The 101,198-nt window shown below is 37.5% G+C and overlaps 1 protein-coding gene and 1 pseudogene across 4 annotated transcripts; one reads left to right on the top strand and one right to left on the bottom strand.

Annotated features, from left to right (window-relative positions):
• Window positions 1-20,993: 20,993 nt before the first annotated feature.
• On the bottom strand, window positions 20,994-86,085 carry CLINT1 (clathrin interactor 1). Of its 4 annotated transcripts, none has more exons than XM_024760125.1 (12): window positions 85,867-86,085; window positions 50,327-50,431; window positions 49,698-49,794; window positions 48,022-48,130; window positions 46,906-47,070; window positions 43,884-44,061; window positions 40,066-40,312; window positions 37,938-38,007; window positions 30,622-30,696; window positions 26,553-26,845; window positions 24,493-24,697; window positions 20,994-23,260 (listed from the first exon to the last, which is right to left on the bottom strand). In XM_024760125.1, exons 1-12 carry the CDS (start codon window positions 85,905-85,907, stop codon window positions 22,914-22,916), a joined length of 1,932 nt encoding a protein of 643 aa, XP_024615893.1. In that variant the 5' UTR covers window positions 85,908-86,085; the 3' UTR covers window positions 20,994-22,913. The 4 variants fall into 4 exon arrangements, with proteins under 4 accessions (XP_024615893.1, XP_024615894.1, XP_024615895.1 ...); XM_024760126.1 differs by having other exon boundaries at window positions 24,493-24,643; XM_024760127.1 differs by lacking the exon at window positions 85,867-86,085 and adding an exon at window positions 62,602-62,622.
• On the top strand, window positions 43,257-43,458 carry LOC112409846 (uncharacterized; annotated as a pseudogene).
• Window positions 86,086-101,198: the final 15,113 nt, after the last annotated feature.

Here is a 101,198-nt window from a genome sequence, read left to right as displayed (position 1 = left end):
GGTCACAAAGCACCGAACTGCTCTCCCTGTGTTATGCAGCTGCTTCCCACTAGCTATCTGTTTTACATTTGGTAGTGTATATAGATCATATGGTTTTTATTCTTCAGTTTGTTTATATGGTGTATCACATTGATGGATTTGCATATATTGAAGAAACCTTGCATCCCTGGGATAAACCCCACTTGATCATGGTGTATGACCCTTTTAATGTGTTGTTGGATTCTGTTTGCTAGTATATTGTTGAGGATTTTTGCATCTATGTTCATCAGTGATACTGATCTGTAATTTTCTTTTTTTGCTGTGTCTCTCATTTTGGTATCAGGGTGATGGTGGCCTCGTAGAATGAGTTTGGGAGTGTTCCTTCCTCTGCAATTTTTGGAAGAGTTTGAGAAGGATGGGTGTTAGCTCTTCTCTAAATGTTTGATAGAATTCACCTGTGAAGCCATCTGGTCCTGGACTTTTGTTTGTTGGAAGATTTTTAATCACAGTTTCAATTTCATTACTTGTGATTGGTCTGTTCATATTTTCTATTTCTTCCTGGTTCAGTCTTGGAAGGTTATACCTTTCTAAGAATTTGTCCATTTCTTCCAGGTTGTCCATTTTATTGGCATAGAGTTGCTTGTAGTAATCTCTTAGGATGCTTTGTATTTCTGCAGTGTCTGTTGTAACTTCTCCTTTTTCATTTCTAATTTTATTGATTTGAGTCCTCTCCCTCTTTTTCTTGATGAGTCTGGCTAATGGTTTATCAATTTTTTTTATCTTCTCAAAGAACCAGCTTTTAGTTTTATTGATCTTTGCTATTGTTTTCTTTGTTTCTCTTTCATCTATTTCTGCTCTGATCTCTATAATTTCTTTCCTTCTACTAACTTTGGGTTTTGTTTGTTCTTCTTTCTCTAGTTCCTCTAGGTGTAAGGTTTGATTGCTTATTTGAGATGTTTCTTGATTCTTGAGGTAGGATTGTATTGCTATAAACTTCCCTCTTAGAACTGCTTTTGCTGAATCCCATACATTTTGGATCGTCATGTTTTCGTTATCATTTGTCTCTAGGTATTTTTTGATTTCCTCCTTGATCTCTTTGTTATTTAGTAGCATATTGTTTAGCCTCCATGTGTTTGTGTTTTTTACATTTTTTTCCCTGTAATTTATTTGTAATCTCATAATGTTGTGGTTGGAAAAGATGCTTGATATGATTTCAATTTTCTTAAATTTACTGAGGCTTGATTTGTGACCCAAGATGTGATCTATTCTGGAGAATGTTCTGTGTGCACTTGAGAAGAAAGTGTAATCTGCTGTTTTTGGATGGAATGTCCTATAAATATTAATTAAATCTATCTGGTCTATTGTGTCATTTAAAGCTAGTGTTTCATTATTAATTTTCTGTCTGGATGATCTGTCCATTGGTGTAAGTCAGGTTTTAAAGTCTCCCACTATTACTGTGTTACTATCGATTTCCTCTTTTATAGCTGTTAGCATCTGCCTTATGTATTGAGGTGCTCCTATGTTGGGTGCATAGATATTTATAATTGTTATATCTTCTTCTTGTGTTGATCCCTTGATCATTATGTAGTGTGCTTCCTTGTCTCTTGTAACATTCTTTATTTTAAAGTCTATTTTGTCTGATATGAGTATTGCTACTCCAGCTTTCTTTTCATTTCCATTTGCATGGAATATCTTTTTCCATCCCCTCACTTTCACTCTGTATGTGTCTCTAGGTCTGAAGTGGGTCTCTTGTAGACAGCATATATATGGGTCTTGTTTTTGTATCCATTCAGCGAGCCTGTGTCTTTTGGTTGGAGCATTTAATCCATTCACATTTAAGGTAGTTATCGATACGTATTTTCCTATTACCATTTTCTTAATTGTTTTGTTTTTGTTTTTGTGGGCCTTTTTCTTTTGTGTTTCCTGCTTAGAGAAGTCTCTTTAGCGTTTGTTGTAGAGCTGGTTTGGTTGTGTTGAATTTTCTTAGCTTTTGCTTGTCTGAAAAGCTTTTGATTCCAGTGTCTTCCTGTCAGTGATTGTTCAGCAGTTAGTTGTGATTCCGTTGCTCTCGTAAGAGGGAGCCCAAACTTACTTTTATATTTCATTAAAATTAGTATTTTTTCCCTGGCAAAAATAAGATAGTTCAGGGCTTCCCTGGTGGCCCAGTGGTTGAGAGTCCGCCTGCTGATGCAGGGGACACAGGTTTGTGCCCTAGTCCGGGAAGATCCTACGTGCTGTGGAGCAGCTGGGCCCGTGAGCTGTGGCCGCTGAGCCTGTGCATCTGGAGCCTGTGCTCCGCAACGGGAGAGGCCACAACAGTGAGAGGCCCGTGTAACGCAAAAAAAAAAAAAAAAAAAAAAAGATAGTTCAATTACTGGCAATCAAATTAGTGTTTTCAAATCGCCAAGTATTTCTAAATGCCTTTATAGCAGTGTGTGTGTGTGTGTGTGTGTGTGTGTGTGTGTGTGTGTGTATATATACATATATAGTTTTAAGTTGGTGATCTGTTGATTTCACATGCACTTTTAAAATTTTATTTATTTTATTTGTTTATTTTTGGCTGCATTGGGTCTTTGTTGCTGCACACGGGCTTTCTCTAGTTGCTGCAAGCAAGGGCTACTCTTGTGGTGCACGGGCTTCTCATTGCACTGGCTTCTCTTGTTGCAGAGCACGGGCTCTAGAGCACAGGCTCAGTAGTTGTGGTGCATGGGCTTAGTTGCTCTGCGGCATGTGGGATCTTCCCAGATCTGGGATTGAACCCGTGTCCCCTGCATTGGCAGGTGGATTCTTAATTACTATGCCACCAGGGTAGTCCCTCAAATGCAATTTAAAAACCCTGCATTTGAACTCTCCTCCCTTCATGTTTACTGTTTTTGATATCATATTTTACATCTAATTGTTTTGTGTATCCCTTAACTGCTTGTCGTGGATACAGTAACTCTCCTACATACATACGTTCTGTTCTGAGAGTGCGTTCATAAGTTCAGTTTGTTCATAAGTCCAACAAAGTTAGCCTAGGTACCCAACTAACACAATTGCTATATAGTACTGTACTGTAATAGGTTTATAATACTTTTCACACAAATAATACATAAAAAACAAACACAGAAAATAAAGAAAACATTTTTAATTTTATGGTACAGTACCTTGAAAAGTACAGTAGTACAGTACAACAGCTGGCATACTGGGGCTGACATTGAGTGAACAGGCAAGAAGAGTTACTGACTGGAGGAGGGAAAGGAGGTAGGAGTTGGTAGAGCTGAAGGATCATCAGCAATAGGAGATGGAGGGCAAGCTGCAGTTTCACTCACACCTGATGTTGATGGCACAGGTTCTGGTTCCTTGCTGGATTCAATTCTATCTAACCTTTTGAAAAAAATGATCCAGTGATGTCTGGGTAGCAGCTCTTTTATTCTCATCATAGATGACACAGTAGCACTGGTTTGCATTCTGAACAGCTGCTGCAACCTTTGTGTACTGTTCTACGTTCGGGTCCTGTGCCTCAAAAACTAACAGTGCCTCCTCAAATAAAGAATATCCCCTTGCCATTTCCTGCATCGTGAATCTCTTCGGTTCTGCAGGTACTTCTTCCTCTTGTCTCTCTTCGTCCTTTCTCTGGGCCTCTAATTCCGTCAGGGCTTCATTAGTAAGCTCCTCATGTTGCACAGCAAGTTCCATCATTATCACTTGGCACTTCTCAGCAGTACCAGCTATATCACCACTGCTTTTACACTTGCTTCTGGACATCCTGGGCTTGAAATAAAGATACTGTATAGAGTACAGTACAGTAAAGTCCACAAAAGCACAACCACTTATAGTAGATGTATATAGTACATCTACTATAGTAGATGCATATGTGACAACATACACCAAACAAGGGAAATAACTTATGTGATTGGACACATGTTCCCATCTTTGAAAGTTTGCAGCTTGAAGGTTTGTATGTAGGGGACTTGCTGTATAGATAATTTTACTATTTTTGGATTTTAACCTCCCTACTAGCTTTATGTGTGGATGATTTCCTACCTTTCCTGTATGTTTGCCTTTACTGGTGAGCATTTTAATTTTATAATTTCCTTGTTTCCAGTTGTGGCCTTTTTTTTTTGCCTAGAGAAGTTTCTTCAACATTTGTTGTAAAGCTGGTTTGGTGGTGTTGAACTCTTTTAGCTTTTGCTTGTCTGTAAATCTTTTGATCTCTCCATCAAATCTAAAAGACAGCCTTGCTGGGTAGAGTATTCTTGGTTGTCAGCTTTTCCCCTTTCATCACCTTAAATATATCATACCACTCCCTTCTGGACTGCAGAGTTTCTGCTGAAAAAGCAGCTGATAGCCTTATGGGAGTTCCCTTGTATGTTATTTACTGCTTTTCCCTTGCTGCTTTTAATATTCTCTATCTAATTTTTGTCATTTTGTTTACAATGTATCTTGGTGTGTTCCTCTTTGGGTTAATCCTCTATGGGACTCTCTTTACTTCCTGGACTTCAGTGACTGTTTCCTGTCCCAGGTTAGGGACGTTTTCAGCTATTATGTCTTCAAATATTTTCTCAGGCCCTTTATCTCTCTCTTCTCCTTCTGGGACCCCTATAATGCAAATATTACTGTACTTGATATTGTCCCAGAAGTCTCTTAAAGTGTTCTCATTTCTTTTCATTCTTTTTACTTCTTTCTGTTCAGCAGCAGTGACTTCCACTACTCTGTCTTCCAGCTTGCTGATCCGTTCCTTTATATCATTTAGTCTACTGTTGAGTCTTTCTGGTATATTTTTCATTCAGTTATTGTATTCTTTATCTCTGTTTGATTGTTTTTTATATTTTCTAACTCTTTGTTAAAAACTTCTAACTTCTCTGTGTGTCCATTCTTCCTCCGAGTTCTTTGATCATCTTTAGATCATTACTCTGAAATCGTTTTCAAGTAGATTGCCTATCTCCACTTCACTTAGTTCGTCTTCTGGGGTTTTATCTTGTTCCTTCGTCTGGAACATGTTCCTCTGCTGCCTCATTTTGCCTTAGGTGCTATTTGTTTTTTTATGTCTGTGGTTAGTTACATTTCTTGACCTTGGAGAAGTGGCCCTCTGTAGGAGATGTCCTGTGTGTCCCAGCAGTACACTCCCCTCTGGACACCCAAGCAGTATGCTCTATGGGGTCTCCCTAAGAGGGCCGTGTGTGTCCTTCTGTTGTGGCAAGCTAAGTATGTGGGTGGTCTGGTAGGCTTGGTTGGCCCCTAGCCTGGGTGGTTGCCAGGCCCTGCTTTGTGTGGGTGCTGCTGGCTGCTGGCTAGCAGGGCCTGGTCACTAGGCAGCTGACTGTTGAACCCTAGGAGGTCCTGGGGCTAGTGCTGGCTCACTGATCGGCAAAGTCAGGGTCCAAAAGACTCTGGGGCTGTTGCCCACCCACAGGTGGGTGAAGCCAGGTCCTGGGGTTAGTGCTGGACTACTGGCAGAGCTGGGTCCTTGAGTCTGGCTGGCTGCAAGGCTCAGGGATCCCAGAGCCAGTGTCAGATCACTGCAGTAGAGGCCGGGGGAGGGGTCTGGTTCCTGGCACACAGTTGGGTATGGGGTCTGGGGTGTCCTGAAGCTTGCGTTGGCCTGCTAGTGGGCAGGGCCAGAACCCAGCTGGTCTCACGGCAGGGTCTGGCCTGCTATGGGTGAGCTGGGTTCACAGGCTGTGGGATTGTGGTTTTCTTGTGCCTGGTGTCTGCCCCCTGGTGGGTGAGGCTGGTCCAGTGGCTAGTGCAGGCTTCCTGGAGGGCAGGGCTGGTGCCTGCCCACTGCTGGGTGGAGCTGGCTCTTGGCCTTCTAGTGGGCAGGGGCGTGTCTAGGGGTGGCTGCGTGCTTAGGAAGACTTTAGGCAGCCTCTCTGCTGATGGATGGGGCTGTGTCCCCACATTTTGTTGTTTGGCTTGAAGCATCCCAGTACTAGTACCTACAGGCTGTTGGGTTGGGCCAGGTCTTGGTGCTAATGAGCTAGAGGGAGGATTCCAAGATAGTGGCCACCAGCAGGAGTGTCCATGCAGTAGATAGTCCCCAAATATGGCTGCCATCAGTGTCTATGTCCCCAGGGTGAGTTGCAACCAGCACCCTCCCCCACCTCACCTCTCTGGGACACTCTTCAAGACCAGCAGGTAGGTCTGGCCCAGGCTCCTATCAAATTACAGCATTTACCCTGGGTCCCAGTGCATGTGAGATTTTGAATGTGCCCTTTAAGGGTGAAGTCTCTATTTCCACCAGTCCTGTTGGACTCCCCAAACTAAGCCCTTCTGGCCTTCAAAGCCAAATGCTCTGGGGACTCATCTTCTTGGTGCACGACCTCCAGTCTGGGGAGCCCGACTTGGGGCTCAGAACTCTCACTCCTGTGGGAGAACCTCTGCAATTATAATTATTCTGCAGTTTGTGGGTTGCTTACATAGAGGAATGGGACTTGATTATATTGTGAGTCTGCCACTCCTACACATCTCATTGTGGTTCCTTCTTTATGTCTTTAGTTGTAGAAGATCTTTTCTGGGAGGTTCCAGTCTTTTTTTATCGATGGCTGTTCTGCAGGTAGTTGTGATATCGGTGTGCTCGTGAGAGGAGGTGAGCACACCAAGACTCAGGGTCTTTCTACTCTGCCATCTTAACCCCTGAATGTCTCTAAATGCCCTTTAAAAATCCTATTCTAAAGATGTCAATTCAAATATTCCCTTAAGAGCACCTTAAATCTACAATCTCCACTTCTACTTTTATTTGGTGACTGGGCATCTCAATTCTATTTCTCAAGTGCAAGAATCAAAGGAGCAAATTAAAAATAGCCTAGAGCACATAATCTTTAGGAAACATTGCAGTACTCTTTTTAAAATCCTAAACAAGTAATCCAAGACCATCCAACTGTACTGTGGCTTGCTCTTAATATGTCTTCCCATCCCTTGAGGAGCCATTGTGTTACACTAGTCCAAATCTGCTGGAATTTTCTGCCTTTGAGGTTTTTTTTTTTGCAGTACGCGGGCCTCTCGCTGCTGCAGCCTCTTGCGTTGCGGAGTACAGGCTCCGGACGTGCAGGCTCAGCGGCCATGGCTCATGGGCCCAGCCGCTCCACGGCATGTGGGATCTTCCCGGACCGGGGCACGAACCCGTGTCCCCTGCATTGGCAGGCGGACTCCCAACCACTGCGCCACCAGGGAAGCCCTGCCTTTGAGATTTTTTACACATTATTTAGTTAATTTATTTATTTTTGACTGTGTTGGGTCTTCATTGCTGCACATGGCTTTCTCTAGTTGTGGCAAGTGGGGGCTACTCTTTGTTGTGGTGCGCGGGCTTCTCATTGTGGTGGCTTCTCTTGTTGTAGAGCACAGGCTCTAGGTGCACGGGCTTCAGTAGTTGTGGCACGTGGACTCAGTAGTTGTGGCTCACAGGCTCTAGAGTGCAGGCTCAGTAGTTGTGGTGCCTGGGCTTAGCTGCTCCGCAACATGTGGGATCGTCCTGGACCAGGGATTGAACCGATGTCCCCTACATTGGCAGACAGATTATTAACCACTGCACCTCCAGGGAAGTCCCTGACTTTGAGATTTGCTTAATGTCCTGTGCAAGTTATATCACCATTCCTGCAAAAGAAATCAAAGGTTTACTCTTCAGAATAGATCAGTTTTTATTCGCTCTGTGGCTCATCTCCAGCTGGTAACCTTTAGAAAATGTAAAAAGACTTCATAAACATTCAGTACTTACTTAAAAAACATAATAGTTAACCATCTACTAGCGGTCTACTATGTGTGGCATCTGGGACAATGTGGTCAGAGATCAGGGATATGTAACAAAAAGCTGACAGTACATCTGTATGGCATGTACAGTCTTTAAATTGAAAGGTCTGAAATATTAATAGAGGAGTAATGAGGGATAGTGGAATAAAACTGGATTTGGATTCCAAAAACCTATCCTAGGAGACATGGCTTCACTGACAGCTTTGCTCTCTTGGAGCCTGTTTCCTCATCTTTAACAAGGGGATAATAACTGTTTTACCTTCTTCACTTAGGGCTATTTTGAATATCAGGGCGGAAATGAGTGTGAATCCATTCTGTAAACTAATATGCAAAGGCAAGTTATGACTATTTGAAATACTCAACTTGTCTTTATAAATGCCCCTTAGATACCAAAAATTCATATCTTTCACATATAAATTCACTATTAATGTATTTCAGGTTCAACAATAAATATCAAACTTTTGCCATACAATTTTCCACTCAGGTTTTTAAAGTCCAAGTAAAGTTTTTAAACGGAGCCCTGTGATACTCTGTAATGACCTATATGGAAAAAGAATCTAAAAAATAATAGATATATGTATATGTATAACTGATTCATTTTGCTGTACAGCAGAAACTGATACAACACTGTAATCAAATATACTCCAATAAAAATTTAAATATAAATAAATAAAGTGAGCCATATGACAACCATGGCAATGAAAGCAAGGCATGCCTTTAGAACAAACCACCTCTGGTGGTCATAGTTCCCTCTGAGGAACTTTTGAGGACAGTGGAGTAATCACTTACCTCAGTCCCCAAAGCAGCGATTATTTCTTTTAAGCTTTTAAACTCTAGTACAAATTATTAAGAGTATAGGAGACCTTCAAGATGGCAGAGGAGTAAGATGTGGAGATCACCTTCCTCCCCATGAATACATCAGAGATACATCTACATGTGGAACAACTCCTACAGAAAACCTACTGAACGGTGGCAGAAGACCTCAGACCTCCCACAAGGCAAGAAACTCCCCACGTACCTGGGTAGGGCAAAAGAAAAAAGAAAACACAGAGACAAAAGGATAGGGACAGGACCTGCACCAGTGGGAGGGAGCTGTGAAGGAGGAAAGGTTTCCACACACTAGGAAGCCCCTTCACTGGTGGAGACTACAGATGGCAGGGGGTGGAAGCTTTGGAGCCACGGAGGAGAGCACAGCAACAAGGGTGTGGAGAGTAAAGCGGAGAGATTCCCGCACAGAGGATTGGTGCCAACCGGCACTCACCAGCCCAAGAGGCTTGTCTGCTCACCCGCCAGGGCGGGTGGGGGCTGGGAGCTGAGGCTCGGGCTTTAGTCCAATCCCAGGGAGAGGACTGGGGTTGGCTGCATGAACACAGCCTAAAGGGGGCTAGTGCACTGCAGCTAGACAGGAGGGCATTCGGGAAAAAGTCTGGAGCTGCCTAAGAGGCAAGAGACCATTGTTTTGGGGTGCACGAGGAGAGGGGATTCAGAGCACTGCCTAAATGAGCTCCAGAGACCAGTATGAGCCGTGACTATCAGCATGGACAGCAGAGACAGGCACGAGATGCTAAGGCTGCTGCTGCAGCCACCAAGAAGCCTATGTGCGAGCACAGGTCACTATCCACACCTCCCCTCCCGGGAGCCTGTGCAGCCCGCCACTGCCAGGGTCCCGTGATCCAGGGACAACTTCCCTGGGAGAACAAATGGTGTGCCTCAGTCTGTTGCAACGTCATGCTGGCCTCTGCCACCACAGGCTCGCCCCCTGCCAACTCAGGCTCACCCCGCGTTCCGTACCTCTCCCTCCCCCCGGCCTGAGTGAGCCACAGCCCCCTAATCAGCTGCTACTTTAACCCCGTCCTGTCTGGACGTCGCCACAATCAACATGATGTACCCTGCACCTGTGGAATACCTGAATAGACAATGAATCATCCCAAAATTGAGGCAGTGGACTTTGGGAGCAACTGTAGACTTGGGGTTTGCTTTCTGCATCTAATTTGTTTCTGGTTTTATGTTTATCTTAGTTTAGTTTTTCGAGTTCATTATCATTGGTAGATTATTTTATTGGTTTGGTTGCTCTCTTCTTTCTTCTTTTTTTTCTGTTTTTTATTTTTAATTTTTTATTTTAATAAATTTATTTTGTTTTTTTCTTTCTTTTTTCTTCCTTTTCTTCTGAGCCATGTGGCTGACAGGGTCTTAGTGCTCCAGCCAGTGTCAGGCCTGTGCCTCTGAGGCGAGAGAGCTGAGTTTAGGACATTGGTCCACCAGAGACCTTCCGGCTCCACATAATATCAGGTGGCGAAAGCTCTCCTAGATATTTCCATCTAAACGCTAAGACCCAGCTCCACTCAACGACCAGCAAGCTACAGTGCTGGACCCCCTGTGCCAAACAACTAGCAAGACAGGAACACAACCCCACCATTAGCAGAGAGGCTGCCTAAAATCATAATAAGGTCACAGACATCCCAAAACACTCCACTGGACGTGGTCCTGTCCACCAGAAAGACAAGATCCAGCCTCATCTACCAGAACACAGGAGTTCTCTAGGCAGGAAACACAAGAGAAGGAAAAGACCCACAATAACAAATCCAAAACAATTAAGAAAATGGTAATAGAAACATACATATTGATAATCACTTTAAATGTAAATAGATTAAATCCTCCAACCAAAAGACATAGACTGGCTGAATGTATACAAAAACAAGACCCTGGGCTTCCCTGGTGGCGCAGTGGTTGATACTCTGCCTGCCAATGCAGGGGACATGGGTTTGTGCCCTGGTCTGGGAAGATCCCACATGCCGCGGAGTGGCTGGGCCCGTGAGCCATGGCTGCTTAGCCTGCACGTCCAGAGCCTGTGCTCCACAACGGGAGAGGCCACAATAGTGAGAGGCCAGCATACAAGAACAACAAAAAATAAATAAAATAAACCAAGACCCATATGTATGCTGTCTGCAAGAGACCCACTTAAGACCTAGGGACACATACAGATTGAAAGTCGGGATGGAAAAAGATATTCCATGCAAATGGACATCAAAAGAAACCTGGACTAGCAATTCTCATATGAGACAAAGTAGACTTTAAAATAAAGATTATTACATGAGACAAAGAAGGACACTACATAATGATAAAGGGATCAATCCAAGAAGAAGATATAACAATTGTAAATATTTACGCACCCAACATAGGAACACCTCAATACATAAGGCAAATGCTAACAGCCATAAAAGGAGAAATCGACAGTAACACAATCATAGTAGGGGACTTTAACACCCCACTTTCACTAATTGACAGATCATCCAAAATGAAAATAAATAAGGAAACACAAGCTTTAAATGATACATTAAACAAGATGGACTTAATTGATATTTATAGGACATTCCATCCAAAAACAACAGAATAAACTTTCTCCTCAAGTGGTCGTGGAACATTCTCCAAGTTAGATCATATCTTGGGTCACAAATCAAGCCTTGGTAAATTTAAGAAAATTGAAATCGTATCAGTTATTAAATCATAAAAATCAGATCAGAAATAAATGAAAAAGAAATGAAGGAAACTAAAGAAAAGATCAATAAAACTAAAAGCTGGTTCTTTGAGAAGATAAACAAAATTGATAAACCATTAGACAGATTCACCCAGAAAAAAAGGGAGAAGACTCAAATCAATAGAATCAGAAATGAAAAAGTAGAAGCAACAACTGACAGTGCAGAAATACAAAGGATCACTACAAGGAACTATATGCCAGTAAAATGGACAACCTGGAAGAAATGGACAAATTCTTAGAAACTTCCAAGACTGAACCAGGAAGAAATAGAAAATATAAACAGACCAATCACAATCACTGAAATTGAAACTGTGATTAAAAATCTTCCAACAAACAAAAGCCCAGGACCAGATGGCTTCACAGGCGAATTCTATCAAACATTTAGAGAAGAGCTAACACCTATCCTTCTCAAACTCTTCCAAAATATAGCAGAGTGAGGAAGACTCCCAAACTCATTCTACGAGGCCACCATCACCCTGATACCAAAACCAAAGATGTCACAAAGAAAGAAAACTATAGGCCCATATCACTGATGAACATAGATGCAAAAATCCTCAGCAAACTACTAAGAAAGAGAATCCAGCAGCACATTAAAAGGATCATACACCATGATCAAGTGGGGTTTATGCCAGGAATGCAAGGATTCTTCAATATACGCAAATCAATCAATGTGATAAACCATATTAACAAATTGAAGGAGAAAAACCATATAGGATCATCTCAATAGATGCAGAAAAAGCTTTTGACAAAATTCAACACCCATTTATGATAAAAACCCTCCAGAAAGTAGGCATAGAGGGAACTTACCTCAACATAATAAAGGCTAAGTATGACAAACCCACAGCCACCATCGTTCTCAATGGTGAAAAACTGAAACCATTTCCACTAAGATCAGGAGCAAGGGCTTCCCTGGTGGTGCAGTGGTTGAGAGTCCACCTGCCGATGCAGGGGTTTGTGCCCCGGTCCGGGAGGATCCCACGTGCCGTGGAGCGGCTGGGCCCGTGAGCCATGGCTGCTGAGCCTGCGCATCCAGAGCCTGTGCTCTGCAACGGGAGAGGCCACAGCAGTGAGAGCCCCGCGTACTGCAAAAAAAAAAAAAAAAAGATCAGGAGCAAGACAAGGTTGCCCACTCTCACCACTCTTATTCAACATAGTTTTGGCAGTTTTAGCCACAGCAATCAGAGAAGAAACAGAAATAAAAGGAATCCAAATTGGAAAAGAAGAAGTAAAGCTGTCACAGTTTGCAGATGACATGATACTATACATAGAGAATCCTGAAGATGCTACCAGAAAACTACTAGAGCTAATCAATTAATTTGGTAAAGTAGCAGGATACAAAATTAATGCACAGAAATCTCTTGCATTCCCACACACTGATGATGAAAAATGTGAAAGGGAAATTAAGGAAACACTGCCATTTACCATTGCAAGCAAAAGAATAAAATACCCAGGAATAAACCTACCTAAGGAGACAAAAGACCTGTATGCAGAAAACTATAAGACACTGATGAAAGAAATTAAAGATGATACAAACAGATGGAGAGATATACTATGTTCTTGGATTGGAACAATCAACATTGTGAAAATGACTATACTATCCAAAGCAATCTACTGATTCCATGCAATCCCTATGAAACTACCAATGGCATTTTCCAGAAAACTAGAACAAAATATTTCACAATTTGTATGGAAACACAAAAGACCCCGAATAGCCAAAGCAATCTTGAGAAAGAAAAACAGAGCTGTAGGAATCAGACTCCCTGACTTCAGACTGTACTACAATGCTACAGTAATCAAGGCAATATTGTACTGGCTCAAAAACAGAAATATAGATCAGTGGAACAGGATAGAAAGCCTAGAGATAAACCCACGCACCTATGGTCAGCTTATTTTTTGATAAAGGAGGCAAGAATATACAGTGGAGAAAAGACAGCCTCTTCAATAAGTGGTGCTAGGAAAACTAGACAGCTACATGTAAAAGAATGAAATTAGAACACTCCCTAATACCATACACAAAAATAAACTCAAAATGGACTAAAGATCTAAATGTAAGACCAGACAGTATAAAACTCCTTAGAGGCAAACATAGGTAGAACACTATGACATAAATCACAGCAAGATCCTTTTTGTCCCACCTCCTAGAGAAATGGAAATAAAAACAAAAATAAACAAATGGGACCTAATGATACTTAAAAGCTTTTGCACAGCAAAGGTAACTATAAACAAGATGAAAATACACCCCTCAGAATGGAAGAAGATATTTGTAAATGAAGCAACTGACAAAGGATTAATCTTCAAAATTTACAAGCAGCTCATGCAGCTCAGTATGAAAAAAAAAAAACCCAATCCAAAAACGGGCAGAAGACCTAAATAGACATTTCTCCAAAGCAGATATACAGATTGCCAACAAACACATGAAAGGATGCTCAACGTCACTAATTATTAGAGAAATGCAAATCAAAACTACAATGAGGTATTACCTCACACCAGTCAGAATGGCCATCATCAAAAAATCTACAAACAACAAATGCTGGAGAGGGTGTGGAGAAAAGGGAACCCTCTTGCACTGTTGGTGGGAATGTAAATTGATATGGCCACTATGGAAAACAGTATGGAGATTCCTTAAAAACCTAAAAATTAGAACTACCATAAGACCCAGCAATCCCACTACTGGGCATATACCCTGAGAAAACCATAATTCAAAAAGAGTCATGTACCACAATGTTCATTGCATCTCTGTTTACAATAGCCACGACATGGAAGCAACCTAAGTGTCCAGTGACAGATGAATGGATAAAGAAGATGTGGCACATATATACAATGGAATATTACTCAGCCATAAAAAGAAACGAAATTGAGTTATTTGTAGTGAGGTGGATGGACCTAGAGTCTGTCATACAGAGTGAAGTAAGTCAGAAAGAGAAAAACAAATACCATATGCTAACACATATATATGGAATCTACAAAAAAAAAAAAAAGGTCCTGAAGAACGTAGGGACAGGACAGGAATAAAGACACAGATGTAGGGAATGGACTTGAGGACATGGGGAGGGGGAAGGGTAAGCTGAGACGAAGTGAGAAAGTGGCATTGACATATATACACATATATACACATTTTACACCAAATGTAAAATAGCTAGTGAGAAGCAGCCGCATAGCATAGAGACATCAGCTCGGCCCTTTGTGACTGCCTAGAGGGGTGGGATAGGGAGGGTGCGAGGGAGACGCTAAAGGGAGGAGATATGGGGATATATGTATATGTATAGCTGATTCACTTTGTTATAAGGCAGTAACACACCATTGTAAAGCAATTATAATCCAATAAAGATGTTAAAAAAAAAGAGTATAAAGTGTGCATTTTTAAAGGGAGGGACTGTGACTCCTTTTTTAAAATTGAAGTATAGTTGATTACAATGTTGTGTTAATTACTGCTGTACAGCAAAGTGATTCTGTTATACACATATATACATTCCTTTTTTAAAATATGTTTTTTTTCCATTATGTTTTATAATGGGATATTGAATATAGTTCTCTGTGCTATTCAGTAGGACCTTGTTGTTTATCCATTCTATATATAAAAGCTTACATCTGCTAACCCCAACCTCCTACTCCATCACTCCCCTGACCCCCTCCCCCTTGGCAACCACCAGTCTCTTCTCTATGTTAGTGATTCTGTTTCTGTTTCATAGATAAGTTCATTTGTGTCATATTTTAGATTCCACATATAAGTGGTATTATATGGTATTTGCCTTTATCTTTCTGACTTACTTCACTTAGTATGATAATCTCTAGTTGCATCCATGTTGCTACAAATGATATCATTTTGTTCTTTTTTATGGGTGAATAGTATTCCATTGTTTATAGGTACCACATCTTCTTTATCCATTCATCTGTTGATGGACATTTAGGTTATTTTCATGTCTTGGCTATTGTGAATAGTGCTGTTATGAACATAGGAGTGCATGTATCTTTTTGAATTATATATTTATCCAGATATATGCCCAGGAGTGGGATTGCTGGATCATATGGTAATTCTAATTTTAGGTTTCTGAGGAACCTCCATACTGTTTTCTACAGTGACTGCACCAACTTACATTCTCACCAATGGTTAGGAAGTTTCCCTCTTCTCCATACCCTCTCCAGCATTTGTTATTTGTAGACTTTTTAATAATGGCCATTATGACTGGTGTGAGGTGGTACCTCACTGTAGTTTTGATTTGCATTTCTCTAATAATTAGTGATGTTGAGCATCTTTTCTTGTGCCTGCTGGCCATCTGTATATCTTCTTTGGAGAAATGTCTATTTATGTCACCTGTCCATTTTTGGATTGGGTTGTTTTTTTTTTTGTTGAGTTGTATGAGCTGTTTATATATTTTGGAAATTAAGCCTCTGTCGGTTGCATTGTTTGCAAATATTTTATCCCATTCTGTAAGTTGTCTTTTGGTTTTGTTTATGGTTTCCTGTGCGAAAGCATGTAAGTTTGATTAGGTCCCATTTGTTTATTTTTATTTCTATTGCCTTGGGAGGCTGACCTAAGAAAACATCGGTACCATTTATGTCAGAGAATGTTTTGCCTATGTTCTCTTCTAGGAGTTTTATGATGTCATGTAATATGTTTAAGTCTTTAAGCCATTTTGAGTTTATTTTTGTGTATGGTGAGAGAGTGTGCTCTCACTTCACTGATTTACAGGTGGCTGTCCAGGTTTCCCAACACCACTTGCTGAAGAGACTTTTTTCCCATTGACCCCTTTGTCGAAGATTAATTGACCATAGGTGTGTGGGTTTATCTCTGGGCTCTCTATTCTGTTCCATTGATCCATGTCTGTTTTCTGCCAGTACCACACTGTTTTGATTACTGTAGCTTTGTAGTATTGGCTGAAGTCTGGGAGGGTTATGCTTCCTGCTTTGTTCTTTTTCTTCAGGAATGCTTTGGCATTTGTGGGTCTTTTATGGTTCCATATGAATTTTAGGACTATTTGTTCTAGTTCTGTGAAAAATGTCATGGGTAATTTGATAAGGATTGCATGAAATCTGTAGATTGCCCAAAGCACCTATTATTACCATGTCCTTGCTTATCTCCCCAGTCCCACTCCTTCTACATCAAGCTCTGGGCACACCCTACTAAACTTCTGATGTTTCTTGTCCACTTGGGGCGTTCACATGTGTAGTTCACAGGGATGGCTCCTTCTCATCATTCTTCAGATCTCTGTATGCATAAACACATGGAAGAATATGTGGGTGGTGGTCCTCTGGTTTAGTGGCTCATTACCACATTGTAGTCTTGTTTCGTAGCTGGGAGTGTTTGGACTTTCTACACTTTTATCATGACTGTTTTGTGATTGTTTTCCTCAATTTAAAATTTTGATGAGGAGAAGTGAAATATCATGAAAAAAATCTAGGAATACTGGAACTCAGTCTACTACCTAATATTTTAGCTACATTTTAGAAAATACAGTCCAATAAAACTGGTTTTTAAATTACCAGACACAAAAGATCAAATCTTCAACACTTCATTCATTAACAAAAGCTGATTCTGTGACTACTATATGCATGTTTCTAAAACAGAGCTCTTCTGATATGGGAGGGAATTCTGCCTAGGATTTCCTTCCTATTTCCATGATTAAAACTCTGCCAGGGTCTTCCCTGGTGGCGCAGTGGTTGAGGGTCCGCCTGCCGATGCAGGGGACGCAGGTTCATGCCCCGGTCTGGGAAGATCCCACATGCCGCGGAGCGGCTGGGCCCGTGAGCCATGGCCGCTGAGCCGGCGCATCCGGAGCCTGTGCTCCGCAACAGGAGAGGCCACAACAGTGAGAGGCCCGCGTACCGTGAAAAACAAAACAAAACAACTCTGCCAGGCATACTTACTGAAGGCTGACCATGGTGATCTGTTACTGGAAATCTGTTTTGGGGACCCTGCACAACAATCTTTGCAAAGCTACTTTTGGTTAATTTGTTTCTGACATGCCTGTTCTTTATCAGAGGGAGGTCATTGTTCCATAGGTTATGACAATGAAGGGAGCTGATGTATATAAGGACGGAGCTAGCTACCGCCATTTCATGAAGAGGACGGAAATTTTGCTGGATTCCTCCTCTGTTAGGGATAAAATTTATCTAGGATTCATAAGGAACACTATGAATGTGGATGCACTATTTCTATAGCCATATCCTTCTGTGAAGTATTTAACAGAGAACAGTGTACAAAGTTGCCAGGACCCCTTGCAAATAACTCCGAGGCCTTCAGGTTTGATCCATTTTACTCTCGCTTCTCAAAGGATAGAAAAGGAGGTTCAAAAGTCTTATAATTCACAAAGCACTCAACACCCAGTCTCTCAATCTAAGCTTTCCTAAAAAAACCTAAAATGGGTAAGAAACTCACTTCTTTATAATTATAAAAAGCTAGTAAATATGCACTATGTATCAGAAGAAATAATGTTGAAAACTGAGCAAGAGCTCTGGTGTCACCAATTTTTAATATTCAGAGTCCAGAGAGCAAGTTCATGACATGCATTTTGCTTGTGACTAAAGTGAAAGGCAAAACTAAATTTTTTGTACCTTAAGCAGATCACCTTATAAACAGAATAAATCAAGTAAATGGATACATAGTTACTAAGAAATACTTATCTGTTAATTCTCAACAGACAGGAGCAGTTACCCGTGGCCTGAGGACAACTGGGGACCCGTGAGACCCATTCAGGGGACCTGCGAGGTTCCACCTTTTCCAACCACATATTTCTGAGGCCGGACTGTTTTCATGTATTTCCACCAAAACAACATGGCACAGCAGATCGAATGCAGAAGCAGGTAAGAGAATCCAGCTGTATTCTATTAAGCAGCAGCTAGAATGCAGAAGCAGGTAAGAGAATCCAGCTGTATTCTATTAAGCCAGGTAATAAAGAGATTTTCAGAAATGTAAAACAATGCCACTCTTCTCACAGATTTTTATTTTGAAAACGTTTTTAATAAAACTGTAATTTGGCAGGTGATGGGCTTGTTACTATAAAGCCAATTAATATTTTTAAAGTTTCTCAGCTTTTATTTCAAATTTTAAAGTTCCTCACCTTTTATTTCAGTTAGTATTAACAGATATGACCCACATAAACAAAAGTTCTTTGGGGTCCTCATTAGTTGTTAATGGCATTAAGGGCGTCCTGAGGTCAAACTGTTCCATATACCAACTCCAAGCACTCTTATCTCAAATGGAAGAAATGTGCTTGGAGCATTTGAAGAACACAGATGGACAGTTAAGAAAAATCAAATGGAAATGTAGGGTTCCATAGTCCAGAACTCAGTTATTTAAAGTAATGACATTTATGATTTTTTTTTTTTTTTGGCTGCACTGCACAGCTTGCAGGATCTTAGTTCCCTGACCAGGGATTGAACCCCAGGCCATCGCAGTGAAAGCGCCAAGTCCTAACCACTGGACCTCCAAGGAATTCCTGACACTTGTTTTAAAGGGTAACAAATGAAAATTATGTTTGCCCATCAGGACTTTCAAATCCATCCAAAATCCCTGGGAAACTAAGCATCTGAATTGGCTGCATGCTGATTCTTCCCCCACTGGGGTAATCCAGTGCAGTGTGAAGGGGTGCTAGGAGTTACTTATTATGTCTGTGAGAGCAGTGCATTAGCAAGGCTGCCATTTTCATAGAAGGAAGACACATAAGAATTAAGGTCATAATGAGTTAAAAGTAAACATAAAATCTTCTTTTAGGGACTTCCCTGGTGGTCCAGTGGTTGGGACTCTGAGCTTCCACTGCAGGGGGTGTGGGGTTTGATCCCTGGTTGGGGAACTAAGATCCTGCAAGCAGCCAAAAAAAAAAGAAAAGAAAAAGAAAGAAAATAATCCTCTTTTATGTTTTTGTTTTTTTAGTTTTTATATCAGATTGCTTCTCTGGATATTAGAATAACAAGATCTTAGTCAAGAAAATTGCAAGAAGTCAATAGAAAAATTGAGATCTCTGCTGCTTCTAAAAGCTGAGAACATTCTGAGGGTTATTTGTGTGGCAAGTCAAGAGCTCACTTTCATAGTTCTCTCCCTCACATCTGCACTAATGTGGTAAGTGTAAGTGACTCAATACATTCACAAAGCAGTTCATTTACAATTTGCTTGTCGGTTAAAAAAAGAAAGTAGAATACAGGCAGATAGGAAAATCCTCAATTAGAAATCAGCTTAGTAACAGTCTCTCAGGCTTTCTTTTATTTTTAAACTTTTTTTTTTAAATTTATTTTTGGCTGCATTGGGTCTTCGTTGCTGCGCGCAGGCTTTCTCTAGTTGTGGCGAGCAGGGGTTACTCTTCATTGCGGTGTGGCGGCTTCTCTTGTTGCAGAGCATGGGCTCTAGGTGTGCAGACTTCAGTAGTCGTGACATGCGGGCTCAGTATTTGTGCCTCGTGCACTCTAGAGCACAGGCTCAGTAGTTGTGGCACACGGGCTCTAGAGCGTAGGCTCAGTAGTTGTGGTTCACAGGCTTAGTTGCTGTACAGCACGTGGGATCTTCCTGGACCAGGGCTTGAACCCGTGTCCCCTGCATTGGCAGGTGGATTCTTAACCACTGCAACCAGGGAAGTCCCTCTCAGGCTTTCTTAACTACACACTCCTTTTAAGAGTATGAGGTTTTGGGGTTTGCTATGCAGATTAAATGACGTGCATGTGAAACGGTTAGCACAGTGACTGGCACATAGGAAGTTCCTGATATGTAAGCACATTTGCATAAATAATAAAAATGAGAGGCAGAGAAACATTTACAGTATATGTCAGTGCTGCTGATCTCACTTATTTTATTAATTATCCAACACTTCCAGATTTTAAGTTAATTTTAGAAAAAATGTATTAGGGCCCAGAAAAGTCAGATCAATTGATCAAGGTGTCACACAGACAGTGAGGGCTTGAAATAGGATTAGATCTGTCTGCTTCCAAGTCCATGCTCTTTCCACAATGCAGTGCTATCTCCCAGGAGAGCTGAAACACAAAGCCAGTTTATTTCAGAAATCTATTTACCATAAGGTATGTTCTGTGCTTAGGACAGTTAGCTTTATTCTAGTGTTTCAAAAATATTTGAGAAGAAAAAGGTATTAACCCTTCTCTCCAAATATAAGTAACTATAGGCCTCAACTTATTAGTGACTAGCTCCTAACCAACGGCATTATGGGTATCATTCAGGCAATTTATTTTAAACAAAAAAGTAGACATCCCAAGTACTGTACAAGAACACTGTGTCTATTTATGGTTCCTGAAGATCATATCAGAGAAGTAAAAAACATTTTAAGAGGGAAAAAAATGAATCGAATGGCAGAGGAGATTCACACATTATATGTAAATTGCAAGAAGAGTAATTCCTTCTCTCCACAAAATAGTAGGCAAAATGAAAAACAGATACAACAGAGAAGCTATTGAAAAAGGAAAGAGGTACAGGATAGGCAAAAGGGAGCCCAAAAGACTATTAAAGAAGAGTATTTTCTTGCCAGCTCCAAACTATTTTGGGGTATACAGACCTTTCTTTAGGTATCACTTAATAACCCCTTCAGAGACAAGTCATTAAATTGAATGGAACCCCAATGAGGCAATTCTTCTTTCAAGGGCTCTGAAACAAAAAACACTGGTAAGACAGCAGACTGTATGTTGAGGTACAGTAATAACTAAGGTAGGGGTTCCCTTCTGTCTTCAGAATACAACATTGGAAGAAGGCATAGTAGTAAAGAAAATGCTTTAGAAATAAATCAGTTTTATTGGAAAGAAATTTTAAACACAAAAGTTTAGAAACAAAATATTTATTTCCTTTAAGAACCATACATATTCGAAAAGGTGATGCCATACCTCTCAATTTAAAGAAAAAATTCATTTAAGATTGCGGGTTTTAAATATCAGTGAAGATATTCTCCAAGCTGCCACCAGAGCCTGGCTTGATTGCTCTGAAGTAACAACACTTGAAAGCTCCTATTCTTTGAAACTAATTTAAACACACTGAATTCTTGAAAGATTAAAAACCACAGTCAGCTAATTACACTCTCTCTCATCTCTTATTCAGCAAATGAATCACTTTTCATTACCACTTAGCTGAAGTACATGAATTTCTGCCTAATTAGAAATGTTGTAGATGGAACATTAGCAAGAATGGAGCAGGTCAGGATATCTTTGCTGCTTCATTTTTAATTCCTAACAGCAGTCTGATAGGAAGGAATAGAGAAGTCATTAAATAATTTTAAATTATTTATAAAAATTACTTTGCCCAAATTATAATTATTTCTTCCCCAAACGGTCTCTAATGTCTAACATAATGAAAGAAAAAGCAGTTCAACATTGATTTTAATGAACATTTTAATGTTATGTATAACAGAACTATATTATGAATACAATGGAAACAAAGTTTTATCAATAAAAAAAATTTCAAAACAAAGTGGAGAGGTAATAATTTGATGCCTATATTATAGTATTTCTTTTAAAAAATATTCCCAGCTTAAGGGTGAAACAATTTTGCATTCCAAACTCTAGAATCATGATTTTCATGTGACCTTAATGCAGAATTACAGCAGGAAAACAATTTAATTAATTTCCTTTATTTGCCATTAAATCAATAAAATCTTTGACTGCTACAGGTCTCCTTTAATAATATATATATTTAACTCCTCTCTATTGGAACCATATTGCTAATGCCATATTATATACACTCAAAACCAAAACAATACTGTATAAAAATCTAAAAGCCAACATTGTTGAGTTCTAACATTTATATTTAAGGTCTTAATGGATTTTTACCCTTTTCAAAAATTTTTTGAAGACACCAAAAAAAAAAAAAAAAAAAATTTTTCTTTTTGACTGTTCCTATTACATGGTGGCTACAGGGATAAACACAGAAGGAAGCCTTGCCAAGTTATCACTGCAAAGTGTAAATAATGACTGCTAAGAACAAATAAAAATACTGGAGGGTTTTTTTTTTCTTTTCTTTTAAAGGAAACCATAGAGCAGTCCTGAAAAAACTATTTTTCCGAGTTCTGCACAGGATAATTATAGCAGAAGAAATGGGAAAAGTCCCATAGCTATCACCAATTGCTTAAAGAGGTTTTGTTACAATAAAAATTTGGATAGTATAATAGCAGTATTGCTGGAACATTAGCAAAAGTATATACATTCCAGTTACCTTTGATTTAGCCATAATCACATATGTATGCCTTTTTTGGACAAAAATATATATTTTTATAAAAAACTGATCATCCAACTTTAATGATTTCATATATGGACTCAAGAGTGGTAGTAAAAGGAACAGACCCAATTGTGACAAGGCAATTTAGGGACAGAAAAATCAAGTTCTTCAGGAAAAGAAAAGTATAAAATTAGAGATTCAAACACATTTATTCAGCCCTATTCTAGTATTCCCACATATTATGATATTAAAATGGGCTCCTCAATTTATAAAGGCTTTCAGTGGTCTCACTGCCCCATTTGTGGTCTAGTCTCACTGGGAAAAATGATTCTGACTGCCTCATCTGAAGCGCCCTTGCCTGGCCATCTGAAATACTAGATACTTTGCTTTTATAAAACAACCTTTTTGGTTCTTAATGTAGGTTTATTTTAATTAATTGATGAAAGAAAGGGGAGTTGACTAGCATTTTCCATCCCAACATCACCTATCTGCACCACTAAAAATCCTTCATTCAATCTGCTCCTTTACAATCTCTTACTTGCTAAAGTTGGCGAAATTTGCAAAGGCATCTTGCTTGGGTTGCACAGTTCCAGAAGTCATGGCTAAGTTGGGCATGCCCATTCCCATTGTGCCTGTCAGGCCCATCCCAGCAGTTGACATCCCTATGTTCATGTTCATGCCCATCATGCTCTGGTTCATCATTGGACTATTTCCAAGAGGGGCCATTCCCATGGTGCCAGTCATCAAACTGGGCATGCTCATAGGCATGGGTCCCCCCATCAGAGGGTTAGTTTGGGGCCGGACAGGAAGCATGTTCGATGGAGAACTGAGGTTTACAGCTCCGAAACTTTGGGTCATCACATTCATAGGCTGTTGCATATCTAACAGCAGAAAAGAGACAAAAGAACTTTATCACACTGAATTCTTAGATTCACAGAGCAGAAAAATAATACAATCTTCCTGACCATCAATACTTGTAAGCTCCAATAAAATTACTTTGTAGTGATTTTTTTATAAGAGAAGTCAATTAACTTGTATTGTTTACTCTTGAGAAATATTCAGTGGCTGTTAGCTCTGACTTCCCCAAGATGTAGAAACAGTAAGAGTGGGCTGGCAGAAAATATCAGGCACTTTAAAACCATTCCTATAAAATCTATTACTGAATCCGACCTAACAAGTTGTCAAGAGCTACTGTGTATCAAAAACCTTAAAAAGTTTATATCCTTTGACTCGCTCTATTTTTAGAACGTTATATTAAGGGAAAAAATCACAAGTAAAAAGATTTATACAAGACCATGGAGTTATTTATATTAGGAAAAAAGCTGGAAACAACTGAAATAACCAGCAAGAGAGGAAATGCACACTAATATGATGGATAACTATAAAGATCCAAAAATCACGCTTTCTTTCTTTTTCTTTTTCTTTTTTTTTTGCGGTACGCAGGCCTCTCACTGTTGCGGCCTCTCCCGTTGCGGAGCACAGGCTCCGGACGCGCAGGCTCAGCGGCCATGGCTCACGGGCCTAGCCGCTCCGCGGCATGTGGGATATCCCGGGCCGGGGCACGAACGAACCCGCCCGCGTCCCCTGCATCGGCAGGCGGACTCTGCATCACTGTGCCACCAGGGAAGCCCCACGCTTTCTTTCTTTAAGAATATTCAACACAGAAAAAACAATAATGTTGAATATGAACTGCAAGAAACAAAATATAGACAGAATGATCTCAAGTATTAAAAATGTGGTTAGAAAAGATGTACTATGAAGAAACATGAATTAATGGTGATTATCCCTGGATTATGGAGTTCAGATGATTTTTGTTTCTTGACATATCTGCCTATATTAAAAATTTTTTCTCAACAAATACTTTTGTTTTAGTGATCAGGCTCCCAAAACTCACCACCATACAGTAAATGTTAACATGTCAAGAGCAGAATACAAAGCAATTCAATGTGCCAAGAGGGATACCAGGTATTATGTGAAAACACAGTTAAGTGTTAAATTAAGTGAATACACAGTTGCTTTCAGTACAGTTTTATTTCATGGCTTGAAGTAGTCCTGGCATAAGGGCAAAGGATTACAAATACACAAAGAAATGGGATGTCTTGCAGTAACTTACTCTGTTGTTGAATCATTGTATTGAGTGATGGCTGCTGGGGTTTGGAAGGCTGCATACCAGGTAGTAAGTTGTCTAGGCTGATGTTTACGCTGGGGTCAGACCAAGTAGAAGGCAGGGTTTTGCTGACTGACTTCTGGACCATATCTGTATTCTGATTATAGAGAGGATTAGGCTTCTGCAGCACTGTGCTAACATTTTGCAAAGGCTGGAAAATAGAAAAATGCTCTAAAAATTAAGCATCTGCTCTATAAAGATTACCAGACGGCAATTTAATCATAGTAACTCCAAATATATACTAGACTTTGTAATAAACTCTTGAAACCAATAAGAACAACAAATGTTCTACATTAAGGTCTTCAATATCCTGAATCACCAGCTTCCCATAATATTCCTCTGAAGTCCAAGTCATGTTTGGGGTGGGGAAAAAACATATGTACACTAACAGTTATCCTCCCATCACCCCAAGTCTAGAAGCCACAATCCTGGGGCAACTATTAACTTCGGGTTAGTACAACTTTAAGGAAATATACAAGTGGAAATTTATTCGTACAAAATGGAATTCGGGGTATGATTTCTCAAGTTAAAAAAACAAAACCATCAAAACAGCAAATTATATTCCACATAACCTGACTGACATATCCCTGCTCCATGTATATTTCTATTGCCTAAAGCAAGCAACACTAGTGGAATTTGGTACAGTATGGACCAATACAGAAGAAAAGAGAAATTCAGGAAAAAGCAGCAGAGGTGCCTGGTAGTTACTACCAGAATAATTGTAACAAGGACAGAAAAAAGGGAAATAAATACAAATAGGAAGGATAATTTAAAATGGACCAATGCAAAGACTCACAACACAGTTGCAATTAAGATTGAAAATTAGTAGATTGGCTTTATGCTTAGACCATATGAAAGAAACAGTGAACTGCAGTTCAATTTAATGGTACTGGTATGGCTTTCATGTCCTTTTTCTTAATGTTAGGTCTAATATCTGTTATACAGATCAGTCACCTTTCTGCTTCTTTCTTCTCTTCCTTCATCCTAACACCCAAAATAGGAGATTCTACATATTAAAATGAATAATTAGCATCATAAACAAATATTGAGAATAGCCTGAGTCAAAAATAGCAAGTTCCTGATACAACTCAGACACATATATTCTGCACGTGTTTGAATTCTAAGCTAGTATTAGGTAATTTAGATTTAATTTTAAAAAGTGAATTTAAAAGTTCCTGTTTAGTTATTTTCCTTTATGAAAATAAGAGTTGAAAGAAGAGCCTATATAAACATTATATGTAGAGCAGGTCCAGAATAGGGAAGGACATTCATTACTTTAGAGAATAATTTTCTATATTAGCAATATATCTCTATTCCTTCTTCTTCTCGTTCTTTTTTTGTTTGTTTTTTTTTTTGCGGTACGCTCACTGTTGTGGCCTCTCCCGTTGCGAAGCACAGGCTCCGGACGCGCAGGCTCAGCGGCCATGGCTCACGGGCCCAGCCACTCCGTGGCATGTGGGATCTTCCCGGACGGGGGCACGAACCCGTGTCTCCTGCATCGGCAGGCGGACTCTCAACCGCTGCGCCACCAGGGAAGCCCCTCTTCTCTTGTTCTTAATGTCTTTAATTTTTTATTTTTAGGCCGTGCTGCACGGCACACGGGATCTTGGTTCCCGAACCAGGAATTGAACCCACTTGCCCTGCAGTGGAAACGCAGAGTCTTAACCAATGGGCCACCAGGGAACTCTTCTATTCCTTAATCTTAAAAACAATTTTTTAAACTATTAAATTCCAATTTGTTTATTAGTTCAATAAATGTTCAACAAATGCCTCCTCTGTGCAAGGCATCACACTTGGCTTTGCATGGACAGCAAGATGCGTGAGAAGGCCTTGCCCTGGAGAACCCAAATGACTATTCCAGGGTAGGGACACAAGGTAAACGCAATGTACAAAAGTAATCTATGTGTCACTTGCTTATTTTTCTGTTTTATGTTAATCTGCCATTAGATAGTTAGAGCATCTCAAAGATTATGAATCACAATTTCCAAGGGAGGCAGACAACTTACCTGTGATCTTGACATGGGCAAACCCAGACCTACAGTATTAGTGCTCATCATAGAGAAATTCATACTCTGGGAAGATGTCATTGTTGTCTGCGATGAGCCCATAAGATCAAATAGGTCTGAAGAATTTGAGGCAGCTGGAGGTGGGCCTAAAGCTGGTTGTGAGCTACTGACAAGCTCTACAGCTGGCTGTGAGGCACTGCTGAAGAGCTCACCACTGGCACCAACAGGGCCTGACGGGGCTTGGTTGAAGGCACTCCAGTCACCAAAGTCTCCATTCCCACTTGCTGCTGTTACTGAGAAAGAAAAAAGGGTAAGAAAGTTTCTGAAATGCACAGAACACATATGACAGTCTTCCAAGTGAAACAAATTAGAGCTGATCTGTGTCCATCCAGATTAACATCTGCAGGTACCATCTCCATCTGGACATTATTCTTTCTCATGAATATTCCACCAGTGTTAACAAGGTGGCAAAGAAAAAAAACTTCCACATATAAAGTAAAATCCATCTCTTGGCACTGGCAGGTCTGAGGTGACACAAAGAAATTACAGAAACTAAAACTTTCCTTCAACCTAAGTTTGCATATCAAATAAGTTTCTAGCTAAACAAATATGAACTAGCCTGAGATCCCCAAAAAACAAGAAAAAAACCTCTAAACTGGTTAAACTCTTTGCTGGGAGATCCAGAATCCTCATGCAAGGAGTAACTCAGTAAAATCAGACAGTTCAGCTCATTTTGTTCAATCATTATTTGGAAAGGTTCAAAGAGAAATCAGACTATGATTTATACCATCTCATGTAAATAAAACCCCAAATTCATTAAAAAGAAAAACTCAATAAAATTAAGACTAGGATTACTAAATTTCTGTAAGGAGTTCTCACCCATTTGGCCATGCTTCCACTGACAACACAAAGGCTACAGAGAGCCATGATATATAACCTTAGGACACTGTTTACTTCAAATGGGACTGTTCAGTCTATTTAAGTAAAAAGCGGGGTATAGTCTTAAGAGGGGAACTCATGCTAATATTTAAAAAGAGAAACAAAACTATCACTATGCTTCAAAGTATAATTATAACAAGTTTAAGATTTAATGCATAGAAAAGATTTAATGCATTTAATAATATAAAAATTAATAGGTTAGGGCTTCCTTGGTGGCGCAATGGTTGGGAGTTTGCCTGCAGATGTGCGGGACGTGGGTTCGTGTCCCGGTCCGGGAAGATCCCACATGCCATGGAGCGGCTGGGCCCCTGAGCCATGGCCGCTGAGCCTGCGTGTCCGGAGCCTGTGCTCCGCAACGGGAGACGCCATGGCAGTGAGAGGCCCGTGTACCGCGAAAAAAAAGAAATTAATAGGTTAATTAATAGACTGAAATATTTAAGAGAACGGATTTTGTATTTTACTGGCTGTGTGACCTTACTTAACCTTCTCTGTGCCTTTGTATTTTTATTTTATTTAAAGGAGAGCTTTTATTTATTTATGTGGCCCCACCGTGAGGCATGCGGGATCTTAGTTCCCCAACCAGGGATCGAACCCATGCCCCTGCAGTGGAAGCACGGAGTCTTACCCACTAGACTGCCAGAGAAGTCCCCCGTGCCATACTTTTTAAAAAATCTAAGTTGCGAAGACTGAATAACTTAATATATAGTAAGTGCCATTTGAGGTTTATTGTTACTTTGGATTAATTGTGAAAAGACAGAGGAGAGGCAAAGCATCACACTTTCTTTCTTTAGGTATGCCATATAAAAGTATAAGTCAAGCTTCTATAAATTCTGCATACATAATACTATTTGGAACACAATAAATATAAAGGCAAGTGATACTTGCAAAAAATTTTTTTTTAACTAGGCTATACTAAGTAAACAAATCTTGCTTTAAGAAAGGGACAAACAGATAAATATGAATTAATGGAAGTTGAAAAAAGCAAAGGTGAAGAAAGAGCTACATATAAACTGTCATCTGAAAGCAAACAGTATGTAGCTCAAGTTAATTTCTTTGCACTACATGTTCACTTACAACTAGGAAATACATTTTGTCTAGCCTAAAAGGTAACCACCCACTATGATATTGTGATATTGTGTCTCATTATGCTAAATATCAAGAGAACAATAACATTAAGTCTTTAAAATTATATGTTCTATTACCATTTTGTAATGTAAGCACCCTCAAAAGAGAAAATAATTCACTTAGAAACCCCAAGTTCTACCAACAATTTAATATAAGAACTGGGCTGATATTCATTACTTCCGGGTTTTGCTAAAATATGTCTTTGATCTAATTTACAAAAAAGACTGAATTAAGAGTTTTACAATTAGTTCTATGTATTAAACAATTTAAACTAATTTAAGGAAGACTGCTGGATAAAGGTAAACTTTATGTTGATTTTCTATCTGCTTGATCTAGAAAACAGAATAAGAATGGAAACTGGGGCAAAATGTGTTGCCCCATCTGAAAACTTTATCTGAGATGATTAATCATGGGAGGAAGAGATTTCTAGTGAGGCATATATTGTTCAGCAATCATTAATCATTGTTGCAACAGTTTCAGCCCCTTGTGTAATGGTGATCAGGTTATGTTAATCACATAAGATGAAGAGATGTTATCACTTAGCAACATTAACATATTTGAATTATTTGCATAGTAGGCAACTTTATATACATAAAAACTTTGAGAATTACACAGCCAGTCTGTAAAATTAGGGCAATGTTCATTTTCCACTTTGATTTGCCTATAGCAAGGTATTAACCCTTACAAGGTATAATCACACTTCTAAAATGAAGCAGTTCATTACTCCACAATCCTGGTTTCTGGGAAATACTTGGAATTTACACAAGTGGTCCAAATAACCCAAATCACATTAAAACCTATGCGTCTTTCTTCCTAAATCCTCACTAACCTAAACTAGACAGTACTAAATATAAATTTTAATCCAATTAATGGGGATAGATGACTCTACTTGAAATGAATAATAAAACTAATTCAGTTAAATATTTCCTCCTTGCCTCACCTCATGTTTATGATTTTTATAGCTAAATTTTTTATATTATCTCTCAAACTTCAGACTGACCAAATTTTATGGAAAAAAACATTAGAACCAACCCCTTTACAACCTAAAAGACACTTAATAATGAACTCAGACCCTATTCTACACGTCTCTACAGACGTTACTCTATCCTTATAAAGAACCATGACAAGTAGCATTATTCCCAATTTTAGAAAGGTGGAGGCTCAGAGGCTTTCATAAAGTTAAATAGCTACCAAAGTATATGGCAGAGGTAGTAAGATAAAAATATTAATAATAAGGGGGAAAAATACAAGCCCTTCACCTCAGTCCATTATGTTGAAGCCTATATTTTGCTTGGATGTTGGCTTTTTTTTTTTGCCATTTTAAAAAAATTGAGGGTGTTAACTGACACATAACATTATATTAGTTTCAGGTGGACAACATAATGATTTGATCTTTACAAATATTGTGAAATGATCACAACAAATCTAGAGTATTTTAAAATTTCTAATTTAACATGGAATGAGGAATTCTTTTTTGCCTGAGGTTCAACTGCTCACATTTAAGGATATGCCAAAATGAAGTTCAGTTATTTTTCATAGAAATTCTTTTAAGATATCTAAATTATAAAGAAATGAATTTTGGTAAGATGGTCTGCCCAACTCCAATGTCCCTGAATTTCATTCAAGAAAATCATATAAGCTAAACGTAAACCATAATATTCTTGCTGCTAAAATGAGATTTATACTTATTCACACTCCCTACGCACCTACTCCCTGCCCCCCCCCCGCCCCGCCCCAAAAAATAAAACAAGAGTCACTTATGAGTGAGGGCAATTTTATTTAGGTGTACCTGAGTAGTCTGCAACCAGATTAATTCGTCTGGCACATTTAGGATACTGGCCCAATAAAGTACCTTTGTGAATAAATTCTTTGGGAATTGGGAATTATAAATACAAGTAGAAAATGGCCAAAAGCAGCAGATGGGGGTGGGGTGGTGAAGGGTTGTTTTCTTTTGGTTAACATTTCCACTGCCCCTAGATTTCTGGCCAATCAAATCATATCGTACCTTGGGAAGGGAAATTGCTTGATGCAGCGGCTGAGCCAAAGTCAGCAAAGCCTCCAAATAAATCAGCTGATCCTCCTAGAAATTAAGTATGAGGAAAAAAAACTGTCAGAACCACAGCACAACTGATAGCACTTTTAGGAAGCCATTTTAGCACTGCACTCAAAAAATACCCAATACTAGAGCCCCAAGACCCATCATAAACAGCTAGTTAGTTGATCTAGCTTTTCATGTCACCATGTTCCCTTTAAGCTACCACAGGACAGACTCTCTTACAGTATCCCTCAGTTCTATAACTAGTAATATTAATAGATACTACAACTGTGGTTACAGTTACTCCTTACTCACATTTCACGAACATAATGTAGGCATGTAGTTTATCTGGCCAATTACGCTCTTTATAAGAATCTTCGGTGGATGCTAAAACCTGGGTAAAATGTTGCTGGGTAATCAAATCATCACTCCACAGATTAATTACAAATAAAAAGAGATTAAGCTACTTTTACAGTGCAGAAATCAGATAGATACCACCTTAAACAAGTGCTCAAACTTAATGTCACTAATAATTGGACAAAATAGCACTCATGGGTCTTCTAATACAAAGGGACTAAAAAAGAAATCATCATCCAAATTCTTCCCAAAAATATTTAACCTGACTCCAGTCATGAAGAATGAATCAGACAAATACAAATTGAGGGACATTCTGCAAAACAGCTGTCAAGACTCTTCAGAAAATGTCATCATAAAAGAAAAAGACTAGGACCACTCCAGATTAAAGAAGCCTAAAGAAACATGGCAAGTAAATGAAATGGGTGATCCTTGACTGGACTCTGGATATTTAAGTAAGTGCTATACTGAAATGACGTAATTGAGACACCAGGGAAATGTGAATATGGTCTATTATACAACAGTACTGTTTCACTGTTAAATTCCCCAAGTATGATAATTATATTATGATTGTGAAGGAGAATGTCCTTGTTGTAAGGAGATATATACGCTGAAGTATTTTAGGGGCAAAATGTCATGATGTTTGCAATTCTCTCAAACGGTGCACAATAAATAAACAAAACCAAAAAAGAACTAGAGAGAGACAAAGAAAATGTGACAAATTTTCTGCAGTTTGACTTTTTTTTAAATAAAAGGGGAAAAAAACCCCCAAAAAAACCCTTGAAGTTGATCTGCATAGTAATCAGTTTTAATAGCTATAGGAAGAAAAATGAATGCAATGATTTAGGTGGACTATTTTTTCCTACTGTTTACTTGCAAATATTTGCAAAACACTTCCATTTTTAATCCTTGAAAAAAAAACCAGTAGCTTTTTGCTACTTCCAGACTGGTGTTTTAAAGGGGTGAGATTCAAATCATAAGGCTGCAGATCAATCTGCATGCATAACATCACATTCTCATACAAATTTTCATTTGTAAACACTAAATAGGTACGAATATTTACTTTTATCTATAATTTGAACAGTAACATTGTTAAATTTTATATTCCACTTCTCCTCAATTCAGTTATCAATGAAACAGCAATAGTCAAAGGATCTAAAACCTTAAATAGTTGTCCTTATTTTTGTCCTTAAAGATTTCACCTCTTAAGAGTCACAACCTTAGAAATTTAGAGCGGCAGTTCAATTAAAGTGCTTTTACTGTTATGTGAACATTATATAGGTTACATCACAGCTGCTTAGCCTGCAGTGCTTAGAAACTAGCCAGGTGGGACTGGAACATCTGGGCTGCACTCAAATACCACCAGGGACAGCTTCCAACATCTGGTGCCATTTCTGAATTGTCTTATCGCTGCAAGACATTCTGTCCCATCTGCTACACTCAACTGGGTTAATTAAACTAGAACCATCTCCCCTTCTTAATAAATAGCCAGCAGTAATAAAAGGAACAAATCAGTTTCTGACACAGGTGAACTTGGTATTTCTTTTTAAGGCACATTTACTGTAGTCAACTATCAGCAGGCCTAACAAATTCCTTATTTCTTCACCTCATTACAGATGCACATATTCACATGTATACTCACTCACCGTGAACTAACTTCCACCAAGGCCAAGGTTCTCTACTCCTAGCAACAACTACAGCTCATATGTCTGCTTTTGCTTTATCCAAAGGAAAATATCACAGTGATTTTTCTCTTCTTTAAAGGTACATATGTCATAATAAATGTGACAATAGGTACAAAAGATCAATGAGCTATATTTTTAAACTATATAAACAAGCACATATATTAATAAAATCTAGCAGGGAAATCAATGGTGTGAACACTTGCTGCTTAATATTCATAAGTATGTCTTCTGTAATATTCCTTCATGTTAAAAATATTGATCAAAGTATACTGTTAGGTAACAGAATGATAGTTCATCTTTTATTATAACATTAAGGGATTTGAAAATAGGGGATTATTTTCATTTTCTTCATCCAAGCAGTGAATAAACATCAATATGTAATTTATTATGCCAAATGAGTTTGGAATTTTCAAATCTTATCCAGTCTGGGCTACAAAGAAAATTCATGCTGTGGAGTATAGCACTGAATACTGTGAATCACATCTTCAAACTGGGTGACATATTTTATTTTTGTCCTATCCTGAATTTAACATTTCAAATAATTATTTTGTTATTCTATTGCTCTACATTCTAACACCTAAGCTAAAATTATACTATGTTCATAACTTGTCTATAGCAAATATTATTCTTTCCATCCACACTACAGGGAGTTTAATTTCAAACATGACTAATTTAAGAACACTGGAGGTAAAAGAGTGGAAACACACCTAAGAATTTAACAAATAGAAGCCACCTTTCCTTGAAAAGGATTTAACTTTTCTCCATCTTCTGAAGTGCCACAGATTATACTTCTACTGTGTTTTACATAATGTGATCCTCAACTTTGGAAACTATCTCAGAAATTAAAAATCTCTTATTTCAATTAGGAAAAGTTTCTCCCTCCTAGGAGGGACTATCCAAACCTATATGCATGATGTTATTCATACCAATGCCTTAAATTTAACAGACATTTTCTATACTTAAGCATTTTTCCCAGATAACTTCTATCTAAGGGAATTTAAATAAGAGTCTACCAAAAATTGCTGCATGTGGAAGACTGCTAAATTTCACAATAAGAGCTACCCTTCAAGATTCCCACATGAGAGGTGTCATTATAAATGAACCATTTCCATCTGCCTTTTCAGGGAAGCAAGGAGGTTATTTACAATCACCAGCTGGGAACATGTATTTTCCAAAGCAACATTGTGGACAGGAAAAGTATAGTTGAACTAGACAGTGCTTTAACTATAAATGGAAATATTCTTTAACGAAGAATTTAATCTAGATTACGTTATGAAAACTTTTGCACAAGGAGTTCTAATAAATACAAAATTAATAGAAATGACAAAAAATTGTAAATATATGATGAAGAACTAATATAAATAAGTTTTTAAAAAATCGATAAGGATAAACAACCCCAATTTAAAAAAAAAGGACAAAGGACAGGAATAGACAAGTTACAACTAGCAATATAAAACCAAGAAAAGTTTCAAAGTCAGTCATCAAACACATGCAAAATAGAATGAAATATTATTTTCTCCTTACCAAAATGGAAGATTTTGAAAGATGCTACTTCACTACTTTATAACAGAGAGAAGTTTGGAAACAAATCAAAACCTAATGTCCAAAAAATAACAGGCTGACTGGTCAAGTAAATTACAGCATATTTACACAATGTTAAGATTATAAAGCAATTAAAAGGTCTGTAAAATACCAACTATAATAAGGAAATGGTCATGAGATTTTAGATGAAAAAGTTTACAAAAAAATATAATAACAATAAAATCTTTATCTAGAAGCCTGAAAAAGATTTGCAACATAATAAATGCTTAATTTACAATGCTTGGTGTCAGTTTATTTATCTCTTGTAAAAATAAAATACAGTATGTGTGTGAGTTGTGAAAAATAAATAAATAAATAAATGCTTAAATAAATATATTGACTGATTATATAGAAAATGTTTAAAGAAAGACTATTCACCAAAATTATTAATAGTTAACTTTATGCACCTAAGTTACGGTGAATTACTTTTTTTCCATAAAATTTCTAAAATGAGCACACACTACTTTTATATTAGTGAAAACAGAATATGGTAAAACATTTTATTCTTAGTAAACTTAGGTTAAACTAGAGACAACGCCCATGAAAATTCTAATATGTAAGTTGGGTTGTAATAACCAGTAACTTGGCTATAACAAGGTGGTTCACATCCATGTAAATATCCTCAACTAACTTTAGTGATAACGGAGTACAAGGCAACAGGTTCAAATGTAAATGTAATGAACATTTTGGATTTTATACACATTAATCTTAAAAGATATTTTTTAACAACCAAAAATTCAAAAGATATTGCAAGCCTTGTAAAGTCTTTATATTTTCTCTTCAACCTCATTCATTGTACTAGAAACAACTTATGTAGTAGTATGTTAATCAAGACCTAAATTCCTTAATTACAAAAGGGACAAAAGAAGACAACGAAAACTCTGAAGACGAGATATACTAAAAATGAAATGGAATGGTTCTTGGCATTATATTTGTAACTGGCTTATTTTCTAAATACATTATTATTCATTTAAAAAATGTTTACTTAGAAACATACTATGTATAAATGTCACCAAAATATCATTTGAGTACAGATTTTAAAAGAACATCACCAGAGTGGGACATTTATCATCAGAGTCTCAAGAAAATCTTGATGAATGGGTTTCACATGTGTACTTTTAAACTTGGTTGATATTCCACAATGATTTTACCACATATACTTCTGAAGATGCTAACAAAAAGGATGAAATAACACATAAAAAAAGAAAATCTGAGCATTTTCCCCAAGGAGACATTTATCTGGTGAATGGTACAGAAGCTGTACCTGCTTAGGTTTACAGTTCATGTCCATATTACTTGCATGACAGCAGTGTTATAAATATAGGCACATATGGGAAATGACACCCAAATGGCATACCAAATAGCAATGCTAATGTGGTAGAGTCTTAGACTTTCTTACATGTAGGTGCTAAAGATTTAACATCCAATTTTTTTTTCCACTGCTGAATTCAATTTAAAATATATTACTACTAAAATATTTAAATAGAAATTCATAGTAATGAAATTCATCTTACTGATTGGAGGGGGTTCTACACAAAGTGGTTAAACTGTTTCAAATAGGAGTGAACTTTAAAAAATAATTATGGGGACTTCCCTGGTGGCGCAGTGGTTAAGAATTCTGCCAATGCAGGGGACACGGGTTCGAGCCCTGGTCCAGAAGGATCCCACATGCCGCGGAGCAACTAAGCCCATGTGCCACAACTACTGAGCCTGCGCTCTAGAGCCCACGAGCCACAACTACTGAGCCCTGTGCCACAACTACTAAAGCCCGCACGTCCAGAGTCCGTGTGCCCCACAACAAGAGAAGCCACCTTAACGAGAACACAACGAGAAGCCCGCACACCTCAACAAAGAGCAGCCCCCGCTCGCGGCAACAAGAGAAAGCCCGCGCGCAGCAACAAAGACCCAACGCAGCCAAAAAAAAAAAAATTAATTAATTAAAAAAAAAGAGTGACCATAATAATAAACAGTGAACAATTTTTTTAAAATTATGATGTCAACCCATTTTCGGTTGGTTTTTAGAAATTATTAAGATAAAAACATTAAGGCAAGAAATATTCCAAATTTCATTCAGACTTTGTCTCAATTACTGTATTAATATTAATTGCTACTTCTATTTAATTAGCCAATCTACTGCTTGCACTGGAGAAGAAAAACCACTCAAAGGTTTCTTGCCAAGCAAAGGAAGCATGCTGGTATTTAATAATTCTCTCTGTTCAAAGCAATCTGGCTAACACCAAGGAAAAAAGTTAGATTCACTCATCTGACCTTCCTAGTTAATTCTTCTCTGATTGCTCCATTAAAAATTTTCACAGATGCATGAAAAGGGCTCTTTAATATTTCATACCAGGAAATCCAAAATAGTTGATATTCTGTGACACTAAGTCTGTATTATATGACTACATGCTAACTACCAGTTAATACTACTATGAAAATCTTCAGTGTACAAAAAGACAGCGCATAAATTGTCAAACAACTAATGTAGTTGTTTGCAAACTTGGGCATGACAGTTCAATAGAGTTTAAGGAATAATTTTACGAAGTTACATTCACAGAAAAAAGGGAGTGGGAACTGAAGAATCTCAGAAATTGGATTGAACCAGACACCCTAGTAAGTTCACACCTAGTCTAAGAATTAATTTTATGATAGCAGACAAGGACAGGGAGAAAATAATAGGAGACTTTAAATTAATCATATGTACTAAACTATCAGTGAGAAGTAATTTTCATCATAAACACTAATGTAAATTTTTAAAACAATTCAGTTTTGAAAAATTATTACACACAACTAGAAACAACAGATTTACTTTGACATTATTTCTATGCCAATCTCGCCAGTTACATTTTAATGTGAAATGAACTTTAAACATGTTTTATTTCTTAAGCTGTTTTGACTTGCAGTACAGTTTATTACGACTCCATAATCATCAAATGCAACCTAAAATAATCAATTTTCTTGAAAACAATTTATAGGGAATTACTCAAAAAAATCTAGCACATACTGGACATCGAACTGAAGAAAGCATTAATCTTCTCTGTGAGAAAATCTTGGTAAATGGACTATTCTTTTGCTGCAGCCCTCTTTAAAATATGTCACACTTTCACAGAATGCCCCTTTCCTCCAAAGCACTCTGTCTGTTTGTAACTAGGTAACTATTTGTGACTCTTTGGTTAATGATTACTTCCTCCACTTGACCTTACCGTGAGGGCAAGAACTGTTTTACTAAGCATTATACTGCAAGCACCCAGGCCAGTGTCTGGTTCGATAAATGTTTAGTGAATAAATGAATGAAAAGTTTAAATGAACTGTAGGCGTGGGTAGTTTGACAGCCAGAATTAAGATTTATGGAAAGACAGTGAAATGGGCAGAGCAGTCCATTTTGCTTATAGAAAAAGCAAAGGGACCCCAAATACTCAGTGCTGAAGAAATTGAGAGAGATTACTGAATTACCAGTCAAATATTTAAGTGCTCACCTTCCTTATTTAAGGCAATTAAACACTTCCTCCCAAATAATGCTCAAAGTGAATTAATTTCACATTAAAAATAAATCTAATGCAAAAAAAATTTTTTTTAATTTTCATTCCATCTTTTATGTGCCATTAAAAAAAATTACTCTGAAACCAAGAATACTATTGATAAAAAGAAAAAACCAATATGGAAGCTTACCTGTTGATTGGCTGGTGCCATCAAACAGATCAACAAGGTCACCAGATGACTTGCTGCTAGGCACTGAAGTCTGAAAACACACACAGAACTAAATAAGCTTAGAAAACATATTTCTACTATTTTTTTAAAAAAATCTGCTCTACTCATCTTTAATTCCCAACTGAGACACAAATACCTGTAATTATCTTAATAAAGGTAGATTTCCTTTTCTGAAAAAAGAGAAGTGACCTTGAATCCTTATGGAGAGATAGTATTTTTAAATGCCTACCATTGTAAAAGTCCCTAACATCCACACTCCTCTTTTCCCTAACTCACTTCTTTTGGGAGATCAGACAAGATTAGGCATGTCCACTACTCCTGGGTTACTTTCTCATTTCTTACTGCATTTCACTCTGAAAAAACATACCTTCCAGATCCCACTCAAATCTTAACACAGAATCACTTGAGAAGCATTAAAGAAATATATACGCCCAGCTCCATCACAACATACTGAATCATAATTGCCCAGGTTGGGATCTTCATCTGTACAGTCTTAGAAAGCTCCTTTAAGTAATTCCAATGTATAAGAAGGTCTGAGATCTACTGGACTGAAGGCCAACATCCTATCTAGCTCCTATCTAGCTCAGGTCAGTACAATTCTATGTTGGTCTGATATACCTTGACATCTGTTTTATATTTAGTTCCCAAACTAAACTGTGGGGCTGGAGTTGTAATATGATTTTTCTCCTATACATAGTTCTAAGCACCCTAATGCATAGATCCTCAATGTTCAATATATACATGTTAAATTAGAACAGAAGTGCTAGGCAATAGGAAAACACTGTAAATTCCTAGGCATGTTAATTTGAGCTTTGAAGATTAAAACACTATATACTGTGGTTCAAAAAGGCCTTGAGGTTGAAAGAGATCTGAAGCAGCTGAGTAACTTGCTGAGAACTTCAGAGTTCTATGCATTTTTTTGGTAATAAAAACAAAGTCAAAAAGCTTACACTATAAAGTATTTATGGCAGTGACATACATTCAGGCTGTACTACATATTGATACTTAAAATCCTAAGGTATAAAAGTCTCAGTTTACTGTTAAAAAAAATTATACAGGTTGGATGATTTTCCCCATGCAACCATAAATGAACTCTTCATATAACAGCCATCATGTATTATTTGGGTTTTAATTATGACTATCTACCAGATCTTAGACAGTCATCAGTAAGCAACTGTATCCACAGTAGGGGAAAACTAAGACCACAAGGAAATAACACATCCATTTCCCCCTTTTAACTACAACTAAAGTTGACTTGTAATTTTGAGGTTTTCCTCAAAACTAAAAAGAGCACAATATGGGTGAAATTATACACCAGAAGATATGTGGGAAAACTTGACACAGTTCTTGACACTAAGTAGGACTAGCTTTATTTTTAGAGTCCCCTGCAATTTGCAAGATACATTAGAAAAATATTTTCCCTAGCTTTCAGCTACATTTGATGCAAAGATACAAGCTGGGTGAATACTAGTTGGGGGAGAGTAACAAAACAACTATTGAGGCTTTCAGGGCAAACCTCCCTCTTAGACAGATTTCTGTCCAAAAGACTAGCTTGCAGCCAGGTATCTATCAGGTGGATTTCATTTCTGTGCGGAATAAAAAGTGAAGACAGTTACAAGAATTAGTGCTGCTACTGATCAATACTGACCACAGGGCAAATAAACCTTCTTTTCAGAGGAACGATCTCTGTATTAAATAAGACCAGTTCCGCTATATAACTACTTGTCATATATACAAGTGGTCATTTCTTACAATTTCCAAACACTACCATGTTTTCCTTAGTGAATCTCACACTTGGTACCAGTGATGGTGTCTAGAAGGAAACAGATGCACTACATTCTGATTCACAACCTTTCCCAAGTGAACCAAGAGTGTTATTACTATTTCCATAGAAAGTACATAGATAATTATTCAGCAATTGGACAAGTTTCCTCCTCCAAAGAGATTTCTTATTATTAATGACTAATACATGCCAGATGATCTATAATTAATATGATTACCTAGAAATGCCTGAGACTACTAATGCAGTAATTCTAAAAGTAACTTATAATAAAACTGTGTATAATGTGTAAACTCATGCCATTCCCACCTTAACTGAAGACTGAGGTGTATGAGCTGAAGCATTCTGATCTGGACTTGCTTTGTCCCCTGTGTAATGTGCTGCTGCTCCAAGATCAATGGTTTTGGAAGGATTTGCTGTGCGCTTGTGTCTTGTGGTGGTGGTCTCTGTGGCCTGTGTGATATGGATATGTTTTGTCGTCACAGTCTCCTCTTCATCTTTGAATTCACCTTTGGGAGATCTGCCTCTTCTTGCTTTCTTTTCCTCATCACTGTCACTAAAAGATATTAAAAAAGAAGGAAAATAATAAGACTAGGGATTACTTTAAAATGGAGCCCTCAGTGATTTGAGCTAAAGAATTTCAAATGCAGTAACTCCAAAATTCCACACTTTGACTATTTGACAGGGATCAAGAGAATGTTATCTAAGCTATCTGAATAATCATATGTATGCACTGGGGAGCGGAAGTGGGAACCCATCAAATTCCCCAGGTAAGTCTAAAATACTGCTACAAAAAAGTATTTACATAAATGTGTACAAATAAAAAAGCCTGAAATAATTCAAGTACTTATTTATTATAGATTTAAAGCTTAATTAAAAAATAAAATAGCAGGGTTATTCTCATATCAGAATCAATTGATTAGAGTCTAGGAGCTCAAATAGCTGCATTTGATAACCATTTTCTTGAAATGGACTGTGCAACAACTACAGTTCCATTTATATAACATGATTCTGTCACTGACTCTCATATACTAATGCAAATATATAATAAAATACTATAATTTCAATGGATATCTTTTAAATATTATCCTATCTGCATTCAAATGATTAAACTCTCATCTGTAAATACAGAAAAATGAGGTAATGCACTTTACAAGAACTGTGCTCTATTTTACTATATAGAATCACGAGATCAAACTTTCACAAAACTAAGAAAACTGCTTTACAGAAAATTTAAATATATTTAAAATATTTTAAAAGAATTCCTTTTCAGGCACATTCAAAGATTTTTTCCTCTTCTTAACATGCAAAAGGAAAAAAATACAGAACGAGTAAAAGAACTGTGTTTTTCATATGCCCCAAATTAAATATGTCAGTACTAGTGTGCTCTCCAGTAATGACGCATTGGGTTTTTTTTTCTGGTACAAGTAGGACAGAGAGAGAAATTGCCTGAAATACGTTCCATTACCTATTATTTCTTAACTTCAGAGTAGGTGGTTTAAATTATAAATATTCTGAAGTAAAATACTTAAAATTCTCCTTAAAACTATGACTATTATTACTGATGCAATTTAACTCGGACTAATCTAAAGCAATTTCTACTTAAATATAAATCAATTTGGAACCTGTATAAATCAAGAATCAAGAAGAATGGCTTCCCACACTGAGCAAAGGGGTTAAATGTATTTTTATCTATAAACATTTTAGGGAATCTACAAGTTCTGATCAAGTGTTCAAAACCCCTTGTCACTTACTAATTTCTCAGCAACAAATGACCTAAAAATTACCACCATCAGTCCTATATCTAAGACTAAAACTTCTTACCTTTCTGATGTCCAATTTGATTACAGTGCAAGATAATTTCTTTACAAGGTGAGAATATAAACCTGACTAGCACACAATGAAATGAAAGCTTCATATATGATCAGTGTTCAAGAATTCCTGAATCTAATAATAAGCTAATAAGTCTAAAATTCTGATAACATGCCAGATAGGTCCCATGCAACTTTGTCTAAAAATCTATTCTTCTCTCACAAATACTCCAAGATGTTAAGTCCCTGGTTTGCTCTTTAGTTACTAAAACAAATAACATACACTACATTTTCACTCTTTTAAACCTGAATATATAAAAGATTTAGGAACTCTAGCAGATCCTGTCTTAGAGGCAAATGTAGAAAAGAAAAAATCAAGGAAGAAACAGAAAAAAAAAAAAGAATAGGAAGACAAAGCAAGTAAAGAAAAATTGTGGGTGGAGGGCAAAGAAGAGAAAACAAAACAAGAAGGTACACAGTTAGATTTCTAACCAGCCTACCTACCTGATTCCCATACTTCTTCAGGAAATAGCAACAGAATATGTGGCCACTATGTTTTCTAAGTCAAACCAAAAGTGTGAACACAAAGGCCACAAGAACATTAAAGAGGGAAAAACAGCACAGAGTATTTGAGGTAGGCAGCGTTTTCCATAGTTTAGTTATTTATTATTACCATATGCATACACTTTCAGTATAGAAGAGCTAGAAATATAGTTGTAAAATATATTCGAAGTATTAAAAATAAATTCTGGTTCTTCAAAGGTCATATTCCAGAAACAGACAGGAATTCCACAGATTTAATAAATATGGAAATGTAATGAGAAGACACTAAAATATTTTAGAATCTGAATAGTTTCAAAATTATTATTTTTATTTCTTTTTAATGACCCCTAAATCTGAACTGTTAAGATTTTTTTATAAGAGAAAAAGAGATGGTACTTAGTTACAAGAACTCACTTGAAGTTTTGGTTGCATCTCTGCATTACTTTAGGCAAGTTCCACACAGCCTGATTGGGCTTCAGTTCTTACTCCCCCAAAATAATGGTAAAATCCTTGCTCTAGACTATCTAATAGAGATACAGTGAGGCACAAATGACAAAGATCTTATAAAACTTGCTTTGCAAATTAAGTGCTACATATATTGCCCTTATAACTGGCAGAAAAACTAGTTAATAGCATATTGGTAGGTAAGAAAAAGTGAATGCTAAAAGGTTCCTAGTACTGTTCTATGTAAAACTAAATACAAATACCCCACCATTAGAAAATGTAATCTATGAAAATATAGGTCATACTCGAAAACATTTTAGTCCAAATATCCATCTAGATTTTTTTTTTTCTGGTATAAACTGACACAGAATCTTAATGAAATGTCACAGGAAGAATTTTCAAACCCCTAACTTTTGTTTAAATCTAATAAAATAATAAACTTCATTATCCCTCAGCAATACCTTAGATCCCTGGATCATCAGATGCCCAATTGCAAAATAAGCTATCAAAGTTCTTACTGGGAAAAAAAATTCCAATAAATGGCCTGAACAAAAACATACAGGAAATGTGATCAATTTTAGAAATAAATGGACACAGACAAGGAAAGTGTGTCAATACTAAATGCAAATGTCTGACATAGCATCTTATAAACAGCTGCACTGTATATATGTGTGTGTAAATACACACACACACACTATATATATGTATAAATCAGCAGCAAATATACTAAAAATGGAACAATACAGTGAAAATTCGCGTGACCTGGGAAATTCCCTGGCGGTCCAGTGGTTAGGACTTGGCACTTTCACTGCCATGGTCTCGGTTCAATCCCTCGTCAGGGAACTAGATTAGCCTGCCCCCATGCAAGGCTGACATGCAAATTCATGAATTTTTCCATATTTTTGCACAAGGCATTTTTAGGGAAGTGAAACTACTCTGTATGGTTCTGTAATGGTGGATACTATGCATTTGTCAACTATACAACACAGTAAACCCTAATGCAAACTGAAGAGTTTAGTTAATAATATTGGTTATCAATTGTTAATAAATGTACCACACTAATGCAAGATGTTAATAACTGGAGAAACCGTGTGTGTGTGCATGCATTCTTGCACTCGGAGAGGTGGGGTTATGCAGCAACTCCCTGTAGTTTATGCACAATTTTTCTGTGAAGCTAAAATTGCTCTAAAAAATAAATTAAAGAAACAAACAAATAAAGCTGAATTTCAGATAATGCCAACACCCAAAACAAATAAAAAAACCCAAGACCCAGCTGTGTCAATTTAGTACCCTTTCCAAGAGACCCAGGAGACAAAGTGTTAATAATACCTGCATCTTTCTGGAGAGTCTTCTCTATCTTTCCTCCGGAACTTGCTGATGGTGTCGTCAATTGTGCTTCCAATTTTATCACTCAGTTCACCTAATTTATCACTGAATGGAAAAGCACTCTTGCTTTTATCCCAGTCCTCATCCCATTTTGATTTAGGCTCAGGATCATATCGTTCACCTATATAAAGCATTAAAAAAAGAAGCAACTCTAAGGACATTAAATTCAAAAGGTGTCTATAGTCCTTATTTCTGAAACTTTTCCTCATAATAAAATAGTTTTCAAAGGAAAACAGAAAGCTCCCACAGTGCTGAATCAACACAATTGCAGCAAGGCACAGCATGTAGTGCCAGTCATTAAGTGGCAGGAATGCAGATTCAAAAGCTTTTGTTTATGAAAACTAACACAACCTTAATGCACAGCACAGCATATCAGGAAGTTCTTAAGGGCTGCTGAAAGTAGAGGAAAACACAAAAACCAACACGAGCTATATAAGCAAAAGAGAAATGGAAATCTTTTGTTTTCACAAAAGTCACTTAATGCATTATATTTCATTCCCATTTCTTAATGGTTTTTCAATTATTAGAAAAGCACTGGACAGCAACAATCTCTTACAAAACACAAACTACAGGAAACACTACTCTGAATGCTACATATCCCAATATACTGTAAAGACTCATAACTGTCATTCTTTACCATCAAACTAGAAAAACAAATGTAATTCATGGCATGGGAAAGCATCCTTCAATTATTTTAAAAAGAAAAGAATATTCTAACTACCAAAAACTATACAGACTAGAATCATGAAATATGCTCAAGCAGTTCAGAACAGTGATGATCTATTCAAAAACCAAGTCCAAACATTATGCTGGGACTGGCAAAACCTAGGGAGCCTCTGTGTGAATTTGATAATGGAGATAGTAGATCACTGGCAGTGAAAAAAAGCCCCAAAATGTCAAGATTTGTTTTAGTCCTTGAATTTGAGGGCCTAAAGAAGAGATAGGAATTACAGGCGCTAAATGGACCCTTTTCCATTTCCATTTTCATGTCCAAACTCAACTTAAGAGGCAAGAGTACAAGGTGCAGAAAAATCATGCGTGGTTAAAAAGAAGACCGAAAATTAAGGCAGGGTGCAGAGAAAAAGGAAAGACCAATGAGAAACAGCAAAATAATCAAAAGGTGGATAACTGAGCTTTTGTTTAAACTTTGGTTAACAAGTTCTGATGGCATACATGCCCTTTGGAGATCGAACAAAACCATTTTGCTGAATTACTCAGTAAAACTGCAAAGCCAAAATTTTCTGTGAGAGTTTGAGGATTTAAAAATACGTCTACTAAATCTGAAAGTGACCACCAACTTAAAGAGAACATGAAAAAAATGTTTCCTAGACAAAATTTAAGCCAGGATGGTATTATAAAAATGAATGGCTCTCCAACAATATATATGTACACTTCAATAACAATGTGATGAACTAGACTTTGAAAAGAAACAAATTTACAGGATAAATGAAAGCAGGTGAAAACTAAATTAGCACGGTGGACATCATACTAAATGAGTGCCAGAGATACTGGATATTGGCAAAACATTATCTAATGTCAAAATAAAAAGCATGTAAAATAGCTAAAGTTGATTAAGTCTCTGAATAATATATATAACATTAAAAATAATTTATAAAAGAAGGCGATGCACAGGACATTCAACTCTATCTCTAATGCAGATGATGTAATTAGTTCACTCTCAGTCTAAAAACTTACTCAATTGTCTAAATTTATCTAATTATATATTGTGCTGATTAAAAAAAGGACTACTAGCAAGTAGAATGAGGAAAGGAGTCGCGAACAGCTCTTTCTACTCAAAAACACATTAAACTGCTAAAGCTACTTTGAAAAATCTAAAGAATAAAATATTTACTTGGGTAAATAATTGAAAGACTTCTTACTCCCCATAAACAAATAAAAACTCCAAAACATATTTATGTGATTTATTTAAGAGAAACATTTTTGCCCAATTCAAGAACTGACTTAAATGAGATATGGGACATTAAAAAAAGGAATTTTTCTGCTGTTAGAAACATTAACCAATTAAGCGCAGTATTTTTAATTTGAGGGCAAGAAAGCAGAGGAGCAAAGGAGCGAAGACATTTTATAGATACTCGCAAGGTAAGAAATAGAAGATTTTTACACAGTTACAATGAAGGAGCTACGAGATCTCAGTATAATTCAAATATAAACAAACTTAGATATGGTTGGGGGGCAGTTAGAGATCCCCAATATGCAGCTGCTAAGTATACGTGGCACTGGCCTGTCTGTGTATATACAAAATGACAAGGGACTGTCAGTGTTCAGAGAAGACAGAACGAGTCCAAAGGAACATGAAAGAGAGTTCTTATTTTCTGTATCTGTTTCAAGCACCTGCCTAGTGATCTATTTTAGGAAAACCATATTATTACATTAAAAATAAACATGAGAGATGAATGTTCTAGCTGTTCTTAAATATGTTAGGAACAATACAGTGATAGGCCTAGATGAAAAACTGATGGTATTGTCAGTTACCTTTTTCTACATCAAATTAATGCAGTGCTTAATTAAGGGAACATACTCAGGATGGACTAAACTGTAGCTCTATTTTTGGCCAAAAATAGAGCTAAACTGGTTTTGAATTAGGAGGATGAATCTCTTCATCAAACTTTTTTTTTAATGCTCTACATGGTAAGTTACAGAAATCCTTTTTTTTCTTAGAATGGGAACCTCAAGAGAAAAGGGCATATATCTATTTTATTCTCTGTATGTCAACTCAAAGTTTCGTCATTCAATAATGCTTAATGGTTAAAATCATATTCTTGAAACACAAAAGTAAAAAATAGGAAGATTCCTAAGATCCACAGGAGCCAAAATGAGTATTACATATATCTCAGTATTGTATGTATTCAAAATAGCATTTTTGTCTTCTGTATTTCAATGATTCTTAAAATACACCCAAGAAGCTAAACTGATGCTTAGGTGCCAGTCTGTCTTTGATACTCACTGTATCTGAATCCTCCAACACTGTCTGAGGAAACCCCAACATATTTGTCTTTGTTCTTCTTTGCTTTCTTTCGCTCTTCACGAAGCCTGTCATCATCCTGGGCAAATTCAACCAATTCTTTCACCTTCTGGCGAATATTTATACCTTGATCCTTGCCATGCTCATCTGTGACGATGGTAAGGGAGAAACAAAACCTTAAGAATTCAGTTAATATGTATCAAACTCTTTAACACACACAAAAAAGACATGAAAATTTCAACACAAGAAACCAACTTCAATAATTTAAAGTGAATAAAAAGAGGCAAATTGTGTTATTGAATTTTGTCATTTCCTCATCAAATCCTAAGTCTTGAGATGCAATTTTGGCTTACAAGAGAGTGCAAAGATGAACTAAAAAGGACCACAGATAACGGTTCTATGCAAAATCAATTAAAGATCCACTAAAAATGATTACTAACAATAACCATACAAAATGGACTAATATCCAAAAATGTTATTTTCTTTTTCTATGGTATTTTAACAAAACAAAACAAAACGTACATTTTAATGACTGAAAAGCACCCAAACGCCTTCGTCTCCCCAATACAAGTTTGGAAACACTAATTACCAGGATTTAGTGTAGCTGAAAAACTGAATTTTTAAAATGCTTTCAACTGGGGTACGCTACAAAATGAAATGTGGTTCATTCTGTATCCTCTTTCACATTCAAAACACACTCTGGCCTTGCTGCCTTTGCACAGTAAATATTATTTGGTGGGAGGAAAAAAAACCCCCAGCTTCAAACAGATGTGTGTGTTTTGGAGCTCTAACCTTTTCTTCCCATATGATTAAAGCTATTCCTTTATGGACACCACAGGGGACCAGTCTCCAGTGCATATTTTAATATAAACCCGAACACTCATGTTGTGTTGGTTCTGTTGTTATTAGCCAGTATTTTCTGCAAGTTCTTGTCTTCACTAATTAATACTCTAGGGCCCCACGTCTTGGATTCTGCACTCGTCACACAACCAGCAACAGTCACATTCTAATTAGAGCGGAGAAGCTTCTAAGCTGGTTCAGGTGACTGACAACTCCAACTACTGTTTTAATTTGCTTATAGGTTTTTCCATTGCTCACCTACAAAGTGGTAATTTTCCAGGGATCGCAAATCATAAATGTGTTCTCTGGCACTTGTAACAACACGCTCTGATCCATTCCTTATGAGGTAAGCTAGGAGCAGCAATGACTGTAAAAATACAAAGCACCAAATGAGATTTAATGAAATAAATTCTGGTAGAGCTCTGGTAAATGGCTAAAAAAAAAAATTCTAACATTAGCAAATAAATAATCTTTGTGTGCGTATGTGTATGTGGGTTCTTTACCTTACATTAGACTTTAAAAGTACATTTAAAAACTCTTATTATCAATTTAAAGTTCCTCTTATACCAAGCGTACTAAGTAATTATAAACTGTCCACTGGATACACGTGTCAAAAGATTAAAAAAAAAACTTAGATGTTAAATATCTGAATGTATGATATAAATGAACACTAAGCTTTTTAGAAAGCTGGTTCAGTTTTAGCGTTAGAAGCATCAGTTTAAAGAGAACAATTATTTGGTAATTATATGACCTCACAGCATTTTTCCCAGATAAAATTTAATTTGGGAGGTTTATGATGTGGCTTTTGTTTAAAAAACTTGCTGCTTGCTTTGGAAAATATAGATATTTTCTGCTAAAAAGGTGATTTATGCTGACACGTAAAAAAAAAGAATAAAGGAAAAAAAAAACTCGCTGCCAACAAATATGAGAAAAGAATGTTTACGGGATTTCTTTTTGAAGTGATGAAAATGTTCTGGTTTAGACATTAGTAACTACTACACAACTTTGTGAATGCACTAAAAACCAATGAATTATGAATTCTGAACTTAACTTTGTTTGGAACAAACCTCACATAAAGATGATTAGATCTATGAAAATCTAGTTAGGTTGAAGAAATTGAGGGGCAAAAAACCCTCATTCTACCAGGAGTTTATTCGTTAAAAAAGTAGTTTACCCAAGAATTATTAAAACAAACAAAAAGCTCTAATTTAAAAAATTAATTTATAGAAATTTAAACTATTTCATCACTACTACTGTATAAGCTAAAGGAATGACAGTGAATGTTTTCAGAGACAAACAACATCAAAAACATGGAACTAAATAAAGCATTGATTTTCAATACTGAAAGCCAGAAATGTTGCTTTCAAAGTTTCAAATATAAATATAATAACACCATTTTGGAAAGCACAGAAAAACTTTCTGAGCAGCAAGAAAATATCGTGGGGATGGAAGAACAGATTACTATCTTGTTTTAGAATTCTACATTATATGATGAGATCAGTATTGAATGAAAAGAATCTAATAAAAGAGTACATATTTGCAAATTTTAAAAAGTTAGAATTTTAATGCTTTAGAATCTCCTGTTATGCTTAAATTTAACACATATTTTTGGTGTACAATACTGTAATAATACTGGCAAATTTTTATGTAGAGATGACAAAGCATATTAGAGGGTGGTTTTCATCTTAATTGCTCATACACTAAACATGCATACTACTATAGATTCATTACTTTCGATATGGACAAATATATGAAGAGTGGTTTATGGTGACTAGAAAACAGAACACAAACAGCAAATCTACTTCTTTTACCTATTTTAGAATATTCTATTCTAGGATTCAACATCCTTCATAATCACTTATGTATGTACACCTTAAAACTTCAAGCATTTGTCTTCAACGTGTCAAATAATAAATACAGACTAAAACCCATACCTTATAAACTCTTCTCCAGTTTTTTTTGTTGTCTTTTAACATTCGTGACCAAAGCATGTTCATAAGTTCTGGAAATTGTTCGTACATAAATGTAGCCCTGAAAAAAGAATAATTTTCCTTAAGAGTTTGCAGTGTGTTAATTCTGACAGTAGATGGCAGGCTTGTTCCGTGTTTTCCTAAAGAGCTTTAAAAAATTAATAAGCTTAATTCAAAAAACTTTAGATATGCTTCCTTAAAAATGTCTTTCTTATATTTTATACAATATTGAGCACATTCATAAGTCCCACTAATTAATATCATATTTTACAAGCCCTTCATTCACTGGCATAATCGTCCAGATGTTCATCAGGAAAAAATTTTCCTAGCTTTAAGTCATTTTATATGCATTTGTCAAAATTTTAACAAAGTTTGTCTAAACTTCATTGAAAAAGAAAAATTTTGTTTTACTTTTCTGAGCTAATATCTAAGGGGAATGGATCCTCTGTAAAACTTCCCCCACTAATATATGAATGATTACATGCAAAATTTATATCTGGCAGCTAAACAGTTTAAAACTGAAAGCAAATTTCACATTTCTGGGTGAAGATAGCTGCATTCTTTCTGCACTGCTGAGTCAAATTATCACTTACTTGGCAATCTCTCCCATGAGTTGCCCAGAAGGTCCCCAAGGATCGTCATTCGTTGCTTCTCGAACCTTAGACTCTATCTCTGAATAATTCATAACCACATTGGTGCTGCAGAGAAAAAAAATGCATGCACATACGCACAAAGATTAGCATCAAAACTGAGAAACACATGAAAACTTAATAATGACACTACTGGGTGTCCTAATGAGATACCTCTACAGGGTGGGAAAGAAAACATCTTTTGTGCACAAGCTACCCTGAGGACACTATATAACACATTTAAGTTATCTTTAAGAAGATTTTACTATTCCATTAGGCTTCAAGAATACAGATGAGAGATTACATTAGAGCTGGTGTAAGTCCAGTAAGAAATGGCTTTAGGTCAAATTAAAAAGGAAATTGAACATGCTACAGTCTATTATAAAGCTGTCATTTTGCTGGCCAGACCTGGTTTACATGCAGTCTTAGGTTTCCTGTTCACAGAAATTCTTTAATGAGCAAAATTATATAAAAGCTAAATGTTATTTATACTGTATAAAAAAAGCAATGAAAAATCAAAGATAAGTCTAAAGATGTTTAGAACCACTATGAACATTTAACTGTAGTCCCTGTCTTTTTTCACTTACTGTACCACATGTGTTTTCTATGTCACTGTGTAGTCACTGTAACCCTCAGTGGTTGTTTTTTTTTAATTAATTAATTTATATTTTGGCTGTGCTGCACAGCATGTGGGATCTTAGTTCCCCAACCAGGGACCGAACCCATGCCCCTGCGGTGGTAGAAGCGCAGAGTCTTAACCACTGGACCGCCAGGGAAGTCCCAGCCCTCATTTCTAATGGCTACATAAATATTCCATCTGGAGACTGTATCATAATGTATTTAACTTTCACTTAAGACTTCAGCAGTGGTCAAGAACATGGACTCTAGGAGTCAGAAAGATCTGACTCCAATTAACTTACTTTGTGATCTTTGGCAAAATTATTTTGTGGGTTGGCCAAAAAATTCGTTCGGGTTTTTCCCATAAGATCTTACAGAAAAATCTGAACGAACTTTTTGGCCAACCCAATACTTCTCTTAATGTTTCCTCAAATGTAAAATGGGAATAAGGAAGAAAACTACTACTATCTCAAAGGGTAACATACCAAATGATACACAATGGTACAGTGTCTGACATATATAAGAAGTACTCAATAAAAGTTAGCTATTATTATTAGAGATATCACCTATTAGAATTTTAAAATATCAATATTAAGTAATATTTTTATAAGAAAGAACTAACTTTGAAAAGAATACCTTACAATTAAGAGATGAGATGGCAAAATGTGTGGTTGTTAAAAAAGAATTTCTCATGCTTATATGGATTGAAGAATTCAAAGACATTCTGAGGAATACATACTGTGGAAATGTGACATATTATAGTAGTACTCATTTGACATGTAACACTCCAATTATTACTGAACAATTGTTATAACAGATGCCTGTAAATATGGTAATTCAAATCTTCCACTTAAAATTGAGTTTTAGAAATAGTGAAAAAATAAGAATTTGGTAACTCTTATTAGTTATATCTACCCCCTTTTGCTGTACGGTTTTTCAGTCATCAAAAAGTTGTTTTAAATAAGGAAGGTTTGATTATAATTGGCACTCGAATCTCTCAAATATAAATTTCAAATTTATTACAAATACTTCAATCAATAAACAAATTTTAAAGGAACCATTATGCATATATATGAATTGACAAATCACAGAATAAATATGGCTTCTAGATTTACATTCAGAATACTGTTCTATTAAGGTAGAAAAGCGAAATCCTATTACTTTCTTTCTCCTAAAATATCAACTGTTTGATAACAAATACAGATTATTTCCATGGCACTAAAATAAATCCCTGGTCTCCACTGCCTCCTTCAAAATTTAAGACTATTAATGAATGGATTTTTATAAAAACCCCATAATCATTCTATTAAAAATTTTATGTATAAATATAAAGAAATAGTAACTTTTTTTCTAATTTTGTTAACAACTGAATCAAAATAAAATTAAGGCAGGCAATGACACATTTGCAATTTAAGATGCCACAAAATAATGGATTTCAAAATGTTGTTTATCCTACTGGCTGAAGAATGCACGGCTTAAGCAGTTAAAAGTGTAGCTGTGGGAATGAACAATAGCAATTAGAATTATAATTCATCCAAGCATTTCATGACCAAGAATGCACTTGAAATTGTTTGCACTGTTTAATTTGTTGGAGAACAAGATGAAGAGTTAATCTCTAGCTCATGTACATGAAATATTTTTACTAGAGCCTTCATAAATGCTGTAGCTTTCCGAACACTACTTTCCTTGTTCAAGCTACAAAAACCTATGGGTCAAATGAGAAAGGTCCTGTTTCCCTAACCCTTCACAAGATTCTTAGCTGAAGGCCTATATGTGTGTTTAAGAGGAAGAGGTGGCAGAGAGCCAATAGCTTAAGAATCTCCCTATTTCCTTGGTTGAGAAACCATGGGAACTATGTAAAAGGACAATTTGCCATTAAACACACAACATAAAATATAAAGTGGCAACAACATGGAAAACTATGGCAACAATAGTAACAAAAAGTAACAAAGTTAGCACACCTCCATGAAGAGTATCAGGCTCTATTTTAAAACCATTTTCTAACAATACCGCTGCTTTCCAGAAACTGGAATGCTCAAGATGAGATCCGATGGCATAAAGAATTCCAAAACAAAGTATTTTTAAGCTGCACTTAATTCAGAAACAAATATAAACTAAAACAAAACAACACTGTATAGTTTGGCCTTATTCCAGGTCATTTAAAAATAACTGTTTCTAAAAAGGTAGAAATGGCATTTTGATCCTTCCTTTCCCATGTTTTCTATTGCCCTCAATCCACACCCTACCCATAATTCCAGTGCCCTTTTTAAGAAAGGAAAATAACTCCTCCCCTCTCCCCCAAAAAAGAAAAGTTAAAAAAAAAAGTTATGTCCAGATGTGAAAGGAAAAAACATTCAGCTTAATTCCTAAAACTTCTTATGACTGACACAAATGTTTTAAGAATGGATAATTCAGACACTAGAGGGGGATCTCTCATCAGTTTTTTAAAACACAAAATTCAGACAAAGGTCAAGGATCTGTTCTGCAAACAAAATTAAAGGAAATTACCAGGGAGTGACCAGAGTGAAAAATATAAGAAGCTGCTCATGTTCTGAAGATTTTTACCTTAAAGTAATATTGAACCACTGCTTTTTTTTTTTTTTTTTTTTTTTTTTGTGCCCCCGCCTCTCACTGTTTGGTACCCCTGTTTTTTTTTTTTTTTTTTTTTTTTTTTGCGGTACCCAGGCCTCTCACTGTTGTGGCCCCTCCCGTTTCAGAGCACAGGCTCCGGACGCGCAGGCTCAGAAGCCATGGCTCACGGGCCCAGCCGCTCCGCGGCATGTGGGATCCTCCCGGACCGGGGCACGAACCCGTGTCCCCTGCATCGGCAGGCAGACTCTCAACCACTGCGCCACCAGGGAAGCCCCTTCTTTTTGTTTTAAAGTTATTGTAAAGACTTTATTCATTCCGAGCTCAGGAAAAAATATTCAGCAGTATTTTCTATCAGGTGGTTAAACTTGTGTTTTTACATACGAACATCCACACTTACAAACACAGGAGAGTCAGAAAAACAGAGGCAGCAAGAGACAGAGACAAATACAGCATTCAAAGTAATGGCTTTAAATAATGTATTTTTTCTTCAAACAGTGTTTTCTTTTTTTCTATATTTTCCAAAATTTCCCCTATGAACATTATATTGTAACCAAGGGAAAAGTACTAAAATGCCATTAAGAATACAAATCGAGTACTGTATCATCATTAGCAACATTTTAACTATTTATAGGCAAATAAGCATCATGGTAGACCAAATTAGTATTATTTGTACTTCCAATGTCTTGTTATCAGGGTAGTAAGTGTAGCAAACTAGTAACTAAAATATATGTATACAAACTAAAATATGTATACCAAATGCTATGTGTGTAAAACCACAGGGACAACTTAGGTACATAATATTGAAATTAATGTGATTAAAAAAAAACTGTATTAGGGAAGAATAATTCCCAACATCAAAATCTATATTTAAAAGTGACCTCTTGATCTTAATGCCACAGATTTCAGAAAATACTTTTACGATACAGGTAAAACTATTACGCTCCCTCTAAAAATATCAATCTTTAAGAAACTTTTTAAAAACAATAAAATACCCTTAAAATGAACAGTGAAAAAGACAGTTTTCTCAGGTAACAAATTACTTATGCCAGAAAAATCTGTTCCTTTTTAAAAATGTTTCTAACCAAAAGAGCAGAGAAACAGTTTTAAGAATACTTGCTCTAAAAGCTAGATAATGGACCATGTGACATTCATTTTTCATCAGGGGATGATGGTCTTCACCACATTACCCTTATCTGCAAGGTGAACATTTACAGGTTCAATACTCATATTGCTACCCATCCAAAAAAAAAAGCTTTTTCTTGATCTGAAAATGAAACACAAAGCAATGAATTATGTTTTAACACAAGCAATGGTTCAGTAGAAGAATTAATGTTGCTAAAGCAGATGTTATTATCATATTTGATTATACAGTAACATAGTTATATAGCTACAGTGCTAAAGCAAGGAAAAAACTACAGTACTCCATCTGTATCATAAAAAGAAAACTAATGAAATATTGATAAGTACAGAAGAAACAAATAACAAATCTGATGCTTGCCACTTTCTCTCTAGTGCTACCACACTGCCATTACTAGCAAAAGCCCCCCTACCAAAAAATAAATAATTTAAAAATTTGAGTGAGGAAAGAGAGAAAAATATTTAATAGCATCTCCTTAGTAGAGAACTTTAAATAAACTTACACTCAGGATCACATGACTAGTAAATGGCAATAGATGTCCAAATTTTGTTAGGCTTTCTAATTCTAATTAAATGTAGCCCATTTTCTATTATGCCATAATGCTCTAAAATCAGAGAATTAGTAGTATCATCTGAGCTAAAAGTCTACTAATTAATATATAAGATGACATCACAAATTGTTCTACTAAAAGAACTAAATGCTGAATTAATGTTTAAAAAGATATATTCTCGGTCATGGAAATTACATTTTCTTTGGTTTTAGTAAAATTAAAAACAAACTATCCAGTTGAAAAGAAGGAAATCAATGTACCCCCTCTTAAACATACATATTCTTAAAAGCAAGGTAAAGAAAACAGTTTAAATAGGAAAGAACTGAAATTGAAGACATCTAAAACCTGAGGCTCTCAACCATTCTTCTGCAGTAACAAGATTTCAGAAAAGAATAACCTGCTTACTTAAAAAAAAAATGCCCTATTTCAATCCACTTATAGGTATGTAGTATGCTCATGTGCATATTATTTATAACTTCACCTATAACTTCACGGAGGACTGTGCTGGATTATGTACCTTCTGTTCTCTTCTTCACTTTTCAAGAGGGAACATTAAAATGCTATAATATTTAATTGCTACTTCTAAAAATAATCAACAAGAATATGCACTGAAATATTACACCTCTTCCTTTAGCTATCACAGTAAAAAAATAAATAAATAAACCCAAATAAATATTAAAGAGCAATCTGCTGCCAGGTTTTATTGAGGGAGGAAGGGGGTCCCATAGTCCTTTTTAAAGCTTCTAACTTAAAATATGACATTAAAACCACAGAAAATGTATTAATGTTCAAAACACCATTTTAATTGTTCCCTCCCCACATATTATTATGAAAAGTACTCCTAACTGACATAACTCTTTTTGAAATTCTAATTGTTTTAAGTTGTAAGAAAATTAAGGACTTTATACTCTTTTCTTAATCAAAAGCTATTCTCACATCAATTCTACTACCAAATTCTTTGATCCATTCTGAGTGATGCTGGCCTTCAATTTCAATAAATACTTCAGACCAGTATTATCATGGAGTGGAGAAATGAACTATAGAATTTTAATCACCTGTGATGTTTTACTATTACTGAACACTGTTGATAGATATGGCTCAATATTCTCGTAATCTTAACTCAAAATTTTACACTGCATTTGTACTACTTACAGATAAAGTGGAAAGATAAATTGTACAAAACTGTTTTCTATTCCGGGGGGGGGGGGGGACAAGGCAAACAGAGAGCAAAATAAACACTAAACACTACTCTGCAGGTAGAAGGAATGATAATAAACCCGTAGCATTCTTGAAAGATGAGCTGAAGACCTTTGTGTATCTTTAAAATTGTGAAAATAAAAATGTTAATGTAGACTTCTGACAATCTCCCAGATTCAATCAAAACTTAAAGTATCCTGTGCATATTATACTTCCTTAACACAGGGTAACCAATATTTAGATTCACTAAATTTTATCTCTTAGGTGAGAAACTTTTGCATGGCAGAACACTTTCCATAAATTTCTTTTACTGATTCCATATGGATTTGATTGTGTCATCAGTCCAAGGTACTACCAAACCCTTAAATGTGTTCCTCTTTGAATACACGTAATACTTCTATTTTCTGCCTGTGAATCATCATTTTCTTAGGCTCTGCCACATTCAATACCAGTACCAGAGGTTGGCTCTCTTTTTGAGTCGTTTTTCACACACAAAAAGTTAAGGTGTTACCACAGCCCCAGAACTGGAGCACAACAGGGCTGAGCTGCAAGGTGGATGCCAGTGACTGGCTTATTAGCTAAGTGACTAATTCCCATACTGCAAGTCAGATTTGGATCATGACAAAATTATACATTATTTTCTGTTAACAAATCTTCTAAGATCTGTTATAAAAAGTCAAAACTCTGAACAGAAAAATCTATCAAGACTCTACCGTAATTTAGAAAGGAGAATGGTTACACAGTAGGAAATGTAATGTAAAAAAATTTTATCTAAGAACTTTTATCAGTAACTGACACCGACTTATAACGTACTTTCTCTTCCCATCTCTAAAAACAGCCATTACAGATTATCAGTATTCTAAATGATATCTTTATCTAAAGATTTCAAGCTTAAAAACCAGCATTCCAAATCTACACAATTTCACAATGTGCATTAAAAAAATACTTGGGCCCTTGCTTATGTAACAGTTTACCAAACATTCCATGAAAATTTCCAGTATTGATTCAGTATCAGTTTGCACAAGCCAAAATTAACCAGACCCACATCTAAAATTTCTGAGATTCCTAACTGACTTGTTCATCATTTAAGTATAAAGTAGTCCTAACATGTAACTAGCAGAAATAATAAATCTTATGAATTTCCCCCCCCCCAAAAAAACCCCCAGAAAAATCATTATTTTATAGTTTATGTAGAATTCAAGGTAAGGGTACATAAGATGAATAATCATTAAAGAAGTCAATACTCCAAATTTAATTTCAAATGGCAAACTTTGTACCAGACTAGAATGTATACATAAATTGATCACTGGAGAGATAATTTACAGAAGCAGTAACTAAAATACCTCATTTTATATGAAAGATCATTAAATATTTATAGTCCAACATAAAGTCTTTTGGGAAACACTAGAAACCACATATAATTATTTCAATTTTCAAAAAATACAGGAATTGATCCAAAACAAAAAAAAACTTAAATTGGGATAGTAGTTGGATTTCTGCCCCTCAAAGTCTGTCATTTAATTCATTTTTCCAAAAGGTACCAACCCCTTGATCACTATTAAGTGTGACTTAAACTGGCAACTTTTCAAGAAAATAGTTTAGTAATTTATGTAACAGATGTGCAAAGGAAAACTACATGGATGAGATAAGCCAAGAAAAACATCCTGATGTCCACAACTAAATTATGACCTGTGGGAGAAACTATAAAACTATTTCTCTTTCCTTACAACTTCAGTGGTTAGCAATAGCAAATTACATAACCCATTTTATAGCAGCCCTTATTCAGACATTAAAATGAGCCTTGACTCCAGAAACTGTTCCAAAACACAAGGGCCACACTAGAGGAAAACATTGCACATCTATGTATTTTCATGATCTGATTCATCTTTTATGGTTATTTTGTAGAAAAGCAAAGTGATATGTATATTAATTGATCAATAATTTATTAGAAATGAATAGGGCTCATATCTTGTCTCAGATCCCTGGACAAATCAACCACTGATGTGTCTCAGTTTCCCCATCTGAAAGGTAGTTCCTATGTATTACAGAGATTAAATGAAATGACATGTAAAGCATTTAGCACACATGGTTACTTTTCTGCCAGTATTTATCATTTTTAGTTTGAAGATATTCTTTATATGGCTCCTTAGAGTACACTGGCATTAATACTTATTACTTACCCATCTCATTCACTGCTGTGGGACTTTACAGTCATGGTAACTGGCAGCCTATCTGACCCCGGTGTGCACACTGAAATGAAGATTATTGTCACTATAAAACAAGGCAGGATGGCTATTATTTAAAAATGGCCAAAGATCTGGAAATGAGTTTCACTAAGAGACAGGACAAGTATCAATACAAGCCCTAGCACAGAACTGCCATTTTATGCTTAACAGAGTTTGTATTTTGAAGTTCACTCTCCTTAATCTTGGTACACCACCAACCATGAGCTAGGGTTTTATTTTTACATTAAGCAGCAATTTCTCCTGTAGTGATAATCTTGACATCATCTGATAATGTCTCTAATTTTTTTGGATTCACTGAACTAACTCATAAATATCAGCTACTGAAGCCACACATCCCAAAGCAAATTACACAAAAAACAAAGACTTTTAAGCTATTATAAGAAGAAACATATTTAGGATGAAGTTTATATCTACAATTTGGGGATACTGAAAAAGTTGCAGAATTCTGAGCTTCAAAGTACCAAAAATAAGGCCCACTCCATGAGGTGTCTAGCTGAACAAAGGATGTTAGAAAAGCCATGACACCCAGTTTCTCTATCCTGTTTCCTCTGTAACAGCAAAATCATTATACTAGGAAATGTCTGGATGTTCACAGATCTTGATGGTTTATATGGAAGCCCTTCTAATGTCTCTCTAGCATAAGCACTGCTAACATGACCTGGGCAGCAGACGATAGGCTTAGAAAAAAGCTGTCCCAACATAGGCTAGTCCCACAATGCTAAGGAGTTATTATTTTCCAGAGAGGCACTCTGGCAGCAGTAAGGTTTGGGAAGGCTGGAAAAAGGGAAGACTTTTTGAGTGGTTCAGGGAAGCAGAATGAAAAGCTCCTCCCAAGATGTTGCAGAAATGGTGCTTGGAACAATGTAGCAACAGAACAGGCAGAGGCAGCCACCACTAGGAAATTCTTCCTTTCATGGCCATAGGAAAAAAGCTCTCACAACACAAAATTGTATGAACATTAACCACTACCAACTATATAAAAACACATGTGCATGTGGACAAAGCCTAAAGGAAAAAAGCCCGTAAGAAGTGTTGGGGTGGAGGCACATTTGTTTAAAATTTCACTTACATAATGAAAAAACATGATCTTTTTTTAAAGAAAAGAAAAACAGTACTTGTATATAAAACTTCTTTTCACTTGCAAGTGTCCATTGGCTGGAGGAGGATCAGCTTGCACTCCCCTGCCTCAGCAGCTTGTGTGTTATATCAATGCCCTGTCTGCACAGATAAAAAGCTTTCTAAGAAGACAGCTATGGATGGAGGGCCAGAAGGTAAAGGTATCAGGTTGCTCTCTGCCCCCTGGCTCCTGCAGAACACTGCTGCCTCAACAGGAGACATACCCAAGGAATGAATGCCAGTCCCAACCCAAAACCATTTTCTTATTTCCAGCTGACTTTTTTTTATCACATATCTCTGTAACTGTTAAGATTTTCATTTTCTTTTGAAACAGTACTCTAGTGTTTTGTGAAAAATACTCTGGGAGACATTAATAGGTGTTGTGTGAGAAATGTGTTACATGGTAAGGTTTAGGAAATGTTATGTAAAACAAAGGCAACTTTATTACTGCAACACTTGTTGGAGGCTTTACTATTCTCAAGTGCATTATGAATCTCCAACAGGGACTATATTAAACATTTCTAAAACTTTGGGGACAAGACACCTTTTCCCTTGGGACATTTTGAAAGTGTCCCAAGAAACCCACTTTGATGTATTTTTTTAAAAAGGCCCTTTTTTCCAAACTTCCAAAAATATTGTCAGTTGATACCTTTTACCTTACCATTATTTTTAGTATCTGTTATTTCTCATTTTTAACCTAATGAAAACCTTTTATGTTTTTAAACTCTTATCTGTTGACTGGCTTTCAGCCTTTTACCTTGCTTTACTTCTTATTTATTTTTATCACACTTAAAAAAAACTCTTGATTGAACTTTATTGTTGATCTAAGTTATACACATACTTTTTCTTTTTTTAAATTTGGCTGTGTCATGCAACTTGCAGGATCTTAGTTACCTGACCAGGGATCGAACCCACGCCCTGGCAGTGAAAGCACTGAGTCCTAATCACTGCACCGCCACGGAATTCCCTCAATATTATTTTAAGACTCATCTGTTTTACTCTTTTTGTAAAGTCCTTTCTGCATTGGGTTTTAAAAAACTTTAAAACTTTATTCCAACCCCTTCAAAGTTCTCACGTTATTTCAGCTTCAAGTTTTAATTTCTTAATCCTCATTTAATAACCATATGTTAAACATCTTTATTTCCTATATATTTTACTTATTTTATGATATTTTATAATGCACAGCTGAACAAGAAGAACCACAGCAAAGAGCTCAGGAAAAGAGATGGATGGCCTCTCCCCATGGCCCCTTACTCTCACACTGGTAGCTGCTTTTCTAGGCTCCCTCATGCAGAGCTAACATTTTCCACAAGGATCAATTAAATACATATATGAGATACCCCAAAAGAAAGTCCCAAGAGCGGGAAAAAAATGATTATTCTTACAAATTAGTGCTGCTTTTTAACAATAAAATGTTAGTTCCTATGTATTTGAGAGGTAGCAACATGAAGGTAGCTTCACTGTTTTGCATCCTGATATATAATCTCAGGGCACATCATAAAGCTGGGCAGGCTGGGTGCAGTTGTTGGGATGTCTGGAGTCATCTTCAGGAGTCTTTTCCCTCAATGCCTACTTCCCATTAATTTCCAGAACCTGTTCAATCTGCATTAAAAATACAGGCACTACCTCTAGCCTAGACTCCTACAAAAGCATTTAACAATCTCTCTATTTCAGGTGTATTCTCCTTTTATTCATCCTCCAAAGCACAATCAGATTCATCTTCCTAATATTTAGTGTTGGTCATGTTAGTCTACCACAAACTCATTACCACCTTCCCCTTGAAACATCTTCCTCCTCCTGTACAGTGAACAGTACCATCCTGGGTTATGGCTTGAACATCACTATTGATTACTTCTCTCCCGTCTTCTAGCTAGCATCCAATCCATTCCCAGGTCTTTTCAACCCCATTTTCTAAGTATCTCTCAAATATGTCCATCCACTTCTAGCTACACACACTGCCACTACCTTGGTCCAGGGTGACCACCATTTCTCACAGGGATTCCTGCCAACAACCTTGTAACCAGTCTCTCTGCTTCCCCTCTATCTTCCAACAGGCTAGAAACAAAGTGAACTCTTGCTGAAATACAAATCCTATCTATCTCAGCTCCCATTTTAAATCCAGCAAAGTCTTCCTTATTACCTTCAAGATGAAGTCCACATTCCTTCATATGAGATACCAATTTATTTCTTCAGTCCCATCACTGTTATTTTCTCCAGGTCTCTGCACATGCTATTCCCTCTGTTTCTAAATCCTCTGCCCAAACATCCCATCCCCCCCACCTAATCCCACCTTATCATCAGATTTTAGCTTAAATGCTACTTCTTCCAAGAAATCTTCCTTCAACTCTGGGGATCTGCCTATGTGCTCTACACAGCAAAGCACATTATGTGCTTTCTATTACCTTGAACTAAAACTAAAACCAGTGCACTATATAATGGACGTGTTTGTTTACTTGCCTGTCTCCCCTTCTAGACTGAAAACATCCAGAGGACACAAATTGTCTAACTCACTTAAAATCCCCAGTACCAGGAACAGGCTTGGTGACAGCAGATGTTTAATAAATATTTATTGACTAATTAAACAAAAGGATTAAAATCCTTATAGCTTCTTTCCTCTGACTAAAAAAAGTCCTTGTTGATCATGCAGGTGATCAGGACCTACATAATCTGGACTCAACCTATCTGTCTAGCCTTTTCTCCCACTACTTCTGTTTCATTTACTTTACAGGATAATCATACTGTATTACTAGTTGGAATTTAAACATGCCCTTTACTTTCTTACCTGAGTAACTGTTCACTCCTGGAATCCCCACCTCTTCTTTCAGTTAAAATCAAGCCTAGTATTAAACAAAGATGTAAAAATGAAGACTTCCTGACTCTTTCCAGCCCATAGTCTCCCTTTCCTATGAAGAAATAAACATTATAAATTATATTCTGCCCGTACAACGGCTATGTATGAATTTATCTTAATTCCCTTAATAAAATATAAGTTTTTAAAAAGCAAGTAGAGTTGATTATTTGAGGACTCTGTATTTGTTAGTTTATATTTGCTCACTGAAATGTATTTTTAACACCAAAATCAATATTCACAGTGCTTTTGTGGTCATTTGTGAAGAGTACAGCAAAACATCTGAGTCATCTGTCATGCATTCCCAGATGAAGTCAAAAAGTTGATGCTCTGTCTTCTTGTTTGAGTTCTTGTACTGTAAACAAACATCCTTTCTCTGGTCTATTCAGTACTGCTTTTTCACATCTTTATGATTTTTCTTGATTTCATTGTTTAATATGGCCCCCAAGCTGACTGCTGAAGAGCTGTCTAGTGTTTCTAAAAGTAAGAAGCTTATGATGTGCCTTACAGAGAATATACCTATGTTAGATAAGACATGAAGTATAGTGTACTTGGCCCTGAGTTCAATGTTAATGAATCAACAATATTAGAGAAGGTGACTTTAAACAGAAACACACATAAAAGAAGGTTAATAATTGGTTGATGAAAATGTGACCAGAGGCCTACAGGAAACTAACCTTGTACTTCCCCTATGAACAAAGGTTCAGTGTTTGCAGTGACTTTTTAAAACATAACTACCTCAAATAATCAGAATTGACTGTACTCCATGTTATGCATTTTTGTTTCCCTCTCAGTGCCTAACAATGAATGCCTCACATAAAATGGGTATTTAGTAACTGACCAGTGAATACATAAATGAAATCTATGATCTCCTGGTAACAGAGAGGGGTGGATGGAAGATAAGGAAGCTGAGATTAAGATATGAATAGAGAGGACTAAAATAAACACCCACTGATCAACAAATACACAAAAGAGAATGATATAAGAAATACTACCCTCACAAAATTTCTTTTTTAAAAAGCTGACATAGAATGTTTCAATCTCAGGCTTTTTGGAATCACAGCAAGAAAGACTTGTTAATTTACTATATATCCCTTAAAATTAGCTTACTGACCCCTAGCAAAGACTTAAAAAGTTAAGATACCTTGGCATAGAACTTCTGTGTCCCACAGAAACATGTAAAGAGCCAAATATCAAATTGAAGGCTAAAAAAACCCCCCAAAAAACTTCAAACACTTTAAACTTCCTACTCATGCTCAGTATCAACTACGAATTTGAGACCATCATGAATTTCACTTCTCTAGATGCTGGAATTCTAATACACAAGCAGCCCTCCCTTTGCATGGCACCTTGTTAACTGAAACTCATACATACTGGACCAGGCCCTCACTTGGCACAATCTATTACCACAGAAGAACTGAGCAAAGCAAAGACTGCATAGCAGTAATTCTTGTGTGTTCCTTCCAAAGTAACACAAATGGCAGAGGTAAATGAGCACATTTTATTGCCTGCTTCACATTCTATTCCATAAGATGGCCATATATATTTGTTTATTGGTTCTTAAACACTTATGTAACTCTACAGGCCAGGCAATGTCTAAGCCCTTTAAAAACAATTCATCTAATTCTCCTAACAACTCTATGAGACAGTATTATTATCCCCATTTTACAGATGAGGAAACTGAGGTACAAAGAGGTTATCTCACTCTAGGCCACACAACCATTAGTGACCTCAGTATTTGAACCTAGATGATCTGACTCCACAGATAAAGGTCCAGAGCTTACACTCCTAACTGCTATGCTATAATCATGACTTTAACCAGTGCCCCCCTCCTACTCTTGTCCCCACCCTCAATCTATTATTCAACTCAGTACCAAGAGTAAGGTACATAAGTGAGATCATTTCACTCCTTTGCTTATCAAAATTCCTCACTGGCTTTATACACTTAAAATAAATCCAAACTCCATGGAATGGCCTACAAGTCCCTGAGCCTATCACTTCTCTTCCACATGCTCTTACCATATTGTTCTCTAACTTTCTCACCAGCTCTTTCCCCACTCTGGGTCTTTGCTCACTCCATAATGCCCTCTCTCTGGAACACTCCTCCTTTACTCTGTGTGCTCTAAATTCTTTAAGTCTTAATGTAGATACCATATTCTCAGGTCTCATCTCACCACCCTAATTAAAACAGCCCCATTCATCATTCTCTACTTCAGCCCCTTTTCTTCATAACACTCAAAAAATACGTAATTATTTTGCTTACTTGTTCTTTTTATCTCTCCCCACCAAAACTTGCTTACAAATATACTTCAAGTATCTGAAACAGTTCCAGATGATCAGTAAATATTCATTAAGTGAATAAGCCAGGTTGTCCTGTGGCTTCCTGCAATCCTTAGTACAACACGTCATTCTCTTTGTTGTATGGGTATCTGACATGAGAAGCACACCTATAATTTGAGTTTTCTCTATCAGAGATTATCTAAGCATTAAGAATATAACTCATTCATTAAAAGATGATCATCACCATTTATTCTAAAAAACTCATCTGAAAAATATCAGTCTAAATGGAATGTTAATTATGTAGTTATTATTTTCAAATTATTCCTTATAAATCTCAACATGAACAAAGGGATATTACCTATGTTAAATTCAAACACCAGTGTTGTATCTCCAGCAAATTTCTCAAGCTCTTCTAACTCTTAATGTTCAAATTACTTTTATTTAATTATTTAAAATTGTGTAATTTTGCTGCGTTTTAACATTTATGCATATATATTTATTTTTTTAATTGTTCAGAAAATGAGACTCTCAACATATGGCCAGTTTTTTCCAATTTAAGTCAAAAGCGTTTCATATTCCAAATGAGTTTTATCTATTTGGTTTGGGGGTAAAGTAGGCATAAGTCTACACTTAAGCTATACATCCTAAGATTATCTACAGGAAAGTAATCTTCAATACTTATTTCTACAAATATCACAAACATAAGTATTTTACATTTGCTAGCTAAATAAAGCACCAACATCCAGCATTCTAATTAGAACAGTACTGCCATAATTAAGTGAGACTTAAATTACTCAGTAATCAGCTGCTAGTATAAACAATTCAAAAGCCAAACAGGAGATATAATAAAAAGTATGTGAAGTACAGGTAGATGGTTGTAACATGAAATACCATTAGGAAAAGTGTACTCTGTGACAGCATTTTATTGACATAATCAGATTATCTACAGTGTATATACCTGTATAGCAAGTGCTTTGATTTTTGTCTTTTCATACTTAATTGATTCACTGAAAGCAAATTACATTGCTGGATGTGGGAATAGCAGGAGAGAATAGCAATGCAGCATCCTTCACAAATCTTATTCTCTTAAGGTTTAAAAATACGAAAACAAAATGTTAAACTTTAATTATCCAAAAGAAAAATACCATCACCACATTTCCAAAGAGGTCTTTATCCCATGTGCCACCTCTCTGTACTGTAGGTGTTCCTACATGTAAGAAGTTCTAGCAACATCTTAATTATGACAAAAATCTCTCTAATCTACCAAAAAATCTCTTTTTAAAATCTGTCCCACTGCTAAAAAGAACCAAAGCCAGGGGTCCTTGCAGAAATGGCTGACTCCAGGGCTGAAGCAGTGAAAATACAGGACAAGCTTGAAACACCTTGTGCCAGAAAGGGTGAAAAAAAAATAAAATGGCATGACGAAAGGATACAGGCCAGCTTCACGGGGCTCTCACTGGCTACATCAGTGACAATTTGAGTCCTGAAATAAGTGGCAGACAGTAATGGATTACAATCCACTCAATAAAATGAAAATCCATGAGAGAGGGATGGAGGAAAGAAAAAAAATAACAGCTCTTGCTTAAAGTAAACTGATAACTCTGAAAAGGGGAGGGATGAGCATCACTATTTTTAACCATTATAGTAAAGACTGGCTCAAGCAATCATCTGTAGATGCTAAATCCAGGGGGGGAGTCTGATGAGGAGGGGGTCTCAGAGTATCTCCCCACAGACTGCTTATTACTTGCAATTAGATAAATAGTTACTATATGGTAGAGGAGTCAGACAACACCTTGACTGAGTGACCAAAATTAACATCACTATTGAGCAACATATAGAAATTGTTTTCCCCCTGAAAAGGACACAGCATCACTTAATGTAATTTTCCAGCTCAGAAAACATAACCCGAGGAAGTATCAGCTAAACTTAAATTGAGGAATATTTTATAAAATAACTGGTCTGTAACCTTCAAAAGTGCCAGTGTCATTTTTGTTAGGAAAGAAAGGTTAAGGAACTCTTCATTAAAGGAGAGTAAAGAGTCATGACAATTAAATACATGATCCCGGATAGAATCCTGTACTGGAGTGGGATAACTGGCAATATTGGAATATGGGCTACAGGGAGATAAAATTATTGTTTCAACGTTAAATCTTCTGAATCTGCTAACTATATCATAGCCATTTGGAGAATAAACCTTGTTCTTAGAAAATACACTTAAGTCTTGAGGCAAAGGGGTCATGTAACCTACTTTCAAATGGATCAGATGAGTGAGTGAGTGAGAGAGAAAGAGAGAAAGAGAGAAAGAGAGAAAGAGAGAGAGAGAGAGAGAGAGAGAGAGAGAGAGAGAGAGAGAGAGAGAGAGAGAGAGAGAGAGAGAGTGTGTGTGTGCGCACGCACAGAGAAATAGTAGAAGGAGGGAAATGACAAGTAATTATGGCAAAATCTTTAAAATTAGTGAATATGGATAAAGGGTATACAAGTATTCTCTTTACTATTCTTAAAACTTTGATTTCAAAATAAAAAGTTATTTAAAAATCTGCCTCACTGCACAACACTGTGAATGTGCTAAACGCTACTGGATTCAACACTTTAAAATGGTTAATTTCATGCTATGTGAATCTTAACGGCAATAAAAAACATTTTTTTCCCTAAAACTACCCCTCTAAGTAACACAAATAACTTGGAACAAAGTCAAACTTCATGAAAGGATTGATTGGTTTATTTCTTTTTCATTTCAAGCTGTCATTTTCTTGATTCTATAATTTGGAGAACATTTATTTCAGTGTCAAATTAGGCAGTAACTAGCTTTCTCAAGTGCAATCATTCCTCCATTAAAGCATCGAAGAGTTTTGATAGAGTGAACACTATACATTATGCTTTTAGATATAGAATGCATCAGTTTTAATGTAAAGGAAGTTTATCACAGTTAAAATGCATTATGAAATTTAGGCTCACCCGACTTTTTATAATTAGTATCATTCTATTTTATAATTAAATTATAGTAAAAAAGAACAATTAGTAGCATAGCATATGCAAATCATTCTTTTGGTACACCAACTACCACACACACACCCCAAACCACATTAACATGTCAAGCAATGTTAAGTACTTGTATGAGTAAAAAATCCTCAAGGTTAAACATTTCACACAACTTATAAATAGGCCAATCACACCCTCAAGGACTCTCTTAGGATTATTCTAGTTACAAAGTTCTCATGAAAAACAGTAATCTATTACCATTTTTTTAATGACAAAAGTTAATAAAAGCTAGCTAAATGTTATATTTAGATACAACAGTAATGTTCTATTTATGACTCTAAATAACTAGGACACCCATTCCCACTTGCTAGAAAAACTTTTAGTTAAATATTTAGCATAACGTATTTATTTGAAAATTGTTCTGGAAATACCAGTCATTTCAAATTCAACTGTATATCTTATGACACACGTTAACAATTCAAGCAGAAGTTCCTCAAATGCAACTTCTAATAAATTTTGAAAGCGTAAGCTCCTGAGGTCCATATTTTTTTTAAAGTATGGGAATATTATTCCTATTCAACAACCAGAAACAGTCCTTCTCTACTTTAAGCAGCTTCAGACTTGCATTGTTTTGTGTGTAAGTTTAATTGTGAAACAATCTTTCCTACTGCTGACGGTTGCTTAAGGTCACTTGCTCAGGTTACTTAGTAAATCAATTTTTTTTTCCCAAAAAGTAAGGACAGTGTGATGTTTTTCTTATCAAGAGATGTCATATGTTAAACTGGTTTCAGAAGCAAATCAAATAACCCAGTGTATTAAAAAGAGTATAGCATAAGAATTGTTAGCATTATAAATCCCAATTCTAGTTTTTACAGGTATAATAAAAGAGTAGCTACTAAAATAACAGTAGAAATTTTACTGTTAAAGGGGTTTAAAGTTTATTAAAATTATTTGCCAACTTTTAAATTCCTACTCTTTAGAACTAATCTAAGGAATGACAGTTTTTGTTCACCTATATCTTATTTACTGAGAACACAATGGTAAACCTTTTCACAATATATTAACTCATTTAATTCTCTCAACATTCCTGGAAGGTAGACCTTATGCCCGTTTCATACAGAAATGCACAAAAAGTCTCTTGACTTATGATATCTGCCCTCAAATTACTCCTCCCACCCCTCATTTAAAAATAAAACTGAAACCCAAAGAAGTTTGCTCAGCTTGGGCATACTCATAACAAATTATCTTTTAAAATATGTGGCACCCTATTTAAAATACCCTATTAAGGTAAGTTTATTAACTGTATTATGAGACTCCTTCAGGAAAAAATCTAAAAGAAAGTACTAAAATTACTTAAGCTTAAAAAAAAGCATAAAACCCTTCTAAGAGAATGAGAAAATTATGAAACATCCTGCACTGGGACAATATGTGAAAACTACATCTTTGTAGACACAAATGCTTGACGTTGTAGTTTGATCACATCACTTATAGATGTTTTCACTTCTATGTGATTAAGTTCAGATGCACTGCCAAATATCAAACACTAACTGAAAGTATATAACTAAGAAATCCTATCAATAGAATAATACAATGAGAAATCGTGCACCTCAGCAGTGATAAGTTTGTAAAACTACCTGTAAGTGAACTCAAATAATTTAAAATTTTTAAATAAAATTTAAAACTTAAAAATATTAAGTCAGCAATAGTTTTTTCCCCCATTTTCATCCATGATCGATTAAACTTAGATTTACTCAAATGCATTTCCAAATCCCAAAAACTAGGCTCAATTTTTCTGACATGAAGGAAATTGTTTCCAGAACCTCACTACTAAAATTTTGAAGCCTATATAATTTATTTCCCCTCAAACAAACACAAACCAGCAAACATCTACACTTTAAATTATTTAATCTGGACTATGTGATTGGGGTAGAAGGGGGACCTCCCTTTGCAACAGAACAGCTTCTTAGACAGTATTCAGTAATGTCATCCCCTGCTTGGAACCATTTGGGAGTAGGTTCTTATCAGTGAGCCCACATCGTTTGACCTGTGTTTAAGATTTTTCACTCCATGTTTGATTCCTTATTTGGCCTTATCCTCCTTTCAGCAAACACATATTTTGAAATACCAGGATCTATCTTTTTCATTAAGCCTTTGCTCTGTCTTAATTGTTCTTTCCATTCTCTGAATTTCTACAGTATATATACCTATACCCCAAATTCAGATATCATATCATCTTATATTATTCTGTCTGTTTCATGTGCTTGTCATGTGCATCCACTTCACAGAATCATGAGCTGCTATTGGAACCATAAGGTCTGTCAGTCAGTTTACAGTACTGTACAGTGCTTGTTGTAGATATTTAATAAGCACTCACTGAAAGATCCTTATAAGATATGGCGAAGATTAGTAAGGATATCAGTAATGTATTTTCAGTTATTATATACCATTTAAACAAAACCTATGCCAAAAACATACTCCTTGGATAGGTACATAACAAACTAAGGAAAATTATTCCCAAATTATTCAATCTGAGCATAAGAAAAATTGGGAAAAGTTGTACATAAATCAGGGTAATAAGACATAGCACTACAGGCACAGCTAACTGACCACAATATAAAGATCAAAAAATTGTGTGAAACTTATTAAAGTTGTGGAAGCTGGCTACAGGGGACTAATTCTGAAACACATACTACAGCTCATGACTGTCATGACATTTTTTTTTAGGATTAATTACAGTGAGCAAGTTCATTACAAGAAAAAAAAGGTTTCCTTTTTCACCTACAACTGTTTGCTTCTCGATCATTGAGGGGCATCCTACTTACATTATTCAGAGTATTACAAGAGGCCAGAAAAATTTTCTTTTATGACTGGTACATATACGGAAGAAAGGAATAAATACTCATTGAATTTGGTTCAGAAGCTTATTATAAACTTTTTTCAAGTAATTTTTAACTTGTTTAAGGCATACACTAGTAATTCACCTCTATTACAGTGAATAATGTCTTGTACAAGTTAGCAAAAACTGTTAAATATATGTTCTGAAAGCAGACACTAGATTTAAATCTAGACTCTATTTTCTAGATGTGTTACTTCGGGCAAGTTTCTGGACTTCTCTGTGGTCATTTTCCTCAACCACAAATTGAGAATAATAATAATGTTGTCACTATTGTTCTTGGCACATGACAAATGCTCAATAACGATTTGTTTTTATTAGAAATATCTGTACTTAAGAGATTTCCTCAGTAATATAAAACAACTTATCAAATTTAACATACTCATTCAAAAGAATATTTATTGAACACCTACTGTACGTCACACACTGTACTTGGAGTAAGTAATATAGCAGTAAACAAAACGAAGTCCCCGCCCTCAAGGAGCTTATATCCCAGAGGCAGCAGACGGAACAGATTATAGGATTAAAATTTTTATTTGGCTTCATAAGAAATGAGCCACACTTCAGAAACCCATTCAGTACCAAACTTACAACTATAAACCAAAGATATCAAACTAAGGATATTATTTTTAACCATTATGGTTTAACTTCAAGTTAAAAGTTTTAATCATACAATCTTAAGTCACTTTTAAAAATTGCAAGTGATGAATATGCACTGTTCTTTAATGATTTGCTAAAACTGCTAAAACTGCATAGAAACAAAGAGCAAGAAAAATAAGAAATTGAATTTTAAATATATGTCTTCTTTCTATTATAAAAATAAAAGCTACCTAAGGGAATTCCCTGGCAGGCTAGTGATTAGGACTCCATGCTTTCACTGAGAGGGTCCCATTCAAGCCCTGGTCGGGGAACTAAGATTGCATAAGTCATGAGGCATGGCCAAAAAAAAAACCCTATCTGGACGAGAAATTTTTGGAGTGAAACATTTTTAAATGCATACATACACGTTTATCACATAATGGTGAGTTTGTGTGGAAGTTATAAAAAAATTATTTATATTAGAATTAGGTAGAACTTACTCTCCTAAGAATTTCTAAACTAAATACAATTTGTATGTCAAGAGAAGACACTCCAAAATAATTGGCTAACTAGACTTCTCTTAAGTACAAAACACTCTTGGCTATTGTTGCACATTAACAAAATCACTCATATTTACTACAGTCATAGTCATGCGGAGCTATCAATACATGGGAATGCATTATGTTATTTTACCTGTATGAAATTTTCTGGCTAAAGGGCTCTAGTAAGCCAAAAGAATTTCTTGCCAGTTTGGGAGAGTGTACTGAAAAACTGGAAAGCACACTGCAATGTGCTTTCCTTATATATACTGCTCATCCATTATCAGAGATTATGAATTGGATATCACATTTTAGAGGATTCTTTTTCTTGATTTTGTTCAGTTTCTTTAAGGATAGACTGTCAACTTCAAATTGCCCTCACAAAATAAATCTTTTTATATTTTAGAAGAAATATTTTAGATTAGCAGCATCTTTAAAATCTTGAGAAAATACAAAACAAGCTGAATAAAAATTAGCAGATGGAAATGCAATATGTCCTTCCAAAGACTTTATTCCTTACTTATGTCTTTTGAAAGAGTTATTTCTGTAATATGCTTTACAATATTCAAGGCATTTGTGATTTGGTGAACACAACATAAGGCATATATTACAGATATTTTTATAAGTTCTCCTATACATTGCTTAACACGTCTATTGAGGTGAATATACATTGAAAATGATGATTTATGGATTAAGACACAGCTCTTATATACTTGTAAATAATCTACTCTGACATTTTCTTTACTCCTTCAAATACTATATTCCTTTCACTTTTTTCTACACGTTATAAATTGTTATAAATTACTTTTTAAACTATACAATAATGACAGTGTTTCAACACTTTATTTTATGTCAAGTGCTATGCTAAGTGTTTCACATAAATATAATCCTCACAAGAACCCTGTAAAATAAATACCATCCTATTTTATATATGGGAAAGTTTGGAGATACTGTCCCAATCCCCAAGATCACTATTTCTTAGTGGTGGACGTAAGATTTCAATCCAGTTGCGATCTCTGAACCACATTTCTTCCCAGATCCAGTAAACATCACATGGAGGTGTCTAAATATAAAAGTGTATGTAGGACTTCCCTGGTGGCACAGTGGTTAAGAATCTGCCAGCCAATGCAGGAGACATGGGTTCGAGCCCTCGTCCGGGAAGATCCCACATGCCGCAGAGCAACTAAGCCTGTGTGCCACAACTACTGAGCCTGCAAGCCACAACTACTGAGCCTGCCTGCCACAACTACTGAAGCCCACAGGACTAGAGTCTGTGCTCTGCAACAAGAGAAGCCACCACAATGAGAAGACTGCACCACAATGAAGAGTAGCCCCCGTTCACCACAACTAGAGAAAGCCTGCATGCAGCAACAAAGACCCAAAGCAGCCAAAAAAAATTTAATAAAAAAAGTCTGGAGAGCTAGCAAATTACTATAAAAATATATAGATGGGACTTTCCTGGTGGCACAGTCGTTAAGAGTCCACTGCCCCATTGCATCATCATGCCAGCCTTGGCCGCCAGAGGCTCGCCCCCCATTCTGTACCCCTCCCTCCCGCCAGCTTGAATGAGCCACAGCCCCCTAATTAGCTGATCCTTTAACCCCATCCTGTCTGAGTGAAGAACAGACACCCTCAGGCGACCTACAGACAGAGAGGCAAGGCCAAAACCAAAGCTGAACCCCAGGAGCTGTCCGAACTAAGAAAAGAAAGAGAAATTTCTCCCAGCAGCCTCAGGAGCAGCGGATTAAATCTCCACAATCAACTTGATGTACCCTGCATCTGTGGAATACCTGAAGAGACAACAAATCATTCCAAATTGAGGAGGTGGACTTTGGGAAAAAGATATATATATATTTTTTCCTTATTCTCTTTCTGTGAGTGTGTATGTGTATGCTTCTTTGTGTGATTTCTGTCTGTATAGCTTTGCTTTTACCATTTGTCCTGGGGTTCTGTCTGTCCATTTTTAAAAATTACTTTTAAATTCTTTTATTTTTAATAATTTTTTAAAATAACTTTATTTTATTTTTTTTCTTTCTTTTTTCTCCCTTTTCTTCTGAGCCATGTGACTGACAGGGTCTTGGTGCTCCAGCCGAGTGTCAGGCCTGTGTCTCTGAGGTGGGAGGCCAAGTTCAGGACATTGGTCCACCAGAGACCTCCTGGATCCACGTAATATCAAATGGCCAAAGCTCTCCCAGAGATCTCCATCTCAATGCTAAGACCAAGCTGCACTCAACGACAGCAAGCTACGGTGCTGGACACCCTATGCCAAACAACTAGCAAGACAGGAACACAACCCCAACCATTAGCACAGAGGCTGCCTAAAATCATAATAAGGCCACAGACACCCCAAAACACACCACCAGACTTAGACCTGCCAAACAACTAGCAAGACAGGAACACAACCCCATTCAATAGCACAGAGGCTGCCTAAAATCATAATAAGGCCACAGACATCCCAAAACATACCACCAGACATAGACCTGCCCACCAGAAAGACAAGATCCAGCCTCATCCACCAGAACACAGGCACTAGTCCCCTCCACCAGGAAGCCTACACAACCCACTGAACCAACCATAGCCACTGGGGATAGAAACCAAGAACAACGGGAACTACGAACCTGCAGCCTGCGAAAAGGAGAAACCAAACACAGTAAGTTAAGCAAAATGAGAAGACAGAAAATCACACAGCAGATGAAGGAGCAAGGTAAAAACTCACCAGACTTGAGAAATGAAGAGAAAATAGGCAGTCTACCTGAAAAAGAATTCAGAATAATGATAGTAAAGATGATCCAAAATATTGGAAATAGAATAGAGAAAATACAAGAAACATTTAACAAGGACCTAGAAGAACTAAAGAGCAAACAAACAATGATGAACAACACAATAAATGAAATTAAAAATTCTCTAGAAGGGATCAATAGCAGAATAACTGAGGCAGAAGAACGGATAAGTGACCTGGAAGATAAAATAGTAGAAATAACTACTGCAGAGCAGAATAAAGAAAAAAGAATGAAAAGAACTGAGGACACTCTCAGAGACCTCTGGGACAACATTAAACGCACCAACATTTGAATTATAGGGATCCCAGAAGAAGAAGAGAAAAAGGAACAGACTGAGAAAATATTTGAAGAGACTGTAGTTGAAAACTTCCTTAGTATGGGAAAGGAAATAGTCAATAAAGTTCAGGAAGCGCAGAGAGTCCCATACAGCATAAATCCAAGGAGAAGCACGCCAAGGCACATATTAATCAAACTATCAAAAATTAAATACTAAGAAAAAATATTAAAAGCAGCAAGGGAAAAGCAACAAATAATATACAAGAGAATCCCCATAAGGTTAACAGCTGATCTTTCAGCAGAAACTCTGCAAGCCAGAAGGGACTGGCAGGACATATTTAAAGTGATGAAGGAGAAAAACCTGCAACCAAGATTACTCTACCCAGCAAGGATCTCATTCAGATTTGATGGAGAAATTAAAACCTTTACAGACAAGCAAAAGCTGAGAGAGTTCAGCACCACCAAACCAGCTTTACAACAAATGCTAAAGGAACTTCTCTAGGCAAGAAACACAAGAGAAGGAAAAGACCTACAATAACAAACCCAAAACAATTAAGAAAATGGTAATAGGAACATACATATCGATAACTACCTTAAATGTAAATGGATTAAATGCTCCAACCAAAAGACACAGACTGGCTGAATGGATACAAAAACAAGACCCGTATATATGCCGTCTACAAGAGACCCACTTCAGACCTAGAGACACATACAGACTGAAAGTAAGGGGATGCAAAAAGATATTCCATGCAAATGGAAATCAGAAGAAAGCTGCAGTAGCAATTCTCATATCAGACAAAATAGACTTTAAAATAAAGACTATTAGAAGAGACAAAGAAGGACACTACATAATGATCAAGGGATCGATCCAAGAAGAAGATATAACAATTGTAAATATTTATGCACCCAACATAGGAGCACCTCAATACATAAGGCAAATACTAACAGCCATAAAAGGGGAAATCGACAGTAACACAATCATAGTAGGGGACTTTAACACCCCACTTTCACCAATGGACAGATCATCCAAAATGAAAATAAATAAGGAAACACAAGCTTTAAATGATACATTAAACAAGATGGACTTATTTGATGTGTATAGGACATTCCATCCAAAAACAAGAGAATACACTTTCTTCTCAAGTGCTCGTGGAACATTCTCCAGGATAGATCATATCCTGGGTCACAAATCAAGCCTTGGTAAATTTTAGAAAACTATGCTGGTATCAATTATCTTTTCTGACCACAATGCTATGAGACTAAATATCAATTACAGGAAAATACCTGTAAAAAATACAAATATATGGAGGCTAAACAATACACTACTTAATAACCAAGAGATCACTGAAGAAATCAAAGAGGAAATCAAAAAATACCTAGAAATAAATGATAACGAGAACACAACGACCCAAAATCTATTGGATGCAGCAAATGCAGTACAAAGAGGGAAGTTTATATCAATACATCCTTCCTCAAGAAACAAGAAACATCTCAAATAACCTTACCCCTAAAGCAATTAGAGAAAGAAAAAGTAAAAAAACCCAAAGTTAGCAGAAGGAAAGAAATCATAAAGATCAGATCAGAAATAAAAATGAAAAAGAAATGAAAGAAGCAATAGCAAAGATCAACAAAACTAAAAGCCGGTTCTTTGAGAAGATAAACAAAATTGATAAACCATTAGCCAGACTCATCAAGAAAAACAGGAAAAAGACTCAAATCAATAGAATTAGAAATGTAAAAGGAGAAGTAACAACTGACACTGCAGAAATACAAAGGATCATGAGAGATTACTACAAGCAACTATGCCAATAAAATGGACAACCTGAAATGGACAAATTCTTACAAAAGCACAACCTTCCAAGACAGAACCAGGAAGAAATAGAAAATACAAACAGACCAATCACAAGCACTGAAATCAAGACTCTGATTAAAAATCTTGCAACTAACAAAAGCCCAGGACCAGATGGCTTCACAGGCAAATTATATCAAACATTCAGAGAAGAGCTAACATGTATCACTCTCAAACTCTTCCAAAATGTAGCAGAGGGAGGAACACTCCCAAACTCATTCTGTGAGGTCACCATCATCCTGATACCAAAACCAGACAAAGATGTCACAAAGAAAGAAAACTACAGGCCAATATCACTGATTAACATAGATGCAAAAAACCTCAATAAAATACTGAGAAAGAGAATCCAGCAGCACATTAAAAGGATCATATATCATGATCAAGTGGGGTTTATCCCAGAAATGCAAGGATTCTTCAATATACGCAAATCAGTCAATGTGATACACCATATTAACAAATTGAAGGAGAAAAACCATATGATCATCTCAATAGCTGCAGAAAAAGCTTGTAACAAAATTCAACACCCATTTATGATAAAAACCCTCCAGAAAGTAGGCATAGAGGGAATTTTCCTCAACATATTAAAGACCATATAAGACAAACTCACGCCAACATCATTCTCAATGGTGAAAAACTGAAACCATTTCCACTAAGATCAGGAACAAGAAAAGGTTATCCACTCTCACTACTATAATACAACGTAGTTTTGGAAGTTTTAGGCACAGCAATCAGAGAAGAAAAGGAAATAAAAGGAATCCCAAGCAGAAAGGAAAAAGTAAGGCTGTCACTGTTTGCAGATGACATGATACTATACATAGAGAATCCTAAAGATGCTACCAGAAAACTACTGGAGCTAATCAGTGAATTTGGGAAAGTAGCAGGATACAAAATTAATGCACAGAAATCTCTTGCATTCCTGTACTCTAATGATGAAAAATCTGAAAGAGATATCAAGGAAACACTCCCATTTACCACTGCAACAAAAAGAATAAGATACCTAGGAATAAACTGACCTAGGGAGACAAAAGACCTGTATGCAGAAAATTATAAGACACTGATGAAAGAAATTAAAGATGATACAAACAGATGGAAAGATATACCATGTTCTTGGATTGAAAGAATCAACATTGTGAAAATGACTATACTACCCAAAGCAATCTACAGATTCAATGCAATCCCCATCAAACTACCACTGGTATTTTTCACAGAACTAGAACAAAAACTTTCATAATTTGTATGGAAACACAAAAGACTCCGAATAGTCAAAGCAATCTTGAGAAAGAAAAACGGAGCTGGAGGAATCAGACTCCTTGACTTCAGACTATACTACAAAGCTACAGTAATCAAGACAGTATGGTACTGGCACAAAAACAGAAATATAGATCAATGGAACAGGACAGAAAGCCCAAAGATAAACTCACACACATATAGTCACCTTATTTTTGATAAAGGACGCAAGAACATATAATGCACTAAAAGCGTCTTCAATAAGTGGTGCTGGGAAAACTGGACAGCTACATGTAAAAGAATGAAATAAGAACACTCCCTAGTACCATACACAATAGTAAACTCAAAATGGATTAAAGACTAAATGTAAGGCCAGACACTATCAAACTCTTAGAGGAAAACATAGGCAGAACACTCTATGACATAAATCACGGCAAGATCCTTTCTGACCCACCTCCTAGAGAAATGGAAATATAACCAAAAATAAACAAATGGAACCTAATGAAAGCTTTTGCACAACAGAGGAAAACATAAACAAGACGAAAAGACAACTCTCAGAATGGGAGAAAATATTTGGAAATGAAGCAACTGACAAAGGATTAATCTCTAAAATTTACAAGCAGCTCATGCAGTTCAATGTCAAAAAAAACAACCAACCCAATCCAAAAATGGGCAGAAGAGCCAAACAGACATTTCTCCAAAGCAGATGTACAGATTGCCAACAAACATATGAAAGAATGCTCAATATCGCTAATCGTTAGAGAAATACAAATCAAAACTACAATGAGGTATCACCTCACACCAGTCAGAATGGCCATCATCAAAAAATCTAGAAACAATAAATGCTGGAGAGGGTGTGGAGAAAAGGGAACCATCCTGCACTGTTGGTGGGAATGTAAATTGATACAGCCACTATGGAGAACAGTATGGAGGTTCCTCAAAAAACTAATAATAGAACTACCATAGGACCCAGCAATCCCACTACTGGGCATATACCCTGAGAAAACCATAATTCAAAAAGAGTCATGTACCACAATGTTCATTGCAGCTCTGTTTACAACAGCCAGGACATGGAAGTAACCTAAGTGTCCATCGACAGATGAATGGATAAAAAAGATATGGCACATATATACAATGGAATATTACTCAGCCATAAAAAGAAACAAAATTGAGTTTTTTGTAGTGAGGTGGATGGACCTAAAGTCTGTCATACGGAGTGCAGTCAGTCAGGAAGAGAAAAACAAATACCGTATGCTAACACATATATATGGAATCTAAGAAAAAAAAGGTAATGAAGAACCCAGAGGCAGGACAGGAATAAAGACGCAGACGTTGAGGATGGACTTGAGGACACGGGGAGAGGGAAGGGGAAGCTGGGACAAAGTGAGAGAGTGGCATGGACTTACAAATACTACCAAATGTAAAACAGATAGCTAGTGGAAAGCAGCTGCATAGCACAGGGAGATCAGCTGGGCACTTTGTGACCACCTAGAGGGGTGGTATAGGGAGGGTGGGAGGGAGACGCAAGAGGGAGGAGATATGGGGATATATGTATAGGTGATTCACTTTGTTATAAAGCAGAAACTAACACACCATTGCAAAGCAATTATACTCCAATAAAGATGTTTAAAAAAAAAATTAGTAGAGGGCTTCCCTGGTGGCGCAGTGGTAGAGAGTCCTCCTGCCGATGCAGGGGACACGGGTTCGTGCCCAGTCTGGGAGGATCCCACATGCCGCAGAGTGGCTGGGCCTGTGAGCCATGGCCGCTGAGCCTGCGCATCCGGAGCCTGTGCTCTGCAATGGGAGAGGCCACAACAGTGAGAGGCCCGCGTACCGCAAAAAAAAAAAAAAATTAGTAGAAAAGAAGGAAAAAAATAAAGAACATTGTCACCAGTCAGGAAAAAAAAAAAGAACCCCCCTGCCAATGCGGGCCACACGGGTTCAAGCCCTGGTCCGAGAAGATTCCACATGCCGCGGAACAACTAAGCCCCAGTGCCACAACTCCTAAGCCTGCACTCTAGAGCCCAGAAGCCACAACTACTGAGCCTGTGTGCCACAACTACTGAAGCTCGCGCGTCTAGATCCCGTGCTCTGCAATATGAGAATCCACTGCAATGAGAAGCCCGCGTGCAGCAACAAAGCCCCAATTCAGCCAAAAATAAATAAATAAATATATTTAAAAAATATACATATATGCACACATTCACATAATTAGACTAAACAATGAAAGCTCATATGCAGTGACACGTTAGGAAAAAAAAAGAATAAACAGTTAAATACATTGTCCCAGAATGTTAAGTAATGTCAGCTGAGACTAAAGAGAGCTACATCTTTATACATAAGACCCATTACAAGTACTAAAAATGTACTTTGAATCTATGAAGTAGTCTTGCTGCCCCCCAAATTGGAACTTGAATTTATCAAGTGAGTAGATAAAATTACCAAATTGCAGGAAATACAGAGGTTAGAAAAACACTTAAACAACCCTATGGGATCCAATTAGCAAAAACCAAACTGAGGAAAGTACAAAAAACTCAGTTTCTTTAACACGTAAACCTTAAGAGGGAAAAAAAGAAGACAGAGATTGAGCCTACACATTAAAAGAATCAAGAGATATACCCACCAACTCAGAAACATCAAAGAGGAATCATGAGGCAAATGAGAAACAAATGCTGACTGGGCATTTGATATTAAGTAATCAGCCTTTTTAAAAGGTGTGATAATGGTATTATGGTTATGATAAAAAAAAGTTGACCCTTTACTTTTTGTAGATTGATATACTTATAGATGAAATGATACAGTGTCAGGAATTTGCTTCAAAATAATACGGAGTGGGGGTGGGAGGCAGAGGCACAGATAAAGCAAGACTAGTCAGACTGTTGAAATTAGGTCTGTGTACACATAGGTTCATTACAACAGTCCCTCCAGTTTTGGATATATTTGAAATCTTCCATAATCAAAGCCAAAAAGTAAATTCCAACCAGACAGATCTAAATATTAAAGATAAAACAATAAAATTTCTTCAAGACTAAAAAAAGTTATTTAAGCTGCCTATACTCTTTTTTTCTTAAAGGAAATATTAAATAAACATTGGAAATAAGTAAGAAAATAATACAAGAGCATAGAAAAAGGTTCAACTGTGGAGTCATACTGTAAAACCTAGGAGTGAGTACTATTAAGTGGTACTTAAAATTAAAAAGGCCAAATACTTTGAGTGGATGCATAGTAAACAAATGAAAAACTACTTGAAAACAGGAAGGGCACAGGAAAATGTAAGAGGCAGCTAAGAGCTTTTTAAAAGCACCTTGGCAATGGTACTAAACAGACTAATTTGAACTACAGAAAATCACTCCTAAGAAATGCTGGCAAAGATAAAATCATCTTTCTTTGCAATTAAATTCTTAATATCTACTTGTGTCCAGTTACTAGAAGAGAGGAAGGAAGGATAATGAATTTACTGTTTCAGCAATAACAACTGGTTTAAAGAAAAGTTGATAGGGGGAAACTAGAAAGCTGAAAATCACCTTTGTTTTCAAGTTCTAAGAAGCAAACTGAACAGAGATTTACTGGTAAGATAGGGAAATAGGGGGAACACATCCGAGGACTGAAGTGGAAAACCAATGATAAGTTCAAGTGCACCAATTTGCAGTGGCAAATTTCTTGAAGGCAGGTATTGTATTTTTCAAGTTCAGAAAATACAGTACTATTCCAAGAAATAATAAATGTATTATCTGTTGAAATAACTGAATGAAATATTTTCTATAAAAGCAAAGGGTTCTCCCTCTGGAGTCAGCTAGACTAGATCAGTAGTTTCCACAGTTCTATTACATTATGTGACCATTTAGAAACTAAAATGCAAATAACACCAAAAAAATCAACTTATGGGGAAAAAAAATGCAAGGTATGCTTAAGAGAATAACTTAAAATGGAGTATCTATAGCAGTTGCCTTAGGACCTTGGCCAGCCCTGTTTGAATCACTATCATTAAAAAAAAATAGGGGCCACTGATGAAATAGATTTACTGTTAATACTACTCCCTGCATGAAAGAGAAGAATTGGCTGGGCTTGAGCAGTACGTAGCAGTTTGATTGACTACTACCAGGTTACCTTCACTGCATTTCCAAAATTTGAAGAAAAAAGACAACAGAACTGTAGCAACTTTCAATTTATACGATAAACAGGATAACAAAATATAAAAGTGTTCAATTTTATTACAGCCTCAAATAAAGGGAGGCAGGTCAAAGGATGACAATGGTCAAGCTTTTCCCAGTTGGTGGGAGTGGTGCCACTTATCCTCTCCTGCCACAGCTCTCTTTAATGCAACTCGAGTACAAGTGGGAGGAAACTGGCACTCCAAGCTCTGGCTGGCCTATGGTTTTATCTGCTTTTCCTCAGTTCCACAATGTTCTGCAAAACAGAGCCATTTAATACCACCAGCAGGTGCAACAATTGTGGAAAATACCTCCCCAACCTTCCATAAAATCTCAAAAGCCAGTATTTTAAATATATCATTATACTTAAGAACTGCCACCATGCTGGATCTAACAGTAGCTCCAGAGGACACATTTTGAAAGACCACATTTTTCTTTCTGAAGTAAACCTTATTAAGTAGGGATATATGCTAAATGAAAGTCCTAATTTTCCAGAGTCATGGGTTGCACTTATTTACTGCATAAAGCATTTAAATATAACATTTATTGATTGCCACATTTAAACAAAATTCCTTTTTCAGCTGAAACTGTCTCTGGAGGATAATGACTTCCTAAAATTTATCTGCTCTTATGAAATATCTGCTCTGTTTCTTTGCCTCCTGATAGAAATTCATGCCTCCAATATGCCAGTTGGCATACTGGCATATTGTTGGCAAAAGTCTTACTCTAGCCCAATCCCATCAATTTAAAGATAAGGAATCCAAGGTCTAGAGAGTCATATGAGTCTGCCTCAGATCAGACATACGGCTAATTTAAAAGGCAGTATCAGAATCTGAACCCAGGTCTCCTAAACCTCTAGCCAGTGCTCTATCATATAAAGCCTCATTTCTTTTTTTTTTTTTTTTTTTTTTTGCAGTACGCGGGCCTCTCACTGTTGTGGCCTCTCCCGTTGCGGAGCACAGGCTGCGGACGCACAGACTCAGCGGCCATGGCTCACAGGCCCAGCCGCTCCGCGGCATGTGGGATCTTCCCGGACCGGGGCACGAACCCGTGTCCCCTGCATCGGCAGGCGGACTCTCAACCACTGCGCCACCAGGGAAGCCCTAAAGCCTCATTTCTATTCAACAAAGCTCTCAGAGCAGTCCTTAGTCACTTCATTGTTTCCTCATTTGCAAGTTTCCTCATCACCTTACCCCCTTGATAATCAGAACAGCGGTTCTGTGGATCTGCTTCACCTTCATTATGGCAATTTAAGGTGAAGAGTCTAAATGCACACAGTGCCACAGGTACTGGTTCTGTAAAATGCTTTCATTTGGGGGGAACAATTTCTTCTCTCCTGCCAGTGAAAGATGAAAATTAAATTCTGAGTATTCATCAGCAAAATAACCTCATGTTGTAATCCTAATATCATGTGTCAGACACCCACGACATCTTTAAAAAGTCCTTGGTGGCAACGTTCTTACATGTTCTTGAATAACTTGGTTCAAGTCTCCTTTCTAAATTGGGTAGTAAAAAGGAAGAGAGAAGTTATTTTTCAACAGCAGCTCTTCCATTAGATTGACTTGCTAACTATTTATGTGACAAATTTAACCTGAAGCACTTGAAAATTAGTAACAAAGGTGTTAAAAACAATATGAAATGAACAATTAAAGCAGAAATATTGCCTTGATTTGTCTCCTAAAAAATGTACAGTCTCTTCAAATTTTTGAGTACTACAGATTTAGTCCCCTAAGATAAGAACGTGTTTTTTTAGTGGTTTTTCTTCCACTGTCCTCTGGCTAAGAAATAAAGAGATAGTTTTGTAGAGGCTTTTGGATTTTTAAAGACTATTTAAGCTGGTATCTTAGACTTACACCAAATATTAAAAAACCAACGAACCTGGATCTGAAAAAAAAAGGCAACCTGATTTTATTTTACCTTTGGAAAGCAAAGGTTATATAAATAGCAAAACAAACCTAAAATAAAGGACTGAGAACTTAACGGTCAAATAAATAGTTGATAAAGCAAAATCACCAAATCACTTTCCAAACATGGAGCTTCTCTCTTAATGAAGTTTAATCTTACTCTTGATGCAGAACATCTGCTATAGTTATCAAAAGCATACTGATCTAAACCTACTGTATTAAGGGCTTTATATGCTATCTAAGTCCTTAGCCCTTAATTCTCACAACAACACTCTAAGTATCTATCATTATTTTCATACTGCACCTGAGAAAACTGGGGCACTTCAAGGTTAAGTAATCTGCCAAGGTTACAGAGCTTGAATCCAGCTCTGCAGGTTCACAAACCTGTGCTCCTTAGGCACTCTACTGCCTTCTTGGTAGCACAGAAAACTTGAAAATATGGTCAGACTCTAAATTCTATCTGATGTATTACCCAAGCCACTGTGAATTTTTTTCTTATTGAAGTATACTTGATTTATAATATTAGCTTCGGGTGTACAACAGCAATTAGATATTTTCATATATTATACTCTGTTGAAAGTTACTATAAAATATTGGCTATATTCCCTGTGCTGTACATTACATCCTTGGATCTAATTTATTTTATACCTAGTAGTTTGTATCTCTTAATGAATTATTTTTTCTGGGGTCAAGAAAGCCTCAAGAATTTGCCATCTACAGTTCCTGATTTTAGGTTGGGCGAGTGGCACAAATGAAATGTTTTTGTCACCACACGTTGTATCATCACTAAAACCCGAGAGGAAGGGGAAAATTCTTAAACTTTATTTCCTGCTGGCCTAGCAGACCTTACTTAACCACTGTTATATCTGATACACTCAATTTAAGTGTAAGATACTAAAGTTACGACTTAAATCTTAAAGAAAACCAACTATATATTAGTCTTTTTACCTGTCAGGGAAGTTAAAAGTAGATCAACAGGATATAAACCTGGGTTGTTTCCTTCTTTAGGGGAAATTTCTTGTTAATTCAATGACTTCTTAATTAAACCAAATGGAACAAGTGGCCCTCCAAAAATGAAGTGTAGTGGAAAAGGAAACAGAGGAAAAGAATCACAGTAAGCTACGTGGTGATCTACTCTCACTGATGTTAGAAAAGCGAAGGATGAGTCTCCTCTTGAGTAACTTCAGTCTGACCACAGTGGCCACTTGTTACACCTACCACCCACTCCAACACTTCAGGTTCATTAGGAATTAAAAGAAACCCAGCAAGGTAAAGGACACCTCCCGACCAGGCCTAAGGTCTCTACACCACACTCTGAGGTGCACAGAGAGCCAGTGAAGTGAGTCCTCCACCCACAAGCTTTCGCTGCTGCCCAGGAGTCAAAGCCCCAAGCCTGGGGCCAAGACAGCTCTCCGGCCAGGGCACTGACCCATCTCTAGACAACCCCGCCCCCTCCCCGACCAAAGTGTCTGTGTCTAGAAGGGTGGGGGTAAGGGCAGGGTGAGGACGGCCTGCATAGGAGAGAAGGGGGCTAAGAGGATGTTTCAAACGAGGAAGGGTCCCTTCCCAGACTGGCGGTTCGGGACGCGGCCCGGGGCCGAGGAGACAGCCGGACGCCGCCATGATGGGGCCGGCCGACACGGGGGGCGTGACGCGGGAGGCCCCGCGCGCAGACCCGGCTCCCCTTTCCCCCCGCCCCTCCCCCGCGTGGGCCTCGGCCACAACTGACCCCAGATACTCACGCTTTGTCCACCAGCTCCCGCACCTTCCACATGTTCAACATCGTGCCCCGAGCGGGCTGAGCCGCCACCTCCCTTTCCTGTTCCCCACGGACCCCAGAACCCTTCCACGCCGGGACAGATCCAGGCCGGGGTCGCCGCCGCCTCAAACTCCCCCAGTCAGCGCCTTATCGTGCCACAGCCGCGGCGCCGCCAGTGACACGTCGAGACGCGGGGACAGAGGCTCTGCGTGGAGCGGAAGTGCTCGACTTTCCTCCCGCTGCGCGCGGGGCACGCTGGGACTTGTAGTTCTTTCAGCGCGCCAAGCGGGCCAGTTAAGCTGAGAGAGTTCCTGAGGTAAGATTAGTAGGGCTCCTCTTAAACTCTCGGGATTCTCCGCACCCTCCCCAGCCCCCGACCCACAGAACCGGAAACTTTAGGGGTGAGGTCGGCAGTCTGTGCCTTAACAAATCCTCCATGCTCACATTTCAGAACCACCGGTATAGAATCTCGTCACACAAACTTGTTTTTCCAATATAAAGCATTATTATGTTATGAATAATGATTACATATAAGGAAGTGTGATTGGTATATGTATTCCTCACTGACAGAAGCAACGCTGAATTTGGTTCCAAATGTCCAAATATACTTCCTTCCCAGGGCTTTAGTTTACATCCTTGTAAATTGAAGAGATTGTATTTTAAAACCTATCCCACTCTAATTCTGTGATACGGGGCTCTTATATTTAGACAGCTACTTGATATCCTTGTTAAATACTGTATTATAAAGCTCAGAAATTCAGTTCATACTCCCTGGGAAACTGTATAAAAACAGCAGTACAACACTATGACAGGCCCAAGAACTTGGCAGCTGTATATTCTTAAAGCGTAAGTATACATCCACGCTGCATTCATTGTTTTATTTAAATGGTTGTTGTCATTTTATTTTTAACTTACTCATTTTTGACAGTGTTCATGTTAAAGCCACAAGCAACCTTAAAGTTCATTTGGTCCAACTGCTTAAATTTTATAGTTTTTTTCATTATACAAATTTTTACAGAGCATTTTCTGTGTGCCAGGAGTGGGGAATACAGCTGGGAAGAAGACAGACAAGGCCTCAGCTCTCTTGGATCTTAAAGGTCCTTTGGAGGAAAACATAGTAATCAAGGGAACATTTACGATAATTGCAGATAGAAAGTGCTTGAAGAAAACAGAAGATAATGTTATGAAGAATGATGTTAGAGGAAAATAACATTAGGGAGTATTTAGGGCCTCTTTGAGGACTTTTTTTTTTGGCATGAAGGATCTTAGTTCCCCAACCTGGGATTGAACCCGTGCCCTCTGCAGTGGAAGCCTGGAGTCATAACCACTGGACCACCAGGGAATTCCCCTGATGACATTTTATTTAAGCTGAAACTTGAATGATAAAAAGGAGCTGGCAAAAAACAAACAAACAACTGCAAGAAAAGAATTCCTGGTGAAGGGAACAGATGATGACTGATTCACAAAGGACACCTGAAATTGATTGCTGCTAGTTATGAAGCTAGGTAACAATGATCTCAAATCAAGAATCTAGAACATGTGACCCCTTAGTTAGTTCTTCAGGTCAAATCACCCCTTCATATTGCATCCACTTAATAACTGGAAGCAGCTCTGAAAAAGGGTTTCAGTAAGACTTCCGGGATTTCAACAAGACAAGCAAGTTGAAAGAATTGCCAGGCAGAAAAGTACAAAAAGCAGAAATCAGGACAAAGCTATCTGAGAGCTTTGTCAAGATAGGATTGCTCAGGCAGACAGAAGTAAAGTGAGTTGGAGAGTGGGTGGGGAGGGGCAGGTAAAGAGATAGGCAGAGAAATGGGCCTTTCGAATGAGAAGTTTGTGTTTCGTGTTGAAAGGACTGTCCAGCTCAAGATTCAAAGGGTGGAATGTGGCCTGGGGAGATAAGAAAGGGAAACTGCTTCCCATAAATAAGAGCTCAGCAAGTTAACTTTCAAACAAGCGGGTTCAGGGTACACCAGCAGAATAAGCCTGGCATAAAAATAACCACCTTCCCTGCCCTCGGCCTGTTTGCACATTCATAGTAATTCATAGTCAGCTTCACCAGAGTTACCCAGAGAGTACAATACTGTTATCTACTTTGCCTGATCCAACAAGTTTGAAAGTGTCTAGATTTATTCCAGAGTCGTCACCTGTGGTGTTTTCACAGTTGACCAATGCCATCTAGAATATAACACAAAAAACCTGCCTGTCTGCCTTTGATTTAAGAGAGCCCTTAATGGACTCAGAAGAGCCAGACAAGGAGAGTTTGTTAAAAAGTCCTCTGGTCTCTAAAGACTAATCATTTGCATTTTAACAAAGTGTTCCATTTTTACCCTTTATCTTGCAAGTTTGGGAGCAGTTTCCATAGTAACTTCTTTGTGGCAATTTAAATGTGTCCACAGAAAAATAAACAAGAAAAAGTCCCACCTACCCCTCTTCAGGAAAACATATTTTTCACTAAGTGGGCTTTTAGTAAGGCCAAACCAACACAAGGTTTGAAAGCACATGTACTCAGCAGTGTTATTTATGTGCCAGGAGCAATTGTAAACACTGCTTCTCTCCTATGACTGGCTCCTTGGTGTTTCCTCCAGAGGAGTTTGATTCCTAGTACAGGGCTGTGGCAGCCATGGGAAGGCTCCGGCCAGATCTATCTTTAAGAGAACCAGTTGAGAGGAGTGTGGATGACCAGCAGCTCCGACAGCCACTTCTTGGGGATCAGCCACAGCATTTATGCCAAGGCTGTGCTGTCACTGGGCTGCTCCCAAGCAATGACTGAGCAAGGTGTTCTGGAGTGAGGCTGTTTCTGCCCAAAGCAGGACTCCTCTGCTGGGCCAGCATTGCCTTGGGCTCCCCACTGACCTGGCCCACATTTCCTCGGAGCTTTGCTGCAACTGGACAGATTCTCTTCCAAACCCAATCTTCCGTCTCCTTTCTCTCTTGACAGAACTTCCTTGTAGTCTGAAACTCTTCCCACATACTCCTGTTCCTTCTTCCATTTATCCTTCAATAAATCTCTTATACTTCTAATTCCATCTTGGCTTTTGCTTCTTGCAGTATCCAAATTGACACAAGAGGCAAACAGTTGTACCTTGGTTTCAGTATTTGGCCCAGCGAGGGCTGTTTTTGATCACACCTAACTATTTCTCTCTAGAAGTCAGGATACTTGGTTTCGAATCATATTATGTGGGTCGCCACAAGAGCTATGCAGATTGTATATTGCACGACCCCAGGACCATTTATGTGGACTACCATGAACTGTCAGACAATTAGCCACAGGCAGGAAGTATAAAGTAGTGGTTAAAAAGTGCAGATTTTGGACTCAGACAAACCTAGGCCCAAATTCTGTATCTGCTATTCAGTAGCTTGGTCATTCTGAATAAGTTAATTAAACGAATATAGCATAGTGGTTGTGAACAGGGACGCTGGAGCCAGATTGCCTGGGTTTGAATCTTAGTGTTGCTGCTTACTAGCTATGTGACCTTGGGGAAATTATTTGACATCTCCGTGACTCAGTTTTCTTATCATAATGGGGATAACAGAAACCTACCTTAAAAGCTTTTTCAGACAATTAAGCTAATGTTTAAAAAGAACTTAGAATAGAATCTAACACAAAATAAACACTCAGTAAATGTTAGTAACCTTGCTGCTACTACTACTGCTGCTGCTAGTAATTGTATTAATCTGTAGAATTTATTCAATATTGCAAGTATTTAGTGAGCTCCTACTATGTTGCAGGCACTGTGCTAGGTGGTAAGGTGGTAGATGTATAATTGTAGATAAAACAGACACAGTAAACAAGCAAATAGATATGGTAAACATACTAAATTCAAAGTGATGTGCTGAGGATTGAATGAAGTAATACATATAACTCATTTCACATTGAGTCCTGCATGTAGTAAGTGCTCACTAAATTCTACCTCATCGTTATTATCAAATCCCTTATGTGGATCTCAGCTTTTATCCTTATAAGCTGAGGGGTTGGTCTATCAGAATATCCTAAACCTAGCCATACATCAGAAATCCCTGCACATCTTTCAAAATTTCAGATTCTCTTTCCTAACCTTGGAGTTATTGACTCAGTAGATGTATTAATCCCTATACTTTCGGTCACAGATGACAGAAACTCTCAAAACTAGCTTAAGCAAAGCAAGAGAATTTGTTGACCCAGGAGACAGAGGAGTTCGGAGATAGAATTTGCCTCGGGAACTTAGCAGATATGGTCAGAACTCTCTCTGATTTTCATTTTCCTTCATTGCAGATAAGTTTCTTCTAGTTGGCAGGAAATAGGGCTACTACTGTGTGGAGAGTGGGTTGCATTTTTTTCGCTTAGGCAACCAGTGGGAAAGGGACACTTTAATCTTTCCTCCACTGAGTCTGATAGCACTGGGAATGACTGATTAGCCCAGTTTGGATCATGTACCTATCTTGGGGCCATGCATCATGGAATTGCTAGTCCTAGGAGAACCATGTAGACTGGGGAAAGAAAAGTTCTCTGAAGAAACGCTGAAGAAAGCCATGCCTCGACAGACGAAAGCAATAGTTATTTACTACTGCAGGTCTAAGGTAGGGTCTAGAGATCTGTATTTTAAAAAACCTCTTAAGTGATTTTGCCAGGGCTTGGGATGCCTTGGGTTAGATGACACAAGTTTCTTTCTAGCTCTGACTTTTTTTTTTGGTCCACATCACACAGAAGTTGGGTTGTGGAGAGCAAAAGAGAAAAGAGTGCCATGGGGATAATTGAAAAGAAAAAGAAGCGATGAAGAAGTAAGGAGTTAAGTGGAGCCGCAGCACCGTGCAGCAGGTAAGCTGGTAGGAGGGCATGCCCTCCCTAACTCTCTGTTCTGCTGACAGTTGGGCTCTTCTTGGCTGAAATTCAGTCTCCTTTCAGGGCTGTTAGAGGGCTTGGGTGGACCTACTCAGAGAGCCTGGTAAGTTCTCTAAAGGGCTAACACATTCCAACTCCTTCTGCAAGAATGCGCAGGTGCTGGCAGTAGGTGAGATGGAGGCAGAAGTGCTCTTGGAATCATTTTTCTGCCTCCTGGAATGCTCTCTCTCCTTCTGTCCCCTGACCACAGGGGAGCCCAGAGTAGATGTGCTGCTCCCAGTGGCTGGGCCTCTGAAAGCTCTATTCACAGGAATCCAAGTTGCCGTCAGTGAAGCAACTAGGCAGCCTGTGACTGTGGGAACTGATCCTGCTTTGTCAAGTGAGATTCAGGGCTGAACTGGGTGGATGTCAGAAAGGATGGGCTGGCTGGTTTCTGAGGCAGGGTCTTTCTGCATAAGGGCAAGCGTCCTGGGAAAGCCCCCAGGTGTTCAGAGTTCACAGGAGGCTTTGCTGGTCCTTGAACTCTTCATCAGTTCATTAAAAGAATTGTGCTGTAGTGGAAGAGCTCACTGCAGTGGACATCAAAAGAGTCTGACTGAGAGACCACTGTTCTTTAATAAACAGAATGAATGTGGGTAAAGACTGGAGGTGAGGGGAGAGGTCAGTCAGCGCAAGACGTGCTTTTCTGGTAGGAAAGAGTTGACGTTCAGTGTTTATAGAGCATCTGCAATGTGCAGTGGGGTTAAATAGTTGACTAAAACCTGTTGTTACCCAAGGGGCTTATAGTCTAATATGGAAGATAGACTTATAAACAAACAAGCAAAAACCAGAGGGAGATGTTTAATGAGGCAGTATAATGGGGGTGGTGGGGGGAGGAAGGTCAGAGCACCAGCTGTGATATCAGTGGGATTTGGTTCACAACCCATAGCTGTGTGACCTTGACTGAATTCCTTGACCTCTCATGCCTTGGCGCCCTTTCTGGGTAAATGGGGCTGAAAAGAGTCCCTGACTCTGAGGACTTTGTTGTCGGCGGTGAATGAGATGACATACATTAAATTTCTAGCACACTGATTGACATGTAACAAGGACGGATTAAATAAGATCTGTTATCACTGCTAAACCGTTTGTGTTCAGAGATCATGGGTGAGGTGGAGAGGGTATTATAACAGGTTCGTTAAGTCTTTAAATAAATATGTGTTTGGGCATTTACCCCATTGCCAAAATCATCCTGTGAAAACACACAAAGTCCTGTTCTCATGATGTTTAGTCTGAGGGAGTAGGTGGATGTTAAACAAATAACGCTGCGGTAAAGCTATCATTGCACACGATGAAGAATGCTGTAGAAGAAAAAGAACAGGGTGCTATGAGAGAATGTAACAGTGATGTTTCCTGAAGATGGGATAGGGACAAGGGCAGCGAAAGGCCTCTCTGGGAAAGTGACATCTAAAGTGAAGGTGGAAAGATAATTTTGAGCTAACAAGGCGGAGAGAGGAAGAGTATTCCAGATAGAAAGAACAGACTGTACCCAGGCCCAAGGTAGCATGCAGCTCGGCATGTTCCTGAATGTGAAAGAAGGCTCAGTGTGGGGGTGAGGGGAGGAAAACTGGTCAGAGATGAGCTGGGGAGGTGAGCAAGGGTGTGCTGGTGAATCAGCTGCTCAATCAACTTCCCAGGGATTTCTCTGCCTTTCTCTGTGCCCTCCTGACCTCTGTGGAGTACATCATCTGCATTCTCATGGCTTCTGGTTTCCAGTTGGGTTCAATGTTGTGAGGGTGGATCAGAAAACAGGGGGAGAGATATTTCTTTCTCCTTCCTTCCTGCTTAAGCAACAGGGTTCTGGCCCTCTGTGGCCACTGCTGGTGTCAGGTGGCCCCCCCTTCCATGGCTCCAGCTCTAAGTTTCCTTCCCTTTTCTCTTCAGGCTTTGTGTGGCAATGTTTTCACCCTGAAGCTAACACCTGGGTGCTTCCCCAAATGATGTGTTTCCTCACCCTGCCTGCACGGCTGTAAATTGTCCCATTGCGGTGTTCTCTTCAGCTAAACTCTGAGTGTGCCAGTGTCTGCTACTGGGAACCTGACTGATAAAAGTAGTTATGCTACGGACGGACTTCTATGGCAAGTTAAGAACCTGGCCTTTTAGATTTCTATCTGCAGTGCAAAAGAAGCTACAAACATGCTTTAGTCACTTCCTTGTCACTTTATCTTCTTCCTGCTACTGCCCCGTTTCTCTGCTCCCTTTAACAGAAGGCTGTCTTCTTCACAAACAGGCTCCTCGTCATTACTTCTGAAGCCACAGTTGATCACTTCTTCCTTCTCAAAAACTCCCTCTCTTAGCTTTCATGACCCCACAGTCGTTTAGGTCTACATGTCGACTCCTTCACAAACCCTTTGTTCCTCTCCCTGGCTTGTAGATGTTGAGGGGCTGCTTAGGACTTCTCTCCTTCTCCACTGCCATCGTCAACCATAATCATTTCTCATCTGAACTACTGCAAATGCTTGCTAATTTATTCTTCCAAGATCTTTTTGAATCATAAATCAGACCATGTTACTACTTGCACAAAATACTTTATTGGCTTCCCATGGCACTTCGAATCCAAACTTGAACTGTCTGAGGTCCATCCCTGGTCTAAACAGCTGTATCCTGGAGGATATACTGAAACTGTGACCCTCTTATGGGTTAAGACTCAAGGCCGGTTCTGAGAAAAAGGGTGCTAAAATCTGTCATTGACAGTGTGGCAGTACCCCTTTTTTTAACACTTAAAAAATATGTTTATTCCAGCCAATCCTTCCTAGAATAGGTCTTCATGGTATTGACTGGATTTTTATAGCATCTTGGACTTTCATTTTAAGTTTGGAAAGTTGCCAAGGTTTGGTTCACAATTTGTTTGTAAACCCTCCCTTGCAGTAGGGTTACTTCTGCTACTCTTGTTGATGTGTTGATTTGACTCGTTTCTTCTTTTTCATGCTAAGTATCTATTCTGGTGACAACTTGTTATTATAGAAAAGGAGTGTCATGAGTTTTGTTTGGTTTGCAATAAGTTTCTGACTATAGAAGCCGCTTTTCCTGTGTGTTAGCAGTTCTCTTGAATTATCATTTGAGTCTTAAGGCTTCTGGTGGGCGTTATCTAAACCTAGTTCCTGTTGGGCAGGTATAACATTAGAATTTCCCCATCTTTGATGATTCATCCTGAAAAGTAGTGGGTAGCTGATCTGGCCTGGGAAGCCTAAGAACTGACAGATGCAAACACCTGTTGGGAGGGGAAGGATGGAGAAAAAGATAGCAAGGATTATTGTCTTTTTGAAGTACAGATTCATCCTCTTCCTTCAACATTTTTTTTTTTTTTTTTTTTTTTTGCGGTACAAGGACCTCTCACTGTTGTGGCCTCTCCCATTGCGGAGCACAGGCTCCGGACGTGCAGGCTCAGCGGCCATGGCTCACGGGCCCAGCCGCTCCGCGGCATGTGGGATCTTCCCAGACCAGGGCACAAACCCACGTCCCCTGCATCGGCAGGCAGACTCTCAACCACTGCGCCACCAGAGAAGCCCGTTTTTTTCTTTTTTTAATTACCAAAAGTAAAATATGTTCATATATCCTCATATATCTACCCTTTGACCCAACAATTCAAATACTAGGTATTTATCCAAGAGAAATGGAAATCTATGTCAAAATTCTTGTGCAACAGATAACTATATTCAGTATCCTTTGATAAACCACAATGGAAAAGAATATAAAAAAGGAGGTATGTATATGTATAACTGAATCACTTTGCTGTACAGCAGACATTAACACACTGTAAATCAAATATACTTCAATTAAAAAAAAAATTCTCATGCAAGAATGTTCACTGCAGCTTTGTTCACAATAGCCAAAATCTGGAAACAACCCAAATGTCCATCAGCAGGATATGGACAAATTGTGATACACCATTTGAATGGAATACAACTTAGCAATGAAAAAGGAATAAACTACCAATGTATACAACAACCTGGATGAATCTCACAGGCACAACAGTGAACAAAAGAAGCCAGACACAAAAAATTATGAATCCATTTATATAAAATTCTAGAACAGTTAAAATTAATCTAAGGTGAAGTAAATCAGAACTGGTTGCCTGAGGTGGAAAGAAGGGTGGGGACAGCAGAATTAAAAATGAAAGTGATATACACTCATTTCAATAAATGAAACAGTCCAAAAATATGTAAAGAAAAGTTGATCCTTTTCCATTTATTTTCACCCCTCTATGGTAATCCTGTTAAAAGCATATGTATTTTTCCACACTGTCTTCATGTTCCTATAAATATAAACAAATATATGTGCACATGTCACTTTTGCTTTAGGATCATACTATACATGATGCTTGCTTTTTAAAATACCTGCTTAATAATATATTATGGATATCCCTCCAGTTCAATACATATAGATCTAATTCATTCTTTTTAATACTGGTGTGATTCCTTAATATGAAAGTACCGTAATTTATTGAACCATTTTCTTATTGATGGATAATCAGGTTGTTCCTACTTTTTATTTTTGCCTCTGTGAACAATATTGCAATAAAGTAGATCTTTGCACATCTATCTTTACATATGGTGTTTAGAGTAGATTCTCAAAAGTGGGACCAGGGAAAGATATGTTATATGTTTTTTTATTTAAGGATGTTGCCAAATTGTATACCAAAGAGAGGATAGCAGTTCTTTCTCTCACCAAGCAACATATTGAAAAGCCCATTTTGTCACATCCTCACCAGCACTAGATGCTATTGCTCTTTAGAATTTTTGCCAATTGTATTGATAAAAATATGTTGCCTTAATTTCAAATTACTCCTAACTGTGGGAAAAAAATATGTTTTCATACCTTATGTAAAAGTCCTTTTTAACATCCCTCCCATTTTTTAGTCCTGGCTCACACCCTTCAAACTTGTATTTTCAGGTATATTGGGAGATGAGAGGCAAGCATGGCAGGGAGGGAGCCATTCCCATTCTTTTTGTTTGTCTTTTCTCTACTTCAAATATTCAGCCTAATGGGATGAATGAAATGAGTGATATACCCAGAGATATGAAAGCAGTTGCAAGCCTTAGCTCTGTGGCACAAGACAGAGACACCAGAAAAAGTGACTTGAACCTGAAGTGTATTCCTCAGCTGAGTTTGTCACCAACCTTGCTTCCACTAGCACTGCATTTCCTTCAGCCTCTTTACTGCAGATGTTAGCTGGCTTAAGCAGAGTTAGTTAGAAAGGCCTTCTCTGAATACCCTGCCTGAAGTTGGTTCTGTCATTTCCTATCGTGCAGCCTGCTTATTTTCATCCTGGTACCAACAAGGATCTGTGATTGTCTTATTCATTTATTTACTTGTGTTGGGCAGTGTCTCAGAGCTCAAAACAGAACATAAAACAGAACTCAAGAGGGTTTAATTGAAGAGAATGAAGCCAGTGGACCCTTCATGGAGCCAAGGTCAGGGTTAAGGGTATTAGTAAGGATGTCGAGGCATCTGGGACTAAGCAGCATTGAGGACCCATTACCATCAGTTTCAGGTCTCTATTGCTATGTAACAAGGTGCCCACAACTTAGTGACTTAAAAAAACCAACCACCATTTATTTGCTCACGATTATTCAGTTTGAGCAGGGCTTGGTAGAAATGGCTCATCTCCGCTCTGTACTTGGTAGAGTTGGCTGGGGAAATTCAACTGGAGCTGAGTGAGGGTCCAAGTTGGGTACATTCATACATCTGGTACCTCTGTGCTGGGGTGGCTGGACTGGTGAGTGGTGGGCTAGACTTGTCTCTCTTTCCATGTGATCTCTCCCTGTTTAATAATTTAGCCTGAGCGCTTATTAGGTGGCTGGGTCCCGGGAAAGTCAAAGTGGAAGCTGCTGGGCCTCTTAAGGACTTGTCCCAGAACAGACAGAGCATCACATTTGCCACATTTTTCTGGTCAAAGCAAGTCACAAGGCAAGTCCAGATTCAAGGGGAGATGAACTAGATACTACTTTTTAAGGGGAGGATCAGCTTGAATATATAGGTTGAAATGAATCATTAGTAGCTGTCTTTTCAGATAATCTGCCACACATGCTTCAGTATGAAAAGATAGAGGAAGAAAGTAGAATTTCCAGTGAGATCTGGTGCTATAGAGGAAGTCTATCCTACAGGAGATGTAGTAGTTGAAATTTACTGCCAGAACTGTGAGGCTGAGGCAGAGAGAAGAAATACCCTCATCTCTCCCTTCCTGCTGCCTAATTTCTTGCTAGTAAAAGGGAGCCTGGTTTACACAGTTCTCAGAGGTGAACCCTACCTCTCCAGAAGCAGGTCAGAAAAGGCCATTGAATAGGTTGGGGATGGGAGAGCCGTTGAAGAGAAGCAGCATATTTTTTATTATCCATTTTTCATATTAGAATATGTTTCATCAAGGGAAGGAAGCATTTATCCTGATCACATCTGATTCCCTGGGTATAGCAAGTGCCTGGCACTTTCCAGGTACTCAATAAAATGTGTTGAATGAATTGAGTTCAGTTATCTGAGAGTCATAAACTTGACGGTCCTTGTTTCTGATACTGCAGAGGAAACACCTGAAAGATGGCAAGATAGAGGTTAATGAGAAATGAAACCAGCTTGGTCCTAAGGCCATAGCTTCACTTTGGGGCTAGTCATCGTATAAAGCATGATGCAAATTTCCTAGAGACTGACATGGAGTGCTACTAGAATACTTATAGAGTCATAACAACCAATCTGACCTCCCTGGTGATTTTCTGAGCATTATTCTTTCCTCACTGGGTTCCCTGATGACGGGCTTAGATGCCCTGAATTGATTTATCTGTTTTCCTTAATGTAGCACCTGTAAGAAGCTGGAATTTATTTTTTTAATTGAGATATAATTCACATATCATAATAGTCTTTTAAAGTGTGAATTCAGTGATTTTTAGCATATTCACATCGCACTAATTCCTGAACATTATCATTAAACCCGTATTTGTTAGCAGTCACTTACCATCTCCCTGTCTTCCCAGTCCCTGGCAACCACTAATGTACTTTCTGTCTCTGTAGATTTGCCTACTGTGGACAATATATATAAATGGAATCATGTAATATGTGACATTTTGTGTCTGGCTTCTTACACTAAGCATGATGTTTTCAAGGTTCATTCATTTGTGGCATACATCAGTGCTTCATTTCTCTTTCATGGCTGAATATTACTCTTTTGTATGAATATACCATATTTTGTATATCCGTGCATCAGTTGATGCACATTCATTCTGCTTTTCAGTTACCTTGAATAAATAGTGCTAGGAACATTTGTGTACAAACTTTTGTGCAGACATATGTTAATTCTCTTGGGTATAAACCTAGGAGTGGAATTGCTGGGTCATATGATACTTCTATGTTTACTTTTTTTTTTTTATGTTAACCTTTTTGAGAAACTGCCAGAGAGTTTTCCAAAGTGGCTGCACCACTATACATTCCTAACAGCAATGTATGAGGGTTCCAGTTTCTTCACATCCTCTTTAGAGCTTGATAATGGCCATTCTAGTAGGTGTGAAGTGCTACCTCATTGCGGTTTTGATTTGTGTTTCCCTGGTGGATAATGATGTTGAACATCTTTTTATGTGCTTATTTGCCATTTGTATATCTTTTTTGAAGAATTATGTATTCAAGTCCTTTGCCCATATTTTAATTGAATTTTTTGTCTTTGTTGTTAAGTTGTAAGACTTCTTTATATATTCTAGATACAAGTCCCTTATTAGATATATGATTTGCAAGTACTTTCTCTCATTTTTTTTCCCTTTAAAAATGGTTAATTTTATGTTAATTTCTTCACAATAAAATAAATAAATAAAGTTGTAAGGAAAAGATGTGGAGACATATCAACCAAAACAAAAACAAACAAAAAAAAGTCTACAATTTCAAAAAAGGGGTGGGGAGGTAGCAAGGGAGCAGGTTGATGTTAATCCTTACCACATTCAGGGCAAGCTGTCTGAGCCTAGTGAAGCTACACTTCTCTACTCTAGGGTTATACCTGCCAACTGGAAATGTTACTGCAAGGGTTCTAAATATCTCACAAAGACTGGAATTCTAGAATTGCCTGGTATTTCCCCTTCCTGGCCATTTCATCATAAATTGGGGTCTCAAATTCAAGGGCCATAAATGAACCCAAATCTAGGATATATACTCTGGTTAAGTACCAAAAGTACCAAGTATACTCCCAGGGACAATGGATTTTGCTCAAAACTCCAGGACATTTAGCTGTTAAAAACTACAGCTCTCTGAATGATTCTAACACTCAAGGGATTTAAAGAACTCATACTACGCTAAGGCTGCTGCTGCCGCCACCAAGAAGCCTATGTGCGAGCACAGGTCACTATCCACACCACCCTTCCGCGGAGCCTGTGGAGCCCACCACTGCCAGGGTCCCGGGATCCAGGGACGACTCCCACAGGAGAACACACGGCGCGCCTCAGGCTGGTACAACGTCATGCTGGCCTCTGCGGCCGCAGGCTCGCCCCACACTCCGTGCCCCTCCCTCCCCCCCAGCCTGAGTGAGCCAGAGCCCCCGAATCAGCGGCTCCTTTAACCCCGTCCTGTCTGAGCGAAGAACAGACGCCCTCCGGCGACCTACACTTAGAGGCGGGGCCAAATCTAAAGCTGAGCCCCTGAGAGCTGTGAGAACAAAGAAGAGAAAGGGAAATCTCTCCCAGCAGCCTCAGAAGCAGCGGATTAAAGCTCCACAATCAACTTGATGTACCCTGCATCTGTGGAATTCATGAATAGACAACGAATCATCCCAAATTGAGGAGGTGGACTTTGAGAGCAATATTTATGATTTTTTCCCCTTTCCCTCTTTTTGTGAGTGTGTATGTGTATGCTTCTGTGTGAGATTTTGTCTCTATAGCTTTGCTTCCACCATTTGTCCTAGGGTTCTTTTTGTTTTCATTAAAAAAAATTTTTTTTTCTTAATAATTATTTTTTATTTTAATAACTATTATATTTTATCTTTATTTTATTTTACTTTATCTTCTTTCTTTCTTTTTTCCTTCCTTCCCTCCTTCCTTCCTTCCTCCCTCCCTCCCTCCTTCCCTCGCTCCCTAACTCCTTTCTTTCTTTCTTTCTACTTTTTCTCCATTTTATTCTGAGCTGTGTGGATGAAATGCTCTTGGTGCTGCAGCGAGGAGTCAGTGCTTTGCCTCTGAGGTGGGAGAGTCAACTTCAGGACACTGGTCCACAAGAGACCTCCCAGCTCCACATAATATCAAATGGCGAAAATCTCCCAGAGATCTCCATCTCAACACCAGCATCCAGCTTCACTCAATGACCAGCAAGCTACAGTGCTGGCCATCCTATGCCAAACAACTAGCAAGACAGGAACACAACCCCACCCATTAGCAGAGAGGCTGCCTAAAATCATTATAAGTCTACAGACACCCCAAAACACTCCACCAAACCTGGACCTGCCCACCAGAAAGACAAGATCCAGCCTCATCCACCAGAACACAGGCACTAGTCCTCTCCACCAGGAAGCCAACACAGCCCACTGAACCAACCTTAGCCACTGGGGACAGACACTTTCAGCACCACCAAACCAGCTTTACAACAAATGCTAAAGGAACTTCTCTAGGCAAGAAACACAAGAGAAGGAAAAGACCTACAATAACGAACCCAAAACAATTAAGAAAATGGGAATAGGGACATACATATTGATAATTACCTTAAAGGTAAATGGACTAAATTCTCCCACCAAAAGACACAGATTAGCTGAATGGATACAAATACAAGACCCATATATTTGCTTTCTACAAGAGACCCATTTCAGACCTAGAGACACATACAGACTGAAAGTAAAGGGAGGGAAAAAGATATTTCATGGAAATGGAAAACAAAAGAAAGCTGGAGGAACAATTCTCATATCAGACAAAATAGACGTTAAAATAAAGACTATTACAAGAGACAAAGAAGGACACTACATAATGATCAAGGGATCGATCCAAGAAGAAGATATACCATTGTAAATTTTTATGCACCCATCATAAGAGCACCTTAATACATAAGGCAAATACTAACAGCCATAAAAGGGGAAATCGACAGTAACACATTCATAGTAGGGGACGTTAACACCCCATTTTCACCAATGGACAGATCATCCAAAATGAAAATAAATAAGGAAACACAAGCTTTAAATGATACATTAAACAAGATGGACTTAATTGATATTTATAGGACATTCCATCCAAAAACAACAGAATACACATTCTTCTCAAGTGCTCATGGAACATTCTCCAGGATAGATCATATCTTGGGTCACAAGTCAAGCCTTGGTAAATTTAAGAAAACTGAAATTGTTTCAAGTATCTTTTCTGACCACAATACTATGAGAGAAAATATCAATTACAGGAAAAGTTCTGTAAAAAATACAAACACATGGAGGCTAAACAATACACTACTTAATAATGAAGTGATCACTGAAGAAATCAAAGAGGAAATAAAAAAATACCTAGAAACAAATGACAATG

The sequence above is a fragment of the Neophocaena asiaeorientalis genome, unplaced genomic scaffold (genome assembly GCF_003031525.2).
Source record: "Neophocaena asiaeorientalis asiaeorientalis breed wild unplaced genomic scaffold, Neophocaena_asiaeorientalis_V1.1 scaffold336, whole genome shotgun sequence".
In the NCBI taxonomy this organism is placed as follows: Eukaryota; Metazoa; Chordata; class Mammalia; order Artiodactyla; family Phocoenidae; genus Neophocaena; species Neophocaena asiaeorientalis.
The sequence above is the reverse complement of the archived record's forward strand: the minus strand, read 5'-3'. Positions and strand labels throughout refer to the sequence as shown.

Excerpts from the sequence above, each read along its gene's own strand:
- CLINT1 (XM_024760125.1), bottom strand. The coding sequence starts at position 85,907 with ATGTTGAACATGTGGAAGGTGCGGGAGCTGGTGGACAAAGC. Across the intron at positions 40,313-43,883 it reads GACTCTCCAGAAAGATGCAG|TGACAGTGATGAGGAAAAGA; the intron begins GTATTATTAACA and ends AATATCTTTTAG. Across the intron at positions 23,261-24,492 it reads TACAATGATTCAACAACAGA|ATATGCAACAGCCTATGAAT; the intron begins GTAAGTTACTGC and ends TTCTGCTGTTAG.